The sequence below is a fragment of the Sapajus apella genome, unplaced genomic scaffold, assembly GCF_009761245.1.
Source record: "Sapajus apella isolate SASKATOON/1434 unplaced genomic scaffold, GSC_monkey_1.0 scaffold24, whole genome shotgun sequence".
NCBI lineage: Eukaryota > Metazoa > Chordata > Mammalia > Primates > Cebidae > Sapajus > Sapajus apella.
Genome location: NW_022436964.1, coordinates 10,993,786 through 11,119,499, shown reverse-complemented (window position 1 = coordinate 11,119,499; position 125,714 = coordinate 10,993,786). Strand labels below are relative to the sequence as shown.

General features: G+C 36.8%; 1 long non-coding RNA gene across 1 annotated transcript; it reads left to right on the top strand.

Moving 5' to 3' along the window:
- Positions 1 to 31,360: 31,360 nt before the first annotated feature.
- LOC116559807 lies at positions 31,361 to 114,422 on the top strand. Its single transcript, XR_004272637.1, has 3 exons — positions 31,361 to 31,626; positions 33,506 to 33,576; positions 114,360 to 114,422. It is a non-coding gene; the product is annotated as an uncharacterized LOC116559807 (long non-coding RNA).
- Positions 114,423 to 125,714: the final 11,292 nt, after the last annotated feature.

Genomic DNA, 125,714 nt, shown 5'->3' with positions numbered 1-125,714 from the left:
CATTGATCCTTTTACCATTATGTAATGTCCTTCTTTGTCTCTTATGATCTTTGTTGCTTTAAAGTCTAATTTATCAGAGATGAGAATTGCAACTCCTGCTTTTTTTTGCTCTCCATTTGCTTGGTAAATCTTCCTCCATCCCTTTATTTTGAGCCTTTGTGTATCCTTGCATGTGAGATGGGTTTCCTGGATACAGCACAAAGATGGGTTTTGTCTTTTTATCCAATTTGCCAGTCTGTATCTTTTGATTGGGGCATTTAGTCCATTTACATTTAGGGTTAATATTGTTATGTGTGAATTTGATACTGCCATTTTGGTGCTAGCTGGCTGTTTTGCCCTTTAGTTGAGCTGTTACTTGTTGTTCCTTTATATGTGTAGAGCCTCTTTCAGGAGCTCTTGTAGAGGTGGCCTGGTGGTGACGAAATCTCTGAGTACTTGCATGTTCCCAAAGGATTTTATTTTTCCTTCACTTATGAAGCTTAGTTTGGCTGGATAGGAGATTCTGGGTTGAAAGTTCTTTTCTTTAAGGATGTTGAATATTGGCCCCCACTCTCTTCTGGCTTGTACGGTTTCTGCTGAGAGATCTGCTCTGAGCCTGATGAGCTTCCCTTTGTGGGTAACCCGACTTTTCTCTCTGGCTGCCCTTAGTATTTTCTCCTTCATTTCGACCCTGGTGAATCTGACGATTATATGCCTTGGGGTTGCTCTTCTTGAGGAATATCTTTGTGGTGGTCTCTGTATTTCCTGGACTTGAATGTTTGCCTGCCTTGCTAGGTTGGGGAAGTTTTCCTGAATAATATTCTGACGAGTATTTTCCAGCTTGGATTCATTCTCTTTGTCGCATTCGGGTACGCCTATCAAACGTAGATTAGGTCTTTTTACATAGTCCCACATTTCTTGTAGATTTTGTTCATTCCTTTTTACCCTTTTTTCTCCAGGCTTCCCTTCCCGTTTTATTTCATTGAGTTGATCTTCAACCTCTGATATCCTTTCTTCTGCTTGGTCAATTCGGCTGTTGATACTTGTGCATGCTTCGCGAAGTTCTCGTGTTGCGTTTTTCAGCTCCATCAATTCACTTATATTCCTTTCTATTTTGTCCATTCTCGTTAGCATTTCGTCAAATCTTTTTTCAAGGTTCTTAGTTTCTTTGCATTTGGTTAGAACATGTTCTTTAAGTTCAGAGAAGTTTCTTACTACCCACCTTCTGAAGTCTGATTCTGTCATTTCATCACACTCGTTCTCCCTCCAACCTTGTTCCCTTGCCGGTGAGGAGTTGTGATCCCTTGTAGGAGGAGAGGTGTTCTGGTTTTGGGTGTTTTCATCCTTCTTGCGCTGGTTTCTTCCCATCTTTAAGGATTTATCCACCTGTCGACTTTGTAGTTGATGGCTTTCAGATTGGGTCTCAAATCTTTCAGATTGGCGTTCTGTTTGTTGATGATGAGGTTATTTCTGTTTCTTGGTTTTCCTTCTGACAGTCTGGCCCCTCTGCTGTAGGTCTGCTGAGGTTCACTCCAGGCCCTGCTTGCCTGGGGTTCACCTGCAGCAGCTGTTGAACAGCAAGGGTTGTTACCAGTTTTCTTCTTCTGCTATCTTTGTCCCAGAAGGATACCCGCCTAGTGTCAATCTGATCTCTCTTTTATGGGGTGTCTCTTTTGATATATAGGGGTCAGGGAGCTGCTTGAGGAGATGGTCTCTTCTTTATAGGAGCTCAAATGGTGAGCTGTGAGCTCTGTTGTTTTTCGTTCAGAGCTGCTGGGCAGGTACTTTTAGGTCTGCTGCAGCAGAACTCATAAACTGCTTTTTGTTCCCAGATGCTCTGTCCCAGGGATTTAGGGCTTTATTTATGAGTTTCCGTTATGCTGCCGCCTTCTTTTTTTTTTTTTTTTTTTCCCCTTCAGACCTGCCCAGCCCAGCAAGGAGGCATCCTAGTCACTGTCTGCCTATAGAGGCTTTGCTGTGCTGCTGTGGACTCCGCCTCACTGCCGAGTGAACTTCCCTGCAGTCCTGTTTATATGGGTGTAGTTAGAACTGCTTTGGCAATGGTGGCCCGCCTGTGTTGAGGCGGAGTCTCTCTGCTGTGGCGGGCTGCCTCAGCAATGTCGGGTTGCCTTGGCAACAGGTGGCTGCCTCAGCAATGGCAGGTTGCCTTGGCAATGGCGGCTGCCTCAGCAATGGCGGGTTACCTTGGCAACGGTGGACTGCCTCAGCATTGGCTGGCTACCTCGGTGTTGGCGGGCTGCCTCAGTAATGGCGGACGCCCCTCCCCCACAGAGCTGGACCATCCCGGGTTCAGCTGCGCTTGCTGTGAAAGTCTCAATCCAGAGTTTCTGGTTGCTGTTCTTTTGTGGGGGTAGGACCAGCTGAGCCTGATCGCCTAGCACCCTGCCTCAGCTCCTTTTTTAAGTTGGTGTTCCAGTCGCCTGTTGAAGAGGCGCCGGGGTCTGTTTGTTTTCCTCTGCGGCCACTCACTGCGCTGGCTTAAACAGCGGCACTGAGGTTTGTGGCGCTTTTTTTTTTTTTTTTTTTTTGCCCTGGAATCTGCTGTCCTGGTTCTCTGCTCAGTCCCCTTTTTGAACCAGCGAATGGGTGACTTCCCGTGGCTCCAATCGCCAGCCAAAAGGGCACCCGGACCGGGGTATTTTGTACGGAGAACGGAGAACCGCTGCTCCGGGGCGCTGACAAAGCAGCTGGGCGGGGCAAAGCAGCGGCCCCGGCCGGCACAGCTGCGCTGGCCGAAACAGCCGCGCTGGCAACCATGGAGCTCCTCCGCCCGGGAATTTCCTAGTCTGTGGGCAATAAAAACGCAGTGTCCACTCACCCTCTGTGCTTTCACTGGGAGCTGCAATCCTGAGCTGTTCCTAAACGGCCATCTGTTTTTTCATTGATCTCCCACTTATAAGTGAGCACAGTCAGTATTTGATTCTCTGTCCTTGTGTTAGTTTGCTAAGAATAATGGCCTCCAGCTCCATCCATGTTCCCATAAAGGATGTGGTCTTGTTCTTTTTATTGCTGCATAGTATTCCATCATGTATATGTACTAAATTTCTTTATCCAATCTGTCATTGATGGGCATTTTGGTTTATTCCATGTGTTTGCTATTGTGAATTGTGTTGCAATAAACATATGCGTGCATGTGTCTTTATAATAGAAGGATTCATATTCCTTTGGGTATATATCCAGTAATGGGATTGCTGGGTTGAATGGTAGTTCTGTTTTTAGCTCTTTAAGGAATCTCTACCCTGCTTTCCACAGCAATAGAATTAATTTACATTCCCACCAACAGTATATAAGCGTTCCTTTTTATCCCCAGCCTTGCTAGTATCTGTTAATTTTTCATTTTTTAATAATAGCTATTCAGACTGGTGTGAGATGGTATTGCATTGTGGTTTGATTTGCATTTATTTCTCTAATAATCAGTGATGTTGAGCTTTTCTTCATATGCTTGTTGGCTGCATGTATTTGTTTTAAAAACTGCCTGTTCATGTCCTTTGCCCACTTTTTGGTGTTTTTTTTCTTGTAAATTTAATTTTCTTATAGGTGTTAGATATTAAACCTTTATCTTTGTGAGTTATAGTTTGCAAATACATTTTCCCATTCTGTAGGTTGTCTGTTTTCTTTGTTGATAGTTTCTTTTTCTGTGTAGAAGCTCTTGAATTTAATTAGATCTCATTTGTCATTTTATGCTTTTATTGCAATTGCTTTTGGTGTCTTCATCATGAAATCTTTGCCAGTTCCTATGTCCAGACGGTACTGCCTAGGTTGTCTCCTGGGTTTTTATAATTTGAAGTTTTACATTTAAAGGTTTAATCCATCTTGAGTTGATGTTTGTATATGGTATAAGAAAGGTATCCAGTTTCAATCTTCTGCATATGGCTAGCCAGTTATCTCAACACCATTTATTGAATAGGAAGTACTTACCCCATGGCTTGTTTTAGTCAGCTTTCTTGAAGGACAAGTAGTTGTTGGTGTGTAGTCTTCTTTCTGGGCCCTCTATTCTGTTCCGTTGGTGTATGTGTCTGTTTTTATACAAATACCATGCTATTTTGGTTACTGCAGTCATGTAGTATAGTTAGAATATGATGCTTCCATCTTTGTTCTTTTTGCTTATGATTGCCTTGGCTACTTGGGCTCTTGTTTATTTCTATATGAATTTTAAAATAGTTTTTCTTAGTTCTTTGAAGAATGTCATTGGTAGTTTGATAGGAATTGCATTGACTCTGTTAATTGCTTTGGGCAGTATGGTCATTTTACTTATATTGATTCTTCTAATCCATAAGCATGGAATGTTTTTTCTTTTTTTTTTTCCTATTCTTTCTTATTGCATTTTAGGTTTTGGGGTACATGTGAAGAACATGCAAGATTGTTGCATAGGTACACACATGGCAGGTTGATTTGCTGCCTTCCTCCCCATCACCTATATCTGGCATTTCTCCCCATGCTATATCTCCCCAACTCCCACCCCCCACTGTCCCTCCCCTATTTCCCTCCAACAGACCCCAGTGTGTGATGCTCCCCTCCCTGCATTCATGTGTTCTCATTGTTCAACACTCACCTATGAGTGAGAACATGTGGTGCTTGATTCTTTGTTCCTGTGTCAGTTTGCTGAGAATGATGGTTTCCAGATTCACCCATGTCCCTACAAAGGACACAAACTCATCATTTTTTATGGCTGCATAGTATTCCATGGTGTATATGTGCCACATTTTCCTGGTCCAGTCTATCATCGATGGGCATTTGGGTTGGTTCCAGGTCTTTGCTATTGTAAACAGTGCTGCAGTGAACATTTGTGTGCATGTGTCCTTATAGTAGAACAATTTATAATCCTTTCGATATATACCCAGTAATGGGATTGCTGGGTCAAATGGAATTTCTGTTTCAAGGTTCTTGAGGAATCACCACACTGTCTTCCACAATGGTTGAATTAATTTACACTCCCACAAACAGTGTAAAAGTGTTCCTATTTCTCCACATCCTCTCTAGCATCTATTGTCTCCAGATGTTTGAATGATCACCATTCTAACTGGCGTGAGATGGTATCTCAATGTAGTTTTGATTTGTATTTCTCTAATGACCAGTTATGATGAGCATTTTTTCATATGTTTGTTGGCCTCATGTATGTCTTCCTTTGCAAAGTGTCTGTTCATATCCTTAGTCCACTTTTGAATGGGCTTGTTTTTTTCTTGTAGATCTGTTTTAGTTCTTTGTAGATTCTGGATATCAGCCCTTTGTCAGATGGATAGACTGCAAAAAATTATTCCCATTCTGTTAGTTGCCGATTCATTCTAATGACTGTTTCTTTTGCTGTGCAGAAGCTGTGGAGTTTGATTAGGTCCCATTTGTCTATTTTGGCTTTTGTTGCCAATGCTTTTGGTGTTTTGGTCATGAAGTCCTTGCCTAAGCCTATGTCCAGAATGGCTTTGCCTATATTTTCTTCTAGGGTTTTTATGGTGTTAGGTCTTATGTTTAACTCTTTAATCTATCTGGAGTTAATTTTAGTGTAAGGTGTCAGGACAGGGTCCAGTTTCTGCTTTCTGCACATGGCTAGCCAGTTTTCCCAACACTATTTATTAAACAGGGAATCCTTTCCCAATTGCTTGTTTTTGTCAGGTTTGTCAAAGATCAGATGGTTCTAGATGTGTGGTGTTCCCTCCGAGGCCTCTGTTCTGTCCCATTGGTCTACATCTCTGTTTTGGTACTAGTACCATGCTGTTTTGAGTACTGTAGCTTTGTAGTATAGTTTGAAGTCTGGTAGTGTGATGCCTCCAGCTTTGTTCTTTTTGCTTAGACTTTGCTATGCAGGCTCTCTTTTGGTTCCATATGAATTTTAAGGTGGATTTTTCCAGTTCTGTGAAGAAGGTCATTGGTAGCTTGATGGGGATAGTGTTGAATCTGTAAATTATTTTGGGCAGTATGGCCATTTTCACAATATTTATTCTTCCTAACCATGATCATGGAATGTTTCTCCATCTGTTTGTGTCCTCTCTTATTTCGTTGAGCAGTGGCTTGTAGTTCTCCTTGAAGAGGTCATTTACATTCCTTGTTAGTTGTATTCCTAGGTATTTTATTCTCTTTGTAGCAATTCTAAATGGCAGTTCGTCCTTGATTTGGCTCTCTTTAAGTCTGTTATTGGTGTATGGGAATGTTTGTGATTTCTGTACATTGATTTTGTATCCTGAGACTTTGCTGAAGTTGCTTATCAGTTTCAGGAGATTTTGAGCTGAAACGATGGGGTCTTCTAAATATACAGTCATGTCGTCTGCAAGTAGAGACAATTTGACTTCCTCCTTTCCTATTTGAATACCCTTTATTTCTTTTTCTTGCCTGATTGCTCTGGCTAGAACTTCCAATATTATATTGAATAGGAGTGGTGAGAGAGGGCATCCTTATCTAGTACCAGATTTCAAAGGAAATACTTCCAGTTTTTGCCCATTCAGTATGATATTGGCTGTTGGTTTGTCATAAATAGCTTATATTATTTTGAGATACATTCCATCAATACCTAGTTTATTGAGGGTTTTTAGCATAAAGTGCTGTCGAATTTTGTCAAAGGCCTTCTCTGCATCAATTGAGATAATCATGTGGGTTTTCTGTGGTTCTGTTTATGTGGTGAATTACATTTATGGACTTGCATATGTTGAACCAGTCTTGCATCCCTGGGATGAAGCCTACTTGATCATGGTGGATAAGCTTTTTGATGTGCTGTTGCAATCGGCTTGCCAGTATTTTATTGAAGATTTTTGCATCTATGTTCATCATGGATATTGGCCTGAAGTTTTCTTTTCTTGCTGAGTCTCTGCCAGGTTTCGGTATCAGGATGATGTTTGTCTCATAAAATGATTTAGGAAGGATTCCCTTTTTTTGGGTTGTTTGGAATCATTTCAGAAGGAATGGAACCAGCTCCTCTTTGTATTTCTGGTAGAATTTGGCTGTGAACCCAACTGGACCTGGGCTTTTTTTGGGTGGTAGGCTCTTAATTGCTGCCTCAACTTCTGCCCTTTTTATTGGTCTATTCAGGGTTTTGACTTCTTCCTGGTTTAGGCTTGGGAGGAGGCAAGTGTCCAGGAATTTATCAATTTCTTCCAGTTTTACTAGTTTATGTGCATAGAATTGTTTATAGTAATATCTGATGATGGTTTATATTTCTGTGGAATCTGTGGTGATATCCCTTTTATCGTTTTTTATTGCATCTATTTGATTATTCTCTCTTTTCTTTTTTATTAATCTGGCTAGTGGTCTATTTTGTTGATCTTTTTTCAAAAACCAGCTCTTGGATTTATTTATTTTTTTTTTCTTTTTTGAAGGGTTTCTTTTTTTTTTTTTTTTTTTGTCTGTATCTCCTTCAGTTCTGCTCTGATCTTAGTTATTTCTTTTCTTCTGCTAGGTTTTGAGTTTTTTGATCTTGTTTCTCTAGCTTTTTCAATTTTGATGATAGGGTGTCGATTTTAGATCTTTCCAGGCTTCTCATGTGGGCGTTTATTGCTGTGTATTTTCCTCTAGACACTGCTTTAAATGTGTCCCAGAGATTCTGGTACATTGTGTCTTTGTTCCCGTTGGTTTCGAAGAACATCTTTATTTCTGCCTTCATTTCCTTGTTTTTCCAGTCAACGTTCAAGAGCTAGGTGTTCAGTTTCCATGAAGGTGTACGGTTCTGAGTTAGTTTCTGAATTCTGAGGTCTCACTTGATTGCACTGTGGTCTGAGAGACTGTTTGTTATGATTTCCAATCTTTTGCATTTGCTGAGGAGTGATTTACTTCCAATTATGTGGTCAATTTTAGAGTATGTGTGATGTGGTGCTGAGAAGAATGTATATTCTGTGGAATTGGGGTGGAGAGTTCTGTAAATGTCTATTAGGTTACCCACAAAAGAAAGCCCATCAGACTCACAGCAGATCTCTCAGCAGGAATGTTTTTTCAGTTGTTTGAGTTATCTCTGAATTCCTTGAACAGTGTTTTGTAATTCTTATTTTCGAGATCTTTCACTTTCCTAGTTAGTGTATTCCTGGGAGTTTTACTCTTTATGTGTCAATTGTGAATGAGATTGTGTTACTGATTTGGCTCTCAGCCTGGCTTTTGTTGTTGTATAGAAATACTAATATTTTTGTATGTTGATTTTATGTCCTGAAATTTTGCTAAAGTTGTTTATCAATAGATGGATAAATGAGCCAAGACTATGATTTTTTCTATATATATGTATATATGTGTATGTATGTGTATAGAAAACATAGAAGTGATGGATAAATTCCTGGACACATACATCTTTACAAGACTGGACTAGGAAGAAATTGATTCCCGGAACAGTTCACTATTTTTCTTATCTAATCCTTTTAACTACCATAACCCATAAAACAGTGCTTAATGGGTATTGTTCAATATTATGTCAAACTAGGTTCATAAATAATCATTTAGCAAACACACCAGATATAAAACACAAAACTCAGAAGCAACATTTATTTAAGGGCCTACTATGTTCAGTTTTTTTTTTTATATTTTCGAGGGATCTTTTGGTGATTAAATTCTCCTAAATGAACTTGTTCCAGCAAGAGTGCTGGGGCTAAATGGCTATGTTATCTAATACATTATCCCTACCACCTGGGTGCCTGACCCAAGGATAACCATTCTTAAGCTGGCTAGTCATTCATCATGGGTCAGAATATAAGACCCCAATGCTAATGGTTGTTTAATTTTTAATAGATGAGAAGATATAAATAAATTGTGAATGTAGCTAACTTATTTAATGATTGAACACTAGAGGAAAAATTTATAAAATCCTTCTGTTGAAATTTTCGGAACTGAAGTTTCAGCTCCAAATCTCTAGTATCAGAAAGACCCTTCTCTATTGTTTAGATTTTCCTGAGATCCCATAGTCCCTATTTTTTCTCATGTATCACTTTCCAAAATTCTCTTTACATTGAGCTTGCTTGATGGATTTCTACCCCTTGAAAGCAAACAAAACTAAATAAACATTTCTAAAATGAGGATTATATTAACTATACCATTGTAGATTAAAATGAAAAGGAAAGTTTAAGTTAACAACTCTGGTTTTGATGTCCATGAATAGGGACGCTAGTGAAGCTAATGATAATAACTTTCTTTAGATTGTGTGACACTGGATTAAAAATATGATTTTGTTCATTATACCAGTGTACAAATGGATCCTTAATTCTATTCTAAACTGTCTGGTATGTATGTGAGTTTCCTATGGTTTGTTTTTGCCTTTATGATTAAAAATGTATGTCTAATTGCTCTGATGGTAAAAAGTGCCATATATGTTACCATATAAATAGTTTTCTCTTACTTGCAAATAATGCTGAATGGGAAAAATTCATCTAGACAGTACTGATGGTCACAAGCATTTTTTCAGGCCTAATCTGTCATGAGCTCTAAGAGTATTACTCTCTCCAGTGGTGACTCTTGACTCCTTGGCCTTTGAATGAAGATGTCCAGCTTGATCTGTTTACTAATGTCACTCTTATCCAGTTTGACATCGTATGTCACTTTCCTCTCTGGGCTAGTATTCTCCTAACCTGAACTCTGCTATTTCTTTAGGTTTAATGCAATGTGTCACTTGGGGCAAAAGAACCCCTCATTCTGGCCACCATGGCACTAAGGTTCTTTCTCAGACCAAGCTAGTTCCTAATTCTCCCAACAGTAGGCACATCAGATTGGTAATTTTCTACTTGGTAAATAAATCATGTGAAAATTCCTATTAATATAACAAGCAAATGAATTGCAGTAGCGTATGCAATAGAACACTACTAGTTGTAATATAGAATAGAAAACTACTGAGCAATAAACACAAATAGATTACTGTTAAATGCAGCAACATGGATAAATGTCTAAAGTAATAAGTTGAGCTAAAGAAAGGAATACAAATGATTCCATTTACATTAAAGTCTAGATCAGGTGAAACAAATCTATGATCATAGAAATCAGGTTGGTTTTAGTGTGGAGGGAGGAGGAGGGACTAGAATGGACTGAACATGGCAGGAAGGAACAGTGTAACAAAGTTGTGTGAGTTACCTATAGCTCATAAAATAAAATAAGATATGACCAGTTTCTGGTAACTTGCACTGTTAAAATACAATGACCAGTTTCTCTGGTCTTCCTTCTTCTGTAAGTACTTAGGGAGATGTCTTTACCCCAAATACCCCAATTTTAGCACTTATCATACTCCATCATAAGTATATGTATGTATTCATAAAAATTCATAATATATGTAAAATCTATGAATTTTATTGATTCTAAGTTGCATCACAATAATTACAAGAGCAAATTGTTACAAGAGATCTATGTACGTATACTTTGATGTTTTATTTGTTTTTTAAAGTAATGTCTAGCCTGGCTTACCAAAATAGGAAAGTACCAATATATTTCTGTCTGCAATCATATAAAAATATTTTGCCAGATGTATTGAGGGACACACATCTTTTTACATAAGATTTTTGCAGTAATATCTTAGGGTATGTATTTACCAAAAGCCTCTATTATTAACTTTATATTAGTGCGTATTTGTTATTAAATTGTCAATTTTATAATCATTAGGCAATGATTTATTCCAATCAATAAGCATACTATATCTTGTTTAAAATTTCATTTGGAGACTTAATTAAAGGCTTTCTTTCTTTTTTTTTTTTTTTTAAAAAGAAGGAATAACTTGATCTTAGGATTTTTATACTGAGAGATTTGTTGAGACAGATCAGGCTACAAAATAATGTTTTAATTGAGAACATTGAGGCTTTTTAAACCAGGCACTTCAAAGTAGACCCTTTTCATGCTTCAAAGCAGTGTTAATAAGGGATGTATAAAAGCAGGTTGGGAGCAGTAATAGGCATGTTTTCAAATGGTATCTTTAATTCCTGCATAGGACTTATTTTAGCCATTGGAGGAATTACCATAGCACTAAGCTATAACTCAATAGATACTTGCATTGGATGTCTTAATCCAGGCCTTTAAAAAATGAATAATTATTTCCCTTTCCCTTGTGCATATAGTAAGTCACTAACTACATATGGATGATTGGTCATGGTGTGATAGTCACATAATAAAATAAGATAAATTTTACAGCATTGCAAGGGAAAAATAGCTTTTAAAACTGCCTTCTTGTTCTATAACAATTAAAAAAGAGGCTCTATATTGCTCTACAGGGTATTAATGCATGACATTCATCTTTAAGTTATTAGCAGCATATATCATTAGCCATTAAGCAAGCAATACCTTTTTCATATGTTAGGATGAGATTAGCAGTTTGTTCTTTCTCCTCTAACAGACTGGGTCTAGCATGAACTTTGGGCTTTTAAAGTTTAAGCAGAAAATAGCTTGACTGTCTTTAACCAAATATCTTAGTCAATGCTTCTTTTATGGACATTTTATATTTAGGTAGAAATCATTAATTGGGACTGCATTATAGAGAGGATGTGGGTTGTTGAAGATACATGCTTACTCCTCCCAGTCCTAAGTGACCTCAGTAGAGGAAATGTAATGACCAGTGTCTCTGGTTTTCCTTCTTCTGTAACTACTCAGGGAGATGTATTTACTCCAATTTTAGCACTTATCGTACCATATTATAATTACCTGCTTATGGGACTTTCCTTGGTTGCACTGTAAACTTTTTGAGATCAGTGTCAGCCTCTCATTTTAATTGAATACCACTGAGTACTCATCCTTTCTTCGCCCCATTTAAGGACCATGCATGAGATTAGAAAACATTCCAGTTACTTTTTATTGAAATCAACATTTTTTTTTTCTTTTTTTTTTTCCATTTATTTATTTTATTGCATTTTAGGTTTTGGGGTACATGTGAAGAACATGCAAGGTTGTTGCATAGGTACACACATGGGAGTGTGATTTGCTGCCTTCCTCCCCATCACCTACATCTGGCATCTCTCCCCTTGCTATCTGTCCTCTACTCCCCACACCCCACCGTCCCTCCCCTATTTCCCCCCAACTGACCCCAGTGTGTAGTCCTCCCCTCCCCGTGTCCATGTGTTCTCATTGTTCAACACCCGCCTATGAGTGAGAACATGCGGTATTTGATTTTCTGCTCTTCTGTCAGTTTGCTGAGAATGATGGTTTCCAGGTTCATCCATGTCCCTACAAAGGACACAAACTCATCATTTTTGATGGCTGCATAATATTCCATGGTGTATATGTACCACATTTTCCCTGTCCAGTCTATCATTGATGGGCATTTGGGTTGAAATCAACATTTATAAAAAAGCTGCATCCACAAAGGGAGACATGACTTGCTGATGCGGGTGCTTCGGATGTAGTGTGAATAGCTGGGCCTGGGCATATCCAAGAAGAGCAAAAGTTAGAGCCTGTACTCGTTCACTGTCCCTGCTGAAGGCAGACTACTCCGAGCTAAAAATAATAAGCAGGTTTCTTCTTCCTCCTTCTGCCTTCCACTGTTCTTCATTGGCTCCGCATTTGCAGAACCTCACCAAAAGCCAGCTGACATTAAACTATAGGAGATACAGATTCAGAGTCTCATCTAAGGTATATATTTCAAAAGGCATTAAAAATGTGGGCTTGAAGTTCAAAGAAAATAGGTAAATAATTAGCACAGTGACAAGAGCCAACAGGGACATTTGATGAACTACCAAAAGATGATGTGCAAAAATGTTTTCACAAAAAAAAAAGACTGCAAAAATGGCCCAGATTTTTTATTCTTTTTCTTGTTGTTGCAACATGACCTTACTACTGTCTTCATCAAGATGGGAACCCTATTTCTTTGACTATTTAATTTCATCTGGTCTTGTGATTTACTGTGACCAAAAGAATATGCTGGAATGGGTAGTGTGCTTATTTTAAGCATGGGTTTCAAAGATTCTTAGGTGTTTCTGTTTTTTCTCTTACAATACTCTTTTCCTGCAAGAACAATTCCAGAATCTCCTACTGGAGGATGAGATACCGCAAGGAAGAGAGACAAGTCATCCTCACTGAGGCCATACTTGATCAGCCAGCTCCTGACTTAACTTAAAATATCTCTCTTAAATATTAAAAGAAAAAAGAAAGCTATACCCAGGAATCATATTACAACCTACTTTATCTTGGCAGTTCTGTGGTTTCTTGGCCTGCCTGCCAGCTTTATGAAATTATCAGTAGGAATGGAGGGAGGGAACAGATAGACCTGGACATTAGACTTTGAAATTCAAGTTTTACCTAATACCGAATAGGTGTTCAGAAGTTTTACAGAATAATTACAAAGGAAAGGAAAAACTAAACAAAAAATTGATAGAACAAACTAAGCCACAATTTAGCAGAAGGAAGAAAAAAATAAAGGTCAGAGCAGAAATAAATAAAATAGAAACTAGAAAAACAACAGAAAAATCAATTAAACTAAAACTTTGCTTTTTGAAAACATTAACAAAATTGACAAATCCTTAGCTAGATTAACTAAAAAAAAGAGAGAAGACTTAAAAACTTAAAATCCAATATGAAGGATGGATATTTAAAACATTGCACAGAAATAAAAAGCATGCAAAATTAGGTGTAAGTAATATTTATATCTGGTCTACATTAAATTTTTCCTATTTGTTCACAAAAATGTCTTTTGTAAATGATTTGTTACTTAAATCCCAAGTACAAGTCAAGATTTGCACAATGAACGTATCCAGTTATTAAGTCCATTTAGTTTGTTTTCATGTGAAATAATCTTTCCTCTCCACATTTAGTGATAACTTTTTAAAGAATCTAAGTTAATTTTTCTACTAGTGTTTCAAATTTTAAGTCCTATTTGTTTCCTCTTGATATCGTTCCTCAATCCCTGCTTTTTCTGCAAACTGAAAGATCTAAAGATGTAATCAGATTCCAATTATACATTTCTGTCGAGATGTCTTCATAGGTGTATCACATATTTCATATTGCCATATAGGGTTGTCCTGTCACAAGTGATAAAACCATTTTTTTTACTTGAATAAGCAGTTGACTGCCAGACCTCTCCATTGTAAAATCCATCTTAGTGTGTGTAATCAGTAAGTGATTGTGGTGCAATGCAAACACATTATTCTGCAACAAACTTTCAGCCAATAGTTCAACCAGTAGTAAATGAGATTTGCTTGCATCCATGTTTTACACTGGGGATTGGAAAATGGCATGTTCTCTTTATCTCATATTTCGTTCTACATTTATTAGCTGTAATTACTGTTTTAAAAGTTTGTCTTCTCATGAGGGCCACACATTGCTTCTCTCTCTTGGAATACTAATTGGATTATGGATTCTAAAATATGTAGCTTCTAAATTTTTATAATCAATCCTTAAGACATTTTTACTGTTTAAATTGTTAAAAATTGGCTGGTGGAGTCTTTTCATGTCAGTTTCTGTATATTTTGAACATGATTGCATTTTCTTTAGAGCAGTGATTTTCAACCATTTTGTCACTAGGAACTGGTTTCATGGAAGACAATTTTTCCATGGACTGGGGTCGAGGGAGTGGTTTCAGTATGAAACTGTTCCATCTCAGATCATTAGGCACTAGGTTCTCATAAGGAGCATGCAGCCTAGATCCTTTGTCAATTGCACATGCATGTGCAATTGACAAGAGGATCTGCACTCCTATGAGAATCTAATACCACCGCTGATCTCAGGCAGTAATGCTCACTGGCCCGCTACTCACCACCTGCTATATGACCTCGTTCCTGACGGGCCATAGACAGGTACAGATCCATGGCCTGGGGGTAGGGACCCCTGCTTTAGAGCACTTTCTTGCTTTTGTGGTACAGGTAGTTTTGTGCTTAATCTATATTACACAGGTCTCAGATGCTGAGGGTCACGCATTGAAAAGAGCAGTAAAATAAAATGACTATATCTCTTAGAATACATGCAACATAATTACTTTATGGAGCTGAAAGATCTTCTGCACAAAATATTTATTTCTTGAGTGTTAACTCTTTTACTTCCCTCAGTGTACTATTAACAAAATCTATTTTCATTCTACTGCCAAATGTCTCTGAAATACTTCCCTCAGCTCTGGCCCCAGGGCCACAACTTTACTTGGCCTCTTAATAGTAGGGTATTATGAGAATGGGAGAACAGTTTTGCAATCTATCCATCTGACAAAGGGCTAATATCCAGAATTTATAAGGGACTTAAATAAATTTACAAGAAAAAAACAACAACCACATCAAAAAGTGGGCAAAGTATATGAACAGACACTTCCCAAAATAAGACATTTATGTGGCTAACAAATGTATGAAAAAAAGTTCATCATCACTGATAATCAGAGTAACGCAAGTCAAAACCACAATGAGATACCATCTCATGACAGTCAGAATGGTGATTACTAAAAAGTCAGGAAACAATAGATACTGGCAAGGCTGTGGAAAAATGCTTTTACACTGTTGGTAAGAATGTAAATTAGTTCAACCACTGCGGAAGACAGTGTGAAAATTCCTCAAGGATCTAGAACCAGAAATATGATTTGACCCAGCAATCCCATTACTGGATATATGCTGAAAAGAATATAAATCAGTCTATTATAAAGACACATGAACACATATGTTTATTGCAGCACTGTTTGCAATAGCAAAGACATGGAACCAATCCAAATGCCCATCAATGATAGACTGAATATAGAAAATGTGGTACATATACATCATGGAATACTGTGCAGCCATAAAAAAATAATGAGATCAAGTCCTTTGCAGAGACATGGATGAAGCTGGGAGCCATTGGCCTCAGCAAACTAACACAGGAAGAGAGAGCCAAACACTATATGTTCTCATTCATAAGTGGGAATGGAACAGTGAGAACACATGGAAACAGATAAGGGAACAGAACACACCAAGGCCTTTTGGGGTGTGGGGGCTAAAGGGAGGAAACTTAAGAGGACAGGCCAATAGGTGCAGCAAACCACCATGGCACATGTATACCTATGCAACAGGTCTGAACATTCTGCTGCATATGTATCCCATTTTTAGAAGAAATTTTTAAAAGTTAATAAATTAATAAATAGTAGAGTAGTATGTCTAAATTTTGAGGGAAAGCAAAAGATCTGCAGTGTGTATCAAACTTTTTATGACAATAAGCATATAAAAACCCTGTTTATATGATGCAGCACACACACACTTATACATATTCATGTGTACATATAAAATGGTAATGATTTCATGAAACAACACTGTATTTTCTACATGTTAGGTACTTTGACATTTTTCTATGTTTTTCTATTTTCTTTCATTGATAAAAATTGATTTCACCACCAATGATCACTGACCCAGAGTTTAAAATAAAACACTAAATTAAATGATATAAAAGAACTAAATTTCTCCAACAGGGGACTATAACTGAACCCAGAATAAAATGAAAAGGGATATGGGATTTGTGAACCAGGAGATATAGGACTAGGAAATATTGACATGCATAGCAAATTATATTAGTGTATCTAAAAGAAATCCAGCCTCCTTATCTTTCCTACTTTTATTCCATTCTCCTTTTTATTATCTTCTTTCTTTTCCTAGTCTGGCTTCAATATCTTAGTTGAGCTACATTAAAATATTTGAGATATCATCAAATAAATATTATCATATTTATATTGCCAAAGAATGTTATGCTTATTGGGTAATTGTGTCACCTCTAACTATTATTAAACCTTTTCCCTCTGGAAAGATGGGAGTTATGACTTTCTTTGCAACTACCCCCAACATTGTGTCTAATCTCTTTTCATTTATCAATAGGACTATTAAAATTACCACTTAGCCAGTCAGCTCATCTCTATTCTTTGAACTCTAACTCCAGGGCAAACTATCCCACACACTACCACCAACCATTGTGATGTCATTTCTAGTATCTTAAAAGCTCCATAAAGTTGTTTCCAACAGCATAGAGGAGCATATTCATTTTTTATTGCTGCTGTAACAAATCACTACAAATATAGTGGCTTAAAGCAACACACATTTATTATTATGCATTTCTGAAGGTCAGAAATCAGAAATGGGCCTTGCTGGTATAAAATTAAGGTGTAGTATGTCTAAATATTCCTTCTGAAGGTTTCAAGGGAGAATCATTTCTTTGCCTTTTCAAGCTTTTAGAGGTTATCCCTGTTTCCTCACTTACGATCTTTTCTTCCATTGAGAAAACTGACAACATAGCATCTTGCACAACTTCAGAAACATGTGTGGCCATGTTTTACTAATCTTCACAAATAGTACCACTAATCTGTAAAGTCTTCACTGACAGAGAGGCTTCGGTTTTTTTGTTTGTTTGTTTCATTTGGTTGGGTTTTTTTGAGACGGAATCTCTCTCTGTCCCCCAGGCTGAAGCGCAGTGGCGAGATCTTGGCGCACTGCAGCCTCCGCCTCCCGGGTTCAAGCGATTCTCTCACCTCAGTCTCCTGAGTAGCTGGGACGACCGGCATATGCCACCATTCCTAACTAGTGTAGATGGGGTTTCACCATGTTGGTCAGGTTGGTCTCCATCTACTGACCTCAGGTGATCTGCCAGCCTCAGCCTCCCCAAAGTGCTGCGATTACAGGCGTGAGCCACCACTCCTGGCTGAGGTTTCAGTTTTAATAATGCCATCGAGGCAAAGTCTGCCACAGGGGGTACAACTGAGAGCTATCAAAACCTAGGAAAGTAACAAGATATATATTGTTAATGAAAGGAGGTAGTACAAAGCGGAGTACAAAGACAGCAAATGTTGCATGAAGTGGAAAGAAGGAGAAAGATGGAAATGGATGGTGGAAAAACAGAACAGGTGAAGAGACTAAAAACAAGTCAGGCAGTTATTTGGTAAATATTCTCCAAATACATAGAAAAAATAACAAAGACAACATGGAATAAATACACCTTGTCACACCATAGTCAAACTGCTGAGAGCCAATGACAGAACACTGTAAAAGCAGTTAGAAAAAAGCAACAGGGGAATATCAATGCAAATCGTGGCTAACTTATCAGAGACTAGAATTTGGAAAGCCATGGGACAACAGTTTCAAATTGCCAAAATTCCAATGTCCCTCTAGATTCTCCAACCAGAAAAATTGTCTATCAGAAATGATGGCAAAATAAAGACATTGAGATGCATGATATTATTTTTATCCAACATACACAAAAAATGCTAAAGGAAGTTATTTAGGCTAACGAGAAATAATACCAGACTGACAGTAGACTGTTCTGGAAGACTGCAGAGTACTGAAAGTAATTAATATAAGGTTTTATCTCTATATGTACTTACATACAGATAAATAATATTTGCCATATATAAGTATTATATATTATAATTGAACATATTACATAAATGTGACAATTTTTTCATGAGTATTTCTAAAAGATTTGGCTGTTGAAAGCAGAAAATAGTATTTTGTGGCTCTTATGAAATATGTAACTGAAAACATATGTTAACAGTGACACAGAATAGGAGTAGGTAAATGGAAGAAATAACACACAAGATGGCAAATGAAACATGGTTGCTTTGCTGTGCATGGTGGCACAGCCGATCTATTGTGAAGAATTATTTAATAGGAAGAATTATTCCTATTAAAATTCTACGATCGAGCTGGCAATAGTTTTCCATGTTCTTTCCACTGCAACTATTATGGCCTTCTAGCTTGAGTAGCATCATACTGTCCCAGCTATGTAGTCTCTGCATGTGTAGTTAGAAGTCACTTGGGCCAATGGATTCAGAGAACCGTGTATTTGAGACCCAATTATGTTTATGGTTGTGTCCTTGAATAATCATGTAATTGCTTCTGTTTCTGCAAGTAAGAATGAAACATAACTAACCTGAATATTTTTGATAAGGCTTAGGAATGATATCCATAAATCCCCAACCCAGTGCTTGGAATAGAGCAGTTTGAAACGTAAGTGATAAACACTAAAAGAATAGATAACATGGAAGTGGAAGAAGGACAACTTCTGTACCTTTTGGTGTTGTCATAGCTAAAACTAACAGGACCAATTTAAGGTCAAATTGAAGTGTCAATTCACATTTCTTCTCTGATGACTTAGTGTGAATCCCGTCAGATAACTTTAGAACAGCCCTGTTTATGGAATAGACTGCACCAGAGCCAGCAAAAGCCAGACAGAGTTGCAGACATTTTTTGCTAAAGAACAATCCCAAAGGACAATAGAGGACAAAGGCTGCTAAGTCCCCTTCCTGATCACTCATACATGGTAAAGAGAAAGGAGAACTCGGCAAGGCAAGGACCCAGGTGCCACTTTGTGTAAGTGTGTGCTGGGCAAGTGGGGCTATACAGCCTCCTGAGTCCTTAGGCCTCCATGCACCCACCGTGTGGCATGAGCAGCCAGGTATCCAGGAGGAAAGCTGATGAAAGAGGAAACCATGTGCTTGGAGTAATCAGCAGCAAAGTTCAGTGCCAAGTGAGGGATGTGCAGCTGTTCAGATACTTTTGTTTCTTAAAAATAAAACTTGGATTTACTGAAACCCAAATTTATATTTACCTGAAGGCACTTATGTTTTTGTAAAACAAGGGTGGCTTCTCAAACGAAGATCTTGATTGCTTGGCAATGTGAATTTTAGTGTTTTCTTTTTTTTTTTTTTAAAGTGTAATGTTAAAGCAATAGATAAATGCCACATTGCATATAAAAAATAAGCAAATCCTTACTGTGAGGATTCAAAACCAAGGAATATATATTATTTTTCCTAACCTGCAAGCTCTGTGAAACCTATATTATAATGACAACTTGACTTAAAATCTCAAAAATATTCATTGTATCAATTTCTTCTTCCAAAATCAGTATCATCCATACTACCAGCTATGATGTATAAACCCCAAATAGCTAAAATTTCTCTGTGTTTATCTGCGTTTTCTTTTTCCATTTACTTCAACAGAACTTTCAAGCAGACCATATCTCTTTGTATAAGTAAAACCCAGAAATTTTAAAAACCAGGGCAATACTTATTTTGCATTTCTCTATGATTTTGGTCTCCAAATAGTTGCTTTTAAGATGCATCAAGTTATTTACAAAAGCTTTGTCTGTCACCTCCTCATTGCCAGCTTTAATTATAATATATGCATACTTTAAAGCTTTATATGAATTGGTGAAAAAACGCTTTTAGTTTTTCCTTTCACAAAACATTCATTGTGCAACTCTGAGCTTTCAGAGAATATGCTACAATGTCAGAATTTTATGCAAACATCATCATATTGCACATTTTAGTAAATATCATGTTTTATATTTTGGCAACCACAAGCTTTCTTAAATATTGTGTCTTTTTAAAAGATCTCTTCATGTCTTCACCTGGGCAGGTTCAGAAATGAGTTTTTAGTTAAAACAGTTCTGAGCCAAAGCATCCTACCAACCCAGCTATTTTCTCAAAGAAAGTTAAGCATCTAAAGAAATCGTCTTGACCCTTGGAGGGTCAAAATCTTCAAGTAGAGACATTTTTTGCAGACATAGTTTACATAAACTACTTGGCCATTTTAAATCTTCATTATTTTAACCTAGCTTTTTAAAAATTTTATTATACTTTAAGTTCTGGGATACATGTGCAGAACGTGAAGGTTTGTTACATAGGTATACATGTGCCATGGTGGTCTGCTGCACCCATCAACCCTACATTAGGTACTTCTAATGCTAGCCCTCCCCATCCCCCAAACCCCTAATAGGCCCAGAATGTGATATTCCCCTCCCTGTGTACATGTGTTCTCATTGTTCATCTCCCACTTATGAGTGAGAACATGTGGTGTTTGGTTTTCTGTTTCTGTGTTGGTTTGCTGAGAATTATAGTTTCCAACTTCATCCATGTCCGTGCAAAGGACATGAACTCATCTTTTTTATGACTGCATAGTATTCCATGATGTATATGTGCCACATTTTCTGTATTTAGTCTATCATTGATAGGCACTTGGGTTAGTTACAAGACTTTGCTATTGTGAACAGTGTCACAATAAACATATGCATGCATGTGTCTTTATGGTAGAATAATAAATAATCCTTTGGGTATCTACATAGTAGTGGGATTGCTGGGTCAAATGGTATTTCTGATTCTAGATCCTTGAAGAATTTTCACACTGTCTTCCACAATGGTTGAACTAATTTACATTCCCACCAACAATGTAAAACCATTTCATTTCTATTTCTCTACTTTTTCTCCAGCATCTGTTGTTTCCTGACTTTTTAATAATCACCATTTTAACTGGCATGAGATAGTATCTCACTGTGGTTTAGATTTGCATTTCTCTAATGACCAGTGATGATGAAATTTTTTTCATATGTTTGTTGGCCACATAAATATCTTTTCTTGAGAAGTGTCTGTTCATATCCTTCACCCACTTTTGGATGGGATTTTTTTTCCTTGTAAATTTGTTTAAGTTCTTTGTAGATTCAGATATTAGCCCTTTGTCAGATGAATAGATTGCAAAAATGTTCTCCCATTCTGTAGGTTGCCTGTTAACTCTGTTGATAGCTTATTTTGCTGTGCGTAAGCTCTTTAGTTTAATTAGACTCTATTTGTCAATTATAACTCTTGCTGCCATTGTTTTCGGTGTTTTAGTCATGAAGTTTTTGCCCATGCCTATGTCCTGAATGATATTGCCTAGGTTTTCTTCTAGGGTTTTTATGGTTTTAGGTCTTACGTTTAAGTGGTCGATAAAATTCAATACCCCTTCATGCTAAAAACTCTCAATAAACTAGGTATTGATGGAACATACATCAAAATAACAAGAGCTATTTATTAAAAACCCACAGCCAATAGCATACTGAATGGGCAAAAGCTGGAAGCATTCCCTTTGAAAACTGGCACAAGACAAGTATGCCTTCTCTCACCACTCCTATTCAACATAGTATTGAAAGTTCTGGCCAGGGCAATCAGGCAAGAGAAAAAAATAAACGATATTCAGATAGGAAAAGAGAAAGTCAAATTGTCTCTGTTTGCAGATGACATAATTGTATATGTAGAAAACCCCATCTTCTCAGCCAAAAATATCCTTAAGCTGATAAGCAATTTCAGCAAAGTCTCAGGATACAAAATCAATGTGCAAAATCACAAGCATTCCTATACACCAACAACAGACAAACAGAGAGCCAAATCATGAGTGAACTCCCATTCACAACTGCTACAAGAAGAATAAAATACCTAGGAATACAACTAACAAAGGGTGTGAAGGACCTCTTCAAGGAGAACTATAAACCACTGCTCAAGGAAATTAGAGAGGACATAAACAAATGGGAAAATATTCTATGCTCATGGATAGGAAGAATTAATAACATGAAAATGGCCATAGTTCCCAAAGTAATTTATAGATTCAATACTATCCTATCAAGCTACCATTGACTTTCCTCATAGAATTAGACAAAACAACTTTAAATTTCATATGGAACCAAAAAAGAGCTCGTATAGCCAAGAAAATCCTAAGCAAAAAGAACAAAGCTGGAGGCATCACACTACCTGACTTCAAACTATGCCACAAGCCTGCAGTAACCAAAACAGCATGATACTGATACCAAATCAGATATATAAATCAATGGAACAGAACAGAGGTCTAAGAAATAGCACTGCACATCTACAACCATCTGATCTTTGACAAACCTAACAAAAACAAGCAATGGGAAAAGGATTCCCTATTTTAAAAATGGTGTTGGGAAAACTGGCTAGCCGTATGCAAAAAGTTGAAACTGGACTCCTTCTTTATACCTTATACAAAAATTAACTCAAGATGGATTAACCTAACATTTTTTGAAGGCTCATATAACTAAAGAATATTTCTAAAGAATATTTCTAAAGAACTAAGTTTTTAAAGAATTGTAAAGGAGAAGCCCGGCTGGGCACAGTAGCTCATGCCTGTAATCCCAGCACTTTGGTAGGCCTAGGCGGGTGGATCATGAGGTCAAGAGATCAAGACTATCCTGGCCAACATGGTGAAACCTCTTCTCTACTAAAAAATACAAAAATTAGCTGGTTATGGTTGCACATACCTGTAGTCCCAGCTACTCAGGAGGCTGAGGCAGAATTGCTTGCACCCAGAAGGCAGAGGTTGTAGTGAGCCGAGATTGTGCCACTGCACTCCAGCCTGGCAACAGAGCAAGACTTGGTCCCAAAATAAAGAAATGAATAAATAAAAAGAAAGCCTTTTACCTACATTAAAATCAATAGAATCTCATAGCTTAAACTTTCCTTTCTTCCACTAAATATTTCTAAACTCCTCCCTCTGCCATGTACAACTTCAGAGTACAACATTATTTGCTTAATCCAGTGTTTTCTTTCCTAAATAAAAGTGACACCTACTTTGCAGACACTCACCTTGAGGATTAAAGAGAACATTTCACTTTATTCTTGGACCTTTCAAGTAGTAAACACCAGCTTTGTCAATACAAGGCACCTCTTAAGAGAATAACTCTTTTTTTTTTTTTTTTAGAAGAACATTTTAAAGAACTTGATTAAAAAAGTACCAGTCCAGTGAGGAAAAGCATAGGGCATACATGCTTGTTACCTAAAATCAGAAATACCAACACTGCCTGTCTTGTTTCCTGGAAAAGTATTTTATTTTTGGTTTATTTCATCATTCTGTCTCCCCACGACCCTTCAAATTTACACTTTTTTCTTTTCAGTGCTAAAGGCTAATAGCATTTCATTTCCACAAAAGTGAAAGGGGGCTGCACAGGGGCTATTGCAACTCTTGTCAATGTAATGTTCACCCTCTCTTCTCATTCCTTAGTCCAAGGCAATGAGGGTATATTCTGTGAAAAGGCAGGAAACTTTAAGATTCTTTCTCATAAAATTAATTATGGAGCTCCATTTCACACTCACCAAGGTTTGGTTGGGCTTTTTTTTTTTTTTTTTTTTTATTATTTAAAACACAATGACAAAATTTCAAAACAGGTTTCTTAAGGCTATGCCTACACTGAGATGGAGAACTGAGTAATTAATAAAATATCTTGGATGTTAAAGTAACTTTGTATGGATTATTCAGGCAGTGAGTACACAAATATTCTGAGTGTTTTTGCCTTGACATGCATAACTGCTTCTAATTCATTTTATCCAGAAGTCTGAGGACCAAGGCTAGAGCTACCTGATGAAAAGAATCAGACCGTTTTCAACTCAGTAAACTATGTCAGGTTAGGATTTTAATATCTCTACTAAAAAATGAGCAAATCAATCAAAATTGAATGTGTACTAATCTTCTTTTCCATCTTTAAACACAGTAAAAACTCTTAGCCCAGAATGGGTGGGTTATCTGAAAATCATTGTATTACAGATGAAACTTTAGTCTACTTTTTGCTTTACTGCTAAAGATCTTAAAAAACTGGATGACATGCTTTAAGTCTCTTTATTATTCTAGAATTTAGTTACTTTTGTTGTAAAGTAGAGACAATGAAGTTTTACCTTTTTATGCTATACCTCACAGAAATGGGAGATAAGATTCTAGATCTAGAATCTCATTTTCAATTGCACTCCATAATTATGTGAAAAAAGGGAGAGCATTTTTTTTTCCAGTTCAACTTGCTAAGATACTTCTACAGTACGCCTCCTTTCATTCTTCTTTGTGCTATATAACTTAAATATGCTACGTAATTGATAAAGTAAAAGAAAGAAAGCTCAACATGTAAATTATACTTTTTGCCATGTCAACCTGAGGAAACTGACTTGAACTAATATGAACATATTTATTTAGCAACTGAGTGTTAATATTGAGACCTTGAAGCCTTATCTGTCTTACACCAGCATTTTCTTTATAATTTTTCTTTCTTTTTTGGAATTAAACATTTTACATTATTTTTCTAGACAAGTAAAATCACTATCAAAGTTAATAACCTTCAAACTAGCAAAATTATAAAACCTCAAAGATAAATAAAATCAAATATAGTTGAGCAGATAATGGTGGAATAACTCAACATCTTTCAAATTGTCAGATCTTTAAAGACAGGAAAATCATATTCAAAGTAGTGAGAGGAGATTTTACTAATATCAGTAAAAAATTCTAACATTTTAAAAATTCATAGAAAATTTTTAAAAATGACAAACAAAAATAGTTTTGAAAAAGGAGAAAATTTAGACTTCAGAACCAGTAAATTGCAGCTTATTCCCTTATCCAGTTATAACTCAGAATTTTAGAGATGCTTTTTTTTTAAATTTAAATAGGAGGTGGTTAAGTCATATCCAAATACCTTTATTTTCGTTACAATAGAGATAATATACATAAGGGACAAACTTATGAAAATATTTGGAGCAGATAGATTACAGTAATAATGAGTTGACTTACAGTTAGTAGAGTAATTGTATTCAAAGATTGCAGTGGCTCACACCTGTAATCCTAGTACTTTGGAAGCCGAGGCAGGTGGATTACCTGAGCTCAGGAGTTCGAGATCAACCTGGGCAACATGGCGAAACCCTGCCTCTACTGAAAGTACAAAAAAAAATTAGCCAGGTGTGGTGGTGAGTGCCTGTAATCTCAGCTACTCAGGAGGCTGAGGCACAAGAATCGCTTGAACCCAAGAGGCGGAGGTTGCAGTGAGCCAAGATCTTGCCATTGCACTCCAGCGTGGGTGACAGAGGGAGACTCTGTTTCGAAAAAAAAAAAAAAAGATAATGACTTAAAGATATGATGTCAGCTGAAAGAGATGTTTCCTGAACATATGTTCTAACCTCTCTATAGAACATTAAAATCAATGACAGGAATGAATACATAGTTTTCAAACCTACATATAACACATTTAGGATTTTAAAAGATCTTAACACATGGAAACATATGATGAAACTAAGAGCTAAACCTAAGAGGGATATATGTAAATTACCACATTGGTTTTAACAATCTGCTGCTCAAGAGCTTCATGGAGATTGAACTTAATCATAGTTTATGTAAGTAATATCAAAGCCTTTTAGAAGAAAACTCAGCACATATTAATCAACTGTGGTACTATAGCGATTTTAGTAGCCACCATTTTGTAACTAATCATCACTACAATTATACTCACCAGAGAAGTGAATGTAATAACTTTAATGTACGTTTTATTCAACAAAATTAGTGCTAGGCAGTCGTATAGTTGGAAGCAGGGAAGATGAGTGGAGATCATATGGACGATGGAGCACATTTTTCAAATGAGACAATTCCTTAAGAACTTTCAAGATAATGTGATGAAATGCTGGTTGGCACCATTATTAAGTAAAGATGTTGGAGAAATCAGGGTGAGGCAACATCATGAAACTGGCTGAGTTCACTCAAAGGTCTATAGTTTTCTATGTGTCTGTGCTTTTACCAAGCATAAACATAGGCCAACCCAACCTGAGCTGGGCCATTCTCTGTTCCACACCCTATTTCCCCTGATGTTTTAATTTGGCCATGCTTTCTGTTCTTGCTGCAATATTGTAAGAATGGCATTGACAAATAAGAATGCATTTTAAGTAATATGAATGAGTAATTAAGGGTCTAAAACCTATGCCAATTGAAGAATGTCTGGTGTACCTATGGATATTTAGTTTCTCAAGTGAAACCATGGAGAAGAATGATGTGTTCAGTGTTTTAGCATATATAAGAGACTGCTAAATAGAACAGAGATTAGAGTACATCTGTGAAACTTTAATAAGACAGGACCAATGAGCGAATATTAAAACAAAGTAGATTTTTGTTTCATTTATAAGAATAGACTCTAAAAACAAAAGAAAATAGAAGAAAAAATTTTTTTAAAAAATGACATGAATGTGCTCAAGAAGACATCGTCCAAAATTGTAGAAAAAAGTTTTATATTAACTTGGAAGATATGCTAAATCTCCAAAAGGATGCATCATCCATGAAGATTCTAGAATTCTGAATATATAGAATCAGAGTAATAGGAAAAAAAGTAGGGTAGTCTTTTATATGCTCCATTGAGTGTTAACATTCTCTGTTCTTCTGTCAATAACACCTACATAATTATATTTCATAAAATTGCTATACTTCATTCCTGGTCATGCCCTACCATGCCATAAGGGAAATATTATCTTAATACTGTAACTAGATGAGGGGATATGTTTTTCCACGCAGAATTTCCTGTATAATCATTCATTTAATTTTTTTCACCATAAATTGTGTGCACATGTACATGTACATGCTTTAATTCTTTCAAAGTATAGAGAAAGAGATACACAGATGTCATTTTGTGGATTTCTTTTTTCCTTTTTGAATGATGATAAAATTGGGTTCAATAAGTTGTATTTTGGGCCTAGTACCCTCAGCCTAGGAGCATAGTAAATCATTACTTGATTGTAACCCATTATATTTGCTCTAAGAATCCCCTATAAAAGCAGTAATGTTTATATCATAAAGGAATATCTTTATAATGACTCATAGGATATATTTCTCTCTGGTGTAAATCTTTACAATATAAATTAATTTCTTCTTTAGTAATATTTTTAATTTTTTAAACATATGAATTACAGGAATATTTGATTCCTTAGATTTCTCCTTTTACACTGAATACCAAAAATTCAGAGACAAGTTGGTGATCCACTAGTCATAACTTCAATTTTAAATATTACATTACCCTAGCTTTATCTTACTGCTTTTCAGTTCTTTTTTTTTATTTGACAATCTCTTTTCACTTTAAAAAAAATCCATTAGATTTTGTTTCATTATCGTTAATACTTTTTGGAACAACCTGGACACTTAATAAACACATAGATGAATAAATAAATTACATATCAAATAAATATGCACAAGTTTTCAATGCTATAGAAACTTTACATAAGCCTACTGTATAATCTAAAAGAAAGATTTAAAAATGAGTATTTTTTCAGAACAGCTTAGAATAGTACCATGATCCTATTTTATATTCGTCATTTTCATTATGGTCACTTTGTCTCATGGCTCCGCTTTCTCCTCCTCCAATGCCAACAAATTTCTCACTGTGAGGGCAATGATGCTGCTGTCATATTGAGACTCTGTGGAACTGTTTTCTCCTGTGGAGCAGTCTTCATGTGCACCTGCACGTGTCACTATGCAAACCCTATCCTTCAGGAGAGAAGAAAGAGCCCTTTAAATTAACTCCTTGCATGTTGAAAACACTAGGCTAAGCAAAGCCAGCTATAGGATTCCTAAGTTTCCTTCACTCTATAGCTTGTGTAATGAACTTTATAGCCATTATAACTCTATTTCAGGCCATGCATGACCATAACTTAGGAAACAGGGTAATGGTGGGAGCTGTGCTGTTTTTGTCTGTACACATTCTCATCAATCAAGGGAAGCCAAGAAAATTTTTCAAGAGTTGAAAATAGACAGGTGTCAATTACTTTTCTAGGAAAACTGAATTCTTATAGCCTCTACATAAAATACGTATTCGGCATAACTAATTGTTGATAGAAAATAGTTATTTGGAAAAGAAACTGCCTATTCTGGATGTAAGGGGGATAGAGCCAGTAGCTTATATTTTGTCCTTTTCTTTTGATTACAGGTAAGTGGTTATTTACTTATTTAACAAAGTTAACGTAACTTAGATGAAATATGTTTTCCCCTTGAGGTATTATACTTTGCTATAAAGAAATATCAAAGAAATTTAAATGTGTTCTCAATTAAATGCATTGGCCCAGATTCCAGAGCTGAGCTGAATTTCTCAAATTATAGTTCAAATGTATCAGTCTTCCTATGAAGTTTATTGTTCTGTAGGGGAATTGGCTAAGAGAAACTTCAACACTGGTGGGCTTTAAGGATGCAGTAATAGCTCTTGAATATCCATCAACATAGAAAATTGTTTGAGGTAGAGAATAAATTTGACTTAAACTCCTTCAATATGCACAGGTCAAATGATTCTGCACAGGTTCCTTTAGGAGAAAAATCTGAAACCAGTGATAATAATAAAACGTTCTCATGAGAATGATATCTGGCAAATTTCACCCAGCAAATATCATGACATTTAAGCCCAAAGTGACTGGTGAAATCTTTCTTTTTTTGATTTAAACAGTGGCCTTCAATAAACAACACATTGGATCTTCAAGTCTCTGGTCACTATTCTTAATTAGTATTTTGTTTTGTCTGTTGTTTCTTTAATTCATCTTGGGATCCTTGTACTGTGGCTTTTCCCTTAACGTAGCCACTTTTCTAAGCCACAACAGCCATTGCAGCTTCTCTCATTATTCCTAGTACTGCTATTTAGTGTCAGCTTCAGAAGTGGAAGCACACAAGGAAAGAAATGTTCATGCTGTGTTTGTCTTGGTTGCATAGCCTTACAGGGTTGATTCGTATGGAAATCCAAACTGTAGGAATAATATTTCAGTGAGAGAAAGATGCAGAAAAATCTTTATTGATGAGTAAAGGGCTAGGTCATTGCATTCACATCCATCCCACTGCAAATGAAATCTACAATTTAAATGGCACACCCTATAAATTCAGCCATGAGGATGCAGGGTAGGCAGATTCTGGCTGCCCCATTGGGTGTGGCAGATACTTGAATTCCTCAGTTGTGTTCTACACACAGAGATAGCACCATAGTGTTTTATTTAATTGTTTCCCATAATATCAGCTGCCTGAAGGTAACACTTCTACATATTATGATAAGTTATGGAGGATACCATATGTAGTTAGACTAGCCGTGTCTTAATGAGTAGATATAGGCAGTAAGTATGTTAATACTTCTCATCTGTCAGGAAAGAGTCATCAGTGGCAGCAAAACTTCTCTGTGCTTCCATTCACTTTGTCTTTATGGTTCTACATTGCAATTAATACAAATTCTAAGGGCCTTTACCTAAGGTGCTTTTTTTTTTCAATGTGGTAGTGTGTAGGCTAGTTTGTCTGTGATTCTGTAGTTCTATCATGATTTTTCTTTGTAATCAACTAAAACACAGCTATAGCCCTCAAGCAAGTATTTTAAAATGGCAGACAATTATATAATACACACAAATTGAAGGCATAAAAAGGGAAAAGGAAAAAGTTCTTTGTTTAGGTATATCCTGAAATGTAAGAAAGAACACAGTATGTATTTGATCTTTTTAAAACTTCACATTACTTTGTGTAGTTACTTGCTTGAATTGTAAATATATTTTTATTCTTATGGAAAACGTCTTAGCACAATAGTAAATCATCCTAGACTTGAACATGTCACTTTCTCACCTGGGTTTGTCATTTCGAATATTTGTCATGAGTGAGGCTACAGTTTCTCTTATGGAGCCCCCATTTATGAAATTCTGTGCTGTTAATGCAGGTCTTCAAATTAAAATGAATTAGGTTTTTTTAAAATAAAATAGGGGTTAAAGCAAAATCACTCTAATATACTCACTCATTATACCTCATTGCAATGTGAAATCTGTTTCCCAAAAACACGTATATTCTTCCCATTAAAAAAAAAATACTTTTCAATGACTTGGAAGCTAAGCATAAGAAGGAAGAAGTAATGAAATGAAAATAGTTTCAGGACCAAGGGATGCAACTTGGGGCTTATTATTTCCCTAGGGATCCACCTTCTATTTTTCTCATCAGATTGCGTGCACATGTAAGTTTAATTGTCTTACAAGGCACCCTTATGAAATTTAGCATGTTACTGTCACCCTGAGTGTGTAAGTCAATCCACCATGATAAAAGAAGCATTTGAAGAGGCAAGTAACTTTCCAGAATCAATAGAATATACCTAATCTTGTTAGGGCAAAAGAAGATCGACTTTATTAAATGTTGGATTGAGTAATTAGACAAGAATAGGATTGCAATTTAATTAATTTAGCATATCTGCCTTGTATCTGACATGGCAATATTTCTTGACATATGGAAATTAGAGACGTTCTAAATTATTCTCCAAGGAGAAGAAACAAAAAAAAAGCGTATTTGCTAAGTACATTTTAATTTTAATTGAAGTTTCTGTGATGATGGAAATGTTTGATATTTGCATGGTCTAAGGCTATAGGCATTGACCACATCTGGCAACTGAGTACTTAGTGTAATTTAAAATCTAAAATTTTATTGCATTTTAGTTAATGTATATTTAAATAGTCACATGTGGCTCGTGGCTGCCATACTGGACTTTGCAGTTCTAAATACTAAAGAAGTAGAACAATTTTCGTGGAAGGAGGTTTGGGGAGAGCATCCCAGAAGAAAGGAAAAACTTATGCAATGCCTGAAAGTGAAACCAGGGAAACGGTAAATAGCCAATTTGAGTAGAGCAAACATTGCACAAAGGCATGTTTCAAAGGGGGAAGAAAGAAATTAAACCAGGGAGTTGGTATTTTTTAAGTACAGCCTGGCCACAATTTTTTTAACCAGATTACTAATTCCCAAATAAAAGCTTAAGCAGATCCATCAGGCTCCCATTTGTTCTAACTTGATGTAATTAATAAGATATATGGAGTTTGTTTTGATGACCCTTTAATAAAGCTATATTCTGTGTACGTATATATAAATACATATGTGTATAACTGCCTCCTAAAGAAATATTGAGAAAGACAAGTGCCATTTGGAGGAAGGACTAGGTTAAAGCTCTCTGTTTATTTTCAGCTGTGTTATCGGATCTTTGCATTTCATGGCTAAGATCAACAATTGCTTCAATCACAATCCCAAGGAATGGTTGTGGGTTTTTTTGTTTTTGTTTTTGTTCCTTTTTTTAGAAATTTGCTGAGCAGTTGCATCACTGAATATTTCTTTTTGGACACAGCAGTTTCAGTATTTTGGTATCTTAGTTACTATTGATTGCTCTATCCACAGGAAGTCGATGACTAACAAGAAGGCAGTGAGGATATACAGTATCACAACAGGAAAGTTTCTTGAGATCACCTAATAAGTAAGTGCCTAGATTCAAGTCTAAGCCTCTCATTTTCCATCTGGGGACACTGTGGCTCAGTGAAGTCAAGTTGATGGTGTTGGTTTACCAATTTAACAAATATTTCTTGAATCCTTCAGTGTTCCAAGCATCCTTTTCATTTCTGTAGATGTGATAGACAGCCAAATCTCCGTCTTCCATTCATGGAGCTTACCTTCTAGTGAGGAGGAATATAATATGCACCTAAATATATCCAACAATCAATTCGTTCTTTCAACAATATTTTATTGAATGCTTCTTATGTACCAGTCATAGTGCTAAAAACTGGGAATATAGCATCAAGAACAATAGAAAAGAAAGAAAAATAGGCAAATAACCTGTGCCCCTCTGGGGCTTCCAATCTGATAAGGAAAGAGAAAACAAACAAGGTAAATCAGTAAATAATTATAGTGTGTTCAATATAAGAAAAAATAAATAACTGAAAGGAGATTCAGGGGGAACTGAAATTTGGGTAGATTGGCCAGACAAGCTTTACTGAGAAGATGACACTAGAACACAGCCCTTGAAGGAAGGGAGGAAGCAATTCCTTCAATATCCGATGGAAGACCTTTTCTGACAGAGGAGGAAAAACAAGTGCAAAGACTCTGGGGCTGAAATATGTCCTCCATGTTCAAGGAAACACAAAGAAGCCAGCATGGCTGGAGTAAGGGGAATAAGGTGGAGGGAGACTGGAAATGAGCTCATGAAATTAACAGCCCAGGGAGACCAGATAAAGTCTCATTTTTCATAAAAGAAGGGTGGCTTTTATTTTGAGTAAAAAAGGAAAGTTTTTAGGGGTTTTCATTAATAGAGCGACATGACCTAACATATTTAGTAAGAACACTCAAGCTACTTTGCGGTAAATTGACTAAAAAGGATGAGGGACATAAGTAGAGATGTCAGGGAGAATGCAATTGCAATAACCCAAGTAAAACAATGACAGCAGCAAATGTGGTGAGAAGTGGTAACAGCTTACGTAGAGGTATAGGTTTACTTCTAATTGTCTGTATATCAGTATCTTTTGAAAGCAGAACCAATATCATTTGTTGATGGGTTGAATGAAGAGTATGAGAGAGAAAAAGATAAATTAAAAAAAAAAATAAACATTGATGGCCTAAACAACAGAAAATATGGAGCTGTCACAAACTGCTACTGTGTGTGTGTGTGTGTGTGTGTACGCACGCATTTTGAGTGATGTGCTGAGTTATTAGAAATAATAAATGATGAGTGATGAGGTGAAGGTGTAATTGCAGATGTAATCGTCTATATAAGTTCCCTTTTTATTTTATTATTTTATTTTATTAACATGGAGGCTTGCTGTGCTGCCTAGGCTGGAGAGCAGTGGCAGGATCTCAGCTCATTGCAACCTCTGCCTCCTGGGTTTAAGCAATTCTCCTGCCTCAACCTCTGGAGTAGCTGGGATTACAGATCCCTATAACCACACCCAGCTAGTTTTGGTATTTTAGTAGAGACGAGGTCTTGCCATGTTGAACAGGCTGGTCTAAAATTCCTAACCTCAGGTGATCTGTCTGCCTCAGCCTCCTAACGTGCTGGAATTAAAGAAGTTACCTTTTAATATAGACCTAAAATAAATTCTCTTCTGGATAGGGAAGCGTACTCCAAGGAGAGCATAGAACAAGGGCAAGGGTCATGAGAAAGGAATTCTCTGGTCACGTTTGAGAAACAAGGAGGAGGCCACAGTGGCTACAAAGGAGTCATACGATCAGTGAGGTAATAGAAGGTAGATTATGTGACCCTGCAGGCCATGGAATATGCCTTGTATACTCCCTGCATGAGACAGGAAGCCTCTGGAGGGTTTTGAGCAGAGAAACTGATATGCCTTGAATATGATTTTTTAAAGGTTACTCTGGATTGTCATCGAGGGTCGAGAGAGCAGAAAGACCAGCTTAGAAGACTATTTTAACAATACAGGTAAGAGATAATGGACTACAGCTGTAGGGGTAGAAATGGTAAGAAATATTTCTATTCTGGATGCATTTTGAATGTAAATACAACAGCATTTTTGGAAGAATTAATGGTGAGAAAAAGAACGAAGTCAAGGATATCTCCAGGTTTGCAAGCCTAAGCAACTAGAATAACAGGCCTGTTACTTTTTGTCATAGGAAGATTGTGGGAGAATCAGCCTTGGAGAGAATGATCAATTGTTTGGTCTTTGACAGATTATAATTCAGAATCCTATCAGACATCCAAGACGCAGCTGTGAGAAGGTAGTTGTTTAAAGCAGTTTAGAGTTCACGAGGGAGGTCAGTGCAGGATATACACGCGTATGCACACACACACACTTGCCACTGGTATATAGATGGAACCAGAAGATGCCACTTGTGAAATTGATGTATATGGATGCTGATAGAGAAAAAAGAGGGCCAAGAACTAAGCCCACAGACACTGCGACATTAGAAATCAGGAAAATGAAAAGCAAATCGACTGAAAAGGAACAGCCAGTGAAGCAGGAAAAGAACCACGAGTGGCAAACTGTAAACCTGTAAACTGGAGGCCCAGGGAAAAAACATGTTTCAAGCTGAAGAAACAGATCAACAATAGTAAATACTGTTCATAAGTCCAGTAAAATTAGCCCTTGACCATTGGAAATGGCAACTCAGCAGTTGTCTTGTAGATGTCATGATGACATCTACAAGATCATTTTTGATGTTAGATACAAAATTATAATTTGACTGCTTTGAATAAAGCCTAACAGTAGTGTCACTGGAAGTCAAGTGAGTCTTATGAATCTTAGTGCCACACAGTTTCTCCAACTCCAGCCTGGTCCCCAGTGTTTCTATGAAATATTAATGTGTACCCACAGGTACCTATCTATACATGATTCTTACAGTAATAATAATCATCACTAAAACAGGTTTTAAAGATATGTAAAAATAACAAAGGCATATATAGTTATTATAATTAAATAAGATGCTATGCACACTGCATATGAACAGATCACAGTAGAAGTTATTCAATGTACGAGTAGCCATTTATTAACTAAAATTTAATTAATTTTTAAGCATCATTCATCAAAGAAGCAATTCCCTGATTTGTCTTTGTTTTAATGATTAGCAGTCTATAGTATGTCTTAGTTTATAATTTTAATATATATTTGTTATTCAATATTATTCAAAGTCTAATATTTGTAAGACACAAAAATCTGCAGTTGTAAAAAGAAGTTTTAGCCAGGTGCAATGGCTCACACCTATAATCCCAGCACTTTGGGAGGCCGAGGCAGGTAGATAGCTTGATCTCAGGAGTTCAAGGCCAGCCTGACCAATGTAATGAAAGCCCATCTTCACAAAAAAATGCTAAAAAAAAAAAAAGAGAGAGAAAGAAATTAGTTTGGTGTGGTGGTACATACTTTTGGTCCAAGCTACTCAGGAGGCTGAGGTGGGAGGATGGCTTGAACCCATGAGGCAGAGGTTGCAGTGAGCTGAAATCATGCCGCTGCACTCCATCCTAGCTGACAGAGCAAGATCCTCTCTCACTATATAAATAAATAAATAAACAAATAAATAAATAAAAGTTTTAGATACAAAACAGTTTCTTGGCATTGAATGGAATAAATCAAGGAAAGATTAACAATTAAAGACTGGTTTTCAAAATCTCAGAAGCCAAGTGGTTTAACAGAAATTAGTACATAGTTTCTGCAATACCCTAATTCAAAGGTGTTCCACTGTTAACCATAGCCTGTTTTACTATTTCTGATGGGCTAGATCTCTGCAAACAAGATTGTCATACAGCACTAAAGTGGAAATAAATCATCCCCCAAAACCACAATGTTTTGTCCAGTACAAAAACATAATTCAATAAAATGATTCATAGTATTAACCATAAAGAAAGAAATCACTTAAAAGGGCTGGTCTCATTAAAATGTTCTTTGTATTCGTTTTCATATCAACATATAAAATGAATTATTTTATTTTGTTCTTTTGATCATAATTAATGACTTAATTGTTTGAAATTATTTCTATGTTTCTTAAAAAGCATATAAATCAGAGCTCAGTTATTTCTTATAGCAGAGAATTCATCTGTGAGATCATTTATTTGTCCATTTTACTCCAAATGAACCTTACATCTCATGAGCTTTGCTTGATATTCTGCCAATGTTTAAATGTGTTCTGTAGTCAAATAAGCTTAGGAAATAATTCCCCACAGCAAGAAACCTGAGGCATAGTAACAGGCTTTTGGCTACATGTTGGTCACCACAAAACAGGATTGGAGTAACTCAGGTTGTAGAATTGTGTTAGTATTAAGTGCTTGATTTCTAAAATATTAAAAAACCAAGTCAGACATATTGTTGCACTTGCATAATGCAGGCAGGCAGGTGAATAAAGATCAAACCAGGGAATTAATCAGTATCAAATTATTTTAATAGTGCAAGATTATTCAGGGAAAGTAGGCAACAGTAAATTTTTAATTGGAAAGAAAAATAGAATTTGTAGTTGTGATAAATCTAGATCTAGAGAAATTTACTGAATGCTAGAAACAAAATATATGTATGTATATATATGTACACACACACACACACACACACACACGCACACACATATATATATGTAGTTTCTTTTTTAAATAATGTAATTCTGGGCCAGGTACAGTGGGTGACTCATGCCTGTAATCCCAGCCCTTCAGGAGGCTGAGGCGGTTGGATCACCTGAGGTCAGGACTTTGAGACCAGCCTGGCCAACATGGTGAAACCCCATCTTTACAAAAAAAATACCAAAACAAACAAACAAAAAATCAGCTAGGCATGGTGGCTTGGAGTACCAGTTACTTGGGAGGCTAAGGCAAGAGAATCACTTGAACCCGGATGATGGAGGTTGCAGTGAGCCAAGATGGCGCCACTGCACTCCAACCTGGGTGACAGAGTGAGACTCCATCTCAAATAATGATAATACTGGACCTGTTAATTTTCAGTCACTAAGCTAGTTACCAGGGATTCTGAGATGAGCCTTCACAAAGAATATCACCTAGGTCAACGGTTCTCAGTGTGTAGTTCCCAGACCAGCAACATCATCATTGCCTGGGAATCTGTGAGAAATGCAAACTTTTAAACACCCAGATTTACTGAATCAGAAACTCCGAGGTTGGTAACCTACAATCTGTGTTGGAACGAACCTTCCAGGTGATTCTGATGTATGCTAGAGCATGAGAACCTCCAACCTAGCTAATCATTCTAATCTCATGGGTGAAGAAATTCAGACTCAGATTAGCAGGTGATTTGGGAATATGGATTAAAACTTATGAGTCTTTTAGTCTCTACTGCACCAATAATTCTGCTTAGAGCACCTGAGAACACATTAGCTTGCTTACTCAGCATCCATTTGGTTGCTTTTATTTCTGTTAGAATAATGGTTCTGTTAAAGGACTTCTTACTCTACATTTTTAGGTTCCAAAGGAAAGTGGCCTTATTCTCAGATGATACTTTTTCTAAGCAAATCAGGGTAGTAGCAATATCTTTGTTATTTATCCACATAGGGAAGAGTATTTGACCCAATTATGGCCAGTGAGAAAAAAGGAAAACTTTTGAGAGATATTTTCTCACTCCTGAGAAGAACTTATGAGAAGATGAAATACCTCTTCTTCCTAGGTATTGCCATTTTTGGGTAGAATTCCTGGGACACCTACAGCCCTTTTGTTGCTAAGGGCAAGTCCAAACTTCAGAGAACATTACAATATTTACTAGTAAAGAAAGTATAATACCCATGATGTGACTGAGCTACTAAAACAACCTGAAACAACCAATTAAAACATACACCCTCCCTTGGGAGTTTGAATTAATTGCATAATAAAGGCCACTATGAGTCAAGTTTAAGCCACTGAGTCAAAGTTTCTGCTACTTATATTTGAAAACACCTTGGACACAGGAGTTTTAACACTAACCTGTTGGAGCTCCTTAATATCTTGTTTGCTTCTCGTATTTATAAATCGTAACCAAAAGAAGGCATAATGTTAAAAAAGATAGATTTTTCATCCCTAATCCTACTTCCTCCTCTATTCTTGAAATGTAAACCTTTTTAACCCTTTCTAATTGTTTGATAGTCTTTATCATTATTATAAATAACATTTCTGATATCTACTGATTGGTAATTTTTAAATATATGTTTATTTCCTGATATGAAATTATTATCCTACTTATACAACTTCAGTTTCCCTTTCTGTCACCTATCTCCTATTTTTATTTTAGTTCTGTTAGTAGTTACCTTTATAATTTTAACTAGGAAAATTTTGATCTACTAGTTTTGATCCAACAAAATTAAGTAGTACATGCTGATTATCCAGTACATTAGATGAAGAAATAATAACACTTCTCTGCTTCCACTTCTTTCCTTTTTTTCCGTAGCTGCAAACTCTTTTATCAATGTTCAAATTAGGCACATATTCTTCTGGAATATTACTAAAGTGATTTGAAAACACTGAAAATCATTAGTCCTTTACATTTCAATGATCCAAATGTTGTTCCCCAAAGAATTAAAGGACTGAACTCAGAAATTGAGGCATAATTCTAGCCTCTTAAATCTATGCTACTTAACATGGAATTTCCAGGCATTAAGATCAAATAGATTACCTCCCTTTCCACTTCATCACATGTCACATCTTAGTTTGTTTCATATTTGAATCATGACATTCTTGTTTTTCTTATCCTAGAAGATCCAATCACTTTTTCATTAACTTCTGGATAGAACTACATGTTCATCTTATTATTAAGGGCTTCTAAGTCTCTCGATTTTTTTCTCCCATAAGTCCCAAATGGCATCTTTTAAAAAGATCTTTTTACTTCTTGGTCTAAATTAGACAGATAAAAGTCTATGTCAGCTGCACAGATGTCTTTATGGGAATGTTTTTCAGATAAAATTGCGGGTTACTTCTGTTTAGATCTAATATTTTCTTTTTAGTTGGGTTTCTCTTTTATTGTTTTACTGGATCATGATGTTAAGTGTTTTAAGGATTTGTATAGAACTAAACATTCTGTCTTTTCATATCTCAAAAATATGCTCACTTTGCCCTCATGTCTGATTTATACTTTCCAGATTCAAACTCTGAACAATTGCTTTGCCTCATTAGTTTCTAGCATTTAGTAACACTCTTAAAAGTCTGATACCAAGGTAAAAATTTTGTGTTTCTAGATATTCTCATTTCTTTTCCAGAGAACTGAATTTTCTCTTTACACTTTCAGAATAACATATATAATTGTAAATTTTTCTTTACATATTCATTTATTCATTTCTTCATTTATTCTACAATGGACCTCAGTGTTTATTATATCAGTCAGACTTTCTACTGATTTTTTATGTGTTTTGACAATTATATTTTTAATTAGCAAGAGTTATTTATTTTTTTTCTACATTTTCTCTTTTTCATAGTAGCCTGGTCTTGTACTATGAATATGATATTCTCTCTCCTTTCTCTAAGAATATTAATTGTAATTGGTAACACAGTTCTCTTAGATTTATTGACTCCCGGTAGTTCCTCCAGTCAATTGTTGTGTTTATTTTCTAGCTCTATCTCTTTCTACTATTTACTCCAAATAACTTTCCCTCCAATGGGAGGCCTAAGCGAGGGCCATGGGGCAAGAGTGATTTTCAAGTGACTTGGGCTTTCTTTTATGAAGCACGAGAAAGCATGAGAGAAGGCAGGACAGCAGCCCAGGGCTCACGTAATTTCCAAAGTTAAGATGAACTTCACTCCAAGGGGAGCAGTTTTGCTGTGCTTTAACCCTCAGTGGAGCTGTGGAGCTGCCTTTATTGATTTACTTTTCTATGCTGAATCCTGCTACTCTCTTTCCAAGCCCAATAGCCACATCACATGTCTTCCAAAGCAGGTTTCTTGTGTCTTAACACAGGTCAGGCCAAGTGCTGCAGCCAGAGCTCTGTAAACTCGAGTAGTGGAGAGGGAAATTGAGAGGATTTACCTTCTTGGTATTTTTTTTTAATATAGACAGCCCTCTGATTAGCTCTGCTGATGACTGCTTTCTAGACAACTCCGCTAGGACGATTAGGACCTGCTCACTCTGAACTTAATGTAGTTTCAGAACTTACGGCTCCTGCCTCTGCTCACAGCTTTCTCACCTGGACTTTTAATCTCTGGTTTCCTCTGTCCCATATATCCCTTAATGAAGTCTTACCTTCTTTTCCATCTTTCAGGAATTCCGCAAAATATTTTATCTACTGGTGACACCCATTAGGGTTTTCAGGATTATATGAATTATTTCATGTAAACAAAAATGTTTATAGTTATATCACTGGTGTGTTGAAAGACCTTGTAGATGGATATGTGCTCTCAATACATTATTTTGCTCTGAATGCACACATACACCCACACATATACACATATCAATACACACACAGACACACACACACACATGTTATAGAACACATGAAGTAATTTATGCAAAATTTCCTTAGATAATGATAACATTAGACTGAAATAATATTCTGATTGAACAATTATATCAAGGAAAGAATTTTTTTTCACCATTGTAAGAAATGAGTTTTATTTCTTACCTCAGAATTTATACAAAATTTAACTTAAAATTGATAATAGCCTTAAATATAAAAACCAAAAATCTAAAACTTAAATTTTTTGTTATTTTCGTAGCTTTTGAGGTACAAGTGGTTTTTGTTACAGGGATGAATTATAGCACAGTGAATTCTGAGATTTGAGTGTACCCATCACCCAGGTAGTGTACATTGTACCTAATGTGTAATTTTTTTAAATTTTATTGCATTTTAGGCTTTGGGGTACATGTGAAGAACATGCAGGATTCTTGCATAGGCACACACGTGGCAGTGTGATCTGCTGCCTTTCTCCCCATCACCCACATCTAGCACTTCTCCCCATGCTATCTCTCCCCAACTCTCCTCCCCATGCTGTCCCTCCCCTATTTCCCCCCAACAGACCCCAGTGTGTAGTGCTCCCCTTCCTGTGTCCATGTGTTCTCATTGTTCAACACCCGCCTATGAGTGAGAACATGCGGTGTTTGATTTTCTGCTCTTGTGTCAGTTTGCTGAGAATGATGGTTAAGGAAAGAATTTTTAATACTTGTGAGCCACAGTAACTTATGTATCACTTTAAACAAGGAAACATGCAAATCAAGGTGGTGGAATCAAAGTGATGACAAAATATAAATATGGCAGAAAATAGCATGAAAACAATAATTATTAATAGACATATCTCGAATAATCCTGCAAAATTTGAGCAAACATTAATAATATAGAAAAAGAGAGAGGAAAACCAAGCTGTAGAAAGATCATGTTATTTCATACACATAAAGTTCAATCCGAATAAATATCAAGGTTTTTATAGAATTTTATCAAGCAAGAGAAAACCAGGAGTTGTTACTGATCTGAGTAATGTTGCAGAGAAATTTGCCTTCATTTTCTTAATATCTTGGTTACTATGCGCTTTGTAGAGTAAATTCATCACAAAAGTTTGTTTAATATGCTGACTGGCAGCAAATAAGAAATTATAGTGAGCCAATACCATTCCTTCTTCAACTAGAAACTAAAAGCTGGACTAAGCCATCCAATAAAACTCAGAGGTGTTCCTTTAATTTTCTCATGAGTCCCTTCAGGTGACTTAAATAAATGGATGGATTTGTACATGGTTATGTAAACTTAGATTGAACCTACGTTAGGCCAGGTACAGTGGCTCACAGTTCTCTCAACATTTTGGAAGACTAAGGTGGGAGGATTACTTGAGCCCAGGAGTTCAAGAGCAGCCTGGGCAACATAGTGAGACCCCGTCTCTGCAAAAAATAAAAATTCACTGGGCATGGTGGCACATGTCTGTAGTTTTGGCTATTCCAGAGGCTGAGATGGGAGCAATTGTTGAGCTCAGGAGGTCAAGGCTGCAGTGAGTTGTATTCCTACCACTGCACTCCAGCAACAAAGCAAAACTGTCTGAAAACTAAAAACAAACAAACAAAAAAAAACCTAAAGTAATTAGTACCTATTGTGAAGCAATTTTCAATTTCACATACTGTTATTATATACCTTAAGTTACATAATATTTTTTTCATTCTTATAAAATACACTGCCTAAAAATATACTTAAGCAAAAATATCTAGCAAAATAAGACACGAAATGGTTTGTGGGACAGTAGTATCCCTTAATTTAAACTGGCATGTATACATAGTTTAGGATTTTTTTTTCTAAAATATTTCCTGGCTGGGTGTGAGGGGTGGCTCATGCCTGTAATCCCAGCACTTTGGGAGGCCAAGTTTCATGGATCATCTGAGGCCAGGAGTTTGAGACCAGACCAGCCTGACCATTATATGAAACCCCATCTCTACTAAAAATACAAAAATTATCCAGGTATGGTGGCAGGCACCTATAATCATCCTACTTGGGAGGCTGAGGCAGGAGAATCACTTGAACCCAGGAGGCGGAGGTTGCAGTGAACTGAGATCATACCGCTGCACGCCAACCTGGGCAACAGAGTGAGACTCTATCTCAAAAATAAATAAAATATTGCCTTTTTAATTGTTATTTAAATTGTATGTGAAATGGGCACACCAGGATCCCACTTTTGCAGTACACCAAAGGCAATTTTATAGTACACCAAAGGTGCATTCCTCAATTCTTCATGATCTTGTATAGCATACTCATTATAGGCAAGACGAGATTTATAAAAGCTGGGAGAATCTTATTCCCACAATCCTTCTTTGACCTATGAAATAAGAGCTTTGCCAATTCTGCCATTGTATTAGGTAAGTACTAGGGAGGCATCTTCCACCATTTTCTCCATCCTCCTTATTTCCTCCTCTCCAGAAGAAGATGGGTGACTTTGCTAATTAGTACACTAGGGCAAGGGCTACAGCTTGCAGGTGACCCACATTCTTGGCTTCAGCTTTCTCTTTTTCACTTTCCCTATCATCAGTGTGCCCGCCAGGGATGTGTGTTCCCTCTTACCACTCCTGCTCTCATGCAGGAAGTCGGCATGACTTAGAATAAGGCAACATTCTCTCAGCCCTGGCTTGCTGAATTCTAGAGTGTATGGAAGGTTATTCTCTGTATAGTTGAACAGGTAAATCTCTGCTCAAAATAACCAACACTCCCAAGAAAAAGGTTCCAATGTCAAGTTGAGAAAGATGGATAAAATCAGAAGTCTTACTTTACTGTTGAAGCCCAAACTTTTTCACCTAATATAATACTAACAATATTAAGTATGTATTTTAACATTTAATATTTAAATTCTTACCTCATTTTTTGTAGTTGTTCTCAATTTGGTTGGTGCTCAGAAGACAGCAGTGGAATAAACATTAGGACTTCACCAATCCTTAATAAAAAATAAGAAAAAACATTTAAAAAAATGTGCTTTAACAAAGATCTTTTGCATACTCACAAAGGAAATAAAAGTCCCACTTACTTAAATAAAAATGTTTCCTAACTACAAGCCCATACAATTAAAAAAAATAGTTGCACAACCCCACTGAATTTTAATTCTCAAAATATATTAAAAAAATTAAAGTTGTTTAGGTTTCAAAACATCATTCTGTGGCAGAATTGTTTCTTATTTGGATGAGTACAAGCTAAACAAGATCATGATCTTTTTGATTTGTTATAGGCAAAAACTACTTGGTTTAGAAGTACAATTATTTTTCCCCTTTGGCAAATCAGACTCTGCATGTAAACACTTTGAGGGTTAAAGCTCCAATGCTCATTTAGCTTTGCGAGCTTAAAGAGTCTTTTGCAGGCTTCTGCCCATAGGCCAGTGTTTGATAGAAACCTTGTGCTTTAGGGAGTTTTAAATGTGTCCAGTAACTTTCTACAATTATCCCTTATTGAATTAACAGAATCAATAGGGCACCCAAAGAGGCCCTTGTGAATTTTTGCTTGATACCTTGGGGTTTTTTTAAGTTTCTGAAACCTTCCAGACTTGCTTAATCCTGTGATTTTAAAGCTAAATGGCTGTGGTATGTAATGCATTGTTGTATAGAGCTTTCAAGGTCTCTGATAACTAACTTTCTGCAATGTCCTTTGTTTTATTAACCAGACCAGTGGGGCCATCCCCATATCATGCCTGTATTTGGTGTGCTTTCCCTATAGGCTCAAAGGCAGCCATTAACCCTTAAATGTTTCAATTATATGCAAGACCCACTTTAGCTCTGTGAATGTAGGGCCATCAGCCTTTCCAAGAGTTGACATACCTAGAGACCAACTGGAAAGTGGCAAGAGATAATAGTCATGGGTCTGCTAATTCAGTCAGAAACAGTGCAAAATTGAGAATAGTTTCATTGTATGCTGGTCACCTTTTCTCGTGGCTTTGAATTGTATTTTCCTACTTACCTAATCATGCTTAGTGCAGTATCCTACCTCAGTTTTCTAAGCATTAACTGATAATTTAATAAACCTCAGGAATCAGAAAATAATCTTAGACTTAATATTTTTACAAAAATCTTCTCCTATTTTGTATGAAAAACTTTGAAGCTTCATTTTAAATGTTCATCCTGTTAAACCTGTAGATTTTTATGGCTTTCCAGAGAAGTACAGAAAACTCTGATAATTACAAAGTGTGAAGTAAGACCTGAATCAGAGGCTAATGAGAGAATGCACTAATAGCATACATTTCTTCCTGGTGTATTTCATTTTCTCTGAACCTAAGAAGCTGCACCTGTGAGTTGGAGGGGTCCAAAGAGGAAAATTATTACTTAGATTTTGCTTTCATAAACAATTTTCTATAGATAAAATACTATTGAGAGAGCAACTTCCATGAGACTTTATACTTATGTCAGAAGATGATATTTGAATGATTAGTTATTAGAAAAAATATATTAAGCAGGAAAAACTATAGTCCCTTTAGCTCTGTGCAACCATGACAGTCTGGTGCTTTTCCCAAGAATTATTTACAAACTTTAAGAAAACAAAAGTAATGTTGTCATTATTTACATAATTTACATAAATTTTAACTTTCATATTAGTGTGGAGAAATAAATTCTGAAACAACTGTCATATTTTATATTTTTCATACCCTTTGAGAACTTTGGGACTCGCTGAATCAACATGTAAAGTATGTGCACGTATTCAGAGTAAAACTGAGTAACTTTGCTATTCTAAGTGATTATGGGTGCTTCTGGTTGATACAACTTTGCATATGTATAATCTGTTTTCATACTACTAATATAGGCTTACCCAAAATTGGATAATTTTAAAGGAAAGGGATTTAATGGACTCATAGTTTCACATAGCTCTAGAGGCCTCCCAATCATGGCAGAAGGCAAATAAGGAGTAAAGTCACATCTTACATGGTGGCAGGCAAGAGAGTTTGTGTAGAGGAACTCCCCTTTATAAAACTGTCAGATCTTGTGAGACTTACTCACTATCATGAGAAAAGCATGGGAAAGACCTGCCCCTGTGATTCAATTACCTTCCACCAGGTCCCTCCTATGCCACATGGGAATTATGGGAGCTACAATTCACGATGAGATTTGGGTGGGGACATAGCAAACCATGTCAGCATCTATGACATTTTCTTTTTCTTGTTATTACCCCTGACTGATTGTGTGTGTGTGCATGTGTGTGTTGATGTCCTGGTCTGAAGTAAAGTTGGCAATAGGACATGAAATCAAGTTTAGAATTATTCTAATCATTTCAAAATAGTCATAAATAAATTATGGGGGAAAAAGGCTTTTGGAGCAGAGATGATTTTTAATATAAATGTATGTTTTCTAGGGTAATTTTCTTAGGCTTTTTTGTATAAAATAAGCTAATCACTAAAACCAAATCCCTATCTGCAGAGTTTTACGATGTGCAAAATCTCAAGTACTATATTAGTTTCTATGTAATATCTTAAACATGCCCTGGGACCACTATAATAATAATGTATATGCCAATTATGAGTAAATCTACCCAGTCACCACAGCAATTTTTTCCTACATTTGTTAGCTCTTTTTGTTAGTCTTGCATTATAATTATCTTTTTACATACCTGTCTCCTCCATCAGACTCAGAAATCAGTTGTAAAAAGGTTTAGCACATAACGTGCACTCAATGGTTTCTTTGGTAATGAATGAATAAAATATCAAATGAATTTATAATTTTATTTTTTATTAAAATAAAATTTTATGTTAAAATTATATTTATTTCATGTTGAAATGTAATTTGTATTTGGTTCTCCAGAAACTCATAGAACTAAGGGAAACATAACCTATTTTCAGAGATTATAAGATTATCTGGTAAAAGCTTTGCCACAGATGTTTTACCCAATCCTTTACTCTTTACTCTTCCCCTAATTCATCTTTCTTATTCATCTCAGCATCTGATCACACATTTGCTTGTTGCTCTAAAACTTGCTCCACAATCCTAAAGTGGTTTTAAATAATCTTTTCTGGTTCATATATTTCACAAGTAACAATGATTATACCTAAAGAAACCCAAGAGCTGCTTCCTTCTCCCTTCTCAGCAAATTCTTCTTTGCTTCCTAGGTTTTGTATCTATGCCACATAAAGTTTGGATTTAAATTTCAAAACTCATCATTTTTAGTTAAAATATTATGTAGTAGTCTTTATTATCCATTTCTTCCATAATTTTCTAACTTTTTTCCAACATCATGAAAAACCACTAAATTTTTATACAGAACAGTATAACTTTGCTGTCCTAAATGACATATCTGTGACTATGAACATAATCAATGTCTTCAGCACAGAGAAAATAAGTGCACTTCTAGCCAGGCATGGTGGCTCATGCCTGTAATCCCAACACTTTGGGAGGTTGAGGTGGGTGGATTACCTGATCAGGAGTTCGAGACCAACATGGCCAACATGGTGAAACTCCATCTCTACTAAAAATACAAAAATTAGCTGCGCATGGTAGTAGGTACCTATAATCCCAGCTATTTGGGAGGCTGAAGCAGGAGAATTACCTGAACTGGGGAGGCAGAGGTTGCAGTGAGCCAAGGTCGTGCCATTGCACTCCAGCCTGAGCGACAGAGTGAAACCTCCATCTCAAAAAGAAAGAGAAAAGAAAAGAAGTACATTTCTAAGGACCAGTTCATATACTGGTAGGATAAATGTTAATTCTTTATAAATATCTTTCCACCCTCTCAAGATTAGGAATTTGATGTATTATATTTTCTTTCATAGAAGTTCAGTAAACATGTAAATGATAAGCTTCAGTAACTATTTTCTGTTTTCTTGATTATTAGTCATTATTTTAAGATGTATTAGAAACAGGGAATGCAAATAAATTATTTTTAATTCTATTATGCAGCCTATCATAGATATTAACCTTTGTATGAAATTGTCTTTGTACAATCACAAGTTTTCACTCTGACAGGAAGCTTTACAATTCATTTAAATAACCTGGTTTCAGTTTATTAATCATCATCAACTGATTTTGAAAATGAATTATAATTTATTTTAATTAAAATATTATTTTTATTCGATAGTTTACAAAACCCAGATACTTGTGCTGGTGAGATACAGTACAATTACAATGGCAAGTTTGAACTATAGAGCTTTTCGCTACAGATGAAGGAGAGGTGCATTCTCATGTACCTTCCATTGAGATTTCAACCTGTGGAAGAAAATAATCAAACAAAACACATATATCAATCATTTATTTGCAATGTAATTTATAATCTGTTTGAGATAATGTATCCCTATAAAAAGTAAAACAAAAAAATAGTTTGGGATGTGAACTTTTTATTTTGTAATTTAACTTTCTCTGCTGTTACTTTTTCCTCCATGAAATCCATATTGTAAACAATTTTAGCAAAGATATGCCAAGAAGATGACAAGAATGTTAGAGTTCTCTCCTGCATGAGATTATTTAACCTAAACCACCTCAACTGTGAAAACTGGGGATGCAACTTTGAGAAAACATTTTGAATGTGACAGCAAAATTACTTTGTGATGTTTATACATTTTTCATAATGCTGTTCCCAGTAGAACTGATTTCTATATTTCTTACAGCAATAGTATGAAGAATCAGCCTTTTAAAAAGATGGGGATTTGCTGACACTGCTGATAGAGTGCCTTGTTAGCTGGGAGACAATGACGTGGTTAAATGCAGCAAAGTAATAACTTTGAGAAATTAGAAGGTATCAAGAAAGGGAATTGTATGGCCCTATATGTCTATATTTGTGTGAGAGAAAAAATAGAGGAAAACAGGGAGATAGACAGAAATGAAATAAGACAGTCAGAGCAGAGGACTTGGACAATGTGCCACTGAGGTCGATAAATCTATACTTATTTTTTACATCCTGCAAGGTCATAGATGACGCCGACATTGGTCTCCTAGCAACCAACTCTACTAACCTCCTTTTGTCCCAATCACTGGAGAATGGGTTTGGTGCTTTGAGCTGTGTTTCTACATAGAAAAGAAGGAATCAAAGTGATGCTGGGTAACTACCGATGGGTGTTTTTAAAAAATATGCACATATACAGAAACATAAACATTTCTGGTCTCTTTCCTATCTAAGCTTACAAAGTTCAGAGTGGTCTTTCTACTTCTTTCTTAGAATTGATAATAAATGTGCAATTATCATAAAATTTTTGCATTTTTAAATATCCAAAATACATGATGTAGCACACATGATACTTTACTACATCTAAATTCAAGATATAAAAAGTAAAATATATATCAAACTTAACTAGTGACCAGGATCTAATTAGAAAAAATCAATTAAGCAAAATAAATTAAATTCTAATAGAGCTGTTGTTACTTTTAAGTTTTATTATGTAAATATAGTTGTAAAAGCAAAGTTTTATAAATACAATTATAAATTGCCAATATGTCATTTTTTTATCCTTCAAGTTCAGAAGCAATATTCTCAGAATTAGTTTTCTGTGACTCTCAATTTTAGGAATTCTGTTATCTCCTAAGTTTTTTTAGTTCATTTAACTATTTGGTTCTATTATTTCAGGTCTTCATGTCAATTTCTTATCTCTATGATTCTGTTGTTACCTTTTCTTGATCGTCTCCTTAGTCTTTACTCTCATAGAGCAGACAATGAAAGTATTATAACCTATTTTGTCCATTTGATTCTTAAGGAGGTAAATAATAATGACACTTATTCATATTTCCTGGTGCGAGGTGATCCAGTATATGGTCTTTAATTCAGGAATCTCTTCTCCAAAGTCCTTGAACTCTTAATTATTTGCACATTAGGGAACAGTTTAATTATGTGTGCTTCATTTAATATGGGATTCCTGCCTTTAGTATTGGAGTCGTATGATATGGATTCTAGACACCCCAGTGTTTTTTATGTCATCTTACCTTCAGCTTTTAAAAAGTCACTCAAAAATGTTTTCTACCGTATTTTATGGCACACCTTAAAATACAAGTCTCAGAACTGATTGAAATACTCCAAATTGTATACATCGTTATCTTCTTGTTCAATGTATTATCAATCCACAACTGCCATTATTTCCTTTAGAAATAGCCAAACATCATTACAGTATACAAAATTGTGATTTTTTCCCCAGAATTTCACTAATCTGTCACCCCCAACTGTATAATGCATTCGTGCAAAAATTGAGCAAATATTTTGAGTCTTCAGGGAAAATTGTATTATCCCTTAACTTAAACTATTTTTTTCATGGTTTCAATTATAGCTTCAATTTTTTGAGATATGCTTTCAAACTTGATTTAGTCATAGAATCAGTATCTCCTAGTTTTTTTTTTGTCATGTGAAAATGCTAAGTCTGCCACTGATCTTTCAAAATATTTATAAACTCTATTAACATGACCTTCAGTTTCAAGATGGTGTATTAAGCACATCTATTAACCTTCCCTGCCTTCCAAAGCCTAAGTAAAATTTCCAAAATAATATTATTTAAGAAAATATATATATGAATTTTTTTCCCATTTATTTTATTGCATTTTAGGTTTTGGGGTACATGTGAAGAACATGCAAGATTATTGCATAGGTACACACGTGGCAGTGTGATTTGCTGCCTTCCTCCCCATCACCTACATCTGGCATCTCTCCCCTTGCTATCTCCCCCCAGCTCCCCACCCGCCACCACCCCTCCCCTATTTGCCCCCAACTGACCCCAGTGTGTAGTGCTCCCCTCCCTGTGTCCATGTGTTCTCATTGTTCAACATCCACCTATGAGTGAGAACATGTGGTGTTTGATCTTCTGCTCTTCTGTCAGTTTGCTGAGAATAATGGTTTCCAGGTTCATCCATGTCCCTAAAAGGACATGAATTCATCATTTTTGATGGCTGCATAATATTCCATGGTGTATATGTGCCACATTTTCCCTATCCAGTCTATCGTTGATGGGCATTTGGGTTGGTTCCACGTCTTTGCTATTGTAAACAGTGCTGCAATGAACATTCGTGTGCACGTGTCCTTATAGTAGAACGATTTATAATCCTGTGGATATATACCCAGTAATGGGATTGCTGGGTCAAATGGAATTTCTATTTCTAGGTCCTTGAGGACTCGCCACACGTCTTCCACAATAGTTGAACTAATTTACACTCCCACCAATGGTGCAAAAGTGTTCCTATTTCTCCACATCCTCTCCAGCATCTGTTGTCTCTAAATTTTTTAATGATCGCTATTCTAACTGGCGTGAGATGGTATCTCAATGTAGTTTTGATTTGCATTTCTCTGATGATGAGTGATGATGAGCATTTTTTCATATGTTTGTTGGCCTCATGTGTGTCTTCTTTCGTAAAGTGTCTGTTCATATCCTTTGCCCGCTTTTGAATGGGCTTGTTTGTTTTTTTCTTGTAAATCTGTTTTAGTTCTTTATAAATTCTGGATATCAGCCCTTTGTCAGATGGGTAAAATGCAAAATTTTTTTCCCATTCTGTTGGTTGCCGTTTTGCTCTAATGACTGTTTCTTTTGCTATGCAGAAGCTGTGGAGTTTGATTAGGTCCCATTTGTCTATTTTGGCTTTTGTTGTCAATGCTTTTGGTGTTTTGGTCATGAAGTCCTTGCCTACACCTATGTCCTGAATGGTTTTGCCTAGATTTTCTTCTAGGGTTTTTATGGTGTTAGGTCTTATGTTTAAGTCTTTAATCCATCTGGAGTTAATTTTAGTGTAAGGTGTCAGGAAGGGGTCCAGTTTCTGCTTTCTGCACATGGCTAGCCAGCTTTCCCAACACAATTTATTAAACAGGGAATCCTTTCCCCATTGCTTGTTTTTGTCTGGTTTGTCAAGGATCAGATGGTTTTAGATATGTTGTGTTGCCTCCGAGACCTCTGTTCTGTTCCATTGGTCTATATCTCTGTTTTGGTACCAGTACCATGCTGTTTTGATTACTGTAGCCTTGTAGTATAGTTTGAAGTCCGGTAGTGTGATGCCTCCCACTTTGTTCTTTTTGCTTAGAATTGACTTGGCTATGCGGGCTCTCTTTTGGTTCCATATGAAGTTTAAGGTGATTTTTTCTTGTTCTGCAAAGAAGGTCACTGGTAGCTTGATTGGGATAGCATTGAATCTGTAAATTACTTTGGAGAGTATGGCCATTTTCACGATATTAATTCTTCCTAACCATGAACATGGAAGGTTTCTCCATCTGTTTGTGGTCTCTTTTACTTCGTTGAGCAGTGGCTTGTAGTTCTCCTTGAAGAGGTCCTTTACGTTCCTTGTTAGTTGTATTCCTAGGTATTTTATTCTCTTTGTGGCAATTGTGAATGGAAGTTTGTTCTTGATTTGGCTCTCTTTAAGTCTGTTATTGGTATATAGGAATGCATGTGATTTTTGCACATTGATTTTGTATCCTTATCTTTCGGGGGACAGATCCAAGATGGCTGTTTAGGAACAGCTCAGGATTGCAGCTCCCAGTGAAAGCGCAGAGGGTGAGTGGACGCTGCATTTTTATTGCCCCCCCACGCAGCTGCTTTGTCTGCGTCCGGAGCAGCGGTTCTCTGTACAAAATACACCGGTCCGGGTGCCCCTTTGGCTGGCAATTGGAGCCATGGGAAGTCACCCATTCATCTGTTTAAAAAGGGGACTGAGCAGGGAGCCAGGACAGTAGATTCCAGGGCAAAAAAAGTGCCACGAATCTCAGTGTCACTGTTTAAGCCGGCACAGTGAGTTGTCACATGGGAGAAAACACACACCGTGGCGCCTCTTCAACGGGCGACTGGAACACCAAGTTTAAAAAAATAAAAAAAGGCTCTGAGGCAGGGAGCCAGGCGATCAGGCTAGGCTGGCCCCACCTCCACAAAAGAACAGCAATCAGAAACTCTGGATTGAGAGTTTCACAGCAAGCGCAGCTGAACTGGGGACCGTCCAGCTCTGTGGCGGCGGGGCGTCCGCCATTACCGAGGCAGCCCACCACTACGGAGGTAGTCAGCCAATGCTGAGGCAGCCCGCCATTGCCAAGGCAACCCGCCATTGCTGAGGCAGCCTGCCGTTGCGCCGTTGCCAAGGCAACCCACCACTGCACAGAGGCTCCACCTTAACAGAGGCAGACCACCATTGCAGAGGCAGTTCTAACTACACCCATATAAACAGGACTGCAGGGAAGTTCACTCGGCAGCTGGGTGGAGCCCACAGCAGCTCAGCAAAGACTCTACAGGCAGACAGTGACTAGGCTGCCTCCTTGCTGGGCAGGGCAGCTCTGAAGGAAAAAAAAAAAAGAGAGAAGGCAGCAGCATAACCGAAACTCATAAAGCCATAAATCCCCGGGACAGAGCACCTAGGAACAAAAAGCAGTTTATGAGTTCTGCTGTAGCAGACCTGAACGCACCTGCCCAGCAGCTCTGATTGTACAACAGAGCTCACAGCTCAGCATTTGAGCTCCTATACAGAAGAGACCGTCTCCTCAAGCAGCTCCCTGACCTCTATATATCCAAAGAGCCACCTCATAAAGGAGAGATCAGATTGACACTTGGCAGGTATCCTTCTGGGACACAGATAGCAGAAAAAGAAAACTGGTAACAACCCTTACTGTTCAGCAGCTGCGGCAGGTGAACCCCAGGCAAGCAGGGCCTAGAGTGGACCTCAGCAGACCTACAGCAGAGGGGCCAGACTGTCAGAAGGAAAACCAAGAAACAGAAATAACCTCATCATCAACAAACAGAATGTCCACTCAGAGACCCAATCTGAAAGCCAGCAACTACAAAGTCGACAGGTGGATAAATCCTTAAAGGTGGGAAGAAACCAGTGCAAAAAGGATGAAAACACCCAAAACCAGAACACCTCTCCTCCTAAAAGGGATCACAACTCCTCACCAGCAAGGGAACAAGGTTGGATGGAGAACGAGTGTGATGAAATGACAGAATCAGACTTCAGAAGGTGGGTAGTAAGAAACTTCTGTGAACTTAAAGAATATGTTCTAACCCAATGCAAAGAAACTAAGAACATTGAAAAAAGATTTGACGAAATGCTAATGAGAATGGACAAAATAGAAAGGAATATAAGTGAATTGATGGAGCTGAAAAACGCAACACGAGAACTTCGCGAAGCATGCGCAAGTATCAACAGCTGAATTGACCAAGCAGAAGAAAGGATATCAGAGGTCGAAGATCAACTAATGAAACAAAACGGGAAGGCAAGAATGAAGAAAAAAGGGTAAAAAGGAAAAAACAAAGTCTCCAAGAAATGTGGGACTATGTGAAAAGACCTAATCTATGTTTGATAGGCGTACCTGAATGCAACGAAGATAATGAATCCAAGCTGCAAAATACTCTTCAGGATATTATCCAGGAAAACTTCCCCAACCTAGCAAGGCAGGCAAATATTCAAGTCCAGGAAATACAGAGAACACCACAAAGATATTCGTCAAGAAGAGCAACTCCAAGGCACATAATTGTCAGATTCACCAGGATCGAAATGAAGGAGAAAATAGTAAGGGCAGCCAGAGAGAAAGGTAGGGTTACCCACAAAGGGAAGCCCATCAGACTCAGAGCAGATCTCTCAGCAGAAACCCTACAAGCCACAAGAGAGTGGGGGCCAATATTCAACATCCTTAAAGAAAAGAATTTTCAACCCAGAATCTCCTATCCAGCCAAACTAAGCTTCATAAGTGAAGGAAAAATAAAATCCTTTGTGAACATGCAAGTATTCAGAGATTTCATCGCCACCAGGCCAGCTTTACAAGAGCTCCTGAAAGAGGCTCTACACATGGCAAGGAACAACCAGTACCAGCCACTCAAAAAACATGCCAAAAGGTAAAGAGAATCATCACAATGATGAATCTGCATCAACTAATGGGCAAAACACCCAGCTAGCACCAAAATGAATATTTTTAAAGAGAATATTATTGTTAAGAAAAAAAATGAAAGAGAAAAACTGATAGACATCAGAAACTAGTGTTCTTACATTAATGTAACTGCTTCCTGAGTAGAGTGGGAAGGTAAACATAAAAACTTATTGTTTGGAAAAATAATTTAAAGTTGTAATAACTCAGATGCAATACATACAAAATTTTATTTTTTAGATGGAGTTTCTCTGTTAAAATAGCTATTTCAGAAACACAAAATACAACAAACGTTTGGTAGAATGTGGAGAAAAGGGAACCCTTACACACTGTTGGTGGGAATTTAAATTAGCTATTATGAAAAAGAACATGTAAGGTCCTGAAAAACTAAAAATAGAATAGCCGTGATCCAGCAATTCTACTTGTATATAAAAGAAGGCTAATTTTTCTCTCTATCCGTTCAAGAACCAGGTTGAGAAATTTCTTCATTATCCAAAAAGAAAGTAGCATTACAGGCTGGGTATGGGGGAGTTGTGATGATTCCCGCCTGTAAATCCCAGCACTTTGGGAAGCCAAAGTGGGAGGATGGCTTGAGCCCAGGAGTAAGGCTGGGCTTGGAGGAATTAAAATCATTATATCAAAGAAATATCTCCACTGCCCTGTTTACTGCAATAATATTAACAATAGCCAAGATAGGAGAGCAATGTAAGTGTTCATCAATGGACAAATGGATAAATAAAATATTGTGTGTGTGTTGAATATATGGAATGCAATTGTACACTATTCAGCCTTTAAAAAGAAGGAAATCATACCATCTGTGACAACACAGATGAATCTGAAGAACATTGTGCTAAGTGAAACAAGCCAAGCACAGAAAGAACAATATTGTATTATCTCACTTATATATAGAATCTAAAAAATGTCAAACTCATAGGAGCAGAGAGTAGAGTGGTGATTGTCAGGGGTTATAGGGTTTGTAGGAGAAAAAAGATGTTACACAAAAGGTACAAAATTTTAATCAGACAGGAGAAATAGATTTTAGTGATATATTCCATAGCATGGTGACTATAGTTAGTAATAAATATTGTATATTTCAATACTGCTACAAGATTAGATTTAAATGTTCTCATCTTTAAAAAATAAGCAGGTGATGTCATGAATGTTAATTAGCTTGATTTAACCTTTCCAAAATGTATACATATATCAAAGCATCATATTGTAATCTATAAATATATACAATTGTTTCTATTAAAAATAAAATAGCCGGGCGCGGTGGCTCACGCCTGTAATCCCAGCAGTTTGGGAGGCCAAGGCAGGTGGATCACGAGGTCAAGAGATCGAGACCATCCTGGTCAACAAAGTGAAACCCCATCTCTACTAAAAATACAAAAAATCAGCTGGGCATGATGGCACGTGCCTGTAATACCAGCTACTCAGGAGGCTGAGGCAGGAGAATTGCCTGAACCCAGGAGGCGGAGGTTGCGGTGAGCCGAGATCGTGCCATTGCACTCCAGCCTGGGCAACAAGAGCGAAACTCCGTCTCAAAAAAATAAAATAAAAATAAAATAACAAACAGATGTTATAAATTTACCTAGCTGACAATATTATGAGAATTACACAGAAAATATTTGGAGCAGATTAAATGTTTAATAAGAATTAGCTATTGTTGTTAACTAATAAATTACAAACAAATACTTTACCATTTAGGGTGTTTACTTAATGTTCTGTTGTTATATTCTATTATAAATATAGAAAATGAGATAAAAAGTGAAATTTCTTTGTAAAATATCAAATTTGTGCCCCAACATTTTTTTTTTTTTTTGAGACAGTGTATTGCTTTGTCGTCCAGGCTGGAGCATAGTGGCGTGATCACAGCTGCCTGCAGCCTCAAAGTCCAGGCTCCAGTGATCCTCCCACCCAAGCTCAGTGATCTCAGACCTCTCATGCTTAAAAGACCATCTACCTTACCCTTCTGAGTAGTTGGAACTACAGGTGCAGATGCATGCCACCACTCTCTGCTATTTTTTTTTTTAATTTTTGAAAAATGCACTCTCACTATGTTACTGAAGCTGGTCTTGAATTCTTGGACGCAAGCAACCCTCCTACCTTGGCCTCCCAAAGTTCTGGGATTTACAGATGTGAACCATCTGCCCCACAGCCTGTAGTGCCACTTTTTGTTGGACTTTTTATTGGCTAATTAAGAGATTTCCCAACCTGGTCCTTGAACAGATGGAGAGAAGGATTAGCCTCCTTTGCAATTAGGGAAGACTTTGTGACAACCCTGGCTCACAAGATATGATGGAAATCTACTAAATTTTTCTTAAAAAGCATTTTCTGTTTTCTACCTCTCCCCCAATATAGCACAAAAATAAAGTTCTTTCTGCTTCTCTCTCCCTTGCTGTCTGTATTGTAACAATATAACACAAAACTGCTTCAAACAACTTTGACCATAAAAAGAAAGCCAAAAGAATACAAAAGATTCTAACCAGAGACTCTGACTTCACTGAGCCACTGAAACACTCCTGACACTACCTACTTCCTGCCTTTTCATTATGGGAGGAAACCCTATTGGTTAGATCACTGTGAGTATTAATGGCCACTATTAATGGCAGCCAAAGCCTTTCCTAACAGACACAACATTTTAATTATGAAGTTACTTGCCTTCATAAATTATAATTTATATAGGTGCCCTTGGAAATTAATTATGTATTGTTTTAACATTGTAATTATTATTACTCTGTATTATTCTTTACTGGTCCTGGCAGTAAAATATGTCACCTCTGAGAAAACAGGAAGAGATCAGATGATATTAGAAAGAGAATTGTCTAGTAACCAAACAGATTTAAAATGCAAACCTATTCTGCTATTGATTGGTTCTGTGATAGTCTGCCATATTACTTAAGCTTCATTTTTTCAGTATCGATGTAGGCAGCATAATATATGTCTTACAGGCTAGAATTAAGTGAGATGATTATAAAACTGCATGACAAAGTACAGAAGACAAAGTAAACATCCTAGAAGTTCATTGTTTTCTGGCCTGATAATGGCCCTTAGGATCTCATGTGGCAGCATCCACCCTTTTCTGTGTGGAAATTTAGCTAGTTGGTGAATTATTTGCTCTCTTATCTTATGGATATCTGGTAGCAAGAGTCATAAATGTGACATTATCACCACTTGCAAAGTGTGGCTGAAATTCTAGTAGTTTTACTATATAGTGTAATATTGATTTTGAATAAAATGATTTGCAAGTATTAATGTTTTCTATATGAGATATATTATACTTTCTCATATTCTATAAAATGATTACAATAATACCCACCTTGGGTGAAGATTAAATTAGGAGAGGTAAATAGACTATTCCTCATGATACTTTGAACTCTTATTATTGTTAATTTTACTATAAGTTAGTCATGCATCTATATCATCTACCTGAATAGACTATAGGGCAGTATTTCTCAACCTCAGTACTGACATTTTGGACCAGATAAATTTTTGTTGGAGAAAGGGGGTGTCCTGTACTTTCTTGCATGTTCAGTGACATCCCATCTTATGCTCACTAGATGCCAGTAGTGATTCAGTTCCCAATTGTAATAACAAAAATATCTCTAGATATTGCCAAATGTACCCTAGAGGAGCAAATTTTCCCCCTAGATGAGAACCATTGCTATAACTCATCCAGGTGAGAAACACAATGCCTTGTATCTATGAGGACTATGAGAAAAAAAATGTTAGTTGAATTGATTTGAATATGTGTATCAATAATCAACTACGTCTATATTAGTGATTCCATTAACACTATTTTCTTTTTTGGCACCTTTTTTTTTTAATTTTTTAAAAAAGAGTTATACTTTTTGTTTGTTTTGTTGGGTTTTTTAAAATTGCATTTTAGGTTTTGGGGTACGTGTGAAGAACATGCAAGATTGTTGCATAGGTACACACATGGCAGTGTGATTTGCTGCCTTCCTCCCCTTGACCTATATCTGGCATTTCTCCCTATGCTATCTCTCCCCACCTCCCCACCCCCCGTCCTTCCTCCATTTCCCCCCAACAGACCCCAGTGTGTAGTGCTCCCCTCCCCGTGTCCATGTGTTCTCATTGTTCAACACCCACCTATGAGTGAGAACATGCGGTGTTTGATTTTCTGCTCTTCTGTCTGTTTGCTGAGAATGATGGTTTCCAGGTGCATCCATGTCCCTACAAAGGACACGAACTCATCGTTTTTGATGGCTGCATAATATTCCATGGTGTATATATACCACATTTTTCCTGTCCAGTCTATCATTGAGGGGTATTTGGGTTGGTTCCAGGTCTTTGCTATTGTAAACAGTGCTGCAGTGAACATTCGTGTGCATGTGTCTTTATAATAGAATAATTTATAATCCTTTGGATATATATCTGGTAATGGGATTGCTGGGTCAAATCAAATTTCTATTTCTAGGTCCTTAAGGAATTGCCACACTGTCTTCCACAATGATTGAACCAATTTACACTCCCACCAACAGTGTAAAAGTGTTCCTATTTCTCCACATCCTCTCCAGCATCTGTTGTCTCCAGATTTTTTAATGATCGCTATTCTAACTGGCGTGAGATGGTATCTCAATGTAGTTTTGATTTGCATTTCTCTAATGACCAGTGATAATGAGCATTTTTTCATATGTTTGTTGGCCTCATGTATGTCTTCTTTTGTAAAGTGTCTGTTCATATCCTTTGCCCACTTTTGAATGGGCTTGTTTGTTTTTTTCTTGTATATCTGTTTTAGTTCTTTGTAGATTCTGGATATCAGCCCTTTGTCAGATGGGGAGACTGCAAAATTTATTTCCCATTCTGTTGGTTGCCAGTTCACTCTAATGAATGTTTCTTTTGCTGTGCAGAAGCTGTAGAGTTTGATTAGGTCCCATTTGTCTATTTTGGCTCTTGTTGCCAATGGTTTTGGTGTTTTGGTCATGAAGTCCTTGCCTACTCCTATGTCCTGAATGGTTTTGCCTAGATTTTCTTCCAGGGTTTTTATGGTGTTAGGTCTTATGTTTAAGTCTTTAATCCATCTGGAGTTAATTTTAGTGTAAGGTGTCAGGACAGGGTCCAGTTTCTGCTTTCTGCACATGGCTAGCCAGTTTTCCCACCACCATTTATTAAACAGGGAATCCTTTCCCCATTGCTTGTTTTTTTCGTGTTTGTCAAAGATCAGGTGGTTCTAGATGTGTGGTGTTGCCTCCGAGGCCTCTGTTCTGTTCCATTGGTCTATATCTCTGTTTTGGTACTAGTACCATGCTGTTTTGATTACTGTAGCCTTGTAGTATAGTTTGAAGTCCAGTAGTATGATGCCTCCTGCTTTGTTCTTTTTGCTTAGAATTGACTTGGCTATGCGGGCTCTCTTTTGGTTCCATATGAAGTTTAAGGTGGTTTTTTCCAGTTCTGTGAAGAAGGTCATTAGTAGTTTGATGGGAATAGCATTGAATCTGTAAATTACTTTGGGCAGTATGGCCATTTTCATGATATTAATTCCTCCTAACCATGAACATGGAATGTTTCTCCATTTGTTTGTGTCCTCTCATTTCTTTGAGCAGTGATTTGTAGTTCTCCTTGAAGAGGTCCTTTACGTTCCTTGTTAGTTGTCTTCCTAGGTATTTTATTCTCCTTGTAGCAATTGAACTGCTACAATGGCAGTTCGTTCTTGATTTCGCTCTCTTTAAGTCTGTTATTGGTGTATAGGAATGCAAGTGATTTTTGCACATTGATTTTGTATCCTGAGAATTTGCTGAAGTTGCTTATCAGTTTCAGGAGATTTTGGGCTGAGATGATGGGGTCTTCCAGATATACAATCACGTCATCTGCAAATAGAGACAATTTGACTTCCTCCTTTCCTATTTGAATACCCTTTATTTCTTTTTCTTGCCTGATTGCTCTAGCTAGAGCTTCTAGTACTATATTGAATAGGAGTGGTGAGAGCGGGCATCCTTGTCTAGTGCCAGATTTCAAAGGGAATGCTTCCAGTTTTTGCCATTCAGTATGATATTGGCTGTTGGTTTGTCGTAAATAGCTTTTATTATTTTGAGATACATTCCATCAATACCTAGTTTATTGAGGGTTTTTAGAATAAAGGGCTGTTGAATTTTGTCAAAAGCCTTCTCTGCATCAATTGAGATAATCATGTGGTTTTTGTCTTTGGTTCTGTTTATGTGGTGAATTACGTTTATAGACTTGCGTATGTTGAACCAGCCTTGCATCCCTGGGATGAAGCCTACTTGATCATGGTGGATAAGCTTTTTGATGTGCTGTTGCAATCGGCTTGTCAGTATTTTATTGAAGATTTTTGCATCTATGTTCATCATGGATATTGGCCTGAAGTTTTCTTTTCTTGTTGAGTCTGCCAGGTTTTGGTATCAGGATGATGTTTGTCTCATAAAATGATTTGAGAAGGGTTCCCTCTTTTTGGATTATTTGCAATAGTTTCAGAAGTAATGGTACCAGCTACTCTTTGTATGTCTGGTAGAATTCGGCTGTGAACCCATCTGGTCCTGGGCTTTTTTTTGGGTGGTAGGCTGTTAATAGCTGCCTCAACTTCAGACCTTGTTTCTGATCTATTCAGGGTTTCAACTTCTTCCTGGTTTAGTGTTGGGAGGAGGCAAGTGTCCAGGAATTTATCCATTTCTTCCAGGTTTACTATTTTATGTGCATAGAGTTGTTTGTAAAAATCTCTGATGTTGGTTTGAATTTCTGTGGAATCTGTGGTAATAGTCCCTTTATCATTTTTTATTGCACCAATTTGGTTATTCTCTTTTCTTTTTTATTAATCTGGCTAGTGGTCTGTCTATTTTGTTGATCTTTTTGAAAAACCAGCTCCTGAATTAATTGATTTTTTGAAGGGTTTTTTGTGTCTCTATCTCCTTCAGTTCTGCTCTGATCTTAGTTATTTCTTGTCTTCTGCTAGGTTTTGAGTTTTTTTGATCTTGCTCCTCTAGCTCTTTCAAGTTTGATGCTAGGGTTTCAATTTTAGATCTCTCCTTGCTTCTCATGTGGGCACTTATTGCTATATATTTTCCTCTAGAGATTGCTTTAAATGTGTCCCAGAGATTCTGGTATGTTGTGTCTTCGTTCTCGTTGGTTTCAATGAACATCTTTATTTCTGCCTTCATTTCATTCTTTATCCAGTCAACATTCAAAAGCCAGTTGTTCAGTTTCCATGAAGCTGTGCGGTTCTGAGTTAGTTTCTGCATTCTGAGTTCTAACTTGATTGCGTTGTGGTCTGAGAGACTGTTTGTTATGATTTCCATTCTTTTTCATTTGCTGATGAGTGATTTATTTCCAATTATGTGGTCAGTTTTAGAGTATGTGTGATGTGGTGCTGAGAAGAATGTATATTCTGTGGATTTGGGGTGGAGAGTTCTGTAAATTTCTATTAGGTTTGCTTGTTCCAGGTCTGAGTTCAAGTCCTGGATATCCTTGTTAATTTTCTGTCTGGTTGATTTGTCTAATATTGGCAATGGTGTGTTAAAGTTTCCCACTATAATTGCGTGGGAGTCTAAGTCTTTTTGTAAGTCATTAAGAACTTGCCTTATGTATCTGGGTGCTCCTGTATTGGGTGAGTATATATTTAGGATTGTTAGCTCTTCTTGTTGCATTTATCCTTTTACCATTATGTAATGTCCTTCTTTGTCTCTTTTGATCTTTGTTGCTTTAAACTCTATTTTATCAGAGATGAGAATTGCAACTCCAGCTTTTTTTTTTTTTTTTTTTTTTTTTCCATTTGTTTTTTTAATCTTCCTCCATTCCTTTATTTTGAGCCTTTGTGTATCCTTGCGTGTGAGATGGGTTTCCTGGATACAGCACACCGATGGGTTTTGGCTTTTTATCCAATTTGCCAGTCTGTGTCTTTTGATTGGGGCATTTGGTTCATTTACATTTAGGGTTAATATTCTTATGTGTGAATTTGATACTGCCATTTTGGTGAGAGCTGGCTGTTTTGCCCATTAGTTGATGCAGATTCTTGAATGTGTTGATGCTTTTTACCATTTGGTATATTTTTGGAGTGGCTGGCACTGGTTGTTCCTTTCCATGTGTAGAGCCTCTTTCAGGAGCTCTTGTAAAGCAGGTCTGGTGGTGATGAAATCTGTGAGTACTTGCATGTTCGCAAAGGATTTTATTTTTCCTTCACTTATGAAGCTTAATTTGGCTGGATAGGAGATTCTGGGTTGAAAGTTCCTTTCTTTAAGGATGTTGAATATTGGCCCCCACTCTCTTCTGGCTTGTAGGGTTTCTGCTGAGAAATCTACTGTGAGTCTGATAGGCTTCCCTTTGTGGGTAACCCTACCTTTCTCTCTGGCTGCCCTTAGTATTTTCTCCTTCATTTCGACCCTGGTGAATCTGACAATTATGTGCCTTGGGGTTGCTCTTCTTGACGAATATCTTTGTGGTATTCTCTGTATTTCCTGGACTTGAATATTGGCCTGCCTTGCTAGGTTGAGGAAGTTTTCCTGGATAATATCCTGAAGAGTATTTTCCAGCTTGGATTCATTCTCTTCGTCACATTCAGGTACACCTATCAGACGTAGATTAGGTCTTTTCACATAGTCCCACATTTCTTGGAGACTTTGTTCATTCCTTTTTACCCTTTTCGTCTCTATTCTGGCCTTCTTGTTTTATTTCATTGAGTTGATCTTCAACCTCTGATATCCTTTCTTCTGCTTGGTCATTTCGGCTCTTGAAACTTGTGCATGCTTCACAAAGTTCTCATGTTGTGTTTTTCAGCTCCATCAATTCACTTATATTCCTCTCTATGTTGCCCATTCTTTTAGCATTTCATCAAATCGTTTTTCAACGTTCTTAGTTTCTTTGCATTGGGTTAGAACATGTTCTTTTACCTCACTGTAGTTTCTTATTACCTGCCTTCTGTAGTCTGATTTTGTCATTTCATCACACTCCTTCTCCATCCAGTCTTGTTCCCTTGTTGGTGAGGAGTTGTGATCCCTTTTAGGAGGAGAGGTGTTCTGGTTTCGGGTGTTTTCATCCTTTTTGCGCTGGTTTCTTCCCATCTTTGTGGGTTTATCTACCTGTTGTCTTTGTAGTTACTGACTTTCAGGTTGGGTCTCCGAATGAACTTCCAGTTTGTGGGTGCTGAAGTTACTTCTTTTTCTTAGCTTTCCTTCTAACAGTCTGGCCCCTCTGTTGTAGGACTGCTGAGGTCCACTCCAGGCCCTGCTTGCCAGGGGATCACCTGCAGCAGCTACAGAACAGTAAGGGTTGCTACCAGTTTCCTCCTCTGCTATCTTTGTCCCAGTAGGATGCCCGCCAAATGTCAGTCTGTTCTCTCCTTTATGAGGTGACTCTTTGGATATATGGGGGTCTGGGAGCTGCTTGAGGAGACAGACTGTCCTTTATTGGAGCTCAAGTCCTGAGTTGTGAGCTCCTTTGTTCATTCAGAGTTGCTGGGCAGGTACGTTTAGGTCTGCAGCAGCAGAACTCATAAACTCTCTCTTTTTTTTTTTTTTTTCCCCCAGGTGCTCTGTCCCAGGGAGTTAGGGCATTATTTATGAGTTTCCATTGTGCTACTGCCTTTTTCTTTTTCTTTCAGGGCTGCCCTGCCCAGCAAGGAGACAGCCTAGTCACCATCTGCCTGCAGAGGCTTTGCTGAGCTGCTGTGGGCTCCGCCCAGCTGCCGTGTGATCTTCTCTGCAGTCCCGTTTATATGGGTGTAGTTAGAACTGCCTTGGCAATAGTGGCCTGCCTCTGTTATGACGGACTCTCTCTGTAGTGGCAGGTTGCCTCGGCAACAGCGGGCTGCCTCAGCAATGGCGGGCTGCCTCAGCGATGGTCAGACTGCCTCCATAGTGGTGGAGTGTCTCAGTAATGGCGGATGCCCCTCCCCCACAGAGACGTATGTCCTGGGTTCAGCTGTGCTCGCTGTGAAACTCTCAACATAGAACGTTTTCAATTACTGGGTTTTTTTTGGGGGGGCGAGGGGTAGGACCAGCCGAGCCTGATCACCTGGCTCCCTGACTCAGAGTCTTTTGTTGTTGTTGTTGTTGAACTGTCGACCGTCTCCAGTATCTCCCTTGCCACAACTCACTGAGCCAGCTGAAACAGTGGCACTGAGATTCCTGGTGGTTTTTTTGCCTAGGAATCTCCTGGCCTGGCTTGCTATTTCAGATGAATGGGCGACTCTGCTGTCTCAGGGCTCCAATCGCCAGCTAAGAGGGCACCCGGACCAGTGTCTCATGCATGGAGAACCCCCGTGCCAGGGTGTGGGCAAAGCAGCGGCGCGGGCCGGAACAGCTGCACCAGCCAAAACAACTACACTGGCCAAAACAGCCGCCCTGGCAACCCGTGGGGCTCCTCTGCCTGGGAATCTCCTGGTCTGTGGGCAATAAAAATCCGTCTGGATATGTGGAGTCCACTCACCCTCTGCACTTTTACTGGGAGCTGGGATCCTGAGCTGTTCCTAGTCGGCCATCTTCCCCCATCTCCCTTTTTTGGCACCTTTAGCAAGTTCTTGTTGATTAATAGATCTCAGAATTGAATAATGAAATTTGAACATAAAAATATAATTAGACATTAAAATGATAAGCATGTACAGTAATGTTTAATTGACATGAAAGCTGAAGATGTAATATTGAAGTAGCATAACTAAAATAGAATAGAAATATTTTAGAAATAATTGTATACCATTCTATAATATGGAGAAAGCAGCTACAGAATAATTTTATGTAAGTTCTATATCTAGTATGTGATTTTGGGGTAGCCAAAAATTTTAAATATCCTTGTAAGTGGGAACACCAATTGTATAATTTGAAAATTTTTAATTTAGCCTTTATTTAGCCTGAAAGCAAAAATAGAAAATATCTGATAAGAGAGTGTGCAGTTTCACTGAATTGATGTAGATCCATGTCAAAAGTTACAAGTGAACATTCTAAAATGAAATGGCTACTGAACATACCTCTAAATGGGATACATGTGCAATTGATTTAAGCTTGGTTTAACTGCTGCATATAGAAAATATGTTTTATATTCTCATATAAAAAATTATTTTTTTTCTGATATTCCATTTTTATCTACATAGGGTATAAATCCCTTAACATTAGAGAAGAAGAAAATGTTTGGAGATGATAAATAAGTTCATTCTCTTGATGGTGGGGATAGTTTCAAAGATATATGCATATGTCCAAACTCATCAACTTGTATACATTAAATATGTTCAGTTTATTGTATATCTATTTTATCTTTTTTTTTCCCATTTATTTTATTGCATTTTAAGTTTTGGGGTACATGTGAAGAACATGCAAAATTGTTGCATAGGAACACACGTGGCAGTGTGATTTGCTGCCTTCCTCCCCATCACCTACATCTGGCATTTCTCCACATGCTATCTCTCCCCAGCTTCCCACCCCCAACCGTCCCTCCCTTATTTCCCCCCAACTGACCCCAGTGTGTAGTGCTCCCCTCCCTGTGTCCATGTGTTCTCATTGTTCAACACCCGCCTATGGGTGAGAACATGCGGTGTTTGATCTTTTGCTCTTCTGTCAGTTTGCTGAGAATGTTGGTTTCCAGGTTCATCCATGTCCCTACAAAGGACCCAAACTCATCGTTTTTTATGGCTGCATAATATTCCATGGTGTATATGTGCCATATTTTCCCTATCCAGTCTATCGTCGATGGGCATTTGGGTTGGTTCCAGGTCTTTGCTATTGTAAACAGTGCTGCAATGAACATTCGTGTGCACGTGTCCTTATAGTAGAACGATTTGTAATCCTTTGGATATATACCCAGTAATGGGATTGCTGGTTCAAATGGAATTTCTATTTCTATGTCCTTGAGGAATCGCCACACTGTCTTCCACAATGGTTGAACTAATTTACACTCCCACCAACAGTGTAAAAGTGTTCCTATTTCTCCACATCCTCTCCAGCATCTGTTGTCTCCAGATTTTTTAATGATCGCCATTCTAACTGGCGTGAGATGGTATCTCAATGTAGTTTTGATTTGCATTTCTCTGATGACCAGTGATGATGAGCATTTTTTCATATGTTGGTTGGCCTCACGTACGTCTTCTTTTGTAAAGTGTCTGTTCACATCCTTTGCCCACTTTTGAATGGGCTTGTTAGTTTTTTTTCTTGTAAATCTGTTTTAGTTCTTTGTAAATTTGAGATATCAGCCCTTTGTCAGATGGGTAAACTGCAAAAATTTTTTCCCAATCTGTTGGTTGCCGATTCACTCTAATGATTGTTTCTTTTGCTGTGCAGAAGCTGTGGAGTTTGATTAGGTCCCATTTGTCTATTTTGGCTTTCATTGTCAATGCTTTTGGTGTTTTGGTCATGAAGTCCTTGCCTACACCTATGTCCTGAATGGTTTTGCCTAGATTTTCTTCTAGGGTTTTTATGGTGTTAGGTCTTATGTTTAAGTCTTTAATCCATCTGGAGTTAATTTTAGTGTAAGGTGTCAGGACAGGGTCCAGTTTCTGCTTTCTGCACATGGCTAGCCAGCTTTCCCAACACCATTTATTGAACAGGGAATCCTTTCCCCATTGCTTGTTTTTGTCTGGTTTGTCAAAGATCAGGTGGTTGTAGATATGTTGTGTTGTCTCCGAGACCTCTGTTCTGTTCCATTGGTCTATATCTCTGCTTTGGTACCAGTACCATGCTGTTTTGATTACTGTAGCCTTGTAGTATAGTTTGAAGTCCGGTAGTGTGATGCCCCCCGCTTTGTTCTTTTTGCTTAGAATTGACTTGGCTATGCGGGCTCTCTTTTGGTTCCACATGAAGTTTAAGGTGGTTTTTTCCAGTTCTGCGAAGAAGGTCATTGGTAGCTTGATGGGGATAGCATTGAATCTGTAAATTACTTTGGGCAGTATGGCCATTTTCACGATATTGATTCTTCCTAACCATGAACATGGAATGTTTCTCCATCTGTTTGTGTCCTCTCTTATTTCGTTGAGCAGTGGCTTGTAGTTCTCCTTGAAGAGGTCCTTTACATCCCTTGTTAGTTGTATTCCTAGGTATTTTATTCTCTTTGTGGCAATTGTGAATGGAAGTTCGTTCTTGATTTGGCTCTCTTTAAGTCTGTTATTGGTGTATAGGAATGCATGTGATTTTTGCACATTGATTTTGTATCCTGAGACTTTGCTGAACTTGCTTATCAGTTTCAGGAGATTTGGGGCTGAGACATTGGGGTCTTCTAGATATACAATCATGTCGTCTGCAAATAGAGACAGTTTGACCTCCTCCTTTCCTATTTGAATGCCCTTTATTTCTTTTTCTTGTCTGATTGCTCTGGCTAGAACTTCTAATACGATATTGAATAGCAGTGGTGAGAGTGGGCATCCTTGTCTGGTGCCACATTTCAAGGGGAATGCTTCCAGTTTTTGCCCATTCAGTATGATATTGGCTGTTGGTTTGACATAAATAGCTTTTATTGTTTTGAGATACGTTCCATCGATACCTAGCTTATTGAGTGTTTTTAGCATAAAGGGCTGCTGAATTTTGTCAAAGGCCTTCTCTGCATCAATTGAGATAATCATGTGGTTTTTGTCTTTGGTTCTGTTTATGTGGTGAATTACGTTTATAGACTTGCATATGTTGAACCAGACTTGCATCCCCAGGATGAAGCCTACTTGATCATGGTGGATAAGCTTTTTGATGTGCTGTTGCAATCGGCTTGTCAGTATTTTATTGAAGATTTTTGCATCTATGTTCATCATGGATATTGGCCTGAAGTTTTCTTTTCTTGTTGAGTCTCTGCCAGGTTTTGCAATCAGTATGATGTTGGTGTCGTAAAATGATTTGGGAAGAATTCCCTCTTTTTGTATTGTTTGGAATAGTTTCAGAAGAAATGGTACCAGCTCCTCTTTGTACGTCTGGTAGAATTCAGCTGTGAACCCATCTGGACCTGGGCTTTTATGGGTGGTAAGCTCTTCATTGCTGCCTCAACTTCAGACCTTGTTATGGGTCTGTTCAGGGTTTCGGCTTCTTCCTGGTTTAGGCTTGGCAGGAGGCAAGTGTCCAGGAATTTATACATTTCTTCCAGGTTTATTAGTTTGTGTGCATAGAGTTGTTTGTAATAATCTCTGATGATGGTTTGAATCTGTGGAATCTGTGGTGATATCCCCTTTATCGTTTTTTATTGCATCAATTTGGTTATTCTCTCTTTTCTTTTTTATTAATCTGGCTAGTGGTCTGTCTATTTTGTTGATCTTTTCCAAAAACCAGCTCCTGGATTTATTGATTTTTTGAAGGGTTTTTTGTGTCTCTATCTCCTTCAGTTCTGCTCTGATCTTAGCTATTTCTTGTCTTCTGCTAGACTGAGTTTTTTTGATCTTGCTCCTCTAGCTCTTTCAATTTTGATGATAGGGTGTCAATTTGTGATCTCTCCTTGCTTCTCATGAGGGCACTTATTGCTATATATTTTCCTCTAGAGACTGCTTTAAATGTGTCCCAGAGATTCTGGTACGTTGTGTCTTCATTCTCGTTGGTTTCGAAGAACATCTTTATTTCTGCCTTCATTTCATTGTTTATCCAGTCAACATTCAGGAGCAAGTTGTTCAGTTTCCATGAAGCTGTGTGGTTCTGAGTTAGTTTTTGAATTCTGAGTTCTAACTTGATTGCACTGTGGTCTGAGAGACTGTTTGTTACGATTTCCGTTCTTTTGCATTTGCTGAGGAGTGATTTACTCCCAATTATGTGGTCAATTTTAGAGTATGTGTGATGTGGTGCTGAGAAGAATGTATATTCTGTGGATTTGGGGTGGAGAGTTCTGTAAATGTCTATTAGGTTTGCTTGGTCCACGTCTGAGTTCAAGTCCTGGATATCCTTGTTAATTTTCTCTCTGGTTGATCTGTCTAATGTTGACAATGGGGTGTTAAAGTCTCCCACTATTATTGTGTGGGAGTCTAAGTCTCTTTGTAAGTCATTAAGAACTTGCCTTATGTATCTGGGTGCTCCTGTATTGGGTGCGTATATATTTAGGATCATTAGCTCTTCTTGTTGCATTGATCCTTTTACCATTATGTAATGTCCTTCTTTGTCTCTTATGATCTTTGTTGCTTTAAAGTCTAATTTATCAGAGATGAGAATTGCAACTCCTGCTTTTTTTTGCTCTCCATTTGCTTGGTAAATCTTCCTCCATCCCTTTATTTTGAGCCTTTGTGTATCCTTGCATGTTAGATGGGTTTCCTGGATACAGCACACTGATGGGTTTTGTCTTTTTATCCAATTTGCCAGTCTGTGTCTTTTGATTGCGGCATTTAGTCCATTTACATTTAGGGTTAATATTGTTATGTGTGAATTTGATACTGCCATTTTGGTGCTAGCTAGCTGTTTTGCCCTTTAGTTGAGCTGGTACTTGTTGTTCCTTTATATGTGTAGAGCTTCTTTCAGGAGCTCTTGTAGAGCTGGCCTCGTGGTGACGATATCTCTGAGTGCTTGCATGTTCCCAAAGGATTTTATTTTTCCTTCACTTATGAAGCTTAGTTTGGCTGGATAGGAGATTCTGGGTTGAAAATTCTTTTCTTTAAGGATGTTGAATATTGGCCCCCATTCTCTTCTGGCTTGTAGGGTTTCTGCTGAGAGATCTGCTGTGAGTCTGATGGGCTTCCCTTTATGGGTAACCTGACCTTTCTCTCTGGCTGCCCTTAGTATTTTCTCCTTCATTTCGACCCTGGTGAATCTGACGATTATGTGCCTTGGGGTTGCTCTTCTTGACGAATATCTTTGTGGTGTTCTCTGTATTTCCTGGACTTGAATGTTTGCCTGCCTTTCTAGGTTGGGGAAGTTTTCCTGGATAATATCCTGAAGAGTATTTTCCAGCTTGGATTCATTATTTTGGTCGCATTTGGGTATGCCTATCAGACATAGATTAGGTCTTTTCACATAGTCCCACATTTCTTGGAGACTTTGTTCATTCCTTTTTACCCTTTTTCCTCCAATCTTGGCTTCCCGTTTTATTTCATTGAGTTGATCTTCGACCTCTGATATCCTTTCTTCTGCTTGGTCCATTCGGCTTTTGATACTTGTGCATGCTTCACGAAGTTCTCGTGTTGCGTTTTTCAGCTCCATCAATTCACTTATATTCCTTTCTATTTTGTCCATTCTTGTTAGCATTTTGTCCAATCTTTTTTCAAGGTTCTTAGTTTCTTTGCATTTGGTTAGAACATGTTCTTTAAGTTCACAGAAGTTTCTTACTACCCACCTTCTGAAGTCTGATTCTGTCATTTCATCACACTCATTCTCCATCCAACCTTGTTCCCTTGCTGGTGAGGAATTGTGATCCCTTTTAGGAGGAGAGGTGTTCTGGTTTTGGGTATTTTCATCCTTTTTGCACTGGTTTCTTCCCATCTTTAAGGATTTATCCACCTGTCGACTTTGTAGTTGCTGGCTTTCAGATTGGGTCTCAGATCTTTCAGATTGACGTTCTGTTTGTTGATGATGAGGTTATTTCTGTTTCTTGGTTTTCCTTCTGACAGTCTGGCCCCTCTGCTGTAGGTCTGCTGAGGTTCACTCCAGGCCCTGCTTGCCTGGGGTTCACCTGCAGCAGCTGCTGAACAGCAAGGGTTGTTACCAGTTTTCTTCTTCTGCTATCTTTGTCCCAGAAGGATACCCGCCTAGTGTCAATCTGATCTCTCTTTTATGAGGTGTCTTTTTGGATATATCGGGGTCAGGGAGGTGCTTGAGGAGACGGTCTCTTCTTTATAGGAGCTCAAATGGTGAGCTGCGAGCTCTGTTGTTGTTCATTCAGAGATGTTGGGCAGGTACTTTTAGGTCTGCTGCAGCAGAACTCATAAACTGCTTTTTGTTCCCAGGTGGTCTGTCCCAGGGATTTAGGGCTTTATTTATGAGTTTCCGTTATGCTGCCGCCTTCTTTTTTTTTTTTTTCCTTCAGACCTGCCCAGCCCAGCAAGGAGGTAGCCTAGTCACTGTCGGCCTATAGCAGCTTTGCTGAGCTGCTGTGGACTCCGCCCCGCTGCCGAGTGAACTTCCCTGCAGTCCTGTTTATATGGGTGTAGTTAGAACTGCTTTGGGGATGGTGGCCCGCCTCTGTTGGGGCGGAGTCTCTGCTGTGGCGGGCTGCCTCAGCAATGGCAGGTTGTCTTGGCAACGGCGGGCTGCCTCAGTAATGGCAGACGCCCCTCCCCCACAGAGCTGGACTGTCCCGGGTTCAGCTGCGCTTGCTGTGAAACTCTCAATCCAGAGTTTCTGGTTGCTGTTCTTTTGTGGGGGTGGGACCAGCTGAGCCTGATCGCCTGGCTCCCTGCCTCAGAGCCTTTTTTAAGTTGGTGTTCCAGTCGCCTGTTGAAGAGGTGCCAGGGTCTATTTGTTTTCCCCTGCGGCCACTCACTGCGCTGGCTTAAACAGCGGCACTGAGGTTTGTGGCGCTTTTTTTTTTTTTTTTTTTGCCCTGGAATCTACTGTCCTGGTTCTCTGCTCAGTCCCTTTTTTGAACCAGCGTACGGGCGACTTCCCGTGGCTCCAATCGCCAGCCGAAAGGGCACCCGGACCGGTGAATTTTGTACGGGAACCGCGGCTCCGGGGCGCCGACAAAGCAGCCGCGTGGGGCAAAGCAGCGGCGCTGGCCGGCACAGCCACGCTGGCCGAAACAGCCGCGCTGGCGACCATGGAGCACCTCCGCCCGGGAATTTCCTAGTCTGTGGGCAATAAAAACGCAGCGTCCACTCACCCTTTGCGCTTTCACTGGGAGCTGCAATCCTGAGCTGTTCCTAAACGGCCATCTTGGATCGTCCCCTCTATTTTATCTTAATAAAGCTTTTCAAAATAATAATTAAAATAACAGTCCAAAGGGAAAAATCTACTTTGGTAACTTTTTGAAATCAACACATTGATCTTTCTCTGGCCTGGCCAGATACATTAGACATTTAAATGGTCTTCTACTGTAAATAAATATATGTTTGTATGGACTGTGTGTGTGTGTGTGTGTGTGTGTGTGTGTGTCTGTGTGTGTCTGTGTGTGTCTGTGTGCGTGCACACACGTGTGTCTTCTTCTATGTCCAACTGGTAATTTACCTGCCTTGAGTTAGTAATTACTTTTTATGACTTAAGAACTAAGAATCTCATTAAAATAAAAACTTCTAAAAGATAACTTTCATATGTGGGGTAAGGAACACAGCATTCTGCACCAAAAAATAAGTTAATCTTTTTTTTCTCTAATGTGGGAATAGTTGACAAACATAGAAAATGAGTCTTTTGAGGATTTAGACATATTGGGAATGGAAAGCTTGGACAAATCAACTAATGACAGATTTTTTAAACAAATATTTGAAGTCCTATAGAAAAACAAAAGTAAGAGGATGCTCTTGAAAACTTTATTCTTGTACAGTGTTGTGTTGTTTAAAGATGGGTATGTACTAAGAAATGCATTGTTAGACAATTTCCTCATCATGCAAATACCACAGAATGTACTTACACAAACCTAGATGGTAGAGCCAAGGACACACCTAGGCTATATGGGACAGCCTATTGACCCTAAGCCTCAGATTTGTACAGTATGTTGCTTTACTGAATACTGTAGGCAATTATAACACAATGGTAAGTATCTGTGTATCTAAAGATATCTAAATATAAAAAGGTACAGTAAAAATACACTGTTTAAGAAAATGCTACACCTGTGCAGGACAGGTACCATAAATGGAGCTTCAGGACTGGAAATTGCTTTAGATGAGTCGCCGAATGAGTGGGGAGTAAAGGTAAAGGCTAGGACATTACTGTACAGTACTGTAGACATTATAAACACTACACACTTAGGCTACCCTAAATTTATAAACATATTTTAACTTAAATTATAAGTTAGCTTTAGTTTGCTGAATGATCACCATCATATATGCCGTCTGTCATTTACTAAAATCCCATTATGTGGTACTTGACTGTAATTCCTAATTTAGCTAAAGGAAGAAGATAATGAAACAACATTTAATGAATGTCTAACATGAATGAATTATGCAGTATAAACCTTCCTGCAACCTAGTTACTTGTAAATTTTTTGATTTTACAATAAAGGAAATCATGATTTCAACATCAGATAATTTGAGCAAAGTCATAAACTATCCTATTTATACCATAGCATGGTAGTTAAGAATCCTGTGTAAAGACCTCAATGCAGCTCTTTTCGGATGGTGAAAGATTTTCTAAAATGTATTTATAAGCTTTTATTGTAGCTGTGGATTTGTTGTTAGATTAATGTGTGGCATTTTTTACCATCATAATAATGTTCAGAACTCTGAGAATTTGCCTAATTGAAAATTCTTCAATAATGTATTAATTTATTAATTAAATAAAAATCATAAAAGTATTGGTTAGGTACGCCCTCTTTAATTTGCTTATAAATCACTGAAGATGGTTTACTACTATTAACCGTGGGACCAAATAACTGTTTTTATAAGCAAAATGATAATTTCTAGTGTGTTTTCACTTATGTCTATTCATTTACATCCTATTTACTTCATGTAACAATAAGTCCAACATATTTATTAATGTAATGATTGATAATATGTCATAATTCCAAAAAGTATTTAGAGGGACTTATAAGAATATATACAATATAACATGGAGACCAGGATTATTTCAAACATAAAGTCAAGGGAATAATAAACTAAACTAATAAAAGGTAAATTTAATAATCAAAATCCATATCATAAAGCCCAAATTATCTAGGAAAAATTAGGCACACATTTTAGAAAGAAATTTTTAGAAAATAAAGCAGAGGTTAACACAATTAATATATGATTAGGAGAACATAAGAGAAAATAGCAAACCAAGATAAATTCATTAGTTTTAAAACAAAAAAAGAAAAAATATTCTGCTATAACTTCTCAAATAGAACATCAAGTAAAGCAGTAAACAGTCTCAAAAGACACCATTCATTTGATCCAAATTGGGTTTCTTAGAGCTATTTCTCATAATGCTCTGTTTTAGTCTTACTCAGAACACATTTCAATATTTGATATTATATTAATTAGCAATCTCACAAATAACATTCAAATATAGGGTGATTGGATTCCATCTTTGAGGAGGAGAAGGCTTAGTTCTTACCTTCTCTGAAAGACAGAATATAACTAGAATCAAACTTCCTTATTTGGCACTTTTTTACTTCCAGGTACAGCACACATTTTGTTTGTAATAATTAATCTGTTGTTTTAAAAAGTGAAAACAGAAGCATTTATTTTTTGGTTGAAATGGCCCATTCAACAAATATCCTCAAAAAGAAATTATAATGGCCACATGTTCCTAAAATTTTATAACAGTGTAACTTCTACTTTCCACTTCAATTAAGTGAGCATCAAAAAAGCTGTTAACAGATAATTTCCTTAAATCATAACTCTCATACAGCGTAATGGAGGAATGTACTGTATGAGAATACAGTACATTCCTATTGTTGAGGAAACATCACCATTATTTATCTCCAGAATTCTTTTCAACTTACAAAACTGAAACTTTATGTTCATTAAACAATAACTCCCCAATGCCCCTTCTTTCCAGTCCCTGGCAAACATCATTTTACTTTGTCTCTATGATGTAATAATTAGCCTATTCTATATTCATAACATAAGCAAAGACTCTTTTTACTTATTTTTAATTAGCATTATATTTGATTATTTTCAATTTTTTTAGTTTTAGATTTGTGGGTACATGTGCAGGTTTGTTACACAGGTGTACTGCTTAATGCTGAGATGTGAGGTTAGTGAGCAGAGTACAAAATAATTTTCCACACTTGCTCCCCTCACTACCTTCCCCTTCTAGTGGTAGTGAAGTGGTAGAAACTAATCACTTATTAGTTTCCACTTATACATGAGAACATTCAATATTTGGTTTTCTATTCCTGCAATAACTGGCAGTGTATAAGCATTCCTGGTTGTGTGCAGCCTTACCAGCGCCTGTTATTTTTAATAATAGCCATTTTGACTGGTGTGAGATGGTAGCTCATTGTGGTTTAGATTTTCATTTCTCTGATTATTAGTGACTTGGAACTTTTTTATATGTTTATCAGTCACTGTATGTCTTCTTTTGAGAAACGTTATGTTCATGTCCTTTGCCCATTTATTAATGAAGTTGTTTGGTTTTTGTCTATTCAATTGCATAAGTTCCTATAGAATCTACATATTAGACCTTTATCAAATGTGTGGTTTGTGAACATTTTCTCTCATTCGGTAGGTAGCGTGTTTACTCTATTGATAGTTCTTTTGCTGTGAAGTAGCTCCTTAGTTTAAGTAAGTCCCATTTGTCAGTTTTTAGTTTTGTGGCAATTGCTTTTGCGAACTTAGTCACAAATTATTTCTCCAGGTGGATATATAGAATGGTGTTTCTTAGGTTTTCTTCTAATATTCTTATAGATTGAGGTCTTATACTTAAATCTTTAATCCATCTTGAATTAACGTTCATATATGGTAAAAGGTAGGAGTCAAGTTTTATTCTTCTGCATATGGCTAGCCAACTATCTCAGCTCTATTTATTGAGTAGGGAGTCTTTTCCCCATTGCTTATTTTTGTTGACTTTGTTGAAGATCAGATGGCTGTAGTTGTGTGACTTTGCTTCTGGGTTCTCTTTCTGTTTCATTGGTCTACATGTATGCTTTTGTACAGTACCATGCTATTTTGGTTAGCTTAATCTAGCATAACCTTATTATAAAGTTTGATATTGGGTAATGTGATGCCTCCAGTTTTGTTCTTACTGCTTAGAATTGCTTTGGCTATTTTGACTCTGAGTTGCACATGCATTTTAGAATATTTTTTGCTCATTCTGTGAAAAATGATTTTGGTAGTTTGATAAGCATAGCACTGAATTTATAGATTTCTTTAGGTAGTATGACAATTTTAATGATATCGATTCTTCTATGAGCATGGACTATATTACAGGGAAAGAAAGAAAAATTAAAAATCTTACCACATGAAAATAATTACAAAAATTAGAAGTGCCAGCGTATCCAGGTGAAAAGGAACCAGTACAAGAATTCTGGCGCCACGAAAAATCTAAATGTTTTGATAGTACCAGAGGATTACACTAGCTCTCCAGCAATGGCCCTTAACCAAAATGAAAGCTCAGAAATGACAGATAAAAATTCAAAGCATAGATTGCAAGGAAGCTCAATAAGATCCAAGACAAGGTTGAAAATGAACACAGAAACTTTTAAAGCAATCCGGAAAATGAAGGAAAAGAAAAACATATGAAAGGAAAATCAAGGCCAAGCACAGTGGCTCACTCCTGTAATTCCAGCACTTTGGAAGGCCAAGACGGGAGGATCACTTGAGGTCAGGAGTTCAAGATCAGCCTGACCAACATGGTAAAGCCTCATCTCTACTAAAAAAAAAAAAAAAAAAACAAAAAAACAAAAATTAGCCGGGCATGGTGGCACACGCCTCTAATCCCAGCCACTGGGGAGGCTGAAGCAGGAGAATTACTTGAATCCGGGAGGTGGAGGTTGCAGTGAGCTGAGATCATGCCATTGCACTCCAGCCTAGGCAACAAAAGCAATACTCTGTCTCAAAGAAAAACTAAAAACAAACAAACAAACAAAACGAACATCAATAAGAACTTCTGGATTTGGAAAAAAAAAGCTCATTTAATAAATTTCAAAATACAATTGAAAACTTTATCAATAGACTGGACCAAACAGAAAAAAGAATTTCAAAATTTGAAGACTAATATTTTTAACTAACCCAGTCAGACAAAAAAAAAAAAAAGACAAAAATCCATAAAAAATAAAGTCTTCAGTAAATATGAAATCATGTGAAATGACCAAACTTATGAATTATTAGCATTCCTAAGAGAGAAGGAAAGAAAGGAATAACTTGGAAAATGTATTTGAGGGAATAATTCAAGAAAATTTCCCTCATGTTGGCAGAAAGGTAGATATCCAGATACAAGAAATCCAGAGAACACCTGTGAGTTGCTGAACATAAAATGAACAGAACCAAGGCATGTTGTCAGTAGGCTGTCCAACGTCAATGCTAAGGAAAAAATCTTAAAGGCAGCTGGAGAAAGAGGTCAAATCATATACAGAGGGAGCTTCATCAAGCTAACAGTAGACTTCTCAGTGGAAACCTTACAAGTAAGGAGAGACTAGGTGCCAATTTTCAGCATCTTTAAAGAAAAGAAATTCCAACCAAGAATTTCATATTCTACCAAAGTAAGCTTCAAAAACAAAGGAGAAATTAAATCTTTTCCAAACAGGCAATAGCTAATGAAATTTATTATCACTAGATCAACTTAGCAAGAGATCCTTAAGGGAGTTCCTTACATAGAAACATAAGAACATACCTGCTACCACAAAAGCATACTTATGTACATTGTCTGCGGACCCTATATAGCAACCACATGATAGAAATTATGAAGCAACCCGTTAACAACTTTATGATAGCATAAAAATTTTACATTCCAATATTAAACAGTCTAAACTGCCTATTTAAATGGCACAAAGTTGCAAATTGGATTTTAAAAATGACCCATAATTCTGCTCTGCTCAAAAGGCCCATCTCATATGTAATGACACCCCTAGACTCAAAGTAAAAAGGGTTAGAGAAAGAGCTGTCATGAAAATAAAATACAAAAGCAGAAGGTGCTATTCTTATATCACATAAAACACTTTAAACCACCAACAGTTAAAAAATGACAAAGAAAGGCATTACACAGTGATAAAGGGTTCAATTCAACAAGAAGACTTAACTATCATAAATATTTACACACTGTATTAGCCCATTCTCATTCTGCTATAAAGAACTGCCCAAAATGAGACTGGCTAATTTATAAAGGGAAGAGGTTTAACTGACTCACAGTTCAGCATGGCTGGGGAAGCCTCAGAAAACTTGAATTTATTGGGGGGAAGGCACCTCTTCCCAGGATAGCAAGACAGAGAATGAGAGAGCCAACCGAAGGGAAAAGCCCCTTTTAAAACCATCATATCTCATGATAACTTACTCACTATAATAAGAACAGCGTGTGAGAAACTGCTTCCGCGACTCAGTTACCTCCCACTGAGTCCCTCCAACCACATGTGGGGATTATGAGAACTACAATTCAAGATGAGATTTGGGTGGAGACATAGCCAAACCATATTACACACCTCACATTTGAGGACCCAAATTCATAAACCAAGTACTTCTGGACCTAGAAAAATACTTCGATAGGCACTTGATAATAGTGGTGGACACAAACACCCCACTGACAGCATGAGACAGATCGAAGCAGAAAACTAAGAAATTTTGGACTTAAATTCAACATACAACCAACTGAACCTATGATAATAGATATCTACAGAATATCCCACCCATCACTCATGGAATATACATTCTTATCATCTGCAGCAGAACATCCTCTAAGACTGACTTACATGCTTGATAATATAGCAAGTTTCAATAAATTCAACAGAATAGAAATCATACCAATCATTCTCTTGGACCACAATGAAATGAAAACAGAAATCAATATGAAAAAGATCTCTCAAAACCACAAAATTACATGAAAATTTAAAAGCTTTCTCCTGAATGACTTTTGGGTAAAGAGCAAAATTGAAGCAAAAATCAAAATATTCTTTGAAAGAAATAAAATGGAGACATAACATACCAAAATCCCTGAGATGCAGCAAAAGCAATATTAAGGGGAAGGGTTTTAATGCTAAAACTGACCTCAAAAAGTTAAAAAGATCTTAATTTAACAATCTATCATCACTCTTAGAGGAACTAGAAAAACAAGAACAAACTAACCCCAAAGCTAGCAGAAGAAAAGAGATGACTAAAATCAGAGCAGAACAGAACATAGTTTAGACCCAAAAACCCATAAAAAGAATCAACATAACAAAAAGTTGGTTGGTTGAAAGGATAAACAAGATCAATAGACCAATAAGTAGATTAAGAAATAAAGAAAAGAGAAAAAAGTCAAATAAGCACAATCAGAAACGACAAAGCTGACATTACAACTGATGCCACAGAAACACAAAAGATCCTCAAAGACTATTATGGACACCTCTATGCATACAAACTAGAATGTCTAAAGGAAATAGATACATTCCTGGAAACATACAACCTCGCAAGACTGAATCAGGAAGAAATTGACATCTTGAACAGATTAATATTGAGTTATGAAATTGAATCAGTAATAAAAGACCTACGAACCAAGGAAAACCCTAGACCCAATGAATTCATACCAAATCCTACAAAGAAAAGGATACAAAGAAAAGCTGCTACCAATTCTACTGAAAATATTCTAAAAATTGAGGAGGAGGGACTCCTCCTTAAATCATTCTATGAAGCCAGCATCACCCTGATACCAAAACCTTGTAAAGACACACACACACATAAAAAGAAAACTACAGGACAATATCCCTGATGGAGATAGACACAGAAATTCTGAACAAAATACTATCAAACTGAATCTGCACATCAAAAAGTTATTTCACCACAATCAAGTACATTTCTTTCCTGAGATGCAAGGTTATAGCTACATATGCAAATCAATATATGTAATCTACCACATAAACACAATTAAAGGCAAAAATGAAATGACCATCTTTACAGATGAAAAAAAAAAAAAGCCTTCGAGAAAATCCAATATCCTTTCATGATAAAAATCCTCAACAAATGAGGCATCAAAGGAACATTCATAAAAATAATAAGGGACATCTATGATAAACTCACAGCCAACCTCGTATGGAACAGGCTAATGTTGGAGGCATTCCTCTTGAGAACTGGAACAAGACAAGGATGCCTTCTCTCACCATTCCTATTAAACATAGTACTAGAAGTCCTACCCAGGTCAATCAAGCAGAAGAAATAAATAAAAGGCATCTAAACAGGAAAAGAAGTCAAACAATCTCTCTTTGCTGATGATAAGATTTTATACCTAGAAAACTCTAGATACGCTCACAAAAAGTTCCTGGAACTGATAAACAACCTTCGTAAATGTCAGTATACAAAATCAATGTACAAAAATCAGTGGCATTTCTGTACCTCAATAATGTTCAAGCTTAGATCCAAATCGAGAATACAATTCCATTTCCAATGGCCACAAAAACAGTAAAATACTTAGGAATGTAGCTAACCAAGGAGGTGAAAGATCTCTCCAAGAAAAACTACAAAACACTGCTAAAAGAAATCATAGATATTCTATTCTTTACTTCCTTATAGAATAACTAGAGGAAGAATAAAATAAAAGTATCTTTTCTAAACCTCATAATATGATAATCCTATAATTTATATAATTGAGTATTTTTGGTACTTACTCCATCATGGTTTGGTTTTAATATCTACCATGTGTTTGCTTGTTTGGCTTTTTCCTCACTGGTGTGTAAGCTTCATGGAAAAAAGACTTTTCTTTGACACACTTATTTCCAGAACTTGAAAAATGTCCCCAAAACCTAAAATGCAATAAAATAAATTTAAAAAAAAAAGACTCACTGAAAATGAAAAAAAAAAAAAAGAAAAATGTCTTAATATATATTTGCTAAATTAGTGAGTGAATGAATGGAATGTTTTTTATTATCAAATTTTTGCTGACACATTTTTAGTGAGGAGAGCTTATTTTTGTGCATAGAAGCATTTGTATAACACAGCTGTCCGGGACCCCCTGCATATACCAAAATCTGCATATAGTCAAGTCCCACAGTTGGCCCTGAGGAACCTGTGTATGTGAAAAGTTGGCCTTCTGTATATGTGAGTTTCATATACCAAGGATACCATGTTTTCCATCTACATTTGGTTGAATAAAGTCCACGTATAAGGGGGCCCATGTTGATCAAAGTCAAACTCATGTTGATCAAGGGACAATGGTACTTTAACAAGTGTTTCTGTAAGATAATCACTATAAGGCTGTATCTCCTTTTCCTTAACTGTCATCTCTGCTTTGTTATGTAAGACATTGGTGCTGCATACAGATTTTTTTTTTTTGCTTATACAATATCATAAAAGCATTTCAATGGATAGGAGGCATTTAAAAGTCAGAATATTTTATATTTTACCTGAAAATCCAGATTCCTGACTTCTGTTGAACAATCTGATAGTCAACACAGGACCTACAATCATACATGAGGGCCATCAGCTGTATCTGAAGAACTTCTCTACCTGTAGAATGGGTATATAACTCTAGCTTGCTTACCTCACGTATGTCACCTGCTTGTCCCTTGTAGCCAATTGACTTTTTGACCCCTTCTGTACATCATTTTTTGACAGTTGTAGCTTTCCTTTTTCTCTGAGTTGCGTTTTTCTCAAAATGCACATAGAAATAACTATTTCTTATGTAGAAATAAGAAGAAATAAGTATTCTCGTATAGAAATAAGTATGAATAACAAGCCATCAGGGTCGTGTGACTACTGATTGAAAACACAAATGAGTCCCTGTTAGTGCATTCCTATTAAGTCCAGGGGATCGCTGGGAAGGCACTTAGCATAAATTTAAGTTAATATTATGTAAAGTCATATCACAGCCCTTCCACCTTGGAAAAACTTGAGTCTTCATTTTTACCTACAGTATTGGAGTCATAATATGATATGAGGTGACTAGGAAGAAGATATTTTTAAATGTATTTAATATGATATGGAATGACTCCTGAATCCTCTCCATTTTTATGCCTTACATTTGAATGATGCATCCATTTTGCATCACATGTGTGTGAAAGTTCTGAAACATATTTCAATTACAGATTTGCTGTATTTTTTAATTCAGTTAATTTAGTGGTAAGAGAGCTGTTATATAGACCTCATCAATAATTACACAGAAGGGTCTGTTAGACTAACAGATGCTCTAACAGTATAAACAAAGTGTTTTGTTTAGAGTTCTGTTTAACTTTACATATTTAATTTTAATAATATTTTAGTTGAGTTATCATAGTGTATAGCACAGCAAATTTAGTTTTAAACACACACAGCATGAAATGTATAGTTATAAAATGTATAAGATTTTAGGGCACAGTTATCCATGAATTGATTAGCTGGGGGCCTAAAAATCTCCTACAGTTGGAGCACAATCTAAAATAGCAGATAAATATAAAGGCAAATTAGATGTTGAATGATCTGATTTAATAATGCTGCATCTATATCAGTGAGACAAAACTGTTACAACCCAAATCATTGTAATAATATATTTTATTTTAAAGAAACTTCCTAAATTGTAGAGCTTATTGTTTCAAAATAATAGTCATTTATTTTATTTGTGCAGCTATTTAAAATTTTCAAGCCACTTAACATCTGGGTTACTGCCTTCTACCAGCATTAAAGAAAAGGTCATTCTCTCAACCTAGTTATACCTCAGATTTGTTTTTTAGCACTCTATGCCATTCTGCATGAAAAACCTATACCATCTTTGGACACTAATTAGAAGTAATAGGCCATTTGCTTGAAAATTCTCTGAAGCAAAAGTTTACAAACTATGTCCTGTGGGCTATATTTAGTCCTAAACATTTTATCTTTCATTCACACATTATTTTAAAATTTATTTGAAACATTTGTTGACACTTTAATATTTAGAGATTTCTCAAGATATTGGATTTCTGTCTTCTTCCTTCAAAATAATGTGAAGATGAGACAAAGTCTGCCTACCCCTATAGGAATAATCAGCCAGAACAAAGAAATGGTTGCTTGCCACCATGAGCACTCTACAGGTTAGCCTCACTCTAACAGAGCCTGTGTCAGCTACTTACATTACCTGAGTTAGACCTTCTAGTGTTGTCCTTGTGAGTAGCTTTTAAAGTTGGTGCACTTGATAAACATGTGAGGGTAAAAAGTGTTGATTCCCTTTACACATCATGACCAGTTAAATCATAAACTCTGAGGAAGCAGCCTGGGGATGGGTCTTATGCTTCCCAGGTGATTCTAATGTACATCCAGGTTTGAGAACCACAATTCGACAGGTTTCTGCCTATGCTCTAATTCACTGGTACTCAAAGTGTGGTTGCTCTCAGCATCTGTACCTGTTAGGATATTGTTAAAAATGCAAAGCCCGTGGCCTATTTCAGATCTACAGAATCAAACTCTCTGGAGGGGAAGCACAGGAAACTCTTTAGGAATGTTTCTAGGAAAATACTTCTCTAATTCACTACAGCCAATGCATAATTAAGGAAGAACTGCATGTGAAAGTATCTCATCTCTGACCTTTCCTCTGCTATTCACAATCTTTCCTCACTAACATTTGTTGCTCTCTGATGTCCTGTTATCTCTAAGCGTAAGGCCCAACCTAAGCTTGTTTTCTACTCTAGTTCCACATGGTCCCATTTTACCTTTACCACTTCTGACCTTATACCATTGAAGGTCCACTTCCTACAAAGTTGTCACAGGAAGAAAACAATCTGACATTAATTTCATGATTATGAATCTCACCTAGGTTATACTTGCAGAGGGTTTGAATTTTCAAAGAGGAATTGTTAACATAGCTAAATCTCCAATTTCAGGAATTTCAGCCATTTTAGCAAAAGTTTGTTGGGGTTAGGCAGGAGGTACAACTTATTTTCCCTTCAAGCCTAATTCTCTAGTACTTTACTTGACTCTATATTATAAATTTGTGCTCAAATACTATTGAAATTCCCTAGATATCAGGACTCTCTAATCCCAATTCTCTACGCTTTGGGGCCACAGTTTTCTTATTCGTGGGCCAGTTTCTCTGAGCCTCATTTTATATACCTGTGAAGTAAGAAGATTAGGCAGAAAGCATGTTTCTCTCCCTTTTTTAAAGAAAGGCTTCTCTTTTGAAAAAATCACATATGAAATTGCATTAAATGAATCATCTGAAAGAAAATTTAAGAAACCTAATATGAGGACACAGAGCATCATTAGTTCACTGGTATCTCTCTCTCTGACTTGAAACAAACAGGTAAGGGAAAAAGAAAAAAGAAAGCAAAGGATTCTTATTCTTAGAGAACAGACTCCTTGAATTACCTTCTACATATATATGGAATTGATAAAATTTAACCATGTGTGTATTTTCATAAACCCTTTGTGTTTTAGTAGCCAGAGCAATTAGATTAATAGTATAGGACCAACAATTTGTGCCAATGAAACTGGCATAATTTTTTTCTAGCATATTAAAAGATACCATTTACTGAAACCATAGTATTGCAGGAACAGTGCTACATGCTTAATGTGGATTGTTAAAAATTATAAAAACACTACAAAGTAGCTATTACCACCTGAATTTACACAATTTTCCTGAGATCATACGACTTCCAAAAGGCAAAGCCAGTCTCCCAATCAATGTTTGTCTTGGCGCAAAGATTATGTTTCATCTATTGCTCCGCACTATTGCTCATCAGTAAACACAACATGCTTCTAGCAAATATTTCAGGATTATTTTGTGTGGTGTTTCTAGTTAAGGGAGGAATTTCGAGTGTGTCTTACTGCTATTGGCATATAGTATTGTAAAATAGGCAAGATTACCTATGGGAGTCAGACCACTCTCTGTATTTCCATTTTTTCACTTGTAAAATAGGGGTACAATCCTTAATTTACATAATTGTTGGAAGTAGGAAACACATTTGTACGTAAAAAGAATACGTGGCATATTAAAATGTGTTTAAGAATATTGGTTTTCTTTTAAAGATGTAAGTCTGAATATTTTCCACTGGCATGGTACCTTGAGAATAAGTAACATTTAAGTATTTTATTGGAATTTCAACATTTTTTAATGTGGAGATGTTTAATACAGATATTAAATGCCTAATAGAATTATAGAAGTCTTGTTATCTTTGCAAAATTATTTCCAGAACTGACACAGATATAACCTAAAATAAAAAGGGGGTGTTTTTTTGTTTTCAGTTATTTGCTGGGTGGTCCATATGACTTAAATAAGAAATAAGTTATTTATAAAAAAAAGAAATACTTTTCAAATATAAAAAGATTAATATTGACTTTATTTAATGGTATATCTCTATGGATAAATATCCCCTAAAAGTGAAGCTCAGTGTTTGTGTCTCTGTATTCTTAGTCTTCATATGAATTCGTCCCACAAACTGAGCACGCAAGCTCAAAAACATAGGTTTCCAAGTGTCTGCAGAAAACAGGACTAAATATAAACAAGTATACTGGTATTCGAATGATAGATATTCTATAAAAACTTTTAATAGTTTTTATTCTTCTTAATTGAATTTATAATTTTTCAGAGAGATTGTGGTGGCTGTGCAATTTTATATGTTCCCTATGTGAATATAATGTACTTGAAAATATCTGTATTCTACTCTGAAAGCACATGATGAGCACCACTCTTCAAAGAATTACTTCCTCAAGAATAAATGCGAAGGAGTATTTTGAAAATACAAAACACAAACAGCATCATTTAAAAATATAATAATGATGGATTTGATATTTATTTATTTAATTTGATATTTTTCATTCAAAACAAAAAATATTAACTTTATTTTTTAGAATAAATTGCTAGCATATTCATAATAAAATTCTATATGACTTAAAATCATAGGGTTTTAAAGCTTACCGATTGATGATGATATCCTAAACTCAAATTTTCCCTTTCTACTAAGAATTTTATAATAGGAAGCCCTTTTATTGCAAGAATTTTCCTGGCACCTGTTGGGCTTCTACATTAAAAGTATTACTAACCAAGTAATCGAGCAGATTAGCTTATTTGTAAGAGGTGCTATGTAAAAATGTGCATTGACAACACCAAGTGATGGCAAGGATGTGGAGCAAGAGTAACTTTATTTATTGCTGGTGCAAATGCAAAATGTTACCACAAATTATTACTCAGTGTTCTCCAGAAAAGCAGCAGAACTATTAATTATATATATAATATTTTATATATATATATATATATATAATAGTTATGGGACTTCTCAGTTTTCATAATTGCATGAACCAATTCCCCATAATCTCTCTCTCCTCTGTGTGTGTGAACATTACGTAATGTTTATACACACACAGAGATTATGTTCATTTTTACACAGCATCTCTTACAAATATGATGATCTGCTTGATTATGTGGTTATCAATAGCTTTAATGTTTATAGGAACCCAACAGGAGCCAGGAAAACTCTTGCAATAAAAGGGCTTCCTATAGTAAAATTCTCAGCAGAAAGGGAAAATCTGAATTTAGGATATCATCATCAATCTATAGTATAAAATGTTATAGATTGATGATATCCTATGTACTATATATATATATACACATATATATGTGTGTGTTGTATATATATACACATTTTGTATATATAATATATATATATATATATTGTATAGATAGATAATGTTCACACACACAGAGAGTGAGACAGATAGGAGAGAGAGAAAGATAGATTATGAGGAATTGGCTCATGCAATAATGAAAGCTGAGAAGTCTCATGATCTGCCATCTGCCAGCTAGAGACCTAGGAAAGCCAGTGGTGTAACTGAGTTTAGGTCTGAAAGTCTGAGAACCAGAGGAGCTGACAGTGCAACTCCCAGCTGATGGTGTAACTCCCATCATGAGATGAGATATACCAGCTCAAGTAGGCAGAAAAGAATCAAAAAGGACAAATTCTTTTTCCTTCTGCCTTTTGTTCTATTCAGGCTCCGAGTGGATTGAAAGATGTCCCCTCCCCACCATAGTAGGGAGGACAATCCACTTTACTACATTGGCTGACTCAAACATTTATCTCATTAAGACACACCCTCACAGACAGTCAGAGATAATGTTTAATCTGGGCACCTCATGGCCAATCAAGTTGAAATATAAATTAACCATCACTGTCACTTTGGTAGTTTCTTAAAAAATGAAAACATTTTTTGCCACATGACCCAATAAACATGTTTCTTTGTATTTATTCAATGGACATGAAAATGTATTTTCACACAAAAACCTACACATACATGTTTACAGAAACTTTATTCATAATTGCCAAAACTAGGAAGCAACCAGGATGTTCTTTAGTAGGTGACTGGATAAATAAGTGTAGTACACAAAGAAAATAGAATATTATTCAGCGCTAAAAGAAAATGAGATATCAAGCTGTGAAAGGCCATAAAGGAAACATACATACACATTACGAGGTGAAAGAAAACAATCTGAAAGGCTACATGCTGTATAATTCAGCTATAGTATTTGACTTTTTGGAAAGCAAAACTATGGAGACAGTAAAATGATCAATGGTTGCCAGGGACCAAAGGGGAGGGAGAGATGAACAGGCAGAACACAGAAAATCTTTAGAAAAGTGAAACTTTTCTGTATGATACTACGATGGTAGATATATGTCATTATGTAGTTGAGTGAACCCTGATGATGTGTCAATGTGGGTTCATAGATTATAACAAATGTAGCACTCTGATATGTGGTGTTGATCTTGGGGGAGGACATGTGTGTGTGAGGCAGGGTGGGCAATGGCTAATTTTGTGTGTCAACTTGACCGGGCTAAAGAGTGCCCATATAGCTGGTAAACATTATTTCTGGGTGTGTCTGTAAGGCTTTGTTTTCAGAAGAAATTAACATTTGATTAGTAGACTGAGTAAAGAAGGGTGTTCTCACCCATTCAGTTGGGCAACATCCAATCCCTTGGGGGCCTGAATAGAACAAAAAGGCAGAGGAAGAGCAAATTTTCTCTTGTCTTGAGCTAAGGATTTCATTTTCTCTTGCCCTTGGTCATTGGTGTACCTGATTCTTGGGCCTCTGGAATCAGACTGGGACTTAAATCGTCTGCTCCCAGGTTCTTGGGCCTTCAGGTTTGGACTGGTATTACACTACTGGCTTCCCTGGGCCTCCAGCTTTTAAGTAGAAATCGTGAGACTTCTCAGCCTCTGTAATCACATAAGGCAATCCTTTATATTAAATTTCTTTATATATTTACACACACACATCACACACACACACACACACACTCTACTGGCTCTGGAGAAGCCTGACTAGTATAGGTTTTGGTACTAAAAGTGGTTGTAGCGAAACCAATTTTAAGTATGAAATTTCTGTTGATTCTGAGGTTTCTGGAATTAACTCTGTAATCTCATTAAAGATGCTAATGGCTGTTTCCAGTAGCAAAGAGAGCACACACCTTTCACTAACACTGTAAAATATTTATTTGTGAAGGGAGCTCCAGTATTCTTGAAGAGCTCTGTGATTCCTCTTCCCCGTAGGCCAGACCCCACACTGAAAACAGCAGTCACTGAATTGGGAAATCTAAACGCAATGGGAGAAATTGGGTTCTAGAATGCCAAGGGCCACGGGGCAGCACTCATCCACCAACGACAAGACAGGCATGGCTGCCTTCATGGAGAGCAGAGTCAAAGAAGACATCAGCAACAGAGTGACTCACACAGACCTATGGTGCTGGCAGGTTAATCCTAACGTTCCTAAAAGTAGAAATAAATAGGAAGCCTATTGAATTCCTGTTTGATCTGTATAAACAGAAAAGTTCTGTGTCCAGTTAACAAAAGCCTAACTCAGATTATAAAACCAGGCAGTTATGGCCCCTCAGTCGATTCCCAGACTTGAGCCAGTTTGCAAACCAGAACCCCTCAAATGGAAAAGAGGCTGGGTTCTCTAGGGGAAACACCTTGGTAAACTGCCAGAAATATATACTGTTAATCTTTCTTCCGGCCTTATGCAAAAGACACCCTTTTACCAGAGTGACTGTATACAGAGGAAGGGAAATCATCGGACCTTTCAGGGACTACTTGACACTAACTCTGAACTGACACTATTTCAGAAGACCAAAACATCACACTAGCCAGTCAGGGAAGGGACATACAAAGATCATGTGATCAATGGAGTTTTAGTCCAAGTTCATTTCACAGTGGGTCCTGTGGGTCACTGAACTGATCCTGTGGATATTTCCCCAGTACCAGATGCAAAATTTAGAATAGACATAGCAGCTGGCATAATCCCTACATTGATGCCCTGATCTGTGGAGTAAAGGCCATTGTGGTGGGAAAGGCCAAGTGGAAGCCATTAGAACTTCCACGACTTAGGAAAATAGTAAATCAGAAGCAATACCACATTCCTGGGGAGATTGCAGAGATAGTGCCATCATCGAAGACTTGAAAATTCCTACCTCATTCCCAATAAATTTTCCTTTAAAAACGGCACACTGCAGAAAATTTATGGATCCTGGAAAATGACCATGGATTATCATAGGCTTAACCAGGTGGTGACTCCAGTTCCAACTGCTATACCAGATGGGATTTCATTGCTTGGGCAAATTAAAACATCCCCTGATGCCTCGTTTATAGCTATTAATCTGGCAAATGCTTTTTTCTCCATCCCTGCCCATAAGACCTACCAGAAGCCGTTCGTTTTCCACTGGCAAAGTTAGTAATATGTGTTTCTTGGCATACCTCAGGGGTATATCAACTCTCTAGCGTTATGTCATAATTTAGTTTTCACGCATCCTGATCACCTTTCCCTTCCACAAGACATCACACTGGTCCATTATATTGATGACATTATGTTGATTGGATCTTGTGAGTAAAATGTAGAAACTGCTCCATACTTACTGGCAATACATATGCATATCAGAGGGTGGGAAATAAATTTGACTAAAATTCACAGATCTAGAAAGTGAAATTTCTAGGGTTTGAGTGGGGGACAAGCCAGGATATCCTTTCTAAGATGAAGAATAAGTTGTTACAGCTACCCCTCCTGCAAGAAGGAGGCCCAATGCCTTGTAGGCCTTTTTGGATTTTAGAGGCCACATATTCTTCAGGAGGGTGTGTTACTTCAGCACATTTACCAAATGGCTTAAAACCTGCTGGTTTTGAGTGGGGCTCAGAATGAGAGAAGGCTCTGTAGTAGGTTTACACTATTGTTCAAGCTGTTTTGTCCCTTGAGCCATATGATCTAGCAGACCAGTGCTTAAAGTGTCAGTAGCAGAAAAGGATGCTATTTGGAGTCTTTGGCAGGCACCTACATGTGAAGTGTAGCACATTTGGATTTTGACGAAAGGCTCTGCCATCAACTGCAAATAATTACTCCCTTTTTGAAACAGAGCTTTTGGCTTGGTACTGGTATTTAATGGAGACCGGGTGGTTGACCATGAAACACCAAGCTGCTGTGCAACCTGAGCTTCCTGTCATAAACAGTGGCATCTGATGCTAAAGCCCTAAATTTTGGCATACACAGCAGCAGTCCATGAGCAATTGTAAGCGGTATACATGTGATCATGCCCGAGCTAGTCCTGAACACCCAAGTAAGTTACACAAAGAAGTGGATCCAAATGCCCACTTCTTTAAGAACAGGAATGAGTCCTATTCCTGCTTCAGTGCCTTCTCTCTCCCAGACTATACCTATGGCTTCATGGGGAGTTCCTTATAATCAGTTGACACAGGAAGAAAAGACTCAGTCCTAGTTTGCAGAGACTACAGCCAATCAAGTGGCTGGATGATCAGTGATTTGGAAGAAACAAAACATGATTTGTAAGTTAATGACCAATAAAGTCACTAAAGAGGTATGTAGATAGACCTCTCTGAATAGTCAAAAAGCCATAAAGATATTTGTGTTCTCTGTGAATGTTTACCAAAGAGTGACTACTGCAGAGGAAGATTTTAATAATCAAACAGAGAGGATAACTTGCTCTCTGAATACCAGACAGCCTCTTTCCCCAGCAACCCCTGTCATTGCCCAATAAGATCATGAGCAAAGTTGCCATGGTGACCAGGCAGGAGTTATGCATGGGCTCAGCAACATGAGTTTCCACTCATCGAGTCTGACTTGTCTACAGTCACTGCTGACTTCCCAGAGACCAGTACTGAGCTCCCCATTTGGCATGACACTCTAGAGTGATCAGCCAGCTGATCCAGTGGTAGTTTGATTACATTGTATCATTTCTATCATGGAAATGGCAGAGTTTTTCCTTACCAGAAGAGACACTTACTCTGGATACAGATCTACATACAATGTTCCTGCCAAAACTACCCTTCACAGACTTACAGAATGCCTTATCCATCATTATGTTTGTCTACATACCATTGCTTCTTATCAAGAAATTTATTTCACAGCAAAAGAAGTACAATAATGGACCCATATTTATGGAATTCATTGATTTTGTCATATTTCTCACTATTCTGAAGCAACTGGTTTCATAGAATAGTGAAATGGCCTTTGAAGTCTCATAGCTGGTGACAATACTTTGCAAGACTGAGGCAAGGATTTCCAGAATGCTGTATATGGTCTGAAGCAGCACTGAACATATGGTGTTGTTTCTTCCAGAGCTAAGATTTACAGATCTATACACCAAAGATTGGAAATAAAAGTGGTACCACTAAATATTACCCCTTGTGACCCACTAGCAAAATTTTTTGTTTACTGTTCCCAAGGCCCTACCCTCTGCTGCCCTGCAGGTCTAGTTTCATAAGGAGAAATGTTTCCACTAGGAGAGACAATGATGTTATTGAAATGGAAGTTAAGACTGGCATTCACCCGTTTTGGACTCCTTGTCTCTGAATCAAGCATCAAAGAAGGGAGCTACAGTGTTGGTTGGAATAACTGGTCTTTAATACCAAGGTGAAAATGGGCTACTACTTCACAATGGAGATAAGGACAAATATATCTGAAACACATGTAATTCTTTCAGAGTGTCTCTTGGTATAAACCATGATTGAAGTCCTGTGATTAAGGTCAATGAAAAACCACAACTCAATCCACACTACTATAAATGACCCAGATCCTTTAGGTATAGGAGTTTGGATCACTGTACTCGGAAAAGAACCACAACTAGATGAGGTTATTGCTAAAGACGAAGGGAATACATAATGTGTAATAAAATAATATCAGCTATGACTATGTTACCAGTTACAGAGACAAGGTTTGTAATTATGAGTAGTTCCTTTTTATTTTGTTGTGAAAATATTTGTGTATACATACAAATATGTATTAAGTATATTTGCTATCTTTCCTCTCTTATTCTCTTATACACAACATATATTGGCTTTATATCGTTATTTAAGTATTCTTGATTTTACATAAAAGTAGTTAAAAGATATGAGAATAGTAAACAGCACTCAAGGACTTTACCATTTCTTCTTAGAAAGGGACTAGTTCAATTTTAGCAACATGTGGGATACAGTTGTATCATGTTAGGTGGACTAGTGACCCTGTTATTCTCTTTACTGAGGATCAAGTATGGTTTAAGGAGACATATGACTGAGGCCCAGGTTGACAAGTTGTGGAATTGTAATGGTTAATTTTATGTGTCAACTTGAGAAGGCTAAGAAATGCCCAAATTGCTAGTAAACATTATTTCTGGTTGTGTCTGTGATGGTATGTCTCCAGAAGAGACCCATATTTGATTGGTAGACTGAGTAAGAAGGTTGTTCTAACCAATGCAGGTGGCATCATTATTGATATGGTTTGGATTTATGTCCCCACCCAAATCTCATGCTGAATTGGAGGAGGGGCCAATAGGAGATAATTGGATCATGGGGACAGTTTCTTTCCTTGCTATTCTCATGACAATGAGTGAGTTATCATTAAATCTGATGGTATAAAAGTGTGTGACACTTCCCCCTTCACTCTCTCTCTCTACCACCATGTTAAGAAGGTGCCTGCTTTCTCTTCACCTTCTACCATGATTGTAAGTTTCCTGAAACCTCCAAGTCATGCTTCCTGTTAATCCTGTGGAACTGTGAGTGAATTAAACCTCTTTTCTTCATAAATTACCCAATCTCAGGTAGTTTTCTGTAGCTGTTTGTGAATGGACTAATACAGAAAATTGGTACCAAGAGTGGAGTACTGCTATAAAGATACCTGATAATGTGGAAGCAACTTTGGAACTGGGTAATAGACAGATGTTACAACAGTTTGGTGGGTTTAGAAGAAGACAGTAAGAGGTGGGAATGTTTGGAACTTCCTAGAGGCTTGTTGAATGGTTTTGATGAAAATGCTGATAGAGGTATGTAAAAGAAAGTCCAGGCTGAGGTAGTCTCAGATGGGGCTGAGAAACTTATTGGGAATTGGAGTAAAGGTCACTGTTCCTTTACTTTAGCAAAGAGTCTGGCAGCATTTTGCCCCTAGCCCAGAGATCTCTGGAATGTTGAGCTTGAGAGAGATGATTTAGGTTATCTTGCAGAAGAAATTTTTAAGCAGCAAAACATTCAAGATTTGACTTGACTGTTTCTCAACATGTACATTCATTTGTGTGAACAAAGATTATTTGAAAATAAAATGTATAATTATAAAGGAAGCAGAGCATTAAAGTTAGGAAAATTTGCATCGCAGTTATGCAGTAGAAAAGAAAAACCTATTTTCTAGGAGAAATAAAAGCCTGTTGCAGAAATCCACGTAGTGAAAAGGAACAGAATGTTAATAGACAAGACTATGAGGAAAATGTCTCCAGAGGAAGTCAGAAACCTTCCTGGCAGCTCCTCAAAACACAGGCCCAGAGGCCTAGGAATAAAAAATGATTTTATGGGCCAGACCCAGGACCCCTGCTCTGTGCAGTCTCAAAACATGGCAGCTTGCATCCTAGTTAGCAGCTCCAGCTGTGGCTAGAAGGAACCAAGGTATACCTTGGGCCATGGCTTCAGAAGGTGCAAGCCCCAAGCCTTGGCAGCTTCCATATGGTTATGGGCCTACAAGTGGGCAGAAGGGGAGAATTGAGGTTTTGAATCCTCTGCCTAGATTACAGAGGGTATGTGGAAATATCTAGGTATCCAGGCAAAAGTCTACCACAGAGGCAAAGCCCTCATGGAGACCCTCTACTAGGGCAGTACAGAGGGAAAATGTGTTGGAGCCCTCACGCAGAATTCCAACTGGGACACTGCCTAGTGGAGCTGTGAGAAGTGGGCCACCATTCTCCAGACCCCAGAATGGTAGATCCATTGACAGCTTGTACTGTGCACCTGGTAAGGCCATAGGCACTCAACACCAGCTTGTGAAAGCAGTTCTGGAAACTGTACCCTGCAGAGAAACAGGGGTGGAGCTGTCCAAGGCCTTGGAAGCTTACCTGTTGCATCAGCATGCCCTGGATTTGAAACATAGAGTCAAAGGAGATTATTTTAGAGATTTAGGATGCAATGTCTGCCCTGCTGGGTTTCAGACTTGCATGGGACTTGTAGGCCCTTTGTTTTGGCCAATTTCTCCCTTTTACCTAATGCCTGTACCCCCATTGCATCTTGGAAGTAACTAACTTTTGATTTTACATGTTCATGAGTGGAAGTCACTTACCTTGTCTCAGATATGATTTCAGAATGTGGACTTTTAAGTTAATGCTGAAATCAGTTAAAACTGGGGGACTTTTGAGAAAGGTTAATTATATTTTGCAATGTGAGAAGGACACAAGATTTGGAAGGGGCCAGGAGAACAATGATATGGCTTAGATTTGTGTCCTTGCTCAAACCTCATGTCAAATTGAAAGAGGGGCGTGAGGAGAGGTGATTGGATTATGGGTGCAGTTTTTCCCCTTGCTATTCTCATGATAGTGAGTTCTCATGAGATATGATGGTTTAAAAATGTGTGGCACTTACCTATGATTTTAAGTTTCCTGAAGCCTCCCAGTCATGTTTCCTATTAAGCTTCCAGAACTGTGAGTCAATTGAATCTCTTTTTTCATAAATCATCTAGTCTAAGGTAGTTTTTTTTGTTTGTTTGTTTTTTTGAGATGGAGTCTTGCTCTATTACCCAGGATAGAGTACAATGGCATGATCTTGGCTCACTGCAACCTCTGCCTCCTGGGTTCAAGCAATTCTCCTGCCTCAGCCTCCCGAGTAGTTGGGATTACAGGCATGCACCACAATGCTGTTCTAAGGGTGTGGTTCTAAGAATCACAATATGTATTTTCAGCTTATCACCTTCTACTTGGAGTAAATTTTAAATCATATCATATAAAATATAGGGAATTGTACAGTTCTGTTTATGCCACATATTTTGTGATGTCACTATCATATCTTGTATAATGTCATAATTTTTGCACTAAAAAGTGAGTTATCTTTTAAAGAAATTAAGAGAAAAAAAAGAAATCGTCTTTTATTGTCAACCACTATTTTAAAAATTAACTTTATTGAGGTATAAGTTACATATAATAACATGTACTTATTCTATATGTGATTAAATGAGTTTTGGTAAATGTATATCACCAAAATCAAGATATAGAATATTACCAGTAGTCCATAAATTTTTTAATATCCTCTCCCAGTCAATTCTCCAACACCATCCGTGGCTCTAACTTTTAAAATATAATAATTATAGTCCATAGGTTACATTCTAGTTTGCTCTGTGCTGTACAGTTCCATGGGTTTTGATAAATACAAAATTCCACAGATTCATTAGACTATCACATTACACAATAGTTTCACCATCTTAAAAATCCCTAGGTCTTAGCTCACTCCACTCACCCTTGAAAGTCATTGATTTTTTTATTGTCTCTACAGTTTTACCTTTTCCAGAATGATGTGTGACAGAAATCATACAGTGTGTAGCCTCTTTAGATTAGCTTTTTTACTTAGTGAGGTGTGCCGAAGTTTCTTCATGTATTTTCATGGCTTGACAGCTCATTCCTTTTTAATGCAGGTAATATTCCATTGTATAGATATACCACAGGTATTGTCCATTGGACTATTGAGGGACAACTTTATTATTTACAGTCTTTGGTAATTATGAATAAAGCTGCTATACACATTCATGTGCAGTTTTTTTGTGTGGACATAAGTTTTAATTCATTTGAGTATATATGTAGAGCACAGTTTCTGAATCATACGGTAAGACTGTGTTCAGCTTTGTAAGAAACTGCCAAACATTCTTCCAAAGTAGCTGTACCAGTTCCCACCAACAATGAATGAGGGTTACTGTTGCTTCATATCTTCATTAACATTTGGTGATATCGGTGATTTGGATTTTAGTCATTCTAATAGCCATGCAATGATATTTTGTTGTTGTTTTAGTTTGCAATTTCCTAATGACATATAATATGAGGCATCTTTTTATAAGCTTATTTGTCATCTGTGTATATTTTTGGCAAAGTGTCTTTCAGATATTTTGCTCATTTTTTATTGAGTTGTTCTCTTACTATTGAGTCTGAGGAGTTGTTTTGTAATTTTCGACATAAGTCCTTTATCAGATATGTACTTTGAAAATGTTTTCTTCCGGTTTGTGGCTTCTTAGCAGAGTACAAGTCTTTCATTTTAATGAAGGCCAATTTATCCTTTTTTTTAAATGCAACAGGCTTTGGTGTTGTATCTGAAAACTGAAGATCACCTATATTTTCTTCTGTGTTCTCTTCTAGAACTTTTATAGTTTTGTGTTTTACATTTACATCTGTGATCTATTTCGAGTTAGTTTTTGTGAAAGTGTAAGCTCTGCATCTGGACTCTATTTATTTATTTGCATCTGGTCCAGTTGTTCCAGCACAACTTGCTGAAAAGACAATCTTTCTACACTGAATTGTCTTTGTTTTTTTGTCAAAGATCAGTTGGCTACATTATGTGTATCTATTTCTGTGTTCTCTATTTTGTTTCACTGATTTATTTGCCTATTATTTTATCAGTATGACACTCTCTTTTTTAGTGTAGATTTATGGTAAGTCTAAAAATCAGTTAATGCCAGTCCTCTGAATTTGTTCTCTTTCCAATATTGTGTTTGCTATTCTGGGTCTTTTGTCTTAATTCCTCTCATTAAAGAGTGAATGCCCTGACTGTGCCCTCAAGAATTTAATAATCAAGCCAGTGGATATTCAGATTTCAGCAATTTGTTAATTTCAATTTAAATGTGTCAAACAGTTACTATCTCCAGTGGATCTTCTCCAGGTCAGCTGTAATCCTCCATATATACCTGTCTCTCTAGTTTTTGAAGTTACGGTTTTCCTTGTGATCTCATTTCTCTGATGGATCGAAGAAGAGTTGTTGATTTTATTTTTTCATGCTTTTCTTGTAAGAACAGGAGTGATGACTTCAAAGCTCTTTACATATCAAAGCAGAAGTTATAAGACCCTTCTCATTTACTTTTAAAACAGTTAAAAATCACACACATAAAACAGTAATACATTTTCTTTGTAATAAATAAAATGTTGCAAGTAAGACATATTCCCTTTTGACCTTCTCTTTCCCACTGCCAAGCATATGCTTCTGCTCTTTTCTCAGAATTTCCTGCTATCATCAATTTTATGTGTGTTCCTTTTGACATTTTTCTATAAATTTATATATAAAAGTTTCATATTTACTATAATGTTATATATTTTTATGTGATCTGTATGTTGTAAATAACTATTTCTACAACTTCATCTTTTTCTCTACTGTCTTAGGATGTTAACATAGAGACTTGCATCATTTTGTTAAAGTTTTTTAATTATTGCATTTTCTCATTCTCATATTGAGACATTTAAGTTTATTACAACTTTTCTCTATCAGAATTAATGCTATAATTAACATCCTTGTACTTATAACCTTATCTTATTAGAAAAGTCAATTTTCAACAAGAGTAAGTGATGTACTCATAACCAGTAAATCTGCTCACAGTTTTGGAAAGGGGTTTCAATGACATTTGGATCTGAGAGAAACATAATGACAGTCCTAAAGTAATTCAGGACCTTTATGTTTCTCTGGATTTTCTCAAGGTAAGAATCTTGAACTTTTCCAGAATTTTATCAGTTGACATTATCCCCACACTGCTAATGAAAGGCAATTACTTCAGATGTTTTCATAAGAAATTTGTAACTCATTTAAATACCAGTTATTGATTAACATTAGTTAAGAGAAGAGGTATTTAAAATAAAGTAATAATGCCCTACTAGTGAATAATGTGTAATAAAGTGTTGTCTATTATAGAACCACAAATATCTTGATTATTATCATTATATTAAGACTCTCTAGCAGAAATGGCATTTACTTCCAAACAGGAATAAGATGTTTCCTATAATAAACGATTAAAATAGGAATTGGATCATAAATAGAAAGTGTTAGTTCTTACTATATATTCCCTTTAGGTAAAACATTATGACCTCAGATTATATTTAAAATCCTTTGTAAGAGTATTTATCATCAAAGCAGGTGACTGCATATACAGTAGAAGTTTGCCTGACTTTGATATAAACAATTTAATTTTGTGAAGGTGATAGTCATTTTATAGAAGGTTCTATTAAAAAATGTAGTGAGTCTTAGCTACTCCAAAGCTCGTTTTTTAGGGGAAGTATTGAAGCTGCTTTTAAAATAGTGTACCATTATCTTCTCTAACATTTAATTTGCTCAGAAGATGAATCTAGAAGTGGCACTGCTGCATGTTCTAGTGACTCAAAATTGGGCTGGAAGTCAAAACAGTAGGGTTCTAGATCCCATTTTGCCATGAATTAGTTGTCTGATGTGACAGAATTCTTTAAATTTCTGGGCATCAATTTTTTTTTCCTGTAGGTTAAGGATATGGTAAACTCTACATTTTCTTCAAACACTTAACACTAGACATCACTTAGTAATAAAGTCAACAAACATTTTTTGGGTCTCTACTATGTGATATCTACTATACTAGGCACTATATACAAAACAATAATAGAATATAAGGATTTTGCTTTTAAATTAATGTTAATTCTGATCATCTGTTCATGTTGACTTACTAAAACCAGAAACTTTATGAAAGTCCTCATGCTTCATAAATTCACACATCTATGCAATCAGAAGGCAGTTAGATGGACTTGGATTCTTCCAAAGGAAACATGGCAGCAGAAGCACTGATTTATTTAAGAGGAAATCTCTATTATCTCCCTAGGACAATGCTTGCTTTGGCAATAATAGGCATTGAGAAAATAGAATGAAAGACATGTATCTAGTATTTTCTTGTCCAACTAGGTTGCAAACACAAATACAAATAAGAATCAGTGACATGATAATACCTCTACTTCATTTACTCAACAAACTTGACCTGCTTTTATAAAAATACCATCATAACCATTGTAGAGCATATGGGTGAACAGATCTTCAATTTCAACCTCAAAGAGTTCATTATGTGCTGATGAAAATGAGGCGTGCATATAAACAAAGATCATATGGAGTATAGTACAAAATCCAAAAATAAAAGCAGACACAGGACAATGAGGGTTTGAGATTTTCCCCACTTCATCACATTCTAATCTGAAGTCTGACTATTCAACTTCGAAAATTCAAAAACCTATCTTATTTTTTATAGCTGAATGTTAGAAGAAGACTAAGACAAGAAATAAGCCAAAATTAAAGAGGTTTCATTTATTCAGTTTTATTTTTATTTTTCTTTTGTTGTGTTTGATTCTTTCCCAGCATCTCTCCTGGGTAATTCATTGTAGGGGTTTACTGTCTCTGCTCCTCTAGAGTTGCTCAAGGCATATGGCTAACTTTCCTTCCCAGTTGAAAACTACACATTTTCTTACTGAAGCCCACTATATTATTCTTGTGTTTCGAACTCCTTGTTCTTTCTCAAAATTGTAAGTTAATGAAACCAAATTTTCTGTACACAGAAGAGAAAACTGGAAAGCATCAATCTCTGTCAGAACTGAGAACTTTTTAAATAATCATTTTGGATAAATTGTTCATCCTGTTTTTGTTTTGTTTAACCACAAGTATAAAAGTAATTGCAGACATTTCCAGGCAAATAAGGAGGGGTAGTGTTTGGCTTGACTGGCCAGTTCTCATGAAAAATGTTTCTGAGCTGGAGAACAAGAAATGATACCTTTCTTTCTTTATGATGAATATACTGAATGACACCTATTTTCAAAAGTCTATAAAAAGTGACCTCAGCAGACTAATTAGTGCCTGTGTTGGCACTTCAATTTGCAACCTAATTGTTTATTTAACTTCTAGCTATTTTCTTCCTCAAGGTTGTTAGTACTTTTTAAATCCTGTTTCCAGCCTGGCAAATTAATTATGTGATTATTCATTGGTTCCCAAGGACTAAGTTTCAAAAGGCTATTCAAAAAACAATGAAACAACTAAAAATCAATATATATGTTGAAAGAAAGGAAACAAAGTAAACTACTGTCACACCAGCTTACTAGAAAAATTATTTTTTCCATATTCCTTTTTAGCCTTTGCCCCACATATAAGTGCTTGTCTTTTTTCCTGTCCCTAAGATTTTAGCAACCTGCAATGACACTCACAAATGATGCTTTTGTTGTTGTTTCCTTTATTTTCCTTTCCATCTTTTCCCTTTTCTTTCTTAATCTTTTCAGGTTGCTGTCTTCTCCACTTACCATTAGTCTAAACATCCTAGAGTTAAGAATTTTGTAGGCAGTAAGCCCTTACCGGAAGATTGGCTCAAACCTCTCACAAAATGGTTTTTGTAGCCTTCCTAGCTTCTAAAAATGTCATTTCAAATATAATAACTTTTCATCTGAGTTTAAGTTTGTTTTGACTGCAATCAAGAGAAGCATAAATAGGCTTCCACCTAGTCTTCCACATCTGAATTTATTTCTCCTGAGTGGCACTTTTTATCCTGCTCTTTCCACATGGCACATGCTCACTTCTCTCCTTCGGAGTCTGAATACATTCCACGACAAGACAGAACAAGATTTTTTTCTCCCTTCTTACCCTGTGCCTTTTTCACAGAAATATTAAACTCTCCACATCTCCAACCAGCAAACACTAAATAAAATAAAGCTTAGGGTAGGGAATGGAGCAGAAATATTGATAACCTGGAAGGAAAGGACAGACAGGAAGCAGGGGTGTCACAACAATAGGTTTTAAAAGGGTCTAGATATACTGGAATAAAGAAAAGATAGTAGACACCTCAGAGAGCTGAGGACCTTTGAAAAGCCTGTCAAAAGAATTCTGTGAGTAGCCTCAAGAAAGGAAAAGTAGAGCCAGCAGTACCTATGGAGGAACAGTATCTAAATACTAACTGGAACAGTGTAAATCTCCAAATCTCACCTTGAAGGACGCTACTATAGCTCATAAAAGGTAATTGAGCCTGAAGTAAAGACCAATTCTCCACATTTTTCTTGATTCTCATTTTTGGAATCAGAATTTACTACTCCATTTTTCTGATATTAAGAACTTGGCAGCAGAAATGACCTTTGCCAAGTCTTCAACATTGCACCCAATTGAGAAGGTATGGGGATTGGAGAAGTGATAGGAAGGACCACCATCTAGTAATGCAAGAACTGTGGATTCAAGCCATTAAATGAGATGAAAAGCAATCTGTAAACTCTCAAGTGTTATCAATATTTTATGTATTAATATTATTACTCCTTATCTGTGCACCTCCACAATCCAGTCACCTATGTGGGACCTATCAACCTCTTTTATTTTTTCCCATTTATTTATTTTATTGCATTTTAGGTTTTGGGGTACATGTGAAGAACATGCAAAATTGTTGCATAGGAACACACGTGGCAGTGTGATTTGCTGCCTTCCTCCCCATCACCTACATCTGGTATTTCTCCCCTTGCTATCTCTCCCCAGCTTCCCACCCCCCACCGTCCCTCCCCTATTTCCCCGCAACTGACTCCAATGTGTAGTGCTCCCCTCCCTGTGTCCATGTGTTCTCATTGTTCAACATCCCCCTATGAGTGAGAACATGCAGTGTTTGATCTTCTGCTCTTCTGTCAGTTTGCTGAGAATGATGGTTTCCAGGTTCATCCATGTCCCTACAAAGGACCCAAACTCATCGTTTTTTATGGCTGCATAATATTCCATGGTGTATATGTGCCACATTTTCCCTATCCAGTCTATCATTGATGGGCATTTGGGTTGGTTCCAGGTCTTTGCTATTGTAAACAGTGCTGCAGTAAACATTCGTGTGCACGTGTCCTTATAGTAGAACGATTTGTAATCCTTTAGATATATACCCAGTAATGGGATTGCTGGGTCAAATGGAATTACTATTTCTATGTCCTTGAGGAATCGCCACACTGTCTTCCACAATGGTTGAATTAATTTACACTCCCACCAACAGTGTAAAAGTGTTCCTATTTCTCCACATCCTCTCTAGCATCTGTTGTCTCCAGATTTTTTAATGATCGCCATTCTAACCGGCGTGAGATGGTATCTCAATGTAGTTTTGATTTGCATTTCTCTAATGACCAGTGATGATGAGCATTTCTTCATAGGTTTGTTGGCCTCATGTATGTCTTCTTTTCTAAAGTGTCTGTTCATATCCTTTGCCCACTTTTGAATGGGCTTGTTTGTTTTTTTCTTGTAAATCTGTTTTAGTTCTTTGTAAATTTTGGATATCAGCCCTTTGTCAGATGGGTAAACTGCAAAAATTTTTTCCCAATCTGTTGGCTGCTGATTCACTCTAATGATTGTTTCTTTTGCTGTGCAGAAGCTGGGGAGTTTGATTAGGTCCCATTTGTCTATTTTGGCTTTTGTTGTCAATGCTTTTGGTGTTTTGGTCATGAAGTCCTTGCCTACACCTATGTCCTGAATGGTTTTGCCTAGATTTTCTTCTAGGGTTTTTATGGTGTTAGGTCTTATGTTTAAGTCTTTAATCCATCTGGAGTTAATTTTAGTGTAAGGTGTCAGGAAGGGGTCCAGTTTCTGCTTTCTGCACATGGCTAGCCAGCTTTCCCAACACCATTTATTGAACAGGGAATCCTTTCCCCGTTGCTTGTTTTTGTCTGGTTTGTCAAAGATCAGGTGGTTGTAGATATGTTGTGTTGCCTCCGAGACCTCTGTTCTGTTCCATTGGTCTATATCTCTGTTTTGGTACCAGTACCATGCTGTTTTGATTACTGTAGCCTTGTAGTATAGTTTGAAGTCTGGTAGTGTGATGCCCCCCGCTTTGTTCTTTTTGCTTAGAATTGACTTGGCTATGCGGGCTCTCTTTTGGTTCCACATGAAGTTTAAGGTGGTTTTTTCCAGTTCTGCGAAGAAGGTCATTGGTAGCTTGATGGGGATAGCATTGAATCTGTAAATTACTTTGGGCAGTATGGCCATTTTCACGATATTGATTCTTCCTAACCATGAACATGGAATGTTTCTCCATCTGTTTGTGTCCTCTCTTATTTCGTTGAGCAGTGGCTTGTAGTTCTCCTTGAAGAGGTCCTTTACATCCCTTGTTAGTTGTATTCCTAGGTATTTTATTCTCTTTGTGGCAATTGTGAATGGAAGTTCGTTCTTGATTTGGCTCTCTTTAAGTCTGTTATTGGTGTATAGGAATGCATGTGATTTTTGCACATTGATTTTGTATCCTGAGACTTTGCTGAACTTGCTTATCAGTTTCAGGAGATTTGGGGCTGAGACATTGGGGTCTTCTAGATATACAATCATGTCGTCTGCAAATAGAGACAGTTTGACCTCCTCCTTTCCTATTTGAATGCCCTTTATTTCTTTTTCTTGTCTGATTGCTCTGGCTAGAACTTCTAATACGATATTGAATAGCAGTGGTGAGAGTGGGCATCCTTGTCTGGTGCCACATTTCAAGGGGAATGCTTCCAGTTTTTGCCCATTCAGTATGATATTGGCTGTTGGTTTGACATAAATAGCTTTTATTGTTTTGAGATACGTTCCATCGATACCTAGCTTATTGAGTGTTTTTAGCATAAAGGGCTGCTGAATTTTGTCAAAGGCCTTCTCTGCATCAATTGAGATAATCATGTGGTTTTTGTCTTTGGTTCTGTTTATGTGGTGAATTACGTTTATAGACTTGCGTATGTTGAACCAGCCTTGCATCCCCGGGATGAAGCCTACTTGATCATGGTGGATAAGCATTTTGATGTGCTGTTGCAATTGGCTTGTCAGTATTTTATTGAAGATTTTTGCTTCTATGTTCATCATGGATATTGGCCTGAAGTTTTCTTTTCTTGTTGAGTCTCTGCCGGGTTTTGGAATCAGGATGATGTTGGTGTCATAAAATGATTTGGGAAGAATTCCCTCTTTTTGTATTGTTTGGAATAGTTTCAGAAGAAATGGTACCAGCTCCTCTTTGTATGTCTGGTAGAATTCAGCTGTGAACCCATCTGGACCTGGACTTTTTTTGGGTGGTAAGCTCTTAATTGTTGCCTCAACTTCAGACCTTGTTATGGGTCTGTTCAGGGTTTCGGCTTCTTGCTGGTTTAGGCTTGGCAGGAGGCAAGTGTCCAGGAATTTATACATTTCTTCCAGGTTTATTAGTTTGTGTGCATAGAGTTGTTTGTAATAATCTCTGATGATGGTTTGAATTTCTGTGGAATCTGTGGTGATATCCCCTTTATCGTTTTTTATTGCATCAATTTGTTTATTCTCTCTTTTCTTTTTTATTAATCTGGCTAGTGGTCTGTCTATTTTGTTGATCTTTTCAAAAAACCAGCTCCTGGATTTATTGATTTTTTGAAGGGTTTTTTGTGTCTCTATCTCCTTCAGTTCTGCTCTGATCTTTGTTATTTCTTGTCTTCTGCTAGACTTTGAGTTTTTTTGATCTTGCTCCTCTAGCTCTTTCAGTTTTGACGATAGGGTGTCAATTTTTGATCTCTCCTTGCTTCTCATGTGGGCACTTATTGCTATATATTTTCCTCTAGAGACTGCTTTAAATGTGTCCCTGAGATTCTGGTATGTTGTGTCTTCATTCTCGTTGGTTTCGAAGAACATCTTTATTTCTGCCTTCATTTCATTGTTTATCCAGTCAACATTCAAGAGCAAGTTGTTCAGTTTCCATGAAGCTGTGCCGTTCTGAGTTAGTTTTTGAATTCCGAGTTCTAACTTGATTGCACTGTGGTCTGAGAGACTGCTTGTTATGATTTCCGTTCTTTTGCATTTGCTGAGGAGTGATTTACTCCCAATTATGTGGTCAATTTTAGAGTAGGTGTGATGTGGTGCTGAGAAGAATGTATATTCTGTGGATTTGGGGTGGAGAGTTCTGTAAATGTCTATTAGGTTTGCTTGGTCCAGGTCTGAGTTCAAGTCCTGGATATCCTTGTTAATTTTCTGTCTGGTTGATCTGTCTAATGTTGACAATGGGGTGTTAAAGTCTCCCACTATTATTGTGTGGGAGTCTAAGTCTCTTTGTAAGTCATTAAGAACTTGCCTTATGTATCTGGGTGCTCCTGTATTGGGTGCGTATATATTTATGATCGTTAGCTCTTCTTGTTGCATTGATCCTTTTACCATTATGTAATGTCCTTCTTTGTCTCTTATGATCTTTGTTGCTTTAAAGTCTAATTTATCAGAGATGAGAATTGCAACTCCTGCTTTTTTTTGCTCTCCATTTGCTTGGTAAATCTTCCTCCATCCCTTTATTTTGAGCCTTTGTGTATCCTTGCATGTGAGATGGGTTTCCTGGATACAGCACACCGATGGGTTTTGTCTTTTTATCCAATTTGCCAGTCTGTGTCTTTTGATTGGGGTATTTAGTCCATTTACATTTAGGGTTAATATTGTTATGTGTGAATTTGATACTGCCATTTTGGTGCTAGCTGGCTGTTTTGCCCTTTAGTTGAGCTGGTACTTGTTGTTCCTTTATATGTGTAGAGCCTCTTTCAGGAGCTCTTGTAGAGGTGGCCTGGTGGTGACGAAATCTCTGAGTACTTGCATGTTCCCAAAGGATTTTATTTTTCCTTCATTTATTAAGCTTAGTTTGGCTAGATAGGAGGTTCTGGGTTGAAAGTTCTTTTCTTTAAGGATGTTGAATATTGGCACCCATTCTCTTCTGGCTTGAAGGGTTTCTGCTGAGAGATCTGCTGTGAGTCTGATGGGCTTCCCTTTATGGGTAACCCGACCTTTCTCTCTGGCTGCCCTTAGTATTTTCTCCTTCATTTCGACCCTGGTGAATCTGATGATTATGTGGCTTGGGGTTGCTCTTCTTGACGAATATCTTTGTGGTGTTCTCTGTATTTCCTGGACTTGAATGTTTGCCTGCCTTGCTAGGTTGGGGAAGTTTTCCTGGATAATATCCTGAAGAGTATTTTCCAGCTTGGATTCATTCTCTTCGTCGCATTCGGGTACGCCTATCAAACGTAGATTAGGTCTTTTCACATAGTCCCACATTTCTTGGAGACTTTGTTCATTCCTTTTTACCCTTTTTTCTCCAATCTTGCCTTCCCGTTTTATCTCATTGAGTTGATCTTCGACGTCTGATATCCTTTCTTCTGCTTGGTCAATTCGGCTGTTGATACTTGTGCATGCTTCACAAAGTTCTCGTGTTGCATTTTTCAGCTCCATCAATTCACTTATATTCCTTTCTATTTTGTCCATTCTCGTTAGCATTTCGTCAAATCTTTTTTCAAGGTTCTTAGTTTCTTTGCATTTGGTTAGAACATGTTCTTTAAGTTCACAGAAGTTTCTTATTACCCACCTTCTGAAGTCTGATTCTGTCATTTCATCACACTCGTTCTCCATCCAACCTTGTTCCCATGCCGGTGAGGAGTTGTGATCCCTTTTAGGAGGAGAGGTGTTCTGGTTTTGGGTGTTTTCATCCTTTTTGCACTGGTTTCTTCCCATCTTTAAGGATTTATCCACCTGTCGACTTTGTAGTTGCTGGCTTTCAGATTGGGTATTAAATCTTTCAGATTGGCGTTCTGTTTGTTGATGATGAGGTTATTTCTGTTTCTTGGTTTTCCTTCTGACAGTCTGGCCCCTCTGCTGTAGGTCTGCTGAGGTTCACTCCAGGCCCTGCTTGCCTGGGGTTCACCTGCAGCAGCTGCTGAACAGCAAGGGTTGTTACCAGTTTTCTTCTTCTGCTGTCTTTGTCCCAGAAGGATACCCACCTAGTGTCAATCTGATCTTCCTTTTATGAGGTGTCTTTTTGAATATATAGGGGTCAGGGAGCTGCTTGAGGAGACGGTCTCTTCTTTATAGGAGCTCAAATGGTGAGCTGCGAGCTCTGTTGTTGTTCATTCAGAGATGTTGGGCAGGTACTTTTAGGTCTGCTGCAGCAGAACTCATAAACTGCTTTTTGTTCCCAGGTGCTCTGTCACAGGGATTTAGGGCTTTATTTATGAGTTTCCGTTATGCTGCCGCCTTCTTTTTTTTTTTTTTTTTTTGTTTTCATTCAGACCTGCCCAGCCCAGCAAGGAGGCAGCCTAGTCACTGTCGGCCTATAGCAGCTTTGCTGAGCTGCTGTGGGCTCTGCCCCGCTGCCGAGTGAACTTCCCTGCAGTCCTGTTTATATGGGTGTAGTTAGAACTGCTTTGGCGATGGTGGCCCGCCTCTGTTGGGGCAGAGTCTCTGCTGTGGCGGGTTGCCTTGGCAACGGCGGGCTGCCTCAGCAATGGCGGGTTGCCTAGGCAACGACAGGCTGCCTCGGTAATGGCGGACGCCCCTCCCCCACAGAGTTGGACCGTCCCGGGTTCAGCTGCGCTTGCTGTGAAACTCTCAATCCAGAGTTTCTGGTTGCTGTTCTTTTGTGGGGGTGGGGCCAGCGGAGCCTGATCGCCTGTCTCCCTGCCTCAGAGCCATTTTTAAGTTGGTGTTCCAGTCACCTGTTGAAGAGGCGCCGGGGTCTGTTTGTTTTCCCCTGCGGCCACTCACTGCACTGGCTTAAGCAGCGGCACTGAGGTTTGTGGCGCTTTTTTTTTTTTTTTTTGCCCTGGAATCTACTGTCCTGGTTCTCTGCTCAGTCCCCTTTTTGAACCGGCGTATGGGCGACTTCCCGTGGCTCCAATCGCCAGCCAAAATGGCCCCTGGACCAGTGTATTTTGTATGGAGAACCGCGGCTCCGGGGCGCCGACAAAGCAGCCTCACGGGGCAAAGCAGCGGCGCTGGCTGGCACAGCCGCGCTGGCCGAAACAGCCGTGCTGGCGACCGTGGAGCACCTCCGCCCAGGAATTTCCTAGTCTGTGGGCAATAAAAACGCAGCGTCCACTCACCCTCTGCGCTTTCACTGGGAGCTGCGATCCTGAGCTGTTCCTAAACGGCCATCTTGGATCGTCCTTCTGAGAATATCCCTATCAACCTCTTAAGTCACTGCCTCTCAAACTTTTTTGACCTCCTTACTCCTGTATACCCTGAGAATTAGTGAGGACCCCTAAGAGCTTCTGTGTATGTTGATTTTATATACATAAGTGTATGTATATATAAATTTACTATATTTCAAGTTAAAACAAACTTTATAACTATTTATATTTTTAGCTTAGTTTAAAATAAAAGTAATTTCATTACATGTTAATATAAACAACATCCTTTTTGAAGAATACTTTCCAATGTCCCATAACAATTTGAAAAATGTGGCATTGCTTTATATTTGTAAAAGCATTTTGATGACTGAATTAATAGAAGACAGTGGGATTCTGAAACCTTCTGCATTTAATCTCTTGTGATATCATATGTCATATAGCCTCTGGAAAATTATATGCTCCTGAGAAAATAAGATTCCAGAACAAATAGTGGCTTACCATTATTATGAAAATTGTTTTTATCTCATGAATTTCTGAAAATGCCTGGGGGATCCATACTTCGAGAATCTCTGCCCAAATTCATTGTAGTTCTCAGATCAGCCCAAATTTTCAACAAAGCACATAATTTAGTTGTCTCCCCTTCCTCTTCATTGGTAACACAGCACAATGAGGAGGTTAATCCTTGAGAGAGAAAATTATAGTTTAAAAAAAAATCTGCCCCTTAAATCTTAAAAATTATCATGTAACCACTTGAGAAGTACAACAAAAACAACTAATGCATAGCAACTTTAGGTATTTTCATACACCTTATTTTGTGTCAACATCATAAGAATCCTGGTCCACAAGTAAAGCAGGCTATATACTTATGCCCATTTTAGTTATCAGAAAAATGAAAGCCCTTTTTCCTTTAAGGAAAAGTGGCTCCTACAAGTACAACGTGTATTTGCATCTAGTTAAATGTAAAGGGCCAAATGACTTGAATATTGTGCTACCTGTTAGTATTGCTCAACAAATTGAACTGACAAACAAGAGTTAAGAAATCTAGTTTATAACTTGGGTTCTGTCTAAGATTTGGCATTGGACTTCTCAGAACCTCTCCTTATAGGAGTAGAGGTGGGTGTCAAAGTAAAATTGTCTCATGCCAAATTTTACAATATTTTTTAAAAAATGATCAATTTTGACTCGGTTATTTATCCCCCAGGTCTCTGAAAAAGTAACTCAGTGGATTTATTTTTATTGTTTTGCTAGCCTTATTTTCAACCTTTTTAAATTTTTATTTTAGGTTCAAGGGTACATGTGCAGGTTCATTATATAGGTGAACTTGTGTCATGGGGGTTTGTTGTCAGACTTTTTTGTTTCCCAGGTAGGAAGCCTAGTACTTAATAGTTATTTTTCCTGCTTCTCTTCCTCCTCCTCGCCTCTGCCCTCAAGCAATCCCCAATGTCTGTTGGTCTCCTCCTTGTGTCCATGTGTTCTCAACATTTAATTCCGTCTTATAAATGAGAACATGTGGTATTTGGTTATCTGTTCCTGTGTTAGTCAGCTAAGGGTCATAGCCTCCAGCTCCATCAGTTTGTGGCTCTTCAGTGCAGTCTATGAAGATTGACCCTGCCAGTTTGACAAACTGGGGGACAAATCACTGGTTAGATGATTAGTCACTTGGTGTTCCTGAGGCAAAGGAAAAACAAGCAATAAAATTTCACACTAACTTCTCTTTGGTGAACACAGAAGTAACTCAGAATAAGCAAGTTCAAGATGGAATTTATGATGAGGCAAAGTCCATTAGTGCTCCCAGAAACTCACCTGAATTCTCATATGAAGGGTTTTAGGGACTGAACTAAACCTTCTAATTATCTTTAGACTGATTCATATTAGAAATTGAGCTCTATTCCCCCTGATACAAGGCTCTCTAGCTGAAAGGTGCTTTGGGAGGAGTGTTTAACCCTTCAGGGCCTGTAAGGTTCTACTTTGGGCAGATTGACATTTAGCAGCAAAAATCTCACATAAATACCTCTGGGTCTCTTCCTTATGCATATAGGCTATATGTGATTGTTCCTCCTCCCCCCCCACCAAAAAAGTTAGATATAATACTTATGTACTTACACTAAAATGAGACTGATTGCTACTTTGGCTCACTCATAATTCATCTCATCACCTAGTACAGAAACATTTCAAGTCTTGTTTCATGTTAATTTTTATGTCTAAATTAAAAAAAAAATCACTAGTTTAAGAATTTCAATTTGTAGGTTCTAAATACACAACAAATTCAGCAGGGAAAGTACAGAAATCTTTATCTTCCAAGAAATTTCCTGAAGTTCGTAGAACATTATTTTTTATCAGAGGCAATATTGAGATCTTCACTTTTCTTAACCAGATTCCAAGGCTACATTCTGATCTGTTTGCTTGCCTAGTCAAATCATTCCCTTCAACATAAAAAGGTTTATTCTCTTTTCCCACTGCTAAATCTCTTGCTTGATTCCTCAGCAATGTAGTTCTGAATGAGAAAACTGCATCTCCTTTTTGACTTGACCCACCAAATCTTCTGAGTACTACTGATACATTCATTTCCATTACTGACCTGATTAGGCCATGATGCTCTGATATCTGCTGACTTGAATGCCTGGTGCCCGATTACCTTGCAGATCAAATTAATGATTGCAATTTCAGTGTGAAATTACAGTACTCATCTTTCAGGATTTATTTCAGGTAATAATACTAAGATTTCTGTTTAATTAGTTAGGACATATTTCTAAGTAGTGCTATTAAATACTTGATATATTTTAGATTAAATATATACCAAAACATCAAGAAAAACATAATTTGTATTTAAATGCATAAATTTATTTATGTATATTAACATAAAGGATAACATTTATCCTTATGTCGTAAGGAGATACAAATATTAAAGAGTCTTTACAATGATAAAATAAGCCATTTTCTGTTCTCTGGTCCTGGTGCTTCCTATGACTTTGATCCTTTCTGCAACCAGGTTATTCTGATTCCATGGTCTCTGATAGAGCTGGTCTTATTTCTTGGGTAACTTTCTGTTCTGTTCAGTGACCTTAAATGAAGCTTCGAACACCACCACATCTGGGAATTGCAATTTTGATTTTTCTGCTCACCAGTCCAGGAAGAATGGTCCTGCCCACAGTGAAATGAATCACCTCCCTGTAGAGACAAAAGCAGATATCAGAAAGTCCTTTCTGCCTGTATCATGGTGGGTGGGGGTCAGGCTACTTGAACAGAAGATTGACAGGATATAGGATAATGAGCTCCAAAAACCAGGAAGTAAAGGAAGCCTGGGAGGGTTGAGGCTGTCAGAGATTCAGGGATGATACTGCAGATGTATGAGCTGCTGAAGGATATATTTCATAAAGGTTCTATCCCCACAACAAAGTTCATGTTTTGGTACTTTATAAACCATGATACACCAGAAGACCCTAAAACCAAAAACAGATATTTTAATCACTAGATCAAAGCTGAAATAATAATTCAAGTCTTTTCTACCTTACCAGTCTGAGTGAACTGTAAATTTTGTGAGGATAAAAACACATCACGTATTGCCCCCTTTCAGGCAAAAGATGCTCCGTTAACTATGAATGAATTGATGCTAGCTAAATCTAGGCAGGATAATAGGATAAATTTTGCTATTGTTTCAGGTAGTATGAACCATATATGGGAAAGCACAGAGTCATGAAATAATATATTTAAGGAATTATAAGTAGCCAAAATTGCAGACCAATGGTTGCTTTTTGATGACTGGTAGTAGAATAACTGGGGTGGAAAAAGAAATAAATCATGAGGATTAAACTTGGTAAATGATAATGTATTTTGAAAGCTTTTAAGAGCTAATTAAGAACTTTAATCTGGACAGGAAGACTGGAGGACTGGAATTTTATCAGATTCACATGATTTTTAAAGTTCATTTTGTTAGCAGCATAGGGAATGGAATGGGGTAAAACTGGACGGCGGGAGGTTACTGCAACATCCAAGAGAAAAGTAGGCAAGGCTAAATGTAAGCCAGCTATGGTAAAAAGGTAGAGACTCAAATAAGTATCAGCCAGGAGATAAAAACACCAGAACCTAGTAGAGCAGTGACAGCAGTAAAGAGAGGTTTATAAGGTAAGATGATTTTCAGGCTTCTGATCTGGCAAAGAATGCATAATAATATTTTTCACTAAAGTAAGAGCAATGAATAGAGTTACATGTATCTTGAGAGGCAGAATAATTCCTGAACACAATGATAGCTTTAATTTAATGAGCATTTATTTGGTACCTGGCAGCATGCTACATACAAAACTGTTTTAGGCAAAGTATAAGCACAGATGGAGGTGAGGAATCCCTCTTTCTCAGCAGGCCCTGCAAGATTATTCATTCTTTTTAAAAGGCAAATAGTGAAAAGTCAAAACTCAAGAAAAAGAATATTAGAAATGCCTTTCAACAGAGTTTCTTTACTTTTAAACAACGATAACATCAAATAATGGTGAATTCTTGAATTGCTGCAAAGGCCCACACAGAATGAAGGATCCGCATGCCCACAGTCCCTCATCTCCACTACCCACATGGGTATTACAAGGAATGTTGGAAATACATCCTCCTACAGTCAATTGCTGCTCCCTGGTGGTGAGCCCACCTTTTTTTGATAAAGCCTGAGAAGACTGACGGTTATTTATATCCAATTACAACTTTCCTTTATTCAGTTACTGCTCTTTAAAATCAGATCTTTCTCCTATTATAGATGTAACACAAGGCATCAAGACCGTAGAAATTATCCTAACATAGTGAACTCTATAAAGACTATATGAGATATGGCAACTTTCTTCCCTGTACTTTTAAATTTCACATATATATATAGTCTCATGGGAATCTAACACATATGTTTTGCAGAACAATGTTCTCCCAGTGAAAGTCACAAGTCCACCTCATCACAGAACTAGGACAATTGTTACATGGTTAAGGACCTAGAATTTCTTCTCTTAAGATGGGTTTATCCAGAGGTTTCCTCACACACAAATATAATTTAATCTTCTATGAAGTAGCTGTTGACACCTACATTCTGTAAGTCAGAAAGCTAACAAAGACAATACATTGTCCAACCTCACATAGCTACTAAATATTAGATAGGAAGTTCAAGCCTGGTCTGAAGCTCTTCCACCCCACTTCCTATCAGTTCAACAATGAACCTGTTGAAATGGAAAGTTTTATGAGACATTAAAGTAGAGATATGCTGTATACAGTTGAATGTAAGTCCAGAGCTTCAGATCAGTGATACGGATCTGGGTTTATCAGTTCAGAATGTAATGGGTAAAGATAGGGAATTGTACAATATTGTCAGAGACAGTAGGGAATAATATTATGTTTACAAGTAAATTTTTATGTGCAACAAAATAGTTCATTTCAGTTTCAGATCACAACCATCATTGAAGGGACAGAGTAAGCAGTTTATCTTCCATGATGTTCTCTATACAAGCTACATACCGAACCAAATACCTATTTCCATAAAAGCAGCCTGCTTTTCTAGTCTCAATTTTGTAATCAAAATGAATCGATTCTTTCATTCTGTTTCTTTTATTTGAGGGCTCTGAGTTCAGTACAAAAGTCACATTCTTTTATTCACACAAACACAAAATTATTATATCTGAAATATACTCGTACATAAATAAATATTGAATGTTATAGCATTCTGTGAGAATTGTAACAAAAGGATAAATCAAAGCGGGTGTATTTATATAATAGTTTTTAGACAAATGCAATGTATTAATAGGACATTAATGACAACAGTCTTTCTGGTCACTATATATTTAAATGAAATTCACTTTTTTCTTGTTTTATGATATTCTATATTAATTATTTAGTCTACTACTATTGAAGGAGAGTCATAATTTCTATGTCTAGCCATAACACGCAATGCTATGACGTGATTTTTGTGTGTCTTCTTATATAAAATCATTTTACATTCTGGTACTAGTAACTAGAGAATAATTTCTTCAAAGTGGGATTTCTGGATAAAAGAGTATGTAAAAATTTCATTTAAATGAAATTGCCATGTTACTTTCATATGATATTTTACCTAGTTAGACCTCAACAAATAATGTAATGGAGTACCAATACCTTTGTCTCTTTTCTTTTTGGTCAGAATGCTTTATTTAAATATTTGTCAATTAAATGAACAGGTGAAAATGGCAACATTGTTTTGGTTGCATTGTTATTTTATTTTCCTTATGATGTAGCCAGAGTACTTGATAATGGCCATTTTGATTTTTTTAATGTGTATTATACGCTATGTGACCATTTCTTTATGGGAAACTGGATAAAGGAGTTTTTTTCTTCCATTTAACAATTTATAAGGCTTTTCACATAACTGAAAGTGTACAGTGATTAGTTTCTTATGTGTATTGCAAATAGTTCCCAAATACTTGTTTGTCTTTTAGTTTTACATAGCCACAAGAAAAATAAAATAAAAATGTATCTGTATAAAATATACATGTATTTGCTATGGAAACTAGAGATCCGTAGGTATTTTCTTATAAGTAGGCAACTTATATTAGTACTTATTAAATGAATAATTCTTTTTTCAAATTATGTATATTCATATTACATGAATGTACTTTTAGTAGCTGTGATATATTTTAAAACTTCATATAGAATAATAAGAAAGTAATTTTGCTTAAACTTTTTGCCATTCTCAGATTTTCCTCTAAATTTTTTTCCCACTGAATATTAAAAAAATATTTTGTGAGATTTTTGTTAATTTTTTCCATTTTGATTGCCATTAAAATTATTAATATATGAAATTTACCTTTAAAACTCAACATAACATTCTGTGATGTCTATTTACACGTAGGTTTTGTACATTAACAAGATCTGAGATCTGAAATTTTCACTCTAAATTATTCGTTTTCATTTTGCATTGTTTTCAGTATTATACCAGTATTTTGGTTTCAGTTCTATTTTGAATAGATTGTTGCTAAATATTTACCTTACACTTAGTCAACTAATTATTTCATTCTATCTTATCTTCCTCAGGTCTCTCATGCTTCTAAGACAGATAAAAGTATATTCTTTAAAATGTAAGTACATTTTCAGCATTTATATGTATAACTTCAACTTGTTGTCTTGTTTCATTAGTTAGTTCTTTCAAAATGGTGTTAAATGAAAATACTGACAGGCAATTTACAACCAAATTTAGTGCAAATAGCCTTATTATTTCATCTATTAATTCACTCTACCATTTTCTGGTTGAAATGGTCTTTAACACATTTGTTTCAATCTATGGCTATTTTTTTTATCGTACTTTAGGTTTTGGGGTGCATGTGAAGAACATGCAAGACTGTTGCATAGGTACATACATGGCAGTGTGATTTGCTGCCTTCCTCTTCATCACCTATATCTGGCATTTCTCCCCATGCTATCTCTCCCCAACTCCCCACCCCACACTGTCCCTCCCCTATTTCCCGTGTGCAGACCCCAGTGTGTGATGCTACCCTCCCTATGTCCATGTGTTCTCATTGTTCAACACCCACCTATGAGTGGGAACATGTGGTGTTTGATTTTCTGTTCTTGTGTCAGTTTCCTGAGAATGATAGTTTCCAGGTTCATCCATGTCACTACAAAGGACATGAACTCATCATTTTTTATGGCTGCTTAGTATTCCATGGTGTATATATGCCCTATTTTCCCTGTCCAGTCTATCATCGATACCCATTTGGGTTGGTTCCAGGTCTTTGCTATTGTAAACAGTGATGCAATGAACATATGGCTGCATGTGTCCTTATAGTAGAACGATTTATAATCCTATGGCTATATACCCAGTAATGGGATTGCTGGGTCAAATGGAATTTCTATTTCTAGGTCCTTGAGGAATCGCCTCACTGTCTTCCACAATGGTTGAACTAATTTGCACTCCCACCAACAGTGTAAAAGTGTTCCTATTTCTCCACATCCTCTCTAGCATTTGTTGTCTCCAGATTTTTTAATGATCGCCATTCTAAGTGGCGTGAGATGGTATCCCAATGTAGTTTTGATTTGCATTTCTCTAATGACCAGTGATGATGAGCATTTCTTCATAGGTTTGTTGGCCTCATGTATGTCTTCTTTTGTAAAGTGTCTGTTCATACCCTTTGCCCACTTTTGAATGGGCTTGTTTTTTTCTTGTATATTTATTTTAGTTCTTTGTAGATTCTGGATATCAGCCCTTTGTAGATTCTGGATATCAGCCCTTTGTCAGATGGGTAGATTGCAAAAATTTTTTCCCATTCTGTTGGTTGCTGATTCACTCTAATGACTATTTCTTTTGCTGTGCAGAAGCTGTGGAGTTTGATTAGGTCCCATTTGTCTATTTTGGCTTTTGTTGCCAATGCTTTTGGTGTTTTGGTCATGAAGTCCTTGCCTATGCCTATGTCCTGAATGGTTTTCCCTAGGTTTTCTTCTAGCGTTTTTATGGTGTTAGGTCTTAAGGTAAATCTTTAATCTATCTGGAGTTAATTTTAGTGTAAGGTGTCAGGAAGGGGTCCAGTTTCTGCTTTCTGCACATGGCTGGCCAGTTTTCCCAACACTATTAAATAGGGAATTCTTTCCCCATTTCTTGTTTTTGTCTGGTTTGTCAAAGATCAGATGGTTGTAGATATGTTGCGTTGCCTCCGAGACCTCTGTTCTGTTTCATTGGTCTATATCTCTGTTTTGGTACCAGTACCATGCTGTTTTGATTACTGTAGCTTTGTAGTATAGTTTGAAGTCCAGTAGTGTGATGCCTCCTGCTTTGTTCTTTTTGCTTAGAATTGACTTGGCTATGCGGGCTCTCTTTTAGTTCCATATGAAGTTTAAAGTGTTTTTTTCCAGTTCTGTGAAGGTGTTCATTGGTAGCTTGATGGGGATAGTGTTGAATCTGTAAATTACTTTGGTCAGTATGGCCATTTTCACAATATTGATGCTTCCTAACCATGACCATGGAATGTTTCTCCATCTGTTTGTGTCCTCTCTTATTTCATTGAGCAGTGATTTGTAGTTCTCCTTGAAGAGGTCCTTTACGTTCCTTGTTAGTTGTAACCCTAGGTATTTTATTCTCTTTGTAGCAATTGTGATTGGCAGTTCGTTCTTGATTTGGCTCTCTTTAAGTCTGTGATTGGTGTATAGCAATGCTTGCGATTTTTGCACATTGATTTTGTATCCTGAGACTTTGCTGAATTTGCTTATCAGTTTCAGGAGATTTTGGGCTGAGACTATGGGGTCTTCTAAATATACAATCATGTCATCTGCAAATAGAGACAATTTGACTTCCTCCTTTCCTATTTGAATACCCTTTATTTCTTTTTCTTGCCTGATTGTTCTGGCTAGAACTTCCAATACTATATTGAATAGGAGTGGTTAGAGAGGGCATCCTTGTCTAGTGCCAGATTTCAAGGGGAATGCTTCCAGTTTTTGCCATTCAATATGATATTGGCTGTTGGTTTGTCATAAAAAGCTTTTATTATTTTGAGATACGTTCAGTCAATACTGAGTTTACTGAGGGTTTTTAGCATAAAGGGCTTTTGAATATTGTCAAAGGCCTTCTCTGCCTCAATTAAGATAATCATGTGTTTTTTGTCTTTGGTTCTGTTTATGTGGTGAATTACATTTATGGACTTGCATATGTTGAACCAGCCTTGCATCCCCGGGATGAATCCTACTTGATCATGGTGGATAAGTTTTTTGATGTGCTGTTGCAATCAGTTTGCCAGTATTTTATTGAAGATTTTTGCTTCTATGTTCATCATGGATATTGGCCTGAAGTTTTCTTTTCTTGCTGAGTCTCTGCCGGGTTTTGGTATCAGGATCATGTTGGTCCCATAAAATGATTTGGGAAGGATTCCCTCTTTTTGGATTATTTTCAATAGTTTCAGAAGTACTTGATCATGGTGGATAAGCATTTTGATGTGCTGTTGCAATCGGTTTGCCAGTATTTTATTGAAGATTTTTGCATCTATGTTCATCATGGATATTGGCCTGAAGTTTTCTTTTTTTGCTGAGTCTCTGTCAGATTTTGGTATCAGGATGATGTTCGTCTCATAAAATGATTTGGGAAGGATTCCCTCTTTTTGGGTTGTTTGGAGTAGTTTCAGAAGGAATGGTACCAGCTCCTCTTTGTATGTCTGGTAGAATTCAGCTGTGAACCCATCAGGACCTGGGCTTTTTTTGGGTGGTAGGCTCTAATTGCTGCCTCAACTTCTGCCCTTGTTATTGGTCTATTCAGGGTTTCGACTTCTTCCTGGTTTAGGCTTGGGAGGATGCAAGTGTCCAGGAATGTATCCATTTCTTCCAGGTTTACTAGTTTATGTGCACAGAGTTGTTTGTAATAATCTCTGATGATGGTTTATTTCTGTGGAATCTGTGGTGATACCCCCTTTATCATTTTTTATTGCATGTATTTGATTCTTCTCTCTTTTCTATTAATCTGGCTAGCGGTCTGTCTGTTTTGTTGATCTTTTTGAAAAACCAGCTCCTGGATTTATTGATTTTTTGAAGGGTTTTTTGAGTTTCTAACTCCTTCAGTTCTGCTCTGATCTTAGTTATTTCTTGTCTTTTGCTAGGTTTTGAGTTTTTTATCTTGCTCCTTTAGCTCTTTCAATTTTGACAACAGGGTGTCCATATTAGATCTTTCCTTTTTTCTCATGTGGGTATTTATGGCTGTATATTTTCCTCTAGAGATTGCTTTAAATGTGTCCCAGAGATTCTGGTATGTTGTGTCTTGGTTCTCGTTGTTTTTGAGGAACATCTTTATTTCTGCGTTCATTTCATTGTTTTTCCAGTCAACATTCAAGAGCCAGTTGTTCAATTTCCATGAAGCTGTGCGATTCTGAGTTAGTTTCCGAATTTTGAGTTCTAACTTGATTGCACTGTGGTCTGAGAGACTGTTTTTTATGATTTCCATTCTTTTGCATTTGCTCAGGAGTGATTTACTTCCAATTATGTGGTCAATTTTAGAGTAGGTGTAATGTGGTGATGAGAAGAATGTATATTCTGTGGATTTGGAGTGTTCTGTAAATGTCTATTAGGTTTGCTTGGTCCAGGCTTGAGTTCAAGTCCTGGATATCCTTGTTAATTTTCTGTCTCATTGATCTGTCCAATATTGACAATGGGTGTTAAAGTCTCTCAGTATTATTGTGTGGGAGTCTAAGTCTCTTTGTAAGTCATTAAGAACTTGCTTTATGTATCTGGGTGCTCCTGTATTGGGTACGTATATATTGAGGATCATTAGCTCTTCTTGTTGCATTGATCCTTTTACCATTATGTAATGTCCTTCTTTGTGTCTTTTGATCTTTGTTGGTTTAAAGTCTATTTTATCAGAGACTAGGATTGCAGCCCCTGCTTTTTTTTTTTTTTTTTTCTCTCCATTTGCTTGGTAAATCTTCCTCCATCCTTTTATTTTGAGCCTTTGTGTATCCTTGCATGTGAGATGGGTTTCCTGGATACAGCTCATCGATGGGTTTTGGCTTTTTATCCAATTTGCCAGTCTGTGTCTTTTGATTGGGGCATTTAGCCCATTTACATTTAGGGTTAATATTGTTATGTATGAATTTTATCCTGTCATTTTGATGCTAGCTGGCTGTTTTGCCCATTAGCTGATGCGGTTTCTTCATTGTATTGATGCTCTTTACCATTTGGTATCTTTTTGGAGTGGCTGGTAATAGTTGTTCCTTTCTATGTTTAGTGGTTCTTTCAGGAGCTCTTGTAAAGCAGGCCTGGTGGTGATGAAATCTCTGAGTACTTGCTTTATCTATGCCTGTTTTTAAAAGAAGTTTTATTTGAGACTTTTGCTAAATATTAAATGCTATGTAAGCTTTTATTGTTGGCTTTATGAATTGATGGATTTATGATCTTAAATGTCTTTCCATTTAAAAAAATTCTACTTAATGTTGTTATAGAAATCTTTTAATATACTACTATATTCAATTTATCATTATCTAATTTACAATTCTAGCATAATATTTATAAGACTGCTTAATCTATAGTTTCTTTTTCCTATTATTATTTCAAGTTTTATACGAGGGTGTGACAGCTCTTATATAAACAAAATTGGTACTTTTAAAAATTCATATGAACTGGGATGTATTTATAAAGAAGGTATCTGTTCTTTAAGTTAGATAAGTTTTGTGATCAAACCATGTGAACATGGAAGTTTTAAAAATTATGTCTTTTTTACCAACTCCTCTATGATTACTGCACTCTTTAAGTCAATTTCATTAGTTTATATATTGCCAAAAACTACTGTTTAATTTCTAGAGTAAACTAATCCTGAAAAATTACACATAAAATGTTAATCTTTTCTATATTTGGCTATATCTTTTATCAACTTTAAGTATTTTAATTTTAACTTTATCTCTTCTTTATTTCATCAGAATCATCAAAAATTTCTCAATTTTATCACCCTGTTCAAATAACCATGTTTTGATTTTATTTATCCTTCCTTCTTAGTATTTTTGTTTCATAATTTCAACTTTATGCAACCCTTCCTCCTGCTTTGTTTCATTGTGTTTACTTATTCTCTAGGTTTTAAGTTAATTGCAATCTTAAACAATTTTTTTTTGTGTGTGTAATTATAAGAGTTCTGAAGAACATGCATTGTCCTCTAGGTACAACTTTAGTGTCACCCAGTAATTTCTCTTCATTTTTTTCTAAATAATTTTCAGGTTTACTTTTTAACCTCATCTTTGATTCAGAGATTATTTAGAAGATACTTTTTCCAGGCTCTTAACGTTTATTATTTTTATCATAAGGAACCAGTAAGTCACTGAATTATTTGTTCATTTATTCAACAATAGAATTCAAGACTAATCACTAGGCAATGCTACTATCTACTTTTGTTACATTTCTTTTTTTTTTTTTTTGGTTCATCACATGATCAATATTTTGAAAACTTCCTATGCCGTGAAAAGAATGTACAGTTTCTATTTGAACTTTAGACATTTTTGGATTTTTTTTTTGTGCATTGCCATATTTGAATTGACTGGAAAAGTACCTAAATATTGTTGATGCTCATGAAATATTTTTTAAAATATTAATTCCTGATCTTTATTATGTTAATTCAAGTGCTTCACTTCCCACCTTATCTATCATCTTTGGCCTGACAAACTTGAAAACATGGATAGTAAAATTATTCAACATAATTTTTAATCATCAGTTTCTCCATGTAACCCTAAAACTTTCCTTTTTTCATGAATTTCTCTGCTGTCTACATACACTAGGTGCATAAATGTGTTTCTTATATCACATTTTTAAGATTTTAATTAAATAAAACATTAATATTTACTTTTTTTACATACGCTGTTATTGAGTAACATTTCAGTTTTAATATTTCCATTTTGCTTTTATTCTGACTATGACAAACATAGGTTTTTCTACCCTTTGTTTTGAAGATTTTTTGGTCAATTTAAATATCCTTCTTGTAAAAATATTATAGCTATATTTTTGTTTTTTACTATCCTACCATTTTTACACTGCCTTGCTGTTTGGGAATTTGGCAGTTATTCTCATTCTTTTTTAAAAGAATAACTTCAGCTAATAATTTTACTTCAAATAGTTGTTTTAAATATTTCACAAAATAAATGTTTTGCCACCCAATATGTTATAGCACATGGAATAGTGTGGTTCATTAAAAGACTAATGAATAAATCACCCATTCATTCACTCCACAATACATATTCAGGACTAAACACAACACAATACTACAAAGCTAGATCTAGATACTAAAAACATAACATTTAGAAATTAACTCTTAGTGAGGCATGGTAGTGTTTACCTGTAGTCCCAGCTACTTGGAAGCTGAGGCAGGAGGATCGCTTTAGCCCAGGAGTCCCAGTCCAACCTGTACAATATAGTGAGACCCTTTTGCTAAAAATAATTTTTAAGTCTCTTGCTTACTGCCTAGAAAAGAAACAGAATTAATCATGAAGTAAATTTTAGTATATTAAAAATGATAGTTTATCAAAGAATATTTATAAACATGTTACAGAAGATCTGAAAACAAAGAAATTATTTCTAAGATTGTATGCAAAAAAAATGACATTAGAATAGATGAATGAGATTTGTTTATGATAAACCACTGGGGTGGATAAGCCAGGTTTTATCAAATATTAGGGATCTAAAAGAAGGCACAAGACTGAGTTTAGAAGCGAGTTTGAGTTCATGAAGAGAAGTAGGAGAAAAGCTATAGAAAAAAGGGAGACAGGTCACAAAGATTTAAACACATAGGCTGCCCTGATACCAATTTCCTCTTATCTTTTAAATGCCTTTTGGATCTTTTCTAGTCATGTTTTTCACATATAGGTTTCTTCTACCCCTAAGTATTTTTTGGTAGTTTTCTTCTCTTTCTTACTCTTTCTAATGCTCTCCTTTTCTAGCTTCCTAAAATATGCTTACCTATGTATATAAATGTTGTAACTAAACTTAATAAGCAATAACTTCCTCTTTGACTTTCCAAGTCCATCTTACATCTTTATGCTTCCAAAAATGACCAAGATATGTCTAGTAAATCCAATGGTACAATGAGTCTCCTGGAAACAAGATAACCGGTTTCTCTTATCAGTTTTACAACAGCCCATACCAATTTAATAGTCTATACCCTGCTTTCTCACCTTAAAAATGGAGATACCATTAACACTTCTTAATTTAGATGTAGTTAATTAAAATGTTTTGGAGAGTATAACTTATTAACAAAAGTAATGTAAATTTTTATTCTTAGAAGCCACTGAAATAGTAGATTCCCTAATTTTCTAACAGATCTTTCCAACCCAGCTTTTTGAGACTCTGTCTATTCTCTCTTCTCACCAACTGCTCCTTCAATAGTTCTTTCAGCTGTTCCTATTTCAACTACTACTGCTGCCAATTTTGTTTGCCTTCTAACAATCCTACATCCTATTAATCATATCAATGTGCCATCAATATTTCCTACTCTTCACACATTATCATAAGATGGGTTATTTTTTCCACCTGTTTCCCTGCATTGCCAACATAGAATCTCTCGAGTCCAAAAGATCACACCTGTGCAATTTGGAAAGCATCCAATAAACTCTGTAAAATTTGAAATTACATTGTCTCTAATTTAGCTCCTTTTGATAAAGTATCATCAGAGTCAAGTATTCTATTTCATTGATTTTTCACTCGATTTTACATTTATTCTCCCATAACAATTTTCTTTCCATGGCTTAATCAATTCTGCTAGGTATATCTATTCCTTTAAAGATAATGCATACTTTTGATCTGGTGAGTTTTCCCTCTGAGTTCACATTTTGTCAATTTTAAAGCAGCAGTAGATACATTATTCCAAATATTAACAAATGTTGACAAATTGCATGTGGTTGTTGATCAAAATGTGTGTGTGTGTGTATAATTATATAATTTAATAAGATATAGTGAGAAATTGAGCAACACATTGCAGAAAGAAAACTTAATGTATTAAAGTGGTTTTGTATATTCCTTTTTAAGACATGTACTCTTTTTAATTACAAGTTTAGTTTATATATAATAAAAAAGTATTGCTAACTGGGCACAGTCATATAATAATATAATTTATCTACCCAAATTTATTATTTCCTTCTTTAATGTTAGTAGTGTACTATCAGATATTGCCAGGTAGAATGGCATTATGATCTTAAAGTATTAAATGTTACAGCTAAAAAAGATCCAAAGGATAATTTAATTTCCTTATTCTATAAATTTTGAGATTGATACACAAATAGAATTATATATTATCTGATATCATATTTCTGGTCACTTTATGTGATCTCCAGAACTCTAACTGGCACTATTTAAAACACAGACCTCTAAAGGAGTGGAGCAAGACAGCCACATTAAAGTCTTCACTGATCATCTCCTCATAAGGATGCTAATTTAGCAATATCTACGCACAAAAAAGGAACCTTCATGTGAACCAAAAATCAGGTAAGCACTCACAGTATCTGTTTTTAAATTCATATCACTGTAAAAGGCAATGGAAGAGGGTAGAAAAGACAGTCTTGACTCACTGATGCCACCTCCCCCCATCCCATGGCAGTGGCCACATGGTGTGGAGAGAGAATCTGTGTACTTGGGAGAAGGAGAACACAGCAATTCTGAGTCATTGCATTGCATTCAGTGCTGCCCTGTCACAGTAAAACCAAAATTGCAAGAATACCTGGAAATCTTTCCAAATAGGGATGGTTACAAATAAGCCCAGACTGTGAAGACTATAATAAATGCCTAACCCTTCAATGCCCAGACAAAGAAGAACATCTACAAGTATCAGATATTATCTACAAGATAATATCCAGGAAAATAAGACCTCATTAAATGAACTAAACCAGGACCTTATCTAGGGACCATTCCTGGAGAAACTGAGACATGTTACCTTTCAGACAGAAAAGTTAAAAAAAAATTGAGGAAACTCTGAGAAATTCAAGATAACAAAGAGAGGATATTCAGAATTTTATCAGTTAAATTTAACAAAAAGATTTAAATAATTTAATTGAGCAGAAATTCTGGAACTGAAAAATGCAATTGGCCTACTGAAGAGCACAGCAGAATCTTTTAATAGCAGAAATGTTCAAGCAGAAGAAAGAGTCAGTGAGCTTGAGGACAGACTATTTGAAAATAGAGGTAGAAGAGACAAAAGAAAAAAAGAATAAAAAACAATGAAGCACACTTACAGGATCTAGAAAACAGCCTCAAAAGGGCAAATCTAAGAGTTATTAGCCTTAAAGAAGAAGTAGAGAAATAAATAGGAATACAAAGTTTATTTGAAGGGTTAAAGGGAGAATGTCTTAAACCTAGAAAAAGATATCAATATTTAAGTATAAGAAGGTTATAGAGCACCAAGCAGATTTAACCAAAGAAGACTACCTCAAGGCATTTTATAATCAAACTCCCAAAGGTCAAGGTTAAACAACGGATCCTAAAAGCAGCAAGAGAAAAGAAACAAACAACTTACAATGGAGCGCCAATACATCTGGCCGCAGACTTTTCAGTGGAAATCTTGCAGGCCAGGAGACAGTGGCACGACATATTTAAAGTGCTATAGGAAAAAAACTATTACCCTAGAATTGTATATCTGGTGAAAGAAATCTTCAGATATGAAGGAGAAATAAAGACTCTCATAGACAAACAAAAATTTAGGGATTTCATTAACACCAGACCCACCCTATAAGAAATACTAAAGGGGGTACTTAAAACAGAAAAAAAAGGAAGTTAATGAGTAAGAAGACATCATCTGAAGGTAAAAAAAAACTCAATGAAAAAAAAAAGTAAATAGAAAAACACAGAATATTATAACACTGTAACTGTGGTATGTAAACTACTCTTAAGTATAAAGACTAAATGATGGCTGGGTGCAGTGGCTCATGACTGTAATCTCAGCACTTTGAGAGGCCAAGGCAGGCGGATCAGGAAGTCAGGAGATAGAGACCATCCTGGCTAACATGGTGAAACCCCATCTCTACTAAAATACAGAAAATTAGCTGGGCATGGTGGCATGCGACTATTGTCCCAGCTACTCAGGAGGCTGAGGTAGGAGAATTGCTTGAACCTGGGAGGCAGAGGTTGCAGTGAGGTGAGAGTATGCCACTATACTCCAGCATAAGTGACAGAATAAGACTCCATTCCCACCCCCCGAAAAAAAAGAAAAGAAAGACTAAATGATAAATCAGTCAACAATAACTACAACAAATTTTCAGGACATCATACAATAAGATATAAATAGAAAGAACAAAATGTTTTTAAAAATACGGGACAAAGTTAAGTCTGAAGTTTTTACTGGTTTTCTTTTGGCTTGTTTATGCAGTGGTAAGTTGTTACTGGTTTAATGTGTTATTGACTTAATATTAGATAGTATTTGCAAGCCTCATGGTAACCTCAAATCAAAAGACATACAATAGATACACAAAAAAAGAAAGAAATTAAATCATACCACCAGAGAAAATCACCTTTACTAAAAGGAATACAGGAAAAAAGGAAAGGAAGAAGAGAAGAGCACAAAACAACCAGTACACAAATACTAAAATGGCAGCAGTCAAAGTAGGTTCTTAGTTATCAATAATAACATTGAATGAATATAAATGGACTCTCCAATCAAAAGACAGAGTGGCTGAATGGACAAAGAAACAAGAACCATCAATTTGTTGCCTATAAGAAACACACTTTATCTGTGAAAACATATATAGACAGAAAATAAAAAGATGAAAAGGGTATTCCATGCCAATGGAACAAAAAGAAAACCAGAAGTAACTATATTTATATCAGACAAAATGAATTTCATGGCAAAAACTTTAACAAGAAAAAAGGAAGTCACCATATAATAATAAAGGGACCAATTCAACAAGAGACTAAAACAACTGCAAATATATATGCACCCAACACTGGAGCACACAGATGTGT